This window comes from Acomys minous (assembly GCF_964271855.1).
Source record: "Acomys minous genome assembly, chromosome: 13".
Lineage (NCBI taxonomy): Eukaryota > Metazoa > Chordata > Mammalia > Rodentia > Muridae > Acomys > Acomys minous.
The window spans coordinates 74,233,356-74,377,534 of NC_140495.1; the positions used below are offsets into that span (position 1 = coordinate 74,233,356).

The 144,179-nt window shown below is 36.0% G+C and overlaps 2 long non-coding RNA genes across 3 annotated transcripts; both read right to left on the minus strand.

Moving 5' to 3' along the window:
- Window positions 1-603: 603 nt before the first annotated feature.
- LOC311581279 lies at window positions 604-37,581 on the minus strand. The gene is made up of 5 exons (XR_014773733.1): window positions 37,477-37,581; window positions 31,606-31,705; window positions 7,164-7,260; window positions 2,922-3,058; window positions 604-1,370 (listed from the first exon to the last, which is right to left on the minus strand). It is a non-coding gene; the product is annotated as an uncharacterized lncRNA (long non-coding RNA).
- A 9,471-nt stretch (window positions 37,582-47,052) lies between these two features.
- On the minus strand, window positions 47,053-109,073 carry LOC311581277. 2 transcript variants are annotated; one of them, XR_014773730.1, is made up of 11 exons: window positions 108,948-109,073; window positions 108,497-108,640; window positions 106,860-106,986; window positions 73,968-74,027; window positions 73,438-73,551; window positions 71,705-71,885; window positions 66,374-66,540; window positions 65,831-65,891; window positions 56,670-56,858; window positions 50,257-50,449; window positions 47,053-47,343 (listed from the first exon to the last, which is right to left on the minus strand). It is a non-coding gene; the product is annotated as an uncharacterized lncRNA (long non-coding RNA). The 2 variants fall into 2 exon arrangements; XR_014773729.1 differs by lacking the exon at window positions 106,860-106,986.
- Window positions 109,074-144,179: the final 35,106 nt, after the last annotated feature.

The window sequence follows — 144,179 nt, forward strand, 5'->3', positions numbered from 1 at the left end:
TAGCTCCATGAACAGTGTGATTCATGAAACCAGTGCCCTTATTTATGCTTTGCTGAATCACTGTACTGATTAGTGGCAACATGTGTCCTCATCTTTGCCAGTACAACCTTCCATTCCTTATTCGTCTCTTTTCATCCTTCTGAACCTAAAGCCACCAGTTCTACAACCCAATGATGTGTATTCCTTTCCACACATGTTTTGACTTACTTTTTTGCTCTTTTTACACTCACCTGATTAATTAAGATTGGCTCATATTCCCTTTCTCTCACTCCGCACACATTTTTAGGATGTGAACATAAATAGCATTCTACAATACAAGTAGTATTGAACCACACCCGCCGTTTAAAGCAGTTGTATTTGGATTTAGGAAAAGTCCCTGTGCTAGCACTCGGACACCTGGTTGTTTCTCTATATCAATTACGAGGTTTTACCTCCTTCTATGTGACATGTGACTGATTTCAAAATTATTCCACATCCCTATGCTTTTGTCTGTGCTTTGTAATTTAAAACTCAAATAAACATTCTTGTCATTTTGAGCAATTGACATTTAATTTACATAAATTTTCATCTATGTACTTAGATATAATCTTTATTATTGAATCTATGGATTTTTTTATATGCAGCAATTAACTCTATGCATCACATGTTTATGCTTATGCAGGTGTGTTTATATAGTTTTCAAACAACTATATTTTCTGCCACATTTTCATACTCAAAACAATTGCTTTTCAGGATAACCTGTTATGATTCTACCTCTGGCATCAACCAGTCTATAGAAAACAGTTACTGATGGATTTGGACTCTGATCTAAATCCTTGTTCCACAGTAGTCTATTTCTTTGATGTCATAGAACTAATGCAAACACAGCTTCAACATTTTCCCATCAATGTTGAAGGCTAGAGAGAGAGAGACATCCTCCTGAGGGATATGAGTATTAAATGTGATACATCACTTAGGATAGCTCTCCAGTCCCCTCAAACCAAGTGCATGTAAGCATGTACCCATTTGATCTCGGCTCTCCACACACAGATATTTCAACCTCTTAGAAACACAATAACTACCCTTTCAACTCTTCCATCAATAATCCTTTGTTGCTCTTGCTACCTTTACCAGACCCCTCCACTCACCGCACCTAATGTTGCCTTGCCACCCTAAAGCATCAGTCTTTCATGCTCCCACACAGGAAATACAAATCTGATGCCCCCGAAGCTTCCTAAATCCTTTCCATGTCTTTCCAGGTGTCTTAGAGTCAAAGAAAAAAAAAGTGTGACCAGTTCGTAGAGGGCATGCCTTTAACAATGTGCTCCCAGGAGACTTCTGTTTTCAATCCAGCAGCTTGTGCAAATTTTTCCAGGTCCATCTTCAATGGTCTATGCAGAAGACAGTCATAAGCTCATCAGACAAAATTGTCACTTTCTTTAAAATGCAGCATATCTCACACCTTCTGTAATTCACTAACTATTTGGTTAAATATCTTTTGAATAACAGAAAAACCAAATTGTGAATGAAAGAAGGCACAGGATTATGACTAGAATTTTAATGTCAAGAAATACCATTTAAATATACTTTATTGTGAAAGAAAATGTCTCATTGCACAAAAGAGGACATTTCCATTTTCTTTTACCATCATTTTGAAGCCATTATCATCTTGTTATTGATATGATGTTTTCTATATGTCTGCCAGTACATTAAGCAATGTAGAAATATTAGTTATTACCATTCGGATGTAACCAATGAGGTAGATATTACTGCTGGTCCCGTTTTATAAACAGTGAAACTAATGTTCAATGAGGTTAAGTTTCTTCCCATTTAGACCAGAGGCTTATGAAATATTAATGCTAAACCATGAATATTTAAATGCAGACCTCTTATTCGATCTATCCACAATGTTTATTAAAACACAGGGTTTCTGTATGCATTTGTATGTGTGAGATATGTGTACTCACTTGTTTTATTAATTAAAAGTTAACTATGATTCAAAATGGCAGGTTTCTTTAATGGCATTTCCATACTTGTTTTGTCTTAGTTGGTTCTCCTCTCATACTCCTTCCCCCAAACTCAGGCCCCTTGTCCCTTTTGACTCTTCCTCCCACAGTGTTCTGCTTCATGTCACATGTATTCTGTGACCCTCTTTATCTCTGCTATTCATGGTTCCTTCTCTAGCTTCCTGACCTACATCCACACTCACTCTCAATAGAATGTTTTCCAGGTTTCTTCTCTTGTGATTGTGAAGAGGATATATTACCTATTTCTTTCTTTACTCCTCTCTCCATCTGCTTTGCCACCCATTCTTCTTTCTACTTATCAATCAGATATATTTGGTACTTATTATTAAGTACTTTACTACACCATGAGATTTAAAAGTTTGCAAAGACTCTAAGACGAGCTTCCCTTGGATCACTGTCACCCGTGCTCCATAATGACTGTCCATAAGCTCCTGGGACCTCTATTTTATTAGCTATGTCCAGTCTCACAAACTGTGCATTCCCACAGACTTGTAACAAATTCTGGGAGAAGTGCCTCTCTTTCAGTGCCCCTCATTTCTGCTCATATACCTTCTTTTTGATATTTTATCAAACCTCGTTTATCCTTTTAATGAAGTTTCACTCACACTTTTCATGCTAACTCATTTCTCTGTCTTTGAATTCCTTTTTCCTTGCTTCTAAAATAGTTTGTTACATTGTTATGCTATGACTTGCCTCTTTTTTTCATCTGGGTCTAACCTAAATACCATGCTTTTCAAATATTAATAACCCTTTCTGAATACTCAAGCTAAATTGGGATCCCACCCATGTTTATTCTTTCCTAACATTCTGCCCACCTCAGGCAGTAAATGTGGTTGTGCAGTTATTTATATATCCACTAGTTCATTAACTGTTTCCCAGATAAGACTTCCAACTACAAAAGGTCAAGGTTCATACCTGCTTTGTTTACCATATTGGAAAGGCATCTAATATTGATTTTGGCCCATTAGGATATAAGGATTAAAGGAACAAACACAGTCTTGCAGCTTTCAGACTCAAAGATAAAGTTGACACACTTTGGCTCTTCTTGGATCCTGGCAAAAAATTATAACATAGCATATACAAAGAAATTACTTTGGTCCCATCATCTTTTCTTTAGGATGTAGGGCATGGATACCTGTGTGGTTGAAATGGTAAGATTTTTCTCATGTTCTTTCTCCAAAAAATCAAACTGATGACAAGTGTATCTGACCACAGACTATCAGTTTAAGGCCACTGTCACTCAGGGTCATTATTGTTTCATGGCTTTATTGATGCACTCAATCAATATTTTATCATCTGGCAATTCATTTCTTAGCCATGTAGGATGCACACTGAACCCAACATCCACACATTACTACCCATAAAGCTCACTGTTAGTGTCATTGCTCCCTATATAGCAATGTATACATAAATATTACTGTTGTCTGAAATTTTGTTATTATATTCAATATTATAGTGTCAAAATTATCTACCTAAAAAGGTAATAGGATCTGGGGAGCTGATTTGGTGATTGATATGGTTTTTACTAAGGCGTGAGGACATAAGTGCAGACCTCTAACACCACCATAAAAAGCCAGAAAATGTCTGAAGCCCCAGCCTCAAGTTGGCAGAGAAAGTTGGTTCCTCAAGGCTCATTGACTAGCCACCTGAGGCTGTTGATGCTCTTTGTGTTCAGTGAGTTCACTTTACTTAAACAATAAGAAGAGCAACAGACGATGGCACATAATATGTTGATATCTGGTTTCTACATGTACATTCACTAGTGAGTATACTAGCATAAAAATGCCATATATACACCGCAAACACACACACACACCCCCCACAAAATAAAAGACAAACTTTATGTAAATATAACAAAGAAAATGGATAAAAATTAGTGCATTATATATGCATACATGTTAGTTGTGTGTGTGTATGTATATATATATATATTATCACAAATTTATATATATGAAATTTGAATACCTGTGGCTTACAACAGATTGACAGTGACCATTTTTCCTTATTTTACAGTAAAAACCTTGCATACACTCTTATCCTAATTTCCCTGATATCTGCCAGTGTGGCAGTCATTCATATAGTCATTATTCTGAAGTTTCTCGCCCTTTTTTTCCCTTTCTCCAATTTTCATGCTAACAATGTTTGGAATTGGGAGGTAGCTTCTGTGTATTCTCCTTCATTCCTGTAACTGAGCATTTGCTCATACTATATTTTCACATTTTGTATTAAAGAAACTGCATTAAGGTAATCTTCAGGAATATTCTTCTTTATGGGATCTCTTTTTGAAATGTATCTTTCACTCTTCTCAACATTCAGCCCAAAGTGTTGGATCCTTATTATAGAGAGTGCATAGTCGTAGGGACTAAACTGTCAGTGTTTGTCCATTCTCTTTTGGGATTTTTTTTTCTTAGATATTCTGTGAGGTAGTGGAATCAAGAAAGAGAGATTTTCATTAAAATAAAAGTATGCTATAATATACTTGAGGCATCCCCTGAGGAACAAATGTCAATACTGGTGTATTATGATGCCTATGTGATGTTCCTTTCATTGCAAAAAACAAAACAAACTAATTCACATGTACCAATGGCAATAAACATCAGTTTCTAGATGAAACCCTGTTAACTGGCTAGGAAGAAATTCTGTTAAATAACACACATACTTAAAAAGAAGCTATTTGTAACAATAGCCGTAATGGGAACAGAACCCAGACCCAACTGCCCTATTGGTACCTAGTGTTCCAACATAAAGTAAGAATGAGTGAGCATGGCTGGGTGGTGGTAGAGCATGCCTTTACTTCTCCAGGTCATCCAGGACTACACAGGGAAACCCTGTCTCAAAAGAAGAAGAAGAAGAAGAAGAAGAAGAAGAAGAAGAAGAAGAAGAAGAAGAAGAAGAAGAAGAAGAAGGAAGAAGAAGAAGAAGAAGAAGAAGAAGAAGAAGAAGAAGAAGAAGAAGAAGAAGAAGAAGAAGAAGAAGAAGAAGAAGAAGAAGAAGAAGAAGAAGAAGAAGAAGAAGAAGAAGAAGAAGAAGAAGAAGAAGAAGAAGAAGAAAGAAGAGGAAAAAGAAGAAAGAAGAGGAAGAAAAATGAGAGGCACAGGATGTCTGAGCATGGAGAACGTACCAGGCTCTGGAGCCCATGGACAGGCACAGCCATAGTTCTCTGAGAAAAAATATTGTACTTCTTAGAACAACTTGAGAGAGACCTAGAACGAGGCTGCTACAGCTGTGTCTACTGGGACCCTGTCTAGGTCCCTGCACTTCATTTCTTTCAACCAAGCACATTTTCATAGATACTTATCTCTACAATCAACCTTCCCAACTAAAACAAGTGGGATTTTAAAACACAATTAGAAGGTGTCTAAAAATGTTACAATAGGAAAATTGTTCATGTATGTCTCTATCAAGAACAGTTTAGGAAACAAAAAGGTTTTCCTAGATGATATGGGCACAGGATAAGGAGAAACCAGATGCTGTTTCTTGACTTTTATTTAATAAATGATCCCAGTCTTCTCTTGCCTAACTGAACTCGAGACAAAACTGTGTGATCTAATGATAGCTCATGAATCTGTGACAGGGAACGCATCGCAGTGCCCAAATTATAACTCGAATTATAAACTAGCCAATCATGATGGAGTCATTTTCTCTGCACGGTGAGTCATCTAATTTACAGCATGAGAAAGCAATGACAATTTATCTTCTAATTTTATTTGTGATGCTTAACAATGTTATAGAGCATGTAAGTGTTTTCTCTCAGTGCTAAATTTAAAATCGATATAAATCAGATGTATTTGAATTACATAGCTTTTTGAAATAGGAAAAAATAGGACAGCTTTTATTTGCACTGCTCATACTATGACAAATATTTCTTTATATAAGTAAGTCAAAATGTGAGAAGTGAATTATTTTCAATTTTAGCATATTATCCTCATACATCAATATATAAAACATGACTTATGTCTCAAAATAAAATAGAACATGCATAAATGTAATGCATAAGTGTATTACAAGAGAATATTGCATTTGATTTTTCATAGTGAGTTTTTTTTTTAAATAGATGCAAGGAATATACCATTCTAAATAAGCTCCACTAAGTCCCACTCTTGGCCTGTCAATTCTTTCCTCCAACTCACACTTCATAAATTATTAAAAATATTTTAAAATGTAAACTGATTACTGCTACTACCCTGACTATACACACACTGAACACATAAAAGTACACACCACACTTTCTTTTCCCCCTGAATATAGGGTTTTTATTTGTCGTTATCCCCTTTCCAGTGCTGTACATCCACCTTGATCCTCATGATGAAGAAAAGAAACTCAGTTCTTTGCAAATTACAAACACTTCCAACTCCAGTGTGCACCCGATTAAGTTTTATTAATCATTCCTCTTGCTATAGAATACCCATTTTGCTCTTCTATTTTTTTAATACCAAATTTGAAATACCTCATTGCAAAGGATGACCTCATCACTCATTAAATTTTCCACATATGAAGCTACATTATTCCCTCATAAATCTCTGACTTTTGTTACAGGAGGTGCTAGAACATTCCCTTTTGTCACTAAACAGGAATCGTAAAAACTAAACATCTTTAATTCAATATTACTTTCTTGGAACATTGGATCATATTTTTACTTACTATACAAAATTTTGTAAAAATAGTTGGCAGAATGAATGAAGAAAACCTCCTTTTTTGAATATATCCTTTAGTTTCTCATCCTTTGTGCCCTTTTTAAATTTTTAAATTTTATTAATTTATTCAGATTACTACTCAATTGTTATCCCATCACTTGTGTCATTCCGTTCCTCCCTCCCTCCCACTTTCACCCTATTCCCCTCCACTAGATATAAGACCGAGGGGGACCTCCTCCCCCACTATATGGTTATAGGCTATCAAGTCTCATCTTGGTAGCCTGCTTATTCTTTCTTTGAGTGCCATCTTGTTTCTAGAATTTTACACATGAGTTACCTTGTATTTATGTTATTTACACCCTTTCTTTTCCCGCTTGCTAAACACTTCCTTTCCTTTCACATTCATGACCTTTTCTTCTATAATTATTAATGTGTGTGTGTGTGTGTGTGTGTGTGTGTGTGTGTGTGTGTGTGTGTGTGTGTGTCTGAATCCAGTTAGTGCTGTGCACATGTTTAGGCTGACCTTTTAGGATTGGGAAACCTGCCAGGAGAGTCATCTTTGGAAAAAAAGAATTCTCCCTCCCTCAGTGGCCGTTGACTTTCTGTAGCTCTTCATGCTCCTTTAACAGAAAGAAATTAGGTTATAAGTTCATGCATTAGTTCTGTGGTAACTCTAACAACAAAAATAGCAAAAAAAAAAAAAAAAAAAAAAAAAAAAAAAAAAAAGAAAAAAAGAAAAAGAAAAAGAAAAAAAAAAGAAAAAGAAAGACTGAGGCTTCATTTAAAAAACAAGGTTTTTTAGGTCATGGTTTCAGAGACAAAATGTCTAGAGGCTTCACCTACTGGAGGTCTTATTTCTGATACCCTCTGAGACATCACAAGGCAATCACATGACTAGTAAACCCCAGTTCATAAGTTTGTGTCTGTCTAGTCCTGGGTTTTCTTTAAAGTCATTAATATTCAACCGTAAAGGCACAATGCCAAGGCCTATATCTGTTAATCACAAACATTTGAGGAGAAAGATACACACCCAAACCATCACCATCATGGCCACATTAATTAAAGCAAGCAATTTTACAATTAAGGAAACTTTTTAAAATTCATATGCATGCGTCGCCTCATCCTATAGTGCAGTTCAAGAGGATAGCATCGAACATGGGCAAGATAAGGAATTCCATAGCTCAGAGATAGGGGATTTCCAAATAGGGAATTTGGGAGGCAAATAGGAAGGATTACAGAAGCAGAACAAGTCAGCCATAGCAATCTTTTGTGAAGCAAAAACATGGTTGCAAAGCAATTGGAACAAGGTAGTCATAGCACATTCTTCCATGATATTAGGTCTTATGCTAACTATGCAACAATAAGACACACCTCATTTTAGGTGTGGTTTTATGATAGAAATAAGTAATGCTTAATTTTTAGCTAATCGGGGGTCTAGAACATATAGCAAACTGTTCTAAACACTACCATGGCCTTATATAAACATTTTCTACATCTTAGAGTCAATAGACTAGAAAAGAAAAACATTGAAATCATTCACTGCTTCAAGTTCTACAAAAGAGAACATTATAATTCATCTGTATGTGATCTACTATTCCAAAGCATGTGTCCTAAATTACATTAAACCTGCTAAAGGATTATAATAGCATTTTTATTAGTATTTCCATTTTCCAATTATAAATGGACTCAACTTCCCCCATCTAGAGGAAGAATATCAAAAATCTTTAATTTTCTTTCCTTAAAATATAGTTTGTTAGATACTTTTCCCTCCTATTTCAAAATCCAAGTCATTCCAAGTTTTATCTTTTTGTTACCATTAACCATACAACTTAATATTTCTGTCATAGAACTAAATGAAAATAATAGACTTTCTCTTTCCTGAAATTTGTACAATTTTTGAAGCCATTATGGTTTAACGGAAAGACCAGAAACCATAGACCATTGGCTAAAAACCCTAAAACTGTATCCTGATTGACACCTGGAGGTCACTGTATAATATCATTGCATTTCAAATGTTTATACTCAAATTGAAATGATTCTTCCTAGAACTGTTTCAGTGAGCCTTAAAGAGTAAATCATGTTACTACACATCAACACTTAACCAAAATGTTAATGTTTCATAAAAGAAAATGGGTTTTGATCATACTCTATAGTAATAGTTAAGTTTTGAAATAGTAATAAGAGGACGCCTGTTTACATTCAGTTACATCTATATTGAGTATCTCTTTCTTACCATATAAGACACTGAAGGTACCTAAGCAACCAGAAAAAAAACCAATAAAACTTGTCAATGAATGACTGTTTATCCCATAGAGCTTAGTCTGCTGGGTGATTTCCCTTTTAAAATCCTGAACCAAAACATTATTAATGTAGCATTTATATAATTCCTAATTGTTTAATGATCCTTCTTGCTGCACGTAGCTCATTTTACATATGTGTAATAATATAAATTTATATGTAAAAATAAAAAATATAAAAACGAATTCAATGAAAATGAAGGTACAATGTATTTTTTTAAAAAATAAGGTTGAGTACCTTGTGTTCTAAGAAACTTCCCTAAGATAAGTCTCGTGCTTGACTTATGCAATCTTGTTTAAAGCTATGGACAGGAGTTCCACTCAATGCAAAAAGAGTACAATTAAGCATGGTCTTATGGAAAATAAGCATGCAGATTTCCTCTTTTTCAAAGGAGAGAGATTAGAAGCTTCTAAAAGACATATGTGGAGGGCTGGTCAAAGACAGGAGAAAAGGCAAATCTCACTGACTTAATAAATAAGGGTTTCTGTACCTGTTACAGAAAAGAACCTTGGTTGGGGTAAGTATTTAGAGTGGCAACCAGTGGATATCTTATTTTTTACATGACCAACAACTAAAGCAAAGCACCAGTCTTCCAACTTTATAACTCTGTGCATGACTACCCACCAAGTCAGAGGAGACTTGGCTCCCTTTGCAACTTTCATGTCATGAATTCTAGTGGCAACACTGTACTATTTTGTAAAGAGGAGGTATATTATTGTGTTATGTTACCAACACATTTTTATAATTTCTGTTTGACTGATGAGAGTATGTAATTCTATTTTTACTGAAGCCCATCTCCTTTTTTATGCACAGTATTAAAAGGAGGATTTCAACTTGAATCACAATCTTTGAGAGACAGTATATTTGTCAGTAAAATGTTAAAATGATAAAGACAGCATACTAAGTCTCAAAGCACAAAAATCTAATCATAATAGTGTGTTAAGTAAAAATCATTAACTTAAACTAAGTGCCCAATATTTAGAAATTCAAATGGACATTATTCAAAAAATTAAATAACTGCTACTATAAGAAATTTGTACATTAAAAAAGGATTAATCTTAAATGTTTTTCCTAAATGTATGTTTACATACCACATGAATGCCTTCTGCCCTCTCAGATAATAAGAATTCATAGAGTCCATTGGACACAGAATTTTAGATCGTTGTAAGCAACCATGTGGGGGCTGAGAGATGAACATAAGGAATTTAATTCAATATGTCATGTGTAAAGCTATATCCAATATTTTCTAAAAATTATGATGAGGTACTTCTCTATTAACTAAGTACATACTGATGGGGAAATGTCCATTTAATTTATAATGTCACTAAAACATGTATCTAAGAAAGATAGACCTATATTAATTATTAACCAATATTTTGCCTTCAGTTATTTACTTGCTATTTTCCCAATATGATAAAAAATAAAGCAATAGATACACCAGTTTAACAAAAATAACAACAACAATAAAAAGAAACCAATATTTTGCATATTATGTGTGGCCTATCTTGTTACATGCCACCAAACCTTAATAAGCCCCAGACCTTAGCACACCTGATGCCATGACAGAAGTACCTTCCAGGCCCTGGAATGCAGCACCTTGGCAGCAATATCAGTTAGAGTGAAAAGAAATACCTAATAACTCCAAGTCTATTGTTCTTGGAATGTCCCTAAAAGTCCTAATCTTGCTTTTTGGCTTCTGTAGTTGCACTTCTGGCTAACTGTTCTTGCTAGCCAAGGTGTGTCAACACAGAGTATAGGTTTTGTGCTTGAAAGTTTATTCCAAGATAGGCTCAGGACTACTCTGAGGCACAAACATCAAGAGAAGTAGTTAGCTGGCTCACAAAGACTTTTAATTGGTGTCACCCCGTGTTGTGGGTTGTTTTCTCCGGTGGATGGATACCTTAAAGCAATCTAATGAATCAAGATTCAAATAATTGAATGAGATTTACTTATCTCAGTATTGTCAAGAAACTATTAATTCAGATTAAAATAGACACTTTAAAGTATTATTTTCAAAAACAACATGAATTCATATTTAATGAATGCTTCTGTAGCTCCTTGTAGAAATATAACATAGATATAGAGCTCATTCACTAGAAGTGAAATGTAGCCTTTATTAGAATTCAATGAACTCTGATGTATCACAAAGTTATAATCCAATAAACTCCCATTGTTGTCTTCAGGAAGAACTTCTAGGAGAAAAACAGAAGTCAAATAGCATCTCTGATGCTATGCAGTATGAGGGTTAGCACATGATTCCAGACAACAGATGAGAAAAGTATGAAAACATCTGCTTTGAACTGCAGCAGCTATGTCTCCAATCTAGCTTAGCCAAATAGAAATAAGCATTTTCTTAATTAATCAGTCTGGAGAATAAATATCTATTAAGCTAATTTTGTCGTGAAGAAAAGGTCAGATTAATTAAGTCTGTTTATTTAGCTATATGGTATCCGTTCCAGGATTGTGGAAAAATAAGATGCATAAGGAATTGATCAATAAGTCACTGAGGTTTATACATAAGGAAGCAACTATAGGCTACAGGAAGTACTCTTGTTACTCTCCAGTGAGCTGTCCCCTTCAGTCTACTCACAAAGTTTTAAATAAGTTATTATTATTCAAAATGAAAAAGAGTGAGTCCTAGAGTAAAAGCTTTTATAAAGAAGGATTTCCAATAATAAAATTCCTTCAGAGTATTTCATGTTATAACCTAAGCATGCAAAAAATAATCTTTGATTTTTATATACTATTCTATAATATGTGCAGACATTAGGGATGTCCAGGCACTAGATCAATAAAGGTAAAAATGTGGAATTAGACTTATAAAGCCACTACTGTGCTCAGAAAAGAGGGAGAGACAGAACATGGAGGGATCAGAAATAAGGAAGAAAACAAAGGAAAGGGTATAGTGAAAAGGGAAAGAGAAAATGACAGAAGGAAAGGATAAAGGAGAGAATTAGAAAGAAAATTGAGATGGTAGAACATAGGAAGAGAGAAAAATTAAAAATAAGAATAGGAAGATAAAGAAAAGGAGAAAAGAAAGAACAGAAAGAGGAAGAGGAGGGAAGGTGGTGAAGCAATTAAGCAAAGAAAACCTATTTCATAGGGCTTTTCAATCTATGACACAGAGAAAATGAAACAAATAAATCTAATATGTTTAATATGTGAAAGAGTACCATTGCTTCCATGTTTGGGGCTCTAAATACTTTTAACTGGGTGAAAATATCTTTTCTTCATTTGTTATTGTTATCAGTGGCTGTTTTAGAGCCAGAAACTGACTATAGAATAATGACTAACAAGCAGGAAGTCATCAAGGAGTTGCCTAGAGACGATCACTCATAATAAGATAAACAAAAATGTTGAGCTGCTTCCAATGTCTATTCTATTTATCCTTCTGAATGAGAATTAAGCATCTTCCCTAGGGCCTCCTTGTTATTGAGCTTCTTTATGTCTGTGTATTGTAGTGTGGATATTCTATATTGTGTGGCTAATATCCACTTATGAGTATATACCACGTGTGTCTTTACCTTACTCAGGATGGTTGCTTCAGTCCCATTTATTTGCCTGCATATTTCAAGTTTTCTCTGTTTTAAATAGCTGAGTAGTACTCCATTGTGTAAATGTACCGGTTTCTTTATCCATTTTTCAGTTGAGGGACATCTAGGTTGTTTCCAGGTTTTGGCTATTACGAATAATACTGCTATGTACATAGTTGATCTGGGCCTGGAGGGAGGGACAGGGAACTTGAAGAGACTGATGCACCAACTAAGGACCATGCACGGTGAGGTCCTAGACCCCCTGGTCAGATGACATCAATAGGCAGCCTAGTCTTCTTGTGAGTCATAATATGAGGATTAGGGGCTACCTCTGACATGGATTCTGGTGCCCTTTATTGATCACTTCCCTCTGTCTGGGTAGCCTTGCCAGGTCACAGAGGAAGAGGATGCAGGCAGTCCAGACGATACTTGATAGGCTGGGGTCAGTTGACATGGGAGGAGGGATCCCTGTTTCAGAAGGCTAGGGGAGGGAGGAAGCAGGATGAGGAAAGGAGGATGGGGTCCGGAGAAGAGAAATGAGAGTACAATTGGCATGAAAATTGAGTAAATAAAAAAATAAACTTTTTTTAAGTTAAACTGAAATGTGTTTCCAATGAACACGCACATGAGGTCACCAATTTCATAGAAAGCTTTGATAAGTATGTGCTTCAGTGAAGTTTTCTTCAGGTGGGTAGAGGGAATTAGACATTTTTTAAGCCAATTGTTTTCATTAATTTATTCTTGTTACATCTCAATGGTTATCCCATCCCTTGTATCCTCCCATTCTTCCCTCCCTCCCATTTTCCCCTTATTCCCCTCCCCTATGACTGTTCCTGAGGGGGACGTCCTCTCCTTTATATGCTCATAGGGTATCAAGAGGAAGGATAGCAGGCTACCAAGAAGGGAATTAGACATTTGTATCTGGAGTTTGTACATATCTTTGCTTATGGGATGTCATTAGCAGAAATGGTACTGAGAAAGCCATCATCTTCACCTATCCAGAAGTGTCTGGATCTGGAAAGGAGCAATAAGATGAACGATAGCAAGAATGGCAGGAAACTAATTCCAGAAGACACTGGCTTGTATTACATTGAGAGGAAGAACCTCTTTAAATTCTGTGGTTTGTACTTACCATTGCTGCAATTTAGTGTTGAGTCTTTGTGGGGGTGGGGCATGGGTCTCACCAGAAACAACTGTCATGATTTTCAAATCCAATTCTTCCTTTGTGGTCTATGATTCATTGGGATATTAATTCCAAAGTTTTTTTTTTTTAAGAAAATCTTAAGGAAGGAGAAAAGTTAGTAGGAAGAACTATAGTGTTAGCTTATTTATCTGCTACAAATAACCTTGCTGTCTATTATATGGCAACTTGTAGTTTTAGATATTCTTTTCTCTCAGATAACACTTCTGGATCAGGAGGCACAGTCAAGCTAAACAAACAAACAAACAAACAAAAAACAAGTATTCCCAACCCAATCCCAGAGGCCACTGCTTGCTTAACACTTCTTCCTAATGTCACTTGTATGGGAAGTTATCCATGACTCTTAAGGAAGAAGAAAAATTCTTAATAAATAGGCCACCTCAGTGTGTAGACATAGGCTAACATCCAAGATACATAAATAACTTGAGGAATTCAACACCAACAAGACAAATAACCCAATTTAAAAAAAAGGAGTACAGAGCTAAACCACAAAATCTCATCAGAGAAATGTCTTCTAACCAAGAAGCACTTAATGAAATGTTCAATGTCCAAGGACACCAGGAAATTAAGTCAAAATGACTGAGATTTCATTTTTATTCCTGTCAGAATGGCTAAGATAAAAAAACCTCAAGTAAATACATATTTTGAGAAAGATGTGGAGCAAGTAAATTCCCCTCCATTGTTGGTGGGATTGAAAACTTGTACAACCATTTTGGAAATCAATCTGGTGGTTTTCATAAATATGGGAATAGTATACCTCAAGAGCCAGCTATACTACTCCTGGGAATATGCCCAAGAAATTATTCACCATCCCACAAGGACTCTTGCTCAACTATGTTCAGCACTTTTATTTTTAATAGCCAGAAACTGGAAACAACCTAGTTGTTTCCTCAACCAAAGAATGCATTAAAAAGAGGTATATTTACATAATGGAATATTACTTAGCTATTGAAAACAAAGATGTTATGAAATTTTCAGGCAAATGATTTTAACTAGAAAAGATTATCCTAAGTGAGGTAACCCAGACCCAGAAAGACAGACATAGTATGTACTACCTTATAAGTGATTTTTAGTAATAATGTACAGTATAATCTGCTACAACCCATATACTCAATGAAGCTAAGTAACAAGGAAGGGCCCAAAGTAGGATGCTTGAATCTTACTCAGAAGGGAACATAAATAGATATCTGAAGTCGATGGAGGGAGAGACAGTGGAGTGTGGAATGTATGGTGGATTAAGTGTGTGGGGCCAGAAGTTCCAACAAGGAAGCTGAGGCCCTCTGTGGCTGACATACCCATGAATTCATGGGATTTTTTATAACAATGGAGAACTCTAATACTCCTGCAATCACAGAGACAGACGATGATGAAAATAAGGGTGAAATGGGCGATGCTTCAGGGGAAGGTGTTGATGTGTGTAGTCAAGAAAAATCACAAGCTATGCCCGTTGCCCAAACAGAACTTCATAGGTATTGAGTTTCCAAATTTATTAAAAGGGCCACTGCTGATACACCAACAGCCTTGCCCTTAAAATGGATATTAACCAGACTTGTGTGACAACAGCATTGGCCCATAACAAAAGAGAAATTGCAGGCACTTCAAAAACTGGTGCAAGAGCAGTTGTTGTACTTATAAGGGCTCACCAAATAGAAGAGTCTACCAGCCCACAGAATTCCCCTGTGTTTGTTGTAAAAAGGAAAGCAGGAAAATGGAGGATGGTAATGTATATAAGAGCAATGAATAGAGTAATTCAACCAATAGGTCCTTTACAGCCTGGAATTTCTTACCTTTTTTGTTACCTAGGTCACAGCCCTCAATAATAATTGACTTAAAATACTGTTGTTTCACATTACCTTTGTATGAGCAGGATAGGGAAAGGTTTGATTTCTCAGTACCTACTCTGAACAGTAGTGATGCAATGAAGAAGGTACTTCCACAGGGAATGTTGAATAGTCCAATTTTATGTCAATACTTTGTGCAACCACCATCAGAAATAATTTGTAGGCAATTCCTCAGCCTACCATTACATGGATAATATTTTGTTGGGTGATTCTGATGCAGACACTTTAGAGAAAATGTTTAAGGATTCTGTCATGCTAGGGATTATAGGCTGCTCCAGAAAAAAAATACAAATAGGAGATTCAATTACCTATTTGGGCTATAAAATAACTCAACAAAAAATTCTACCACAAAAGGTACAGATCCGTAGAGACCTCTTGCAAACTCAACGATTTTCACAAATTGATGGGAGATATTACTGACTGAGGCCTGCAATTGAATTAGTTACTTATGAGTTAAGTAACTTGTTTCAAACATTGCAAGGGGATTCAGATTTAAACAATGCAAGGTGTCTAACTGCTGAAGCAGAAAAAGAGTTAAATCTGGCAGAACAAAGACTACAAGATGCATATGTAGATAGAATTTATCCTAAGCGTGATTGTATTTTTGACTTCATCTCTTAATCCTACAGGGCTCATTATAGGAAAGGAAGATAAAATCATGGAATGGATTTTCTTAGCACATAAACAAAGTAAAAAGTTGTATGTATACATAAAAATTATGAATTAATTATAAAAAGTAGAATAAGACTGCTTCAACTGTCAGGAACAGACACTGAGGGAAATTGTAGTGCCTCTTACCAATGCTGAGATTATATCATCATGGGTAATCAATGAAGATTGTCAAAGAGCTTGTAGTAACTACTTAGGATAAATTAATAACCGATACCCAAAAAGTAAATGTATACAGTTTATAAAAAGAACTAACAGAATACTTCCTTGTATTGTAAAGAGAGCACCCATTCTAGAGGCATCAACCTTCTATACTGATGCAAACAGGATGGGAATAGCAGGTTATAAGTCAGATAAAATGCTAAGATGATAAAAAGCCGATATACATAAATATAAAAATCAGATTTGTATGCAATCCTCATGGTGCTGTTAGATTTTCCTGAATCTCTTAATATAGTTACTGACTCTCAATATGCAGAAAGAGTTGTTTTGTAGATGGAAACTACTGAATTTATTCCTGATAACTAAGAATTGGCTTTGTTATTTATGGAATTGCAACAGGAAATCAGAAGTAGAAACTGTCCCTTGTGTATTCATTCACATACAGGTTTACCAGGTCCATTGGCACAAGGAAATGAGGAAATTGACCAATTACTAAAAGGAACTACGTTAGAAGCCTCAAATTTTCATGAAAAGTGTCACGTTAACAGTAACGGTTTAAAGAAAAAAAAATCTTTATTTCTTTGCAACAAGACAAAGACATAATTGAAATGTGTCCTACCTGTTCTTTGTATAACCAAACTCCATTGTTCACTGGAAGTACCCCTTAGGGGTACCAAAGGGAATGAAATCTGGCAGATGGATGTGTTTCACCTTGCAGAATTTGGAAAACAAAGGTACACACATCATATCATTTATCCATACTCAGGGTTTTCAATGGGCCACTGCTTTAAGTTCTGAAAAGGCTGCTTGTATAATTACACACTTATTGGAAATGATGGCAATTGTGGGAATACCTGCATAAATTAAGACTGACAATGCTCCTGCATATGTATTCAATAAGATGAAGTACTTTTTTTCATATTATAATATAAAGTACACTACTGGTATACCACACAGTTCTACAGGACAAGCATTTGGAGAAAGAGCAAATCATGCCTTAAAAGAGATGCTTATAAAACTAAAAGGAATGGTAAGGATTCCCAGGGACAGATTAAATAATGCTTTGTTGACTTTAAATTTTCTTAATGTTGGTGATGAAGGGACAACAACAGCTGAGTGACACTGGGTTATTGAAAAAATTGAGGAATGAGTACAACTAACATACTATAAGGATATGTTGAGAATGAAATAGAAACCTGCAATAGTTTTGAGATGGGAAGTGAGTGTGTTTATATAGCTACAGGGAGTGAAAAAGCATGGTTACTGCCAAAACATATATGGGTTAGGTCTGACCAGGAAGGAAATTCTATTACCTGAAACATGAATGTGTTCATATAGCAAAGTAATCTTAAGGGCTACCTGATCCTTGTGACATGTCATTCTTACATACAGCATGGATATTACAGTTCAAACAGATGTATAAATTTGATGTCTTCCACCTGCTCAAAAATAGGGCAGATGTTTATCATCAGAAAATTTGTACACCTTGCATATTTCATATATATGTAGAAATGTACCTATACTAATACTTTTAAAAGTTTGCTTATTTTCAGTGCAAGGAAAAAAAAAAACAGCTAATAATGAAGACAAAGCAGCTAAGTCAGGTGATTCAACCTAGAAGACTGCTTCAGCTGCTGTTTCCTCAAGAATTTGCATGCACATCAACTTTATAAGGGCTAACCCAAAAGATCAATCCCAAAAAGACTGGACAGAAACAGATACAGCTAGCTTTTCCAGCACTTGGCCAATATCTTATTTTTCTCAGGGTACCCAAAATTTTGTCCCCAGACAGCAAAAAGTAATCTTGAAAACATGACACCTCCATCCCTAATAGGTGGGGTGGGTGTTTTTGGTGGGTTACCAATGTTTGTCATTGTCTAGGTGGGGTTGGTTTTAAGAGAGTAAAGACTACGTTTAGGGATATCTTTCTTTCTCCCATCTATCCTTTTTCTCTCTGACCTTTCTATGCTATCTAGTGTTAGGGGAAAGGTTGCAAAAGGCAAGGATAAAAGGGAGCACTGTAAGATATAAAGTAGATTATTGGATCTATTAGCCTCAAATATTTTACAGTGGTATTACAGATCAATAGAAATTTAACATTATTTTGTTCAATTATTGTACATGTTGTAAGTTGATAACGTTTGTTTGACATTTCCTTAATGTATAGTTTTTATATAACTAAAATGTGATGTAAAGTTCTAGTCATATGAGAGCTAACTAGTACAAACTGTTCAGGATGGTTGGAGGTGAAAGTTAGTAGTTAGTCACTTATAAATCTTACTTGTAGTCTTGTAAGATACTAGTTTAGTTACAGAATACGCTTTATTTAGTTTCTTGCACATGTTTTCAAGGTTAAATAGATAGTGCATAGTTAAAAACAAGCAATTCTTGTCTATTTAGATAATCTGACATAGATAAGTTGAGCAATTGATAAGTAGATAGATACATAGAATAGATAGATAGATAAATATGCATTATAGTAAATAGGTAGATGGCCTTCAAACACTTCAGAGAACTACAGAATATGGCATTTAGCAATAAAGGGCTTTTCTGACTGAGAGACCCATCTTCTCCTGGCTGAACCTCCAATCAACTTCATTGACAATGATGGGGCATCCAAGAAACAAGTATGGCAGAATAGCCACTGGACCGAGGAACTGTTCTTATCTCTACTGTTAATAGTAGACTGACTGTCCAAACTGTGATCAAGCATGACACTGAGAAATTGGCTGTCCATCTTTCCAGAGACTAGGTGGGCCACTCTATCAAAATTCCTGCCTCACCAAACAGTTGGTCAGATACTTTGGGCTGGCAAGCAGAAGACTGGATGTGCCAACAATAGTGAAAAACCTATGGCTGTCCAGGAAGTCAACTCTCTCTGTCCTGTCTATTGTTTTGGATTTTGTTTTCCTGTACTTCCTACATATTAGATAATATTTGGTTCTTAAATCTCTGATGTGGTTGAAGACTAGATAGCCATAGTATTACTATACGCTTTATTTTAAGAGCTAAAAACATGTGTAGAGGTTGATAAATGTAAATTATAATAAAATGATTTAGGAAAATTTTGGACATTATGATAGGACTCAGTAGGATAGGATAGATAGTGGAGGAATTTTTCTAAGATTGTCAAATTCAAATGGACTGGTCCTTGTAAATGTAACTTTACTGTGTAATTCTCATAACCAATTTTGTTGTATATAGTGTATTTTATTTAATAGAAAAGAATTGATTATAGTTTATTTTCTTTAGTAGAAAGGAGGATATGTAGTAGATGTAAACATGTTTTTGTTTTGATTCCAAGTGTGGGGTATGTAATGGATGTAGGAGTCTATAGTGGTGACCCTAGCTGAGAATCCTAGCAGCAGGGGATATGAAGCCTGAAGTGGTCACTTCCTATAGCCTGGTAGCACTTCCAGTGGAGGGAGAGGGACACCAACTCACACACAACACCTTATACCCCTCCAAACAATGACAATCCCAACTTGAGTTGCATGCCATGAGAGAGAGCCCACAATTGACACTACTAATAACTTTCCACTATACTTGCAGACAGGAGGCTAATATAACAGTCATATGAGTCGCTTCACCCAGTAGCCGATTAAAACAGATGCAGAGACCCATAGCCAAACATTATGCATAGCTCAGGAATCTTATGGAAGAGGCAAAGGAAGGATTGAAAGAGAAAAAGATGAAGTACATCACAAGAAATCCTACAAAATAAACTAACCTGGACCCATAGGTGCTTACAGAGACTGAACTACCTACCAAAGAGCATCCTTGTGATGGATCTAGGCCTCTCGCACATATGTAACCTGTGCGCAGCTTTGAGGGAACTCTAAGGGAACTCTAACAGCAGTAGCAGGGGCTGTCTTTAACTCTGTTGCCTGCCTTTGGATTTTTTCCCCTTAACTGGACCTCCTTGTCTTGCCTCCATAGATGTGCCCACTCCTCCATTATGAGCTAAAGAAGGTTGCCTTCTGTGAAAAAGAAGGCAGGGAATAGGGGAAGGGGAAGGAAGATGAGATGGAGGTCCTGGGAGGAGAGGAGGGAGGGGGAGTTCTGAGTAGGATGTAAAATTAATTAATTAGTTAATTAATTAATTAATTAATTAATTAATGAAAAAATCAAACAAAGCCCCAAAGAGACATCCAATTAGAAGGAGACAAGTTAGAAGGAGGGGTTTTAGCAGAAGAAGGAAAAGGGAAAGATAGGTTAGCGGAAAGTGCAGAAAACCAAATTTCGGCATATCCAGGTTTAAAGTTCTTGGGGAAAAAAAAAAACCTCAACATGAAAAACATTTAGGTATAATTTGTCACATTGCCCCCCAGAAAAATTACAGTGGAATTCTCTCTAGTGGTGTATAAATCACCAGGAAACGATCTTTTGAATATTGCCATCATAATATACAGAAACTTTTTTCATGAAAGGCACAGAAAAGTTTGAAGCTTGTCTTTCTGGGACATCCATGGACATGGGATCTGGATTTTGAAGATTGAAAAGAACATTCTTCCACCTGAGTGATAATCTGAGCTGTTCTCTAGTAAGTAAAGTAGCTTCCTTATAAAAGGCATTATGTGAGATTCTGAGGATAAAAAATTGCATGAAATGCCCTGTACTCGAATGAACAGATGATTCTAGCATAACTGAGTCTAATCATGAAAGAAGTATTAAAGGATAGGTGTAGATATAACTCAGACCTGTACACACACAGGATGCATAGAAATTAAGAGGGATTTTCTGAATGACATAGCATCTGAGACTATCTTTATACAGACTAATAATTTCCATGAAGAAAGAGGGAATTTCACAGGAATCACATGTTCAAGGCCTCAACAACAAATATTATACATTCAGGGATCTAGGAATCCAAAACCAGGAATCTACACTCAGAATTACACTCAGAACTTCTGCACTCTGCAATGAGTGCCTGTATTTCAACCCACAGTATGGTAACCATCGATGAATCATTTGCTCCAATGGCTTGTGGAAGACCACAGACACCACAAGACTTCCAAAGACCAACCAGTCAGGGACCAAGCAAAAAGCAGCTTATCTTATGGGAACAGAGTCATGCTCTTACTAATGAAACCTCCTATGGTATCAGGTAGACCTGGCTTGTAATGCATAATTTGTGACAACTGTTGCCTCTTATGCCCTAACATACCAGCATGATATTTCAAGTGTTTTTGAGTTAAAATATCTGAAGTTTAAAAAAAATAGATAATTTTGACCATTAGAAAGGGGATGTGCTGAACTCATCTCTTATTAAAGACATATCTTTCACCATGATGAGCATGTGCCTATATTAACAGCATTTATTCAACTGTGAAGGCAGGGCCTCATAAACTACATCCTTTCTGTTAGGCCTAGTCTCTTAATACTAATCCACTGGGGATTTAAGTTTGCAACACATGAACTTTGGGGGAAACATTCAAATAGCACTTTGTAAAATTCATAACCAGTTGTAGGAAATGTTTGATTCTCCTAAGACTTCTAGTGTATTTCCACCCCTGTATATGCTCATAGGGTATCAAGTCTCTTCTCAGGAACTGTCATAGGGGAGGGGAATAAGGGGAAAATGGGAGGGAGGGAAGAATGGGAGGATACAACGGATGGGATAACCATTGAGATGTAACAAGAACATATTAATAAAATACTATATATCTTGGAAAAAAAGACTTCTAGTGTACTAGTCATATTTGCTCTGGGTTATGTCATTAATACTTCAGTTCAGTTTGATTTCCTTTGTGGTCTTGCAATGTCCATTTCATGTCATATGCTATTAAGAAAGAAGAAAGGCTAACATAGCCCGAAGTGATTATTTGGATATACACAGTCATCATGTCAAGTGGATATGAAGAGTCTCAGATCATCCTTCCCAACATTATAGGGCAGGAAAATTCACTATGATAGTAGCCGTATACCATGTGTCTAAGGAAGTATTCATCTACTCTTTGGAATATTTCACATGCAACGAAGAGGCTGTGATCAGTGTTACTTCAAAGCATCCTGAGTTACTGCAATTCTTAAGATCTATGCAGTGTATGTAGGAATGAGTTGGTAAATAAAGTTAGTAACTCCACAGTATCTAAACAAGTATCAGATATCCTAACAAAATTTCTCACTACCATTGGACTATGATATGAATTGGCCAGTAATGAGGAGAGAGAATTACATACATTTTCATTCACTATATGTGTCTATGGTAAATGCCATATGATAAAGCCTTGGCAAATAGCGATGTATCCATAGTAATAATATATCTTAGTGACTGTCTCCACTCAGTGAGATAAAATATGACCTGGACTTCACTTATTATCACATTGCTATAATCCAATGTATCAGAATATAGCAACATTATACTTACTAGGTATAAGTATCAAGTGTAGCTTGGGTTCCAAATATCTTAAAACACTGCAAAGTCCCTTGCCATATATGCAGTTATCCAATAAATTCCTCTTTGGCCCATTTCAGGAGGCATGTGGCTACCATCACCATATGCATTGACATAGTATTTCTTGGGCCCTGCTCTGAGAAACATGTCTTCACATTATCTTCCAGTTGAAAATGATTTCTTCAAAACAAGTTTATGAATTTCTGATAAAAGCATTGACCTCAGCATGCTGTGGACCTATATTTATTTCTGGTCATCCAGAATAAACAGTTTTCTCCTGAGATGATGAATGCTTTTTTCAAATACTAATCCATATTACAATGATTGTAATGTTTTATTCACCAATTTTTTATTATAAAGCATTACATTTTAGTCCTAGTTAGAAATTGCAATTATACTCATTGCTGGTTAAATTTTGACACGAGTTGTCTCAGAATGTAAGATACTTTTTATTCCTATCTGCCAATGGAATACCTCTTCTAATGCTGTCAAAGATACTCTCACTATTCTCTCTAGAGATTTGTTTAACAATTTAAAATGGTATAATGTTTAAGACCATTCAAAGAAGTAAACTGTTTGCTGGGCTTCCAACTTAATGGATCTCGCTACATACTAGCTTAAATCTCCTTTCCACAATTTGTTACTAAATTCAATATTGTGTGTATGTTCCTTAGACTACATGTTCTAAGAGAAATGTAACAACTCTGTCTTGAGATACCAGTCACAGTATTAAATTATTTATCCAAGAAAAAGACTTTCATATTGAAAACTACTCTCAACTAAGTATATATTTCCTGAACCTGATTCACTTAATTCCTTAGGGATTTCTTTCTGTGAAGAAACAGTGTGACTACCGTAACTCTTATAAAGGAAAGCACTTAATTGAAGCTGACTTATGGTTAGGAAGTTTTGCCTGCTTTTTGGACTCTTTTCTTCCTACTGAGTTACCTCCTCTAGCCATAATAGAAAGAGAGGTTCCTAGTCTTAAAACAATTTGATATGTCATATTTGGTTGACTTCCCTTGGAGACCTATGCTTTTCTGAAGGGAAATACAGAAGGAGTCAATGGTGCCCAGGGAGAGGGATGGGCAGAGGGGAAGGGACTGGGGGGGAGGAGAAGAGGGAAGGGAAACTGCAATCAGGATGTAATAAATGAGAGAAGAATTTAATAATAATAATAATAATAATAATAATAATAATAATAATAATAACAGCAGCAGCAGCAGCAGCAAAGCAACAACAACATCAATAATCATAACATGCCCCAAAGGTATAAAGTATAAACAAGGAGAATAATGAAAGTAGAGAAGTGAGTTGTATTAGAGTTTTCTGTTGGAATAAAGACAATATTCTTTTTCCATCAGCTGCTGGGTGAAACTTCTCAGAAGATAGTTATGGTAGGTTTCTGTTGGCAAACATAGTAGAGGATCATTTTTAGAGTCGGGAGTTGGCTTTCTCCCATGGGGTGGACCTCAATTGGGTGAGTCATTTGTTTGACATTCCCTCAGTCTCAATCTCTTCATCCCTATACTTCTCGTAGGCAGGACAAATTTTGAGTCAAAGGTTTTATAGGTGGGTTAGTGTCCCCTTCCCAGGGAGTTATGTCTGGCTACTGGAAGTGGCCAGTTCAGTCTCTATACTGCCTGCTGCTAGAGGTCTCAGATAGGGTCATCTCCATAGACTCCTGGGAACCTCATCTGCCCCAGAGATGCATGCACTCTGCACAGATTTCCATTCTTCTTCCACAGCTGATCCTCATGCCCTGTCTGCTTCCCTCCATCCCCTTTAGATGTGGGGTTCCAGTTCCCTTTCTGACACAGATTCAAGCATCCTCTCTTGGGCTCTCCTCGTTACATAGCTTCTTTGCATCTGTGGATTGTAGCACGGTTATTCTGTACTTCATGACTAATAACCACTTATAAATGACACATACTGTACATGTCTTTCCGGGTCTGGATTACCTCACTCAGAATGGTCCTTTCTAGTTCCATCCATTTGCCTGCAAATTACATGATGTCTTTGTTTTTAATAGATGAGTAGTATTTCATTGTGTAAATGTGCCACAATTTCTTTATTCATTCTTCAGGTTGAGTGACATCTAGGTTGCTTCCAGTTTTTAGCTATCACAAATCAAGCTGCTATGACCACAGCTGAACAAGTGACTCGTGTTATGGTGGAGCACAAACAATGGAGGAGTGTATGCCGAGACCTACAGCCACGCAATAGGACTCAGCTCCTGGAGTTATGTGGAAGAATTGGGGAGAGGACTGAAAGAGCCTTAAGGGTTAGGACAACCTACAGTGTGAGCTAACCTGGGCTCATAGGTGCTTATAGAGACTGAGCCACCAATCAGAGAGCATGAATAGGCTGGACCTAGGCCCCCTACACAAATGTAGCATGTGTGCAGCCTGATCATCATGTGGGTCCCCTAACAAGGGAAGAGTGAATAAAGTAACTGCGGCCCATTTGCTCAATGGAATACTACTCACACATAAAAACAAGGAAATCACGAAATTTATGGACAAATGGATGGAACCAGTAAAGCTCATCCTGAGTGTGATAATGATAATCTAGACCTAGAAAGACACACATGATATGTACTCACTTATAAGTGGATTTTTGCCATTTAGTACAGAATAAACATACTACAATGCATAGACCCAAAGAATAAAAGTTACAAGGAAGACCCAAGTTAGGATGCTTATATCTCATTGGGAAGGGGAAATAGAATAGACAGAAGTAGTGATTAAAGAGAGGAAACACGGTAGGAGAGGGAGTACAGAAAGAAATAAGGATCGAAATCAGACCTCAGAAATAAGGAAAGAGTGGGGCCAGGAGAACAGAAGGCCATTTCTTTTCATAGAATTTATTCTAATTATAATATTTTTCCTTTTCCTAGCCATCCAAGTTCCTTCTCGCTTACACTTTTTTCTGTATCTACACCATTCCTGTATCTCTTAAAAACAAAAAGGCATCTAAATAATAATAATAAAACAGAACAAAAATGAACCAGTTGGAATAGGGCAAAACAAACAAATAAGAAAAGGGGTCGAAGAGAAAGCATGGGCAACACAGACACAGAGACATACACATTTGAAATAAAAATCCCATAAGAACACAAAACTAGAAGCCATTATATATGCATGAAATACCTGTAAGGTTCAAAAGACCCCCCTGACACATTATAAGACAAAGAACCTCCAAAGATGCTATTGAATAAATTTTGTGTTAGCCATCTGCTGCAAGGAATTCGGCCTAGCCTTAAGAATAGTTTGTTTCCCCAGAGAGACTTCTATGGAGAAATTAAGTTTTCATTTCTAAGTACATATCAACTGGAGCTAACTTTCTGGGATAGGGATGGGGGCATTTGTCCATTTCTCTCAGTCTAGGACCACATTTGAAACAGACCTGTGCCTGTTCTGGGTAGAATCTCTATGAGTTCATTTGAGCATCAACACTGCTGTTCAGAAGACCATGTTTTCTTGATGTCCTCCATTCTCTCTGACTCTTATACTGTTTCTGCCTCCTCTTCTGCAGAGTCCGTTGTGCCTTTTGGGGAGGGATTTGATGGAGACATCCCATTTAGTGCTGAATGTTCCAAGGTCTGAGCTCTCACGTTGTTACTATACTGTTTCTTTTCTTTCCTTTTTTTTTTTTACTTTTAATTGTAATCTAGGTAAAAAAGAAAAATATATATGCAGTTCCCTAATATGTAGTTTCTTAGGTGAATCTCACTCTCATACCATCACACACAAATAATGATAAAAATAACTGACATTATAATAAAACTTTTCTAAGGATTATATGCTTTTCAAAATTCTTTTGCATTATTCTTTCATATATCTTGACCACTAATTACTGTCTTATTCCAGAAATACACCCTGGTGACAATTTAAAACACATAAATACTTTTTTAAATGTAATATATTTCTTCAGTATCTATTCATTTTTTTACTTGAATATGTTTCAGATAGACAATATTAACAAATCCCAAATAGAAATCCTTATTTTTCTTCATAAAGTCATTGACTAGAAGTTTTAATATTATTCTAAAACTCACCTATTGCTTATCTGACCTGGAAATGTCTCTTACTTGTCTCTTAAATATTAAGCTGTAGAATTTTCTAATTCTACTTTTCATTGAAAATTATTCATTTTTGTTCTCCCCACACATGTAGGAAAGTTGAGCTGTACTAGCAAATTGGAATTACGTACTATAATGTTGAATGCTTTGAGTTATTGTTGTTGATACTTTGTATGTCAAGAACAAAGCTGGAACTTAGTTTAGGGCAGAGAATACACAAACAGAACTAAAGGAATTATTAGCTATGTACACTTAGTTTCCAGGAACATTTGATATAATGTTTAAAGACCTCAGGATAAGATGCAGTAATAGGAATCATTTTCTTCAGTGGTAAACAGAGAGAAAAGTGTTGGAAGAAGCAGACAATTTTGAGTTAAACTCAATAAAACCTGCCATTCAAGTCAGTTTTTATACTGAGTAAAGGAAATGCTAGTGAAAGCAATCAAGGGCACTTTCATAAGTTCAAGGGCTACATACAGAACCGAGCCTCTAAAAAATCATTGCTTTATAGAATCTGAAGTTTTTGCTCTATAGAGACATTCTGTCTCTTAGTTAAGAAACATGACTGAAGTTACATGAGAGTGGAAATAAACATGTTCTGAGATTTACAAACTGTAAATTGTCTTAAGATATGTTCATTAACACAATATTTAAAGTCAGGGGAAAATCAGTAAATGCATTTTAATTATTTTTACATTTTCTTTCTTACATATAGTTACATAGAGGGAAACACCAAGAAAAATATAATTATAGAAATCCACTCTTACATTTGGAATATATAGTATGAGTCTACTTCATTGAGTTTGACTATACTCAACCTTTATTAGACATAGACTGTATGACTGTGAGGTCTGCCAGCTGTTCCCCATTAATTCAAAGAATAAATTACAGTGGTGATTTTGGAAATTTATGTAGGACTTATAAAATAGTGGAGCAGGAGGGAACAAAATTTTTCAAAAAATTTTCAACTTTGATTGTCTATTTCATCAATTTCTGGATGATTTATAATGAATTACGTGGAGTTTATATCACTCAGGAAGTTTACCTGGAAAAATTTAAGGAATTACAGTACACACCATACTGTCATGTTTTTTTTTTCTTGTTATTGACCATACTAATTTGCAAGCCTCTGGGTCCTGAACGACTTCCCACCATTCATCATAGACTTACTGAACTTAAGCTGCATCTGATACAGTAAAATTCTCTAACACATGCATAATTGAAGCACAGGCAACTTTTTCTGTAGAATATTATATATGTTCTAAATCTTCAACTAGTACCATAGAATAAATTTATTCAACACAATCAGACAAAAAATCTAATACAAACCAATATACAATTTCTACATAGAAATTTACCAATTTTAATTTACTGTTGTCTCTGGCATTAAGTTATCAGAACCTGATTTTATTGCATTTTTCAATTTATCCTTTCTTCCTCTCCATAGAAGCTAATATTTCCTTTGATATTTAACATTTTCAGTCAAGGAAACAGGATTGATTTTTCAGGTTTTAAGCCGAAGTTATTAACAATAGAACTTTTCTCTTGGTGGTAGGTAGCCTACAAACTAATGAACAGTGGGGCTCATCTGTGTACCTCTCTTCAGTAAGGGCTTAAACACTTAAAAGGCAGCCATGGAGCCCTGAATGCTAGCTCTCAAATCTCTAGTAAACAAGTGGAGATTGTTATCCTTCCTATTTTGCCAGCAGGGTTTCGTTTGCATTGTCTATTGAAATATATGTGTATATACAAAGGAAAAGAAGCACTTAGGTTTAATACTTGGTTGCTTAACAATATCTGGCCTGAGAGAGACTGCTGGGTAGTTACACTTAATTGCAAAGCAAATACAAATCATTTGATGTGCTCCAGCAATGCTGCCTGGTTTTTGAACATCTTCAGTTTTGTTTAACTGATATAAGCTATTATTTATTGACTGAGAAACAGGAAAAAATGAGGTGGATGTTTTTGTGTGGTAATGTTTACCCAGTGGTCAAACAAAACTGAACCAGGCCACCTAAACATAAGAGAGATTTGTATTTTTCCCAATGACTCTGCAGTAGAAGAGAAATAAGCTAAACTCTATTGAAGGAAAAAGGTGGGGAGATTTGGAGTACTGGGGCTTGCTGAGGGGGTGCAAAAGGAGAGGCATTGTGAGTAGGTGAGTGGGGCTTGGTGTGGAATGCTGCTGGCGATATGTGTTTGCTTGGCACTCCTTTCCCAAGCCAGGCTTTTCATCTTTTTCTTGACATTTTGAGACAGGCACCTTAACTGTCCTGTTTTCACTGAAGAGGATTATTTCTAGGTCCTTGAGTGTGATATGCCTGGGCTGTAAAAAAAAAAACATAAATCTCAAAGGAACACAGCAAGACTTGGCAGTCAGAAGACCTTTACGTAAGTATTTTCTGGAAACTGGGCCTGAGGCTCCTGTTAATGACTGAGTTAATCTACATGAAATTTCACTGAAGCTGAGGGTGATGTTAAGGCTTGTTGTTCACCGGGATGTAGACTATCACTTCTGAACCTCTCCATTCCTCCTTTCCATTTATTCAGAAATCCAACTTCTTACTCAGGTGTTAGTGGTGCAAGCCTTTAATCCCAGCACTTGGGAGGCTGAAGCAGACAGATCTTTGAGTCTGAGGGCAGTGTTATCTACAGAGGGAGTTCCTGGATAGCCAGGGCCAAACAAAGAAACCTTGCCACAAAAATAATAAAAATAAAAAAGCAGAGAAAACAAAAAGAGAAATATACTTCTACTTTGTGTATACATGCAGATTTATACTGCATGCACATATTCTGAGGAAGATTTAATGGTATCTTCTGAAACCAAAACGGAATATTAATTCAGGAAATATTTTTCCTTGTGTTATTGTTATATTTTTATAACTTCGTATAATCCAGTTGCCACACTGAGTTAATAGTCAATACAATTTGTTAAACAATTAGAGCCCCTTATTCCTGGATGACATCTCTGATTGCCTTTTTCACTACTTTGTGGCACTGTTTTTTAATTGCCTGTATTATCAGTATAAATATATATATATGTATATATATATATATATATATATATATATATATATATATATATATATATATATACAGCTATTGCCCCTATATGCCTTGTATTTTGTTTTATCTCTGTATGTGCACACATGTTGTCCTAGTGATACACATGAAGGCCAGAGGTTGATGTAAGGTACCATCTTTAGTTGCTCTCTGTCTTCTTGTTTTAGAGGCAGGGTCTCTTACTGTTCTCTGAACTCACTGACTCAGCTACGATTATTGGCCAGAATCCAACTGTCCCTGCCTTCCTGGTGCTGGGATTACATAAGGGTATGGCCTCACTCAACTTTTCACATGGGCACTGAGATTTCAACATCAGGTCGCTATGATTTCGCAGCACACCTTTTTACAAAAATAGCTATCTCACCATACCATGTATTCTTAAAAATGTTTTATTCAGGACAGGGTTTCTCTGTGTAGGCTTGGATGTCCTGGAGCTCACTCTGTAGACCAGACTGGCCTCAGACTGACAGAGATCCTCCTTCCTTTGCCTCCTGAGTCCTGGGATTAAAGGCATGTGCTACCACCGCCAGGATGTATTAAACTTTTTTGCTTAAATTATTTTTCCATGGATAATCTCATTTAGCATTACAAATCAGATAATAGGCCACTGCTTAATTTTGTATCTGAGAAGTAAGACAGTAGAGTATTCAAAATGCAAATGGCTGCTCTCATCTTCCTCACAATCATGAAATTCCACTATTTAGTCTATTTATAAAAAGCAGAAATGTATTTCTCATAGTCCTAGAGATAGAGAAGACCAAGACTGAGGCACCGGATAGATTTTATGTTTTTATTTCTTCTCAAATATATATTGAGCTTGTTATAGCATTGATTTTGACTGTATTAGTGGTTGTTTCATAAAATCATAGGAAATTGTTCATTATGTATTTTAAGGCACAGTCTCTTCCATAGTGTATATTTACTTTATACTGGCTCAGTATTAATAACAAACTTATAACAGCTTATTTCATTTATTCCGTTAATACATATTAACTTAGCACTTATTAGACCCACTTGATCTACTGGAACACTGGATCAGAAGCATTAATAAGACACATCTGTAAAATCTATCTTTTCCCTCAATGCTTTCTTTCTTTATTAATCTTTTATTCAACACATCTCAACTGCAGTCTTCTATCCTTCCCCTCCTCCTAGTATACCCTCTTTATGTTTTTAAAAGCTTGGCTTTCTGACTCATTGGCATCCCACTTAGGCTACATTGATTGACTGTAAAGGCCTTGGGATTCAATTGTGCCCATCTTCTCAGCTCTGAGATCAAGAATGTGCATCTAAATTCTCTTGTAGGCTCTGGGAATTGAACTCAATTCCTCATGTGTTTACAGCAGTACTTTATTAACTGGCCTCTCTAGTCTCTGGAGTTTATTTTATAAGGGTATTAATCCCACTCTATAGAGTTTTGCCCCATAACCTAGTTCCCCCCAATCCATCACCACTTAGTAAAATCTCCTTCAGGTAAAGAAGAAGATTACAACTTTAAGAACACAGTATATAGTTGAAAGTGTTAGCATCATTGTCTGCAGCCCAAAGAAAACCCAGTTAGTCAGCTGTGGTGGTTTGAATAGAAATGGCCTTCATAGACTCACGTGTTTGAATTATTGGACCACAGGAAGTGGAACTATTAAGATATGTGACAGTGTTGAAATAGGTGTGGACTTGTCAGAGGAAGTGTGTCACTGTGGGAGTACTCAAGCTTTACCTGGTGTGATGCGCAGTCACTTCCTGTTGTCTGTATATCAAGATGTAGAACTTCTGGATCCTTCTTCAGCAGTATGTCTGCCTGCATGCCAGCATGTTTCCTGCCAGGACAATAATGAAGAAAACGTCTAAACTGTAAGCTGATTATATGTTTATAAGAGTTGCCATGGTCATGGTTTTTCTTCACAGCAATAGGAACCCAAACTAATGCAGTCAGCAAAGACGGCCAATGCTCCTTTTAAATTGTTGTGTTAATACTAACACATTTTGGGGTCATTGATATATATCATCATTAAAATGCTGGTATGGTAAAATTCTTAAAGAATTTTTAATAAATAAATTATAAATTAAATTTTAGTGCATTTAAAACAAAATTTTATATATAAAATTTTGACATTTTATCATTTGATTTATCACGTTGAAAGTGCATACATTTGACTATTACTTGCATATATTTAGTTGTACATCTTAAATATCTTATAGTAAAATGAAACCTTTGGTAGAGTTTAACTGTAGTTTACATATTTTTTTTAAAATTCACAGTATAGGGCTCATGAGATGGAGAAAAATGCCAAAAAATCAAAATCAAAAACAAAAACAACAATGCCTGCCATATAAGCCTAATGACTCAAGTTTGATTCTGGGACCTATGTAAAGTTTGGAGCAGAGAATCTGTTTCTTAGGCTAGGTGCACTCTAATTTATTTTCATTGTAAGAATTTAATAAAGTACTATTCTGCCCTCTTAAAGGCACTCAATAAGGTGAAAAAGACTGTCCAGTATTTGGCATGACTATCCAAACTAATAAAAGCATTTTTATTTAGAACATATGTATTTTTCTCCATTGACTTAATAACTGACCATGTTTGCCTTCTTAAGCTGACTACAGAAAAGTCACATTATGAAGTGAGAGCCTGTGTTGAGATGTTAAACTCTATGGGCTAAAGAATTTCGTGAGATGACAATTGCATGCCAGAGAAGTCAAGGTGTACTCCGAGAATCACAGGGCAACTCAAAACTGTCACAGGAGATGAGACGCATGTAATACGCAGACATATATGTAGGTAAAGCAGGCATACACATAAAAATTAATTGATCAATTGATTACAATATTAATAATACTGAACAGACCTTTAAAATGCAGCTCAATGTTGTGAGGACCTTTAATTTCAAATTCTATTCCAAGAAATGTAAACACAAAGACATTATCTACACCAAAAACCTTGCCAATCCAAATTTTAGTCAAGGGAGAATTTTCTGTAAAATTTAACTCTTAACATATAAATTTGATAGGCATATATTTGCAGTCATTTATTTATATCTTTATTGATATATATATATATATATATATATATATATATATATATATAGTCTTATAGAATGTATATATACTCCACTTAATTTATAAATTATTTTGTATATTTAAAAATATTATATTTAACATGTATATATGTGCATATGTTTGTCAGATACTTTGAAATTGGAGTTACAAAAAGTATGAGCCACCATGTAGGTAGTAGAACTGAAACAGAGGTATATTTAATCCACATTTGGCACTTTTTGTTTTTAAATTAACAGTGCTATATTTTCAGGCCCTGTAACTATTCATCTTCTTCTAAATAACCACAGTAAATTCTGCTATACACAAAGCCACATACATGAGAACATAAAAAAAAAAACAGTAATTTTCTTCATTATTTATGCTTTTAAACATTGTATTCATTAAACTGATAAGAACAAATAGATATTGCACTCCATTATAGATAAAGGGCTGAGAGCAACAGTTCATATGCCAGAGTGGATGGGATGATGTTAATTTCATGGGATCCCATGCACAGATGAGGGACTACAAACAATTAAAGAATGCCAAGGGAGGGAGAGCTAGTCTTCCTCAGTGATGATCAGAGTCATTGGTTATCCAATCCCAAGTGGTAAGCTCTAAAAAAATAAATGCAAGTTGACAGTAAATAGACACAGCAAGTTTCACTTATATATTTGCTTGCATGCATTTATGTATGTAAAGATAATAATAAGAGTGCATGAATTAGAAAGGAAATTGGGGAACAAGTGAGGTGTTGGATGCAGGCAGTGAAGGGAGGCAAGGATATAATCATATTTTAATTAATTAAAACATTGCATTTATCTTTATACATGTCTATGTGTGCCTGCTATGTGTATGAGCACCACATAGGTACAGCTCCTGTGGAGCCAGAACTAGCCTTCTCATTCTATGGATCTGGTATTAAAGGAAGTGGCAGGCTTCCATATGTGTCTTTGGAATCAAACCTGTGTCCTATGCAAAAGGACCAAATGCTCTTAATCTCTGAGCCATCTTCCCAGCCCCCAAACACTATACCTTTAGTTATACATTACTGCAATAGACCTCACTTTGTGTCTTTATACAGTGGTAAAAGTAAATATGGAAAAAAGGAAAAAAAGTAAATATGAAACTCAATATGCAATGCACTGAATTTTCTACTGATGAATTACCGTGACAATGGAGCTTTTCCTGTCACTGTTTCTGAAATGTAAGCCAATGAACTTTTGGCCATTAAGTATTTATATGTATGGCTTCAGAGCATTATACAGAAATTTAATGTACAGTGTCCAGAATTTACTTTATTCAAGTCACTAATGCCCTTTATTTAAAACCATCTGTGCATGCTCTGGTCTCATAAGCCTTCTGTGGAACAGAGTTGAAACAAACAAACTCATGAGCTATATATAACTCACTTGATATTAAATGCTTACAGGAATGAAAGCTATTGTCTTCACATAGAAACAAGTATATTGTGCCCCAAAGTATGAAGAAGCCAGATTCTCTTAAAGTCATAATAATATATTTTCACCTATACAACTATATTCATTGAAATCACTTTGTGGAAAACAATTCCAGCCATTTCCTTCCAAGACACCTGAGTTCTTAATCAATGTATGTTGTTCATTCTGAGTCTATTACTGAGGTGTCTATTTTCTTTTCTTTACTACATGACAGATGGACTCGCTAGCTCTTTGTCATTAATTAAAATAAAAAACACTACGTGGGTAGGATGCTAGCATGTTCACGGTTTGCAATAGGATGTACAGTTGAAAATTAATTTTACTTTGCCTCTTGGTTGCAAACTGAATAATTTTAATTTTACTTTACATTTTATGTCCTCTGAAATGACACAGACCCTCTTGAGTTAAAGGTTTAAAATGACAGTTTTTCTTATATAAAGCATGGCTAGTTTTAAAAAGTATGAACTATTGGATTAACTATTTTCTAATTTAGTTATTCTATATGGCTTGTGATAAATCAAATGCTATACTTACAACTGTCATATACCTTATTAGCAAAATTCACTATGGTTTCACATTTTTACTGGTGCCCTTAAGAATAGGAAAGACAGACTGTCTCTGTTACTTTCTCATTTGGGAAGCTTCTAAACCTGCACTTCCTGTTTACTCAGGTAATTAATTTTATTCCTTCTCAAGTCTCTGATGGGGTTGAAGACCAGATAGTTTAGTTTTTCAATTAAGCTTAGTTGTTTAGGGGTTAAAATGTTTTTAGGTCTAGATCTATGTTATAAGTTGATAATGATGAGATATGATAGATATTGATCGTCATTCAGGATTTAATATGCACCAAGATAGGAAAGATATTTTTTCAAGGTTACCAAATACAAATAGGCAAAACACTAAGAACGTAATATTTATATATTTCCTGATTGTTCCTTGGTTCTTCTTGTATAGTTTTATTGTATATATGTATTTAATAATATAAAGGTGTATGTAAAAAAAAAAAGAAAAGTAACTAAAAAAAAATAATAGGAGAGAGAAACTTGTTAGGCACTTAGAACAGACACCTGGAAAACCAGGAATCACTTGTGGCCAGTAGGTTCTTTGTTTTGTCAGTAGATTTGCGGTGCCCGGAAGTCAGTAGTTTTGTGGTGCCCGGAAGTGTCTTAGCCAGATCTACCGTTTCATATTGGTATTTTGTTTATCTTCTTCTTTAACACAGAAACCTAATAAGCACAGGTGCAGGGAATCTGTATGTGATCAGATAGCTCACTGGCCTTTAGAGGCATGTGCTGTGTCCCAGGCTCAATCACTGACATGGAGAGACACAGAGACATCCAGTGAGGATGCACGGTTGGATGAGCTGGCCTGACAAACCCATCTCCCTCTACGCCAAGGAATTTAAAATACCTAATGCCATGCCTTATAAAAAAACAAACAAACAAACAAATGAAGAACAATCTCCCTCCTTGACATCTAAGAATGACCTATGACAGCAAATTTTTGGCAATCCTTCTCAGTATGTGTTGGGATTTTAATATGTTTTACGACCATTCCGTTCTCAAGAAAGTCTGTGTGATTTCTTCCTGTAGTAAATCCAGCTTCTTTCACTAATAAAACTTATTTGAAAAACTCTTATATTTCATCATAAGAAAAAGTTAATTTTTAATTTTCCAGACAAAGGCATGAGAGCCACTGACTCTGTGGGGACCCTGATGACAGTGAACATTTAGCACACTGCTCCTACCATGATGTTTACGAGGTGGTCTCTGTACCCATCAAGAACCCTCATCCTAGCTGGTTCCCTCTTACCAACAATCTTCTCCTAACACTATTTTAAGATCCAGAATCAGTTTTTCATCTTTGACTCTTCTTCCTCATGTATGTATGTATTGCATACATATAATTTGTTAATCAAAACTTGCCAGTATAGCTATTCAGTTTAATTGTGTTTACAATAGGGTGAAAGCAGAAGGGAGGGAGGAATGGGAGGACACAAGTGATGATATAACAATTGAGTTGTAATCTAATAAATTAATAAATTTTTTTAAAAAATCCACTGGAGGAACTCCCCTCTTCTGAGGAGAAGGTATGAATGGGGGTTTGTGAGGGAGGTGAGAGGGAGTGACTGGAAAGAGGAGAGGGAGAGGAGTCTCCTCACTGGTGTGTAAAGTAAACAAATAATAAAACTAAGGAAAATAACTAACAAATTATGTTTCCAAAATTAAAAGCCTTAACAATGACACTGACAGTGTAGTGGCTCATTTTCAGAAACGGATACTCCAGTCTAAAATTAGGAATTTCATTGAAAAACAGTATCTCAATATAAGGAGTATCAATATCATGCAGGATTCACAGAGACATACGCTTCTAAGATCCTTGACTAGGGTGACTTAAGTGACTGATGATGCCCTAATGCTGCCATCTGAAGCTTGCTGGAGTGTTGAGGCTAAGATATACTTTCTCCAGGGATGCCAGTGAGTGATGTGAGATGCTAAGACAAGCCAGTTCCTATTGTATATAGAACTCCTCCGATAGATAGGTACCTGGCCCTGGAGAAAGGCTCTTAGAAATGCACTGCACTCTTAGCCTCCCATTCACTGTTTTCATTTGTATCTTTTCTTCTCCATAGCCTCTTGATAGCAGCCAGATATGCACGAGAGTAAAACGGCTTACAGAGAGTCTTCTAAACATCTCCTCATTTTCCATCACTAGAACCCGCCGTCGGCCCCATCAGAACCCACCATACCTAATTGTATCTTCAACCATCCTTTGGGATGAACAATAACGCAATGCAAAGGCAAATAGGATTGAAAACAGAACACGTGTTTGGAAGAGAGTCTAGGCCTGGCTTACTCATCATTCCCCAAAGACTCAAACAACTGTCTTTCTTTGAGCAGACATATTAGATTCTCCTGCTCATTTGCCAAAATGTTACCATTATTGTCATGGACATTTTTCAGGTGAGGGATTTGAGTGGAGAGCATGTTAGAAAATGATGACTTTAGCATTGGAGCATTATCTTCAGCCTTCTGGCCCAGTATATCTGACATACATATTTGTGAGGCAGCAACTATTGAGGACATGCTTACCCTGTTTTGGCAGCAAACTGTCTCTGTCATTTTCTTCACTTTGGAAGCTGCTAACCTGCGTTTCCTGCTTACTCAAGGCAACTAATTTCATTCCTTCTCAAGTCTGTGATGGAAATGAAGACCAGATAGTTTTGTTTTACAATTAAGTTTAGTTGTTTAGGGGATAAGATGTTTCAAACTGATAGAGATGAGATATGAGACATATTGATTTACATTCAGAATTTTAGACTCACCAAGATAGGAAAATGTTTTCTTCAAGGTTGCCAAATACAAATAGCCAAAACACTATGAATGTAACATTAATATAATTCCTGATTGTTTTGTGGTTCTTCTTGCCGTATGTAGGTTACTTTATATGCATCTAATAATATAAATATTTACATAAAAATATTTTAAAATTATGACCTTAGCAACTGTGTGAATCCACCCAAATCTGCACAAGATTTGGACCACCAACATTTCACCACAGATTGGGGAAAGACCCGGAGGCCTCACTCTTCCTGAAGGTCTGTTATCACTCAATGGTTTCTAGGAGGGGAAGGGTCATTTTCTTCAGTGACAATATGTCTAGTAAGTTGTTATGTTCCACACATGACCCCCTACTTCTGCCACAGAAAATAACCTTACATGGAAGCAATTTTTACATTTACTGCAACCATTAAAATGATGTGCGTTCATGTATATATATTCTATATTTATATCATCTATATCTATATATAAATGATCTGGAAAATAGATAACTAATTGTTCTGATATAGCTTATTTATACAACAAGTTAATTACATAGGAAAGACATACACTATTACATAGTATATTGTTTAACAAATTTTATAATACAATCTATAATAAAAATGCAATGATTGTTATAAAAGACCTCTACTTATGATACCAAAATTACTTTTATGTACTGCCCTATCATTAAGAAACCTCTATCAATACTTGTAATAAAATTAAAGTAATTCTATTAGCCAGGCTCTGGTGGTGCATGCCTTTAATAGCAGCAGATCTCTATGAATTTTAGGCCAGCCTGGTCTACAATGTGGGTTTGAGGAAAGCCAGAACTACACAAATAATCCTTGTCTCAAAAACCAAATGAATGAATGAATAAATAAATAAATAAACTCATCAAATGTTTTTTAAAATGAAATATATTGTTTATACGTGTTAAACATTTATTGTATACCAGCAGTGTCATTAAACACTATAACTTCTAACGGCATTCTATTCATACAACAGTATTCATATCACAATGGTATTGATATTTTAGATTACATAAGAGTCAATGAATACGTAGCAAAATGTTTCTAACTGGAAATTTCTCAAAAATACATTAATTAACTGTCATAGTCTTATAGGAATAAAAGCCTAGAGAGTACATTAAGCTCAAGATGATTATGGAGACATATCCTCAACACAAGGAGCCTGGAAATACAGACAGAAGTGATCAGACTATTAACAGATGCAATATTTGAAGAAAATGCTTTCTTTCACCTATTATAATGCTGGTAGCAGGACTTGGATTATTTACGATCAGTTTAATTAATGGTTTTTCCCCAAGTGATCAGTTGTCAGGAACATGCACACACATATTGTAAGTAACTTCCTAATATTCTCATGACACAGATATTCTAATGAGCTCTTAATAAACACCTTCATTGTGTGATGATGCACGAAGCCAGCGCTGAAGTTGCCTGACAGGAGTATTAATGTGCCACTAAGATAAGCGCAAGAAACAGTATTTGTTGAGATATTGTTATAAAACAACTATAAGCATGCTGATATCTATTTTAAAAATATAAATAAAATGAAAATCATATACTCATGATATCACTTCTGGATTTTATTTTACATTACAGTGAAGACAAATGATATGACATAATTTTACTTAAGAGTATGTAATTTCATAAGGGTTGGACTTTTCAATGCAATTAATGACTCTAGATTAATCCCCCCTCTATTGCATGATTTATTTATTTATTTATTTATTTATTTATTTAATTTATTTTTTTAGAGAGCATTTTAGCAAACTTTATTCTTATTGGGTAAATAATTTTGAACAAATTATTTTTTTCATACTGGAGGCTGAAGCTACATCACCTGGAATGCTAGTGCTAGATTGTTTACCAAGTAACTATATCCCCAAGCTTAAAAATACTATCTTGAGACAAGTTACAGCTAACATGGACAACCTGACCTTGAACTTTTTTTTTTTTTTTTACATCTTGAACAATTTTTTTTAACACATTTTTATTGAAAATTAAAAATAATTCCTATTAAATCTCATTTTCTATCCCATCCCATGCATCCTCCCATTCCTCCCTCCCTCCCACTTTCACCCCAATCCCCCTTCCCTATGACTGTGGCTGTGGGGGACCTCCTCCCCCTGAATATGGTGCTAGGGTATCAAGTCTTTTCTTGGTAGTCCTCTATCCTTCTTCCGAGTGCCATTGGGCCTCCCCCACAAAGGGACATGGCCAAATATGGGGCACCAGAGATCCTGTGAAAGTCAGTCCCCAGTCTCCACTTAGCTGTGGAGAATGTTCTGTCCCTTGGCTAGATCTGGGTAGGGGTTTGATGATGACTGCCCGTTTTGTCCATGGTCTTGAACAATTTTTATTTTTTTCTCTTTTTTTTTTAAATACATTTTTATTAATTTATACATATTACATCTCAGTTGTTAGCCCATCCCATGTATCCTCCCATTCCTCCCTTCCTCCCACTTCCCCCCTACTCCCCTCCCCTCCCCTAAGTCTTGATACCGTATGAGCATATTCAAGGGGAGGAGGTCCCCCTCAGATATTGCATGATTTAAAAATAAGTTTCTGAACTGTGAAGCTAACACCATTTTGGCAATGGTATTCTTTAATTGATGGGAATGGTCTCAAGATTGACAAATCATGTGAATTTAGGTAATACTACATACTAGTTTGAAATTTTGAAAATTATGGCAGAATAATACCTTCACCAATCACATTTTTACCTTTAAATGTATAAACCATAAGGCATTTTGACTTCACTAATGAAAGAGACATCAATAATGATGATGTGTAGTATACAACTTTAGTCATTTTCTATATTCTAAAACGATGCACAGAGCAATTGTGTGAACTGTTTTTTAAAATGGTTGACTTGATTAAGTTCAAAATGTCAGGCTGTCTTCAATCGTCCTGAATAAAATGATTGGCTTCTGGCTTAAAGCAGCTAGTATTTGAAAAGTTTATTGCCATCTAAGAGACTCAGAAATACTAAGAAAATGATCATTTGTGGGCCTGCAATGACGATAAACAATGAATATGAGTTCTTCCTCTTGTGATTCCTCTGTCTGTGTCATGAGATTTATGTACAGAACAGCTTTAGTCTCAGATGTCACCATTTGTTTTTACAGTAAACATAAGTAAGCATTTGAGCAAATGTGAAAAAAGAAGGTTCATCAGTGTGGGCTATGTGATTTAATATGAGTGTGTGTTGAGTAGCCTTTCCTTGGCCCTATTGATTAGAACATTCTTTAAAATGTATATTTTTTTCTGGGCCTCAGAGGTTGCTTTATACACATCCATTCTCTTCTGACAAGACACAGAGATCTAGGTCATGATTTCTGGAGGTAGCAATTCTAATTTTCTCCCATGTTTTTACACTTTTATAAAAAGTAACTGATGGTATGGTGGAATTTAACCATGACATGACAGCACTAGTAGAAAAATCATTGACTCCCACACCTTTTTTTTTTTTTAGATGTAACTTCTGAATTCTGAAAATCTTTTGAACTTTTATAGTAGAATGTACAAGTAGTTATTTCTTGCTTTAAAGTAAAGCAAAAATGTTAAGGTTGAGGAGATTGCTCAGCGGTTGACAATGCTTGCTGCTTTTACAGAAGACTTGAGTTTGGTTCCAGCACCCATGCAAGGTCATTTGCAATCTCATATAACTCCAGTTCATATGGATTTCATATGGATCCCATAACCTCTTTTTGTTCCATAGTCACACACACACACACACACACACACACGCACATGCACACGCACACGCACACAGATGCACACATACACAGTACTGCTTAAAATAAAAATAAATCTAAACAACAGCAATAAAATTCAGGTTAAGTGTCTGAAATAGCTTTTAAAATATGTACGGTAAAAGAGTGCTGGGATGAAAGGCCTTTATTCAGATTACAACCCAAATGATATTCCCTCACTTGTATCTTTTGTTCTCACCCTCCCTTCCTCTTCTGTCCTGTTCTTCTTCCCTAGACCTCTGATAGAAGGGACCTCCTCTTCCACCATATGAGCACAGCTGATCAGGTCTCATCCAGATACACTGCATCCCCTTCCTCTCCATGCCCACTAGGCCTCCTCACCAAGGGGAAGTGATCAAATCTTGGGCAACAGTGTTCGTGTCAGAGGCAGTTCCCTGCTCTCCCCACAACCTTGGAGAATGAGCTGTCCATTGCCTAGATCTGAACAGGTCTAGATTTATTGCCTGCATTGTCCTTGTTTGCTGCAACATTTTGTGCAGGACCCACTGGGTCCTGATCTGCCTGCTTTGATGTTCTCCTTGTGGGGTTCCTAACCCTCTGGGTCCTTAATTCCCCATTCTTACATATCACTCTAAGTGATGAATTAGAATAATTTATGTAGTCACTGATTTAACTTCATTCCTGTTGTTGGGTAAAGCAGATGAATGGTTGATTTTGATATAAATATCAAACTTTTTCTCCCTTGAAAATAAATAAATAAATAAATAAATAAATAAATAAATAGGAAACAATTTACAGTGCAATGCCATTTGCAGTCCAATGGAGCATGAGGTGAATTGGAAATCTGTTTCTCGTTATTTTTATTCTTTTAGTTAGTCTGCCATCTCCCTGATGTTTACATCAGCTCTGGAGCACTATTGTTTTCTCTCTTTCTACTTTGGGACTTAGAATTAGCAGCTGAGAAATTAATTGTCTTCCCACTCCAAGCTAGCTGTGCTTTTGTTTGATGCTGGCCCCTCTGTCCAAGACTTTTCTTACATCACCAAGCAGAAAGCAGCATGCATCCTTTCAGGTTTTGCTTCCTGACAGCACTTGTCTTCCACAGTGGAAAGACAGGGAAGTCAGAGACTCTTTTAAATAGACATACTCAGTTTGTTTCTGCTCTTGCATTACACAAATTCTCCAAAAGAAAATATATGCTGAAAAGTATACCTAGAAAAATCCCCAGTTGTATTACCCAAGGATATGCATTAGCATGGCGAATTCAATTTCAGTGGGGGAGGGACATATCTTGATGTTCAGCTTAAATTATTTTGTACAAATTAGAAATGTTACCTTAATAAATCAATCAAAAAGGCAACATTTTTTGCTAAGCATGCTAGTATTTGCCTTTAATTCCAGCATTCCAAAAACTCAGGCAGGAGGATTGTTTAAGGCCAGCCTAAACTTCATAGAAACACCTTGTGTAAACATCCAGACAAAAGTAGTTTTACTGTGAACAAGAGGGGTTGTTTTTAAGGTGCTAGTTGAAAATAAGAGAAAAGGAGAAGGCAAAACTTGAAGCTGCCAGACCACAAACTATGACAAAAAACCCACAGCTCTAAGCCATAGTACAGAGAACCCTCAAAAGCCTTCTGATTGTTTTCTTCTTGCTGTAAACCGTTTCTGAGAGGCAAAATAAGACTGAAAGCAAATGAGGACATAAAATAACATTTCTCAGAAATTCCTAAAGACACAGAGCCATAGCTAAGCCTGTGGGTTGTGTCAGGACCAGCTCTCCTGTTTACAGTGGAAGAAATGCAAGGGCAAATCTTCATGAGAATTCTTGGCAGCATAAATGATATGCAAATAATTTCACACTTTCCTGAAAACCCAAACCAGAGTATTTTCCCCGATGGCCAATAGAATTAAGAAACCATAATATAGAGTGAATTATAAGACATGTGGGTTTGTTTCTATGCTACTCTTGGAGATTTAATGTATTGAATAATATTAATTATTTCAAATAGCATGAGGTATAAACTGAAGAAAAATATTTATCAGGCACTTTCCCCTTTCTCTGAATTCTTTATTCACAAAATGGTGCTGAAAGAAGACAGAGACTAAGAAAGCTGACTGGTGAATTAAGGAAGAGACTGTGCAAGGTTGCAGAACTGTTTACTGAACCAATTATCCTACTGCCTCAGCACCCATGATAGCAATTCCTAATGGGGTTGTCCTGCAAATTCAGAAGGAGGCTGCATTTCTAAATTTGATTAGAGAAGATGCCCCCTGGACCCTGTACTCATAGTGGATGGCTGAGGAGTGAATTAGTCCTTGACATGGAGAACAGTAGGGGTATGTCATTTATGTGGATTTCTATAATATTTATCAATTCAGAGTCTATTAGACTTAAGGAGATCTTAACATAGAACAGCATGATAGTGCACTTAGCAACCTTAGATTGCTATGGAAAACACAGACTGGAGCAAGTGAAAACAATCTTACCATGAGATCTCACAATCCCTTAAAGCTAGAATATCTTTTTAAAAAGACTACTTCTCCTAATCCTGAATCTGTAAGCAGAATTTATACACTGTATTTTTATAAGCAAGAAAAGGTCAGACAACTACTTACTATTTAATAAATGATCAAGAAGCGCCTTTTTTGATGGAAAACATTTTTAATTTCCTAAGTGAAAACAAAGAATACTAATATTGATTCAGATGCAACTATAAATGCTGATCTCAAAAGTACTGACTGTGATTAGCTGGATGTGCATGGGGCCCACAGGCTACCAATTCTGACTTTTTTTTTCCAGGATGACACTCTAAATCAAAGCAATTTGAGTTTCCCATACTATCATGGAAGCACTGAATACTTTTAAACACTTTTGATACAGACAGTAATGGAGAGAAAACATATTCCTTCCACTATAGACAGTTCTGCACAGTATCATCCCATCTGCTAGGATACATTTCCAGGATAATTTTCTGGAGATTAGAGAGGTAAATCAAATGCAGTCAGTACATGTTTTGTCTTAGCTAACCATTCACGTGAAATGAGAGTAGAATGAGCCAATTCCCCAAGAATAAAATGCAGTTTTCTCTTTCAAAAGCAAGACCTGCATAGCAGCATGTTGATTCCAGAATGTGTAGAAGCCTATTGCAATCAAACTCAGAGGAAAAACATGTATTGATTTATGTGACTTAAAACAGAGCTTTCAAAAAGTGATTTTCTGTAGTTTCAAAAACATAATTTCAGGGCTGGAGAGATTAATCAGTGGATAATGCAATTTCTGCACAACTATGAGGTCCGGAGGACCACCAATACCCACATAAAACCTGAGTATGCCTGGTGGCTCTGAAGTGGGGCCGAGGGAAGAGTTGGATAAGTTAGCTATTTGAACTGACAAAAAAATCTAAGTTCTATGAAAGATCATGACTCAATCGGTAAGACGAAGAGAAGAAAAAAAAAAGACACTTAACCTCAAATTATGTTCTCCATACACATATAAATATCACCCACATGTATGAGTGCCCACAAATCTGTAAGTATACATAAATATTCATATGCATGTCTCACACAAGCACAAAAACATCCCCCTTTATATATCACAAGCTTAAATGATACATTATCAAAAATTGATGAAATTAATCAGCAGAAACCTTGTGAGCTGGTTGCATTTCGCCTACAGCCCTTCCTGAAATTCCTTCTTGGTGACATGCATATACTGTGTCTTCTGTAGTGCTTCTTAATGACCCACGCACTGCGATGTGGACTCACACACTGCCTTTTAGCTCATCTAGCTCCTGGATTTTAGGGAACTATTACTCCAGCCTCTATCACTTCATTTTCTTCCACTCCCTTTTAGTTTTCTGCTGTTGTTTTTCCCATTTGTTCTACGCTTTCTCTCATACACTGATTGTTGAGAAGGGCAACTGAGCCACATCTTCTGGAAGAATGTAGCTTGCCTCTCATGAAATTTAAGAATGTCATGTCGCTGCAAGATTTCAACTTTGGCTAAATTATAAGAAGGATGGTTTGCTTTTGGCTGACAGATTTATTTAAAACTAAACATTAAGAAAAGGCCAACACAGTGCTAAAGTGGTCAGAAGTAAGATAGGAAAAAATGTCATTGTATAACTGGGTCCTTCCTGTGTGCAACTTACTGTCTTTTTTGTTTTGTTTTGTTTTGTTTTAACCACATATGGTTCGCTTATCTTCTGGTCATCACTTTTTTCCATTGAATAACTCTATAGGTTGGTGCATGACAGAAAAAGCTCAGTAAGGGAGGATCCTGCAAAGCAGTCAAATAAACACACGATTGAGAGATTGGATGAGTTCTAGGGATATAAGGAGATGAGTAAAAGCATGTAATGAGGCAATTCAGACACAAAGCACTGCCATGTACTTTGAGATGTTCTCTAGGCCAGAGTAGCTGGGTCAACACAGTGTAGTGATAACAAACCAGCCAGATATGAAGCTTGCACTGCTCTTCTGATTTATTAATTTTTTCTCAATATTTCAACTTAAAAGGTGATAAAAATACAAATATAGATACTTAATTCCCCAAATCAAATATATTAGAGAAAGACTTTAGGTGTATTGTAGCCTAGTTAGGGTCCATAAGAAAACACTGCATAAAGCTTAGTATATAACACTGTATAAACTTCTCAGGATATCAAATTATAACAAATGGTAAAAAAAAAAAAAAGCGACATTTTCAAGTAGTTTAATAAATAAGCATTGCTCTCTGGACCACTTGTGAAAGATAATTATGGAAGAGGGATTTAAAACCAGGGTTTGTCGGACAGGTAAAAGAGGAATAAGCTATAAAAATTAGAAACCTCATTAAGCAAAGAAATTCTAGAAATAAATATCTTTGTATCATCCCCAGAAGGCATATGGAGAAACCCCAATAGAAGGCGAGAAGAGAATATACAGGAAAATGAAGCCAACTGATTCAAAAGAAGAAATTATAGAAAATTACTCTTCTTTATAATAGTGATTCTTGTTAAACTAAACTTGGCTTGAACTGGCTTTCAATTTGTGTTGTCCACTCTCCTTGTACTTGTTGTTGTCCCTTTTTCATGCTTGTGTCCTTAGTTTTCATTTGGGAGATGACTATTTCATGAACTGACATTTTTTTTTCAGTTATTGAGTCATAGCAATCATTTCATTTTAGCAGGAAAGCTATAAAAGGTAGTTATTACTTATAAAAAAATCAATGTCAACAAACAAGGACCTAAAAGGAGTAGGCTTACAATATTATAGTTATTGTTTTATAAATGATGAATCCAACACATCCAGTCTATCACTCAGTTTTTTTTTTGGCATCCAGCTTTAAAACATATCCATAGTCCGAAGATGTTTTCCTGCTCCTGGCACTGCCACCTTGGGGCTAGCTGAATTCACACATTAGATGGCTGCAATGCTCTCTGTTCCACTGTGATGCTCTAGGGTCCTTTCTCTGTCAGGGAACATGTAGACCATAATACTATTCCTAAGAAACATGTGGCATTCCATGTTACTCATTGGATGTCCCAAAGTCTTCACGGTGATTTGGTCCCTCCTCTAGAGACAGCTTCATCAATTCCTAGGACTGTTTTTTGCTTCCTCCACTGCTGCTCTTCTGCTCTTCTCCTCTCTAGCTTCTGCAAACACACTGTGTCCCTAACCTGAGGCCTTCTCCCTGCAGAAACTGGCCCTGTGCTTCTTTGCTCCCTTAGTGCCTTTATGAAAATGGTAAATTTTGGTTGTGAGCATAGCTTATCACTTTTAATCAATATTTAATATTACTATAAGACTTTTGTGAGACTTCAATGACCATTGATGTTGGAGAACCCACCTTGATCTTCTCATTAGATCCCATCAGATAAATTATTTGTTCATTTAGTTTAACCTAAAAATGACTAAAATAATAAACAATATTAGTAACTTCAAGAAACCATTCGGTTTTCTACTTGTTAATGAATTTCTTCTGCATAAATAGTATACAAGTAAGTGAAATTTAAGAGCTGGTCACACAACTGTATATATTTCTAAGCTTATATCATTAATTATATCAACAACATTCTAATTATACATTTTAAAAAGAAAATCAACATTATTTTTATGATTTGAAATAAATCAAAATGTGTATACTGATTCTTAATGAACAAGTCTATTTTTATCCATTTACAAATATATTCAGCATATTAAAACAACACTGCAGAAAATAAATTTTAAAATCAACTTTTATTATTCAGTAACATCAAATATGAAAACCTTAAATATGATGGTCAATTCACAATACTTTTGCTCTGAAGATTTTTATTATACATTTCTAGATAACTTTGTACATTTAACTCCCTTATTTTGAGATAGGAGGAAAGTATATTAATCTAAAGTATCATGGTTATGAACTATGTCAAAATGCTATTTTCATTGTATCTAATGTTTTACCTTATTGATCAGTTTTCTATGCCACAAAGATGAACATTCTGACCCAACCAACACTTGGTCATGGATGGAGGAGATGCTTATGACACTCCATACCTTCTTCAGAAGTGTAGGTACTTAATGGTACTGAGAGAGAAAGGCTCATATTCCACAGTGGCATAGCCAGTAATAGATTACCTTTGCTCAAGTAACTCCCCACAGCCACACACACAACACATACTTGGCAGGCAATCCAATTCATGTAGTGGACCACACAAAGAAAGTAAAGGAGGATTTCTTGGGAAGAAGAAATTTAGTATGGGTAGAGGTAGACAGGATGAGATAATGGAAGGGTAAAATATGATAAAAGTACATTGTAAATATTATGTAATTTTGAAAGAATGAATAAAAACAATGACCCTTTCTAACTATTATATGCCTCAGGAACAATAAAACATGTTTTTACTAAATTTGCTCTAAAAATTGGTTCTACAATTAACCTACACATGTGTCCTATAATGGAGTGCTGCCAAAATAGTATTCTAAATTTATTTGGATGGCATATGTTTCAACTATATAAACTATGTTTTGGTACATATATACATGGTAAAATGATTATCACATAATATCCTGCTGTATTTGTGTACATATATTTGAGTAGTACTAGCATCTCAGCACCGTGTGCAGGGATAGGAAGTTTAAAAGATCTATATGCAAAACTAAAAAAAATAATTCACCCCTTCCCTTTTTTAGCCCAGAATCAAAGCTAGTTGGTGGTTTCTTTGATGACTAAACTCATATCACCTGTTATACAAGCACACTTAAATTTCTCTTCATATTTTTTAGAGATTCAGTAGTTATCTCTTGTTTATTCATGAAAGAGCCATTCATTTTCAAACAATATTTAACCTTTTGATTTTTAAATTTCAGACTCTTTAAACTTATTATTTTATGTTTAATGCACATTTGTTCCAAATAGCCTCTTTTAACTGAATAGATCCAATTGTTCAAGCATGTTTTATCTTTTCTTTCTCTACATTTTTAATGATTTTTACATGGATGAATACAAACAATATTTAAATTAGTTTTATTACAGAACCCAAATTAATTTAGCACTTTCCTTTCAATGGGTAAGCCAGTCAGTAAGCTTCTGAATTACCCAGTGAGTTGTCTTATTTTTCAAACAGTTCTATCTTTTAATTTACTTTCTTTTGAGCAAGTTGAACTTAAGAAAAATCATATGAGAATAATTTCTTATTCTTTGATTCATTATTTATGAAAAGTGAAAATACTACTTCTTTATAGTGTTCCATTACTGAGTCAATTTTAAATGAGATTTATAGTAAAATAAGATGGAAAAAAATCTATGTATACATCTTTTGTTATGGGTAGGTTTTCTTTCTCAATTTCTTAGATTGTCTTCCGAGAAATGGATTTCAAAGAAACAACATGTTTTTATTTTAACCAAAATGTGACAGAACATTTGTGTAATGTAGAAAATTTGTAGACCAGAAAAATCAAGAACTTTATCTTCTTCAATGTAAATTATGCTTAAAATAAAATTCAACAGATGTCTACAAATTGCTATGGTTAGTTTTAATTCTCAACTTAATACAATTTAGAATGATCCATGAAGTGAGTCTCAATAAAGGACTATCTATACCAAGTTCATCCAAAGCCATATCTTGATTATGTTAATAGAATTGAAAAGACCTTCCAAGTGTGGGTAACACTATTTCCTATGCAGAGGATACTTGATGATATAAGACTGAAGAAAATGGTGTGCAAGTATGCATCCATTAACCCTCTCTAGTTATTTCAGTTAAATTAATTGAGGTCCAAAGTCTTCTCCAACTATGAGAGCACCATTTCCAAGTCAGGAGATCCTGATTCATATAACAGTGGAGAAAGTGATTTGAATACAAACAAGCTTCCAACACTCAACATTCACCTAGTCTCATCACTTTGGCCAGTTATGATTCCCCTTTAGTTAGTGTTCCCTAGGAGAACAGATTTATTCTCCCTCCACCCTTTGTGCATTCTCTGTCTCTCTTTATCTCTGTCTCTCTCTCCCCCCTCTCTAATATATATATATATTTTTTTTTATTAATTTTTTATTAATTTTTTCTCCATTATTAATTTATTCTTGTTACATCTCAATGGTTATCCCATCCCTTGTATCTTCCCATTCTTCCCTCCCTCCCATTTTCCTATTATTCCCCTCCCCTGTGACTGTCCCTGAGGGGGATTACCTCCCCCTGTATATGCTCATAGGTTATCAAGTCTCTTCTTGGTAACCTGCTGTCCTTCCTCTGAGTGCCACCAGGTCTCCCCCTATTTTAAGTTGCCTTTTAAAATACACACACATACAAAGTAAGCTTTAAAAAGTAATAGAAAACTCATACCTGAGATCTGAGAATGACGTAGTTAATTGTTCCTTGAGGCTAAGTGTTTCAACAATGACCTCACAGAGGTATGGCCACCAATAGTAACTCAGTCCAGAAGTTTAGGTATCTCAGTACTCTCAAGTTTGCTCAGGAAGCACAGTCAGTTCCCTGAGAGCCACTAGCCCTTAGACCGAGAAGAAATTGTCTTATGCTAATGGAGAAAAAATAAGAAACAATGGCAACTTTGGTTGGAGGAATAAGTGAGTGAACAAATTGATCATTTTCTTTCTGTCAAATCACTTTTACTTGAGGTGCTAACAGTAGATGCTACCCACGACTGTGTAGGCCTTCCCACATTAATCAAGGCAGCCATGACAATTCTTCAGGGAAAAGCTCTACACTCATGTGATTTTATTTTGTGGTAAGTTGACATTAAAACTATTTTTTAAAGAGTCTATGTAGTGACTACTGCAGAAAGAAGTAACCTACTGCAGAAAAATATCTCCCTTGCAAAGCTCAGAGCATCACTAAGTTATGGATGTGAATCTAGGCAGCTTGATAGACATACTTTAGTGAAGCAACAGGGTCAGCTTTCTGAGGATGGGCTACCACTTACTTAACCATTTTTTTAACTAGGCTTAGAGTATTAGAGATGAATTCCATCTTGTGGAGGGTGCATCAATTCAACAGAAAAGCATTATTTGTCCCATACCAGTCCTACCAATATTCTATCTGTGGACATAAGTTGCCTGAGAGGTCAGCAGTGTAGCATGCAGAGTCCACAGATGAGTGAGGTTGTTGATATTTTTTTTTCTTCCAGCAGCCTGCATAACATCATCCAGAGCTATGACAACTAGCCAGCAGGAAAGAAGCTTCCAGCTCATTTCCAACTTGATTTCTCTATGACTTGTGACTGAAGTATGTGATGTCATTAACAATAGAGTTTTGTAGCCTTTAGTTCCGGTGGACAAACAGGACCAGTAGCAATAACTTATATTGTTTTGGAAGGCACAGGGGCCTCCCAGAACAACAATAAAATGATCAAGTGTGAGATTTTCTAACAAAATAGCAACATATCAGTACACAAAACTTAGGCATTTAGAAGATTTTGATTTCAGGTTTTTAGAGTAGGGTTGCTGATTTTATTTTGATTTCTTCATTGTTCAGAGGAGGAAAACAAGGCAAAGAAATATTTCTCATATTCTCTGAGATCACCCATTAAGTTGGTAGAAAGATCAGTGGAACTCAGGTTAATGTACAATGCCACACTCACACCTTGTTGAATATAGAGTCTAGTTGAACGGGTCTGAGCTCCAGGCTTAGTTTATGCTCCTAGGTGATAAAGAGACTATTCTGAAGATCAGTTGTTGAGTAACAATGCAATGCATTATGCTGTCTCTTAATATAATTGGTAGGTATTGATCAAGCAGGAAGTAAGCAAAGAATGAATACTTTCTGCCATGCAAATTTTCTATGCCACCAGTACTTTCCTACCAAGCCAGAGGATTGAAGCTTTTGCTACAGCTTAAATAAGACTGTTTTCTCTACATGTGCGGCATCATCCAACTGCTCTACCTTTGGGCCATATTTAGATTTTTGCTGTGTTTTAGTTTTTGTCTGCTTGCTTGCTTATTGAGACATATCTTTAAATATACCAGGATGGTTCTGAGGTCACTATATAGCTTGAGATGCTCTCAAACTCCCTACTCTCTTGCATTATTCTTCGAACTACAGGTGCAGAACACCACATTTAATTTTTTAATATTTTCTGTGTTGCTAGAAACAAGGTGTTTTCCACACTAGGCAAAAGCTCCACACCTAAAGTATATTTTAAGCCCTTATTCATATAATTTTTGAATCTAAAATGTTCTTCCAACAAAAATAATGCGTGTTCTGTGCTCATGTAATTTATTGTGCCAAGGAATCTTTAGAAGTATTTATTACCAAGGTAAACTTCAAACACAACTGTAGGCTTATAAAGCTATCCTCTGTCTTATCTCTTATGTTCTGTGCCTGAATTATGGTTTTCTTTAAAAGGACTTTTTATTCTTGATACATATATGAAATTTTGCTGAGGCCATGTAGTGTAACACAAATCTAGTTTTCTGGATGGTATAAATATTTCTCTCAGTAATTTTGAGGTTTCATATAAATGGCTGAAACAAAAGTGTCATTGAACATTTGACAACCATACTACCATATGAAAAATTTCACTAAATCTTTGTTTGTATCTTTCCCTTCTTCAGTTGTAAGGCAGTGAATTTTAGCTCTTTTCTACCCTTAGCTTTTGCTTTTACACAGGACTTTTATTGATTTCCTGAAAGCTTTGAACATTTTAAAAAATTTCTTGAAAACTTTCTCATAGAAATTTATTAGGTTCACGCATAACAAACAGCTCTTCAATGTGGGCCATATCTTAGGTTTAGTCAACATTGTCAGTTCTGGCCGGGGCATTTATTTCCTAATACTTTAACATCTTTATCTTCGTGTTGTCTCTGTGGGAGGTATATGCATAATCACACCATCAGCATGTTATAGATGTAGCACCTATTAATAAGGCCTCTGAGTAAAGCAATACCTTGTTGGAAACAATTATAGGCAATTTGGCTTTAAAAAGCAAAGTAATTGAGAGTTTCAATGTTTAATGAGCTTTTCTGGATTGTGACAAAGCCATAAACAACTTTAGATTTATAAAATGCCCACAACTGTAGTCATTCCCCATGGAGATACCCTTTTCCCATGAGAAGTGAGTTATGTGTGTGGTAGTACACCATTAAGTTTCAGGGGGTTTTCCCTTAGCTCTTGGAATAATGCCTCATGAGATTCAATAAATATTACACAAATACATAGGCCATACAGCTAGGCTCTTCTCTGACTACCTTATAATTTAAAATAGCTCATTATACTAATTTGTATTCTGCCAGTAGATATTAAGTACAACTTATATTATTTACAAAAGGGATATAAAGGTATAAATTGATCCACAAGTTTAAGGATATAGCCAAGTGCTTCCTAAGCATCAGTTCCATGAAAGAAAAGGCTTAGACATCAGCTAGGCAGCATGCACAGGCTCTGTAAAGACCCAGGTCAGATGAGGTCCCAGCTCTGAGAGGGGAAACAGGCACTGCTCACATCCTTTAACTAGAAGCTATCTCCAATTGACAACCATTTGTCAAAGAAAAATTAGATTTCTTCAACAGACTCTCACTGGACTTACAAACCAGACATAAGGGCAGGCCGCAAGCCCCACACTATAGATAAATAATACAAAACAACCTTAACAATATTTTTGGAGGGTTTTGTCTTAACCTCATAATACTTTGCCTGGACATTTTTCTTAACTTTCTGATATTTTTCTTATATATCATAGCTTTCAATTTTGTGTAAGGGGTGTCTATTTGTGTAAGTGTGTGTGTATGTGTGTGTGTTTCTGTATATTTATAATTGTTTGTATGTTTTCTAATAAGAAAGGGTGTCGATTTTAATGGGTTGGGAGGTGGGGATGATTTGGGAGGAATGTGTGTGAATAAAAATCAGAATTCAATTTATAGGTAAAAAAATCAATTTTCCTGAAAAAGAAAAAGAAAATAGAACAACCCCACCCCAACCTCGGGGAAATAAAACTTGCTAGTCAAAACCCAGCAAGCAGATATGCTGTGCTTTCCAGGTTCCCAAGAGGGGAGCTCATAGCATAGCATGGTCAGTCAATGGGACAAGTTAGAATTCTGACATTTAGAGGAGTCAGTTCTTCCATTTAGGATTGTGAAAGTGAAAATTTTGAATTTTTAAAACTAACAAAAAAGAGGGTAGTAATTTCGATGTGAGAGTTGGGGTTAAGTGTTGGATGGACAAAAAAAAAAAAAAAAGAGCCTTAACAATGCATCTGTTGTCATTGTTTAAGAAGGAAAATAACACAGTAGCATAACAAGAGCCATCAATTCATGAAGAAATGACTAAGAAGCAGCAGCATGTTAGGCGTTGGTCACAGGTTCTCCTGCAAGTTCTCTCAGGGTTGGTAATGGAATTAATTTGACAGAATAGAAACGGAAAAGGATGTTTACAGATAAATACATCTGACATGTATCAAAATGCTTATATCACATGCAGTAGTAACTCCAGAACATTCACTAAAGGTGTGGGCTTCTAGAACTTTTCACATTCAAACAGGTTCTCTCTACAAGTCCACTTTCTCAAATAAATTATCTTGTATTTATTTTTGTCATTTTCTTCAGCAATGTGCATAATCTCTAATAACACTTCTTAACTGATTTAATATTTTCTTATTTTTATTTTTCCTGTTAATGCAAGGCTATAGCCATTGCATGTACAATGCAATGAATTGTAGCCCAGGCTGGCCTTAAATTCACTGAGTAGCAATTTTTTGTTTGGGCTGTGGATTTGATTGATATAGTCTAGAATCAAGAGAAAAGGAAATCTCAATTGAGGGCTTACTCAGATTAGCCTTGCCTGTGGGCATGTCTGTGAGGAACTGTATTTATCATCTTAATTGATAGCGAAAAGCCCAGCTCACTGTGGGTGGCATCATTTCTTGGGGAAGTGATCAGGGGCTGTATAAGAAAGACAGACTGTGCAAACAGGATTTCTCCCTAGCTCTGTTTCAAGTTCTTCCCTAACTCTCCTCTCAGAGATAGACTACGACCTAGAAATGCAAGCCAAGTGAACACTTTTCAACACTGAGTTGCTTTGGATGAGAGCGTCTTATTAAATAAAACTAGTAGTAGCATCCCAGGCTGGCTTCAAACTCATTGCAATTCTCCTACCTCAGAATATCAAATGCTGGAATAAAAAAATAATAATAATAAGAGACCATCCTGGTATTTAAAACTTTACTTGAAAAAAAAACATCCTGACAAAGCTTTGTATGACTTGGAATTACAAAAACTAATGCTCAAGATCTCCAGCTTTTGGAGTGTGTTTTCTCCGCAAGAAAAATGCCCGAATTGGAAGAAATAAATGCATCTGTTAATGTGATAGGAAAATCAGAATTCTAAATGTATATATCACTGGAGTAAAAGTTTCAGATTTTCTTATTTCTGTAATAAGTAACATGGAGTGAGTATGCAGTTTTCAGGCCCCCTTACCACTTCCTCCAAACACATGTATACAAGCAGCTCTAGGGAAACGAATAATTCTTCCTGCTCCTAGCCCGTAGCATAACTCCTCTATGGCAGTGTGCTGATGAGGTATTTGTGAGTGATTCTGGTCTTGCTAATGACCTTCAAAGTCACACTGACCCTAGGGGACATCCCTGTTGCAAACGTATTTTTTCTTATTTAACACCACAGTGACTTTTTGAGTCCAACGTGAGTACACTGCAATTCCTTCATATAGGAACCTGCGCTGCGCTGTTTTCCCCCAGTTTTCCAGGGTCAATCACTGGTGATGATCTTTAATTTACATCTTGGAATGTCTGGTTATCAGCAACCATGAATTCCAGATACATATTTTAAAGATTCAAAAACTGCTATATAATAAAAAAATACGATAAAAATATTTTACATCCTCCTTTGCATGTGAGATAAGGGAATTATGTGAATGGGGGGGGGTCTGGGTTTGTCTACTCCTAAGTGAAGACAGTGTTTCTGTGTGAGGCGATCTTGTAGGGCTACCCCGCTGAACTCCTCTCTGTACCCTTCTGATAGTGCTCCACTCTCTGTGTACCGCGAGGGCGTGTGTCAGCATCACTCAGCCGCTATCTTCTGTTCCAAGGTCAAAGCTTGGTTGTATCACAAATGCATGGAAATATAGAGGACAATCTGAGAATACTGCAGTGAAATTACCAAGGCTGAGCTTGAGTTGTACAAGGAGAATGCCCTTTCTGTATTTTTACATAGCTGAGCTGTAAGTTTCAAATTTCATCATACTGAAATATAAAAACTAATCTGCATTTAAGCCTCCTTTTATGCCAGGCAACGGGGTGGTGTGTTGCACAGCTGAAGTTACATAATGCTTGTAGCAACCTTATGTTTTAGCTGAGGAATTGCCATACATTGCAGTGGAAAGACTGAGAGCACAAGTTAAATATCTTGTCAAAGTTATAAGATTTAAAATTCAGGTCTGTCTAACCACACTCACACGCTTTAATTATTTTATTACTCTAGCGCAATACACAAGACTTAGGTGAGTGATTTTTGTTCCTATGGTAAGTTTTCATTTTGGCCCATTTTAAAATCTATTTTTATTTTATGAACAGATTCATAAAAACATAAAGGTTTTATATCTTAATGGGATTTTTGTTAATATTCAGTATGTGTATACACTGTGCAGTTTTTAATTCACTTTAAGTATATTTGTATTTTCAAACACTTTATATATTTTGCTGAAATTTTTCATAATTTTTGAGTGCTGGTCCGAGCCAACATTGTCTCCACACTAAAACATTATTTATTCATTTGCAAACAAATATTTACATTTATGTATTTATTTACTGCTGGGCAGGAATCCACAAGTTATTCAGCATATGTAGAAGGCCTAAGACAGCTCTCAGGAGTTTGTTCTGTGCTTTCATCACGTGAGTCACACGGTCAAACTCATGTCAGGTTTTGTGTCACCTGCTGCTCCATCTTTCTTGTTATCTTCACTTATAAATGAGTGACGAGCTATCGATTTAAGTGCAAACATAGAAGGAGTGGCACAAAATGAGGATAATTTAGTTATCTATCATATATTCATCTTTGGGTGGGGTTATTTATACTATAAAATTCTTCTAGCATGACAACTTCAATATCTTTTTTAAAAATTTTATTAATTTATTCACATTACATCTCAATGGTTATCCCATCCCTTGTATCCTTCCATTCTTCCCTTCCTCCCATTTTCCCCTTACTCCCCTCCCCTATGACTATGACGGAGGCAGACCTCCTCCCCCTGTATATGCTCATAGAGTATCAAGTCTCTTCTTGGTAACCTGCTATCCTTTCTCTGAGTGCCACCAGGGCTCCCCATCCAGGGAACATGGTCAAATATGAGGCACCAGAGTACAGGTGAAAGTCATACCCCACTCTCCACTCAATTGTGGAGAATGTCTTAAATATCTTAAAATAATGTATTCCAGAGTCATTCTTATGGCTAGCAATAGGGATGCAAGCCCATTTTAAACCAGAAGATATAAACTAAGTAGTTGGGTATGATTTTGGAATGGTTCTTTAGAAGGGACTACTTAAGCTTGAATGCATCTTTTGTGATATTTACATCCCACCTTAATCTATCTTGAAAAAAATGAAAGAAGATACACCTGTATTTGGGAATGTTTACGACTGGATGAGGTAGTTGGTAACTCCTTTCAGTGTCTAAGAGTCTGACTGTCCAAGCTTTGTTTTTTATAAGGTTGAAACAAAGTTCTAACACACTTGAGAAGTCCCAGGCTTTTCTTACCAGCACCTAGATGCAGGTTCCACTTGATGACTTAATATATTCCATAAAATTAAACCCCTAGAAAAGTTCGATGATCTTAAATAATTTTGATTAAAATGACCTTATTTCTTATGCATTTAGAAGGGGATTGAAGTATGTGGTAAAATATGTCTTTTTATTAATGAAAAGAATATTTTCCCCTCAGACTAAAGGCATATTTTGTTTCTAAATTAAAACAGTAAAAGTGGCTTTTAGAAGGAAATATTAAGTAAACTCATTTAAGTACATTCATATTTCAATTACATACACACTTTATGTAATAACAAAATTAAATTAAAAAATTTTTTGTGTGATGATAGGAATTGAACATAGGTTACAGTTTTAATATAGTCTCAAAACATAGATTGACTATTGTCTCAGAGAAATTCTTAACTAACTATACAACACAATGCAAGCAAATAAACAGAAAAATACTAAAAACTGACATTATTTATACAATTTTATAATGAAGAATGGTGTGCAGGTGAGATTATTCAGTAGAGAAAGAACTTGACCCTGAAGCCTGGGCACCTGAGTTTGATCACTTGAACCCAGATAAGATGATAAAGGCAAAAGGAGAAACAAACACTGGATGAAAGCAACACATGCCAGTGATCCTACAGTGAAATCAGAGAGAAAGGCCCTGAATAGTAAAGTCAGGGTTCACTACGCCGGAGGACTCAGCATGGCAAACACAGGAAAGGCCACCTCTCAACATGCTGGAAGGTGAAAACGAACTTGTAAAAGTTGTCCTCTCACTTGCGTAGATCCACTGTGTGGATCTGCACGATGCACGCACACACACAGACACACATACACACACACACACACACACACTACTAACGAACACACGCACACACAGTATCTCCCCTCCATCAAACACACCATCTACATTTAAAAAGAATCTTCCAGTTTACTGAAGAAAAACTAAATTCCAGTGGCAAAATGAAGCTGTACCATGAGCTGGTCACACTTTCATACCGTTACTGTATTTTATAATACCTGTAAAAATAAAAACGAGAAGCTGACCTTTGTCAACCCTTGACATTTCAGTGAAAACGATTATTTATCTGGTGCAAAACAAAGGGAAGGTGTGCTTTTATACATTGAGAAGAATTCAGTGAAAGTGATGTGCAGTTTTACATTCACTGCAGTTTAGAAGATTTGGGGGGAAAGCACTTATCAACAATGAAGAAAAGCCTTTCACATATTTGTAAAGACAACTGCTTGAAGTGTTGATTTTGGAGAAAGAACTTTCTAAACCTAATTCTTGGAAAGGAGACTTAAGCAAATACAATGATTGTGGAAGATACATCTGTACGTGGCTAAGCAGGTGTAGGGGATAGAAATAATCACACAAGGCAGGAACTGCCGTTGGAAAAGCGAGTAGCAGTTATTCTCATGCGGTGCACACTCGCGAGGTGCAATACTGTGAACTCCTCCAGGATTTACTCCCATCTGGTTCGCTTGTAGTCTGATTACTTTTGATCCTTATTACTATCTAAGAAATTGATGTTTATCAACAGTGATGTTTTAGAAGGTAACCCCCTATGGGCATCCAATTATTTTCTTCTGCATCCTGCTACTGGGGGAAGGAAATTGATTGACAGATGGCTCTGGAGTGAAATCCTTTGGGCCCAGTGGGGTGCATCCAGATTGATTCAATGCTGAGACTCCCACGAATCTTCCAAATACACCCTAGGGAACCCTAATTGAACTCTAGGGGTCTCCGTGCTTAATCCACTTTCAACTCTCCATCACTACCTGCCTCCTGAGCCCCCAACGCCACCCAAGGAATCTTCTTAGGCCCAGGCACAGCTTCAAACAACAACAACAAAGTTATAGTCACTAAAACAATCTTCCTATGGCATGGATGTTTCCATTCCAGATAGGCTACAGCTTTTCGCTAATAAGTTGTGCTTCTCCCAGGGCCTACAGTGCCTATTATTGTGTACCCATTTACAATACTATCACAAAGAGTCCCAACCTGGATCCTTTAAGAGCAAAATAAACTTATTTTCCACATTCCAGAGTGCTTTGAAGATCAACATCAAAACACCTGCTGACCTCATGTCTTCCAAGGGCAAAAGCTTATGAAGAAAATGCTCTTCTGCCTAGAATGTTGTTCTTTTGCGTTTCTTCTCAAGTCCTTGAACATCTCGTCGTATCTAACTCTAACGCCATTTGCTTAAAGGCTTTTGGTAGGCTTTCATACTCCTCTCTCGGTTTCTGAGTGGCTTGAGAAATTATTCTTGTAGTATTTTCACTCAGTGTTTTATACTAAGGATTTGCTTATTTGTGGCCACGTGAACAATGGCATTGAAAGACTAGGTTTGCCTTGACTATCACTTTTCATACCTAGTAACTGTTCAGTACGCGTAATTTGAATGAAAGTGTCCTGGCTTCAGTCCTTATCCTCTCTGTCTCCTTTCTCCTCAATAGAACCTTAATAAAAATTTATGCCCTAGAGAAAATTATCATTGGGATAACCAAAAGGAACTGTTTTGAAGTACATACAGTTTGAGGCTCTGTGTTAGAAATAATTATTGTTGCTGTCTAAAGCTCTGTGTTTCTTTACTGAAGTTCTGTAAAATGAATAGAATGGCATTGGAAAATAGCTCCCAGTGGTTAGCTACCTGACTTGATGGTCTGTACAGCATCTTAATAGACTTACGATTACTGGAAATGTTAGAAAGTCTTCCTGCCTCTGAGGTCTAGAAAGCAGATTTACTAGTCTTGCCATAGCACAATACAAGTACTTCTCAGTCCAGCTACAATTTAGTTTTTGAAAGAGTCATGAGAGTGAAATTAGCATATGGCCAATTTGCTGGATGCCCAGAGGTTCTTGGATCCTGCTGATACATCTTTATCTGCTCATTAGGATTATGGCTTGAAATTTCGTTTACTCAAGTTTATGCCTATTACTCTAGAAGTCAATGCACATTACTAGGGCAGCCTTTGAAGCATATACAGATGAATGATAGCCATGCACATGCATACATGTCTGTGTGCTTGTATATTTGATTAGCTTTATAGATTTTATATGCTGGTAAGTTTTTTTTTTACAGGGAAATTCAAACTATGTGTCCTTCAGTACTGAAATTAGCAGGTTGAAAAAGCTCCACTTGCTGTGATATAAAAAACTATTTTTTACAGGTCATAGATTAGAATATTAAAATTAAGAATTTTTATCATAATATGCTATCACTTTTCTCCATCACTCACATCCTACTGCTAAAGAGCAAGGCCAGAAGGATCAATTAGAACCAAGAGGAAGCAAAGTATTGATAAGCACAGGGAACGAGGAGATGGACGAGAAGTGTTTTCTCCTCCACTTTAATTGAAAACAAAAAAAGACTTTTTTTTTCACATAATATATCCTGATTATGCTTTCCCCTCCCTCCACTCCCTCCAATCTTCTCCCAATTCCCCTACAATCCAGATTAGCCCTTTTCTGTCTCTTATCATGAAACAAACAGGCTTCTAAATGATAATAAGACAATAAAATATATAAATCATAATGAGACAAGCTAAATTTTAACACATCAGAATTGGATAAAACAAACAAGAAAAAGCCCAAGAGAAAGCACAAGAAACCAAGACCCACTTGTTTACACACTCAGGAATCCAATGTAATACTAAATTGGAAGCCATACTATATACACAAAGGACTGGTAGGGTAAACAGAGAGTAAAAATGTATAATAACAATAAAATAATAAATACTAATATTTTTTTCATATAAAAGGAAAAAACCTGACTCTATACTGTAAGACAAAGAATCTCCAAAGATACTGTTGAGTTAATTTTCTGTTGGTATCTACTCCTGGGCATGCACAATTTGTTTCCTTAGTGAGATGATTTCGAAGGAAACTAAATTTTCATTTGCAAGTGGTAATTAATTGGAGATTACTTCTGGCTTAGGATGGGCCATGTGTCCACTTCTTTCAGCTTTACCCCATCTACTATACACTCATGCAGGTTCTGTGTATGCTGCCTTCATCTGTGAGGTCAAATATTCTTCAGTCTTGATGATTTAGAGGACCTTGTTTTCTTGGGGTGGCCTCCACCCCCTCAGGCTCTTATATTCTTTCTGCCTCCACATTCAAGAAGGTTCCTTGGTCTCTGAGTGGAGGTATTTGAGGGAGATCTCACATTTAGGATTTGGTGTTCCAGGTCTCTGACTCTCTCTATAATGTCTGGCTATGGGTCTTTGCATTTGTGCCCTTATGGTACAGGAGTAAGCTTTTCAGTTACTCTTACAAATTCTGTGCCACCATTGTACTAGACTAGCTTGCAGGTAGGACACGATTATAGATCAAAGGTTGGTGGATGGGGGTTGGAGTTTACATTTTTCCTCTGGTAGTGTGCAGAGGGTGAAGGTTCTATGTGGGCAGAAGCGCAACCATTTCATACTCAATGAATGGTGTAGGTGGTTTGAAGAGCATCCTATAGCCTGTTGTTTGGCGTTCTCAAGACATCCCTTTGGCCAACATTTCAATTAGATGTAACCCAGTCCTGTTACTAGAGATACCATTGGAGATAAATATGTCCAATTGTGGCTTAGTTTCCCCTATTATTTGGCGACTTCATTTATATCACTTCAATTTATATATTTTAAAAAGCTTCTACTGAATTAAGTTTCCATAACACCCCTCGCTTGCCCCTCAATTTTGGCTGTCTTCCTCCTTATTTCTTCTATCATTCCCTCCTTTCATAATCCTCTCCAGTTGATCCATTCCAATATAGTCCCCAACCATGCAAGACTATTGTATTTCCCTTTCCCATGAGGTATCTATTTGCCCCTCCACTGCCACCCAGTCACTTGTTCTTTACCTAACTTCTGTGGGTCTAAGAATTGGACACCACAATTTTACAGCTAAAATTCACATACAAGTGAATACATACCATATTTCTCACTGTGGGTCTAAGGTTATTTCATTCAGAGTAACGTCTACTTCAACCCATTTCCCTCTGAATTTTATTTGTGTGTGTGTGTGTGTTTTATTTTATTTACCTTTCTTTGACTGTATATATTAGTAATATTTGTTTTTTTTTCCTCCTGTCATATAATACATCACAGCCTCAGCCTCCATACCTCCTAGCCTTCTATCTCTGGCTATTTTTTTATTTCCAAGTTTCCAATGTCTGGTTACTGTGAATACAGTTGAGTAAGTTTCTCTGTGATAGGATGAAGCATCCTTTGGGTATATGTCCAAGAGTGGTGTAGCTGGATCTTGAGGTTAATTGATTCTCATGTTCATGGGAAACCACCACACTGATTTCCACAATGATGGTACAACTTTGCACTTCCACCAGCAATGGATGAGTGTTTCCATTACTCCACATCCTTGCCAGCGTGAGTTGTCACTTGTTTTGTTAATGTTAGCCTTTCTGACAGGTGTAAGATATTAAAGTAGGTTTGATTTTCACTTCCCAAATGACTGATACTTAACATTTTATTAAGATGTTCTGCAGTCATTTAACTTTCCTCTACTGAGAACTCTCTATATCTTTGCTCCATTTTTTGAGGGACTACGGTAACTTTATTGCAGCAGAAGAATCAGGCAGTAGTAAGTCAACATGATTCTAACATATGGTGGTTACCTTTCCAAAGGGAAGAATCTGAGCTTGCCTGGTAGCACACAGCTTCCATAATATTTCCTTGTGATTTTTACCCTGCATTTTCTTATTTAGGTTATTTATTTTCTTGAGTTCTTTGATATTAGACCTCTATTGGACGTGTAGCTGGTAAAAAAATATTTTCCAAACCTGTGGGCTCCTACATTTTTCTAAATGAAAATGTTCTTTTCTATATAGCATCTTTTCAGTTCAATGGGACCCCAGTAAATGAGAATTTGATGCTGTGTTTAAGGATGATACATTAAATTCAGTCTTACATTGAAATTATGACAATGAGTAGATGAAAATACAGAGGAAATATGGTTTCCTATCAATGGAGCACTGAGTGTTCTTACTCAGACAGGGGGCATAGTTTTCAGGAATCCTAAGGAAGCCACTTATTGACAACCAAGAGCACATAGTTAAGCACATCAATGATAATAGCATCTGCATTCCAGACTTTCAGAAATATTAGGGAGCTTAGAAAAACTATAAGATTATGTCATCTACAATAGACAAGATTTCATAGACCAGATCCAAATCCTTGTAAATAAATTTTCCTATAGGGGTGAGAAAAACAGTTTGAGAATACCACTGGAGGAAGAGGAGGAGGAAGAAGGAAAAGAAGGAGGAGGAGGAGAAGGAAAAGAAGGTGAAGGAGGAGAAAAGGGGGAGACAGAAACGTGTGCTGTGATTGGAGAGTTGAATGTTAGCAATGTAACTGAGATGCAAAAATAAAGATTTCTCCAGCAGAAAGCATGCCTTGTTTTACTCTAGAGTTTCAAACATGAAAGTCTGATTATTTAACATAAAGGTGAAGTAAAAAAGCTTACCTATGTCCTCCGAATTATATATACAGACACACACAAAACATGCCTGTATGCATACACATATACACATACATACATGTATGCACACACCACACACATGCACATAGGCAAACACTAGCTACACATATACGTACACTACACATATCAACACACAATGACGTTACAAAGGTGTATATTTTAGGGAAAATTCTCAGACTAGGTTTAGCAAGAAAGTCAAAATTGTGCAAGTGTGCAGCTGTGTTTCAGATTATAATTTCAGAGCTATGAGACATTTTTTACTCATTGTTTCTATAAAGATCTTAAGATTTGTCCCTATATTAGAATTGCTTTAGAGAAAAAAACAATTTATAGAGAATATTAAATAAAATGTAAAGCTATCTGAAATGCCAAGAAACCCAACCAATTCAACTCTCTTCACTGTGTGTATAACATGTGCACTTAAAGGAAATCTTTCTTCTTCTTTTATTTTATTTTGAGACACAAATCAAGCCTGGATTTGTGGATACTTTGGCCAAGTATATGAATCCCAATGTGTGTCAGAACTCTCCTTGCATAGTCAATCTGTCTCTCTGATTGTTTAATGTTTAAAAATTAATAAAGCATGATAATATATCATTTCTGTTTGTTAGATCATAAAATTAGCTTGGTGAGGGTCCATAAACATTGATTTTTCTGAAAGAGCCTCTTTTCAGAAATAAATTGGTATTTATATTATGTCATTGTCATTATTACACAGGAATTAAACATTAAATTTTTGTTTTCTATGTGTTTACAATAGATGCCTATCTTTACTATATTTGAGTGTTTTGTCTTTCTGTGAAATGTTTAGTGTGAGCAAATTTTGACTGAGTAAGCCAATGATGGGAGCAGTGTAAGGGAATAAACTCTAGATCTGATTAGAAAAGCATCTGACAGAGGCATACTGAAAAGTAGCACCAAAGAAGAACTGTACTGGCTAGCATAATAAGAAACTGAAAGGATATGCTTACATATGTGATAGTATAGACAGACTGTGTGGCATTAACTCCACTGAAGAATCAGTAGGTTAACTAGAAGGTGTGACATATTCTTTTGGATGAAGTTCAAGTCTCTTGGGCTTGCCATCATGCTGCTTCTGCACATGACTTACCATGACACTTTTACCCAGGGAGCTTGAATACAAAAAGGGTTGAGCATAAATCAAGATGAAGAGTGGAGATAATTTATCCTTTAACATTGTTTTCTTAACAAAATGTATTAGTCTCTGAGTTTCAGTTTTAGAGACATCTATGATTAAAATATTTATAGTGTTGTTCAGGTGAAAATTCATGGTAGAAGTCTCTGTGAAATGGGAGAAAAAAATAACTTTTAGGTTAAGAAAAATCCTGGAAAATGACCCTTGAAATCTCCTCTTTATGGCCTCGGCTACACTCTTCGTTTGAAAATATTCTCAGCGTCTAGTAAGCAAAAATCAGGTGAAATTTGTCTTCTGGAAAGAGCCGAGTTTTATTTTAACGCCTGTCCTTTGAAGATATTGAGAAGCGTTTCTTGAAAATGTGTTTCATTTTGCTTTTTAGTACCTCTGTGTCATTCGCTTGGCCAGCATGGTAAGAAGATTCTCGGCTGCCCTTTTCTGCTTGGGAAGATCATTCACTTTGGGTAAACTATGGAATATAAACTTATTGGTACTTCCATCCATTTAATTTCTTTCCTTCTAAATGCATTGCACTCTGAGATTTCTTTCCTTACCTTTGATGTGTCAGTCAAGATGGTCCTTATTCAATATATCAAGAAATCACTCAACATATTTCTGTGAAAATATTGAAAAGCTCTGTGACTATTTGATGTTTGTTGATGCCATGCTTTTCTATAAAAAGACAGGGTTTTGTGTTGTGAATCTTTTCTGTATATGTACAAGAGGAATAAAAAAAAATGATTACAGAGTTACAGTTCCAAGCCAAGTAGTATTTTATACTTGAATACATCTAACTTGTATTTTATGCATCTCAAGATTCCACAAACTCTGTGTGATGCTAAGTAAATAAGCAGCACTCTCAATTTTTTTTTTAAAACTTTCTTTCACCTTTTCAATATTTGGAGAAGTCAGAATGAGTGTCTCTATTGTAATACCACCATTGATCAATAGCAAAACGTGTTAGTCAATGCAGGTACACCAGGTAGCTGACATCAGTATTATTGTTGATGAAAATTTAGCATGCATATATGCTCCTAGGGGTCTCTCTTGTAAGAATTACTATGAAATTTATGTCTTTAAAAATAGAAAAGACTTACCATATTTTAAAAATCATTTTCAGTTGCTTATAATAATACAATTGTGAAATTTATCCTTTGAGTAAAACAAGAGGAGTGGACTTTGAGTTCTATTGTCTGCATAATTTTCTATCTTCAGACTCATGGAAGGTATTTGAAATCTATAACCAGAAGAAATCACTTCAACTCTAGTATAGTGTGGGAGAAGAAAACATATTAAAAACAAATGACAAGGCTTTAGAAAACATAATGTTTCATTCCTCTGCTATTATGTGTATTCTGAGTTATCTGAGATGGGAAAATAATATTAATTATAAAGATTACCAATATGGTTTTGAGTATTGAGAAGTAATACAAATCTAAATAATTTTGAGTTATCTACTAGTTAGAAGTATTTATATAGCTTATATGTTAATAATACGCCCTTTGAAGTTTTAAAATTAAACTTAGTTATAATGTGTGTATCATTGGCTCTCCTATTCCTTACAACATTTTATTTCTAGTTTCTCAGTTTTAATAAGTCAAGACAAAACTCGTCTCTTTTAAACTTCTTTAGGTTGTGTATATTTAATATGGTAATCATTAAATGTCTAAAAGACAGTAATAGAGCCGGGCGTGGTGGCGCACTCCTTTAATCCCAGCACTCGGAGGCAGAGGCAGGTGGATCGCTGTGAGTTCGAGGCCAGCCTGGTCTACAAAGTGAGTACAGGACAGCCAAGGCTAACACAGAGAGACCCTGTCTCAAAAAAAACAAAACAAAACAAAACAAAAAAACAAAAAACAACAACAACAACAAAACCCAACAACAACAAAAAGAAAGTAATAGATGTTTTAGAAATAGTTCTCATTAAATATATTTTTAAAAATTGAAACAATTAAACTTAAAGGATATTATAGTAAACTTTCCATATTGTGCTGTTTTCACAAACTACATATTGCTTAGTATTTACTGTGTTTCATCATTTCTCAACATTGTACATGTATCATTCAATATATAAAGCTGAATAAGTATCATTGGATTAACTTTGTAGAAATGTTCTATAAGGCTTAGCCATTGTAAAATCACTGGCTTTAACTCATTATATAATAAAGATCATGCTTAAGTTCCAGGTAACATAATACCAAGCACTATCCTGTAAGCTTGTCATAATGACAAATACTTTACTTCACCAGTGAAAACACTAGGTTAAACTACTGTATAGACACATTTGACAGTTTCACTATTTAGTACTAGTGCTTTTATGTGGAAAGGACACCTGCTAGACATGGAAGAAAATGATATCACTGGGCCATTTTTATGATAATAAATCTATGTAATTTAGGAACACACAAAATATTCTATATATTTTGAAAACAAAACATTTCTAATTTGTGCTTATGTTAAAAGAATACTTCTTTCTCTTTTCCTCTCTCTCTCCTTCTCTTTTTAATATTATACTATTTTCCTTTGTAATAAAACTTGAAACTACATATGATGAAACCTCCAGTAGTTCTTTTATTATTCAGCATTGTTTTAACTATCATGGGTTGTTTCATGTTTTTATAAGATGTTGGTTGTTCTTTAATATATATGAACAATTGGGTTTGAATTATTAACGGGCAGGAGAGCCATTTTTTACTTTATTAATCCTACAGATTCATGACTGTGAGAGATCGTTGCAGCTTCTGATATCCTCTTTGGTTTCTTTATTCAATGTTTTGAATTTTTATCATTTTATCAACTACACATCCAATAGAGGCCTACTTTGCACAATATATATAGAACTCAAAAAACTAAATTTAAAAATGGGATACAGATATTAACAGAGACTTCTCAAAAACCAAAAACTCAAATTGGGAAAAACAATTGAACAAATGTTTAACATACTTAGACATAATGGAAGTGCAAATCAAAACTTCTTTGAGATTTCATCTTACAACCGTCAGAATGACTAAGATCAGTAAAGTAAATGACAACTCATGCTGGCAAGAATGTAGAGTCAAGGGAATATGCACTCCCAGCACTGCTGGGAGTATAAACTTGTATAGCCCTATGGAAGTCAGTGTGGCACATGCGGAGAAGGTGGGACTTGATCTACTTCAAATGCAGCTATACTACTGTTGGGCATATACCCAATGGATGCTTTATCCCACCACAGAAACACTTGCTTAAGCATGTTCATTGATTCTCTATGCACAGTAGTCAAAAATTGGAAACACCCTAGATATATCTGTTAACAAATGAATGGATAAGGAACTATGAAAAATAATAAAATCAGGAAATTTGCAGATAAATAGGTGAAACTAGAGAAATTATCTTGGGTGTAGTAACCCAGATCCAGAAAGACAAATACTAGCACATGCATATGCTTATATGTAGATACTAGCTGTAAGATCAATGATAAAAAAATATGATGGGGAGATTTATATCAACTTGTCACAAGCTGCAGTTATCTGAAAGGAAGGAACCTCAATTCAATGCCTCCGTAACATCACACCATACGGCATTTTCTTAATTAGTGACTGATGGGAGAGGGCTCAGTCCACTGTGAGTTCTATGAGAAACCATGATGATAAAGCTGTGATTATCAAGCCAGTGAGCCACATCCCTCCATGGCCTCTGCAGCAGCTTTTGCCTCTAGGTCTCTGCCCTATTTGAGTTCTTGTCCTTATTTCCTTAGGTGCAGAACAGTGATGTGGAAGTGTATGGCTCCTCCTCAAGTTGCTTTGGTGATGGTTTCTCATCACAACAATGCTAAACCTAACTAAGACATCAGGCTTCAAATTGTAAAACCACAGAGATTAGGTATAGAGCAAAGAGTGAAGTTGGGACAGAACGTTATCCCTAGGCAAGGGAAATAGAATAGGTAGTTATGGATGCAGGTGGAACAACTGGAAAAAGTGGATAAAGTGGAAATGAAGTGTGAAGAGCAGGGTAAGGGGGAAGGAATGTGAGAGATAACTAACTTTCAGGGCCAAATGAAATGGAAACTTATTAGAATAGAAGCATCTTAATATATATTGAAATATAAAGGTGATCAAAATGAAGTTGCCAACTAATGCGGGAGATAGAGTCTCAATTGAATATCTCTTTTCACCAAATAAAGCTTCAAGTACTGGGGTTGGGTTACATCTAATTGATTTGTTGGCTAAGCAGATCTAGTGGGAATATCCAAACTGCCTGGAAGTTGACAAAGAGGTAGCTCTTGACAAACTGACAACAAGATACCATTGCTGACAATAATACCTATACAACTCATTAAACATGACAAACTGAGCTGTTGTACTACGCTCTTGGGTACCTCCAAAAGATAAATGGAAACATCACCCTGGCCACAAAACCTTGAATCTATAATGGTATCCTGTCTGTGAGATATGCTAGTGCAATGGTGACATAAAGTTTGTGATAGTAACCAGCCCATATTTGAACCCATTTACAAGATGGAAGTTATACTGAGCACTTCTTAAAAGATCAAGAACCTGAGACTAGATAGCCATGGACCTAAGGGAAATCCATAACTACTGTTCAAATAAAAGAGCAAAGTATAAAAATGACTGTTAATGGCATAGTTGGGGGCCTTGCTCAAAATCATCAGGTACATTTCCTCTCTAGCAGATGGAAACAAGTATTGAGATCCATACCAGAGAGTGCTGTGAGTTTCTGTATTACACAGAGTGAGAGACCTTGAATCACCTAGTTTTAAATAAGACGCCGCCATCAAATTATATCCTCCTCATGCCTCAGGGAACCCTTGGAAATAGAATAAAATCAGAGGAAAGACAGGACATCAAGAAAACAAGAAATCAACAGGATTGACACATGTGTGAACTGGTGCAGACTGAGGCAGCATACACGGGACCTGGATGGGTCTGCAACAGTTGTAGTCCTGCAGCTGAAAGGAGTGGACAAAACCCTTATTCCCTAATCCAGAAAGCAATATCCGATGGATCCACTGCAAATTAAAATTTAGTTTCTTCCAAGGTTGTCTCTCTTAGAAAATAACTTACTCTTAAGGGTAGGCTGTATGTCTAGGAACAGATAGATAGTCAAGAGAAAATGAACTCACTGGCATCTTTGGTACAATATATATGGAAATGCATATATATTGTATGTATTATATATATAATACATATGTATATAATATATACAGGTATGTGTATAACATATTATATATATTACTCTATAGGTCCTTTGAGTATATATTATGGCTTCCAGCTTAGTGTTTTTATGGGATGTCTGATCGTGAACAAGCAGGTCTTTGTTTCTTTTGCCTTCTCTTAGGCTCTTCCCTTCTAATTGTTTTGTTTTATGTAATTCTGATTTGTGAGTTATGGTTTTACCTTGTTTCATTTTATTTTATTTTCATCAGCCCCTAGAAGAATGTTTGTTTTCTAATTAGACAGAAAAGGAGTAGATTAAGATATCAGACGAGGTGGGCAGAAGTTGCCAGAATATAGGAAAGGGAATCTGTTAACATGATATATTATGTGAAAAATATTTTAAATTCAAGGAAAATAATATATCTCTACCCAATGCCTCATAATATATTAAGAAACATTACATGATTCTTAGTCCTTGAATAACTAGAAACCATTAATGCAAAATTGCTTTAGATAATAGAAAATTAGGAATTGTTGATTTTTAGTTAAACTTTAACAAAATATACTATTGAGGGAGATCTTTTGTACTTGTCCTTTCTTGCATATATATAATCAGAAAGTGTTTTGTTTATCATCATTTTAGGTTAATATGCAAATAGTAAATTTCTTTTTGTGCCTTTTTATGTCACTTTGCTATGCATATATTTGCCCTCACTTATCCTTCTTTGTCCCTTGAACCCTCCCTCTGACCCCCTTCATTTACCAGAGTCTTATATTTGTTTTCATCAAAATTAAGCATATTATGTATTTATTCTGGATTTCATATAGGAGAAAACATGTATCTGTGTGCCTACTTTGCCCAGTACAGTGTTTTATTGCATAAATGATGTAGAAATAACTTGAGACCAGCATTGACTGTGAAATATAATTACAGAGTAATTATGTACTAAAGGACAACAGAATAAGACAGTGAATCTCTTGTGATAATCTCTGTGAAACCTTTTCCTCTTCTTCTCTGTTTAAGAACCCACTCTCATTGTTCTCCTTCATTCAAAGATGTCATAACCTTACTTTAACATGTCTACCTTATGCTAACATGCTCATATTGAATAGAATTTACTAAATGTATTTAAATTAATTCTTACACTTGATACCCATGATCTCCTAGTAAAGCAAGCTAATCATATGTTGCTATTTTTGTACTGAGGCTAAATCATGCACAATTAAAAATAAAATATGCATTTAAAGATACAACTAAAATAATTTACTTACATTTAAAGGAAATAGTTCCTCATCTTCTGTGGTAAGTTTCTTGTCTCCAATAAAATACTCCTTAATCTTTGCCAAAGATTCTATGGTGTTGAGTGATTGCCTCAAACTCTGCCACATGTTCATGCCTCAATCCTCTGTAGATTTTCCCATCTTGTTATATTTCATGAAGTAGCTTCTTTACCTGAAAAAAAATCTTACTCACTTAAAACTGATTTATATAATTTCTTTCTAGCAGAATCTGTCACCCATTCATTTATTCTGATGCAATTTGAAGACATGATTTATTCCCATGTATCCAAATTACTTAGAAATGTTTTTTCAATGTTGCTCCAAATAACATGGTTAGTAAAATAAGTAAAATTGGTTCAAAAGTGATTTTTAAATATTCATTATTGCTCATGTGGTATTTAGTTAATCATTTATTCTCCCTAAATGTATCAAACAGATATGAGAGTGTACAGGTTAGTTTTCATTGTCAATTGATATAACCAAGAGTAACTGGAGAAGTAGAGTCATACTAAGCAATTGCCCAGATCAAATTGGCCTATGTCATGTTTGTGTGGAATTGTTTTGAGCGTTGATTGATGTGGCAGAGCACATCCCACTGTGTGTGGTAATATCTCTGGGAAGATCATCCTGGGTTGTATAAGAATCTGGCTGAAAATCTGATAAGCGTGTTTCTCATGGTTTCTTCTTCAGGTTTCTGCCTTGAGTTCCTGCCCTGACTTTCCTTCATGGTGGGCTATTACCCAGAAGTGTAAGCAGAACTAAAACTCTTTATCCCCAAGCTCCTTTGCATGTAGTATGTGTTATAGAAACTGAAAGCAAACTAGGAAAACAGTTGGGATCATATTCTTTTCTCCTTTTTGCATCTCCAATGCTGAGGATGGAATTCAACAGATAATGTTTAAGTTTTTGGAATAAATACTTAAAACTTTTTAAATGACATTGAAAACACAATGGAGTGAAAAGAAATAGTTTGATATTTCTGAGTCTTATACTTTTCACTTTACAGAATAGGCTCCCACAGAAATTAATTAGAAATTTATAGTTATTACATTAATTTGTGGTATAGTATTTTTAGAACGCAATGGGTGAAAATCACCAATTACGGTTAAACTTCCTACCTAAGGCTAAATATCAATAGACCCGTAAATAGAATTGTTATTTATTTTATTTTTTAACAAGCCTAAAAATTGAAGAACCCGTTAACTCTTCTTGTTTATTACATAGTCCCAAAGAGACTCTCCAATTTCAGCTTTAGGAAACTAAATGTAAAAATGTGGGTCAATAACTGAAACCCTCCGGAGTTTTCTAGGAATAAAACCTTAAAATAACCCATTAACAGCATTTCCAAAAATTAAGAATATGTATCTTCACATTTGAATATTCCACAGATCAGGATAAGTAAAATGTAAAAAAAAAAAAAAGGCTATAAACCAAGGTCTAAGTGCCTAGCAATCTAGCATTGGCAGCCTAGTGTTTCCCTTGTAGCTGAGGTTGACCATGAAGCCATAGTCTTCCTCCCTCGGTCTTTCAAGTGCTTCATTACAGATTATACCAAAAGGCTCTGCTTTATGACCCCCCTTTTTTTATGGAAATAAGCAAAGTTTTAAATATTTATATGACCTGGCAACTATAATTTAAATTTCTTATAAAATCATGTACATATCAATGTGTGGTGTTTTACTTAGTCCGGGAGCAGCTGAGATCAAATAGGAGACGATAGATACCTGGAATTAAATGTATTGGTAGTTGTGAGCTGTCTGACATAGGTGATAGGAACCAAACGTGTGTCCTCTGCAAGGCCAGCATGCACCCTTGATTGGCAATCCATCTCTCTATCCCTGCCAAACAATAACTTTTTAACTTTAAGATTAACACACATACAAAAACTGTGCTAATCCTAATCAATTATTAATTATTTATAAAACTCATGAGAAGTTAAGGATATAATAATTATCAATAGAGAATCAAAAGTGTAATCACAGAACAGGTTATACATTTGCTAAAGTTAAAGACAAGGTAGATCAGTTTAAAATGACAGTTTCTTCTGTTATGAATTATTAAACATATTTAGCTAACATTAAAGCATTATTCGCGGTTCATAGCTAGATACACTCATGCCCAGTTAGCAGTTACCTACATCAATGTAGGAACTGAGCACCATGGGAAGATGAGTTCACAGAAACACTCTTCCTTTCAGCTCAAAATCCTTAAGTTATCCTTAACCTTCTGCTTTTCTGAACAGTGATCATTTTACCTAAAGCATTTTCCACTGATGTGTCATCAGTATATATGAGGTAGCTCACTCATGAAGGTTCTAGAGTCAAGAGAAATGAAAGAGAAAGTAGATCCATATAGCCGAGCAGGGTAAGAAAAAGAATGTATGCATCCATGTTACATAAAATATTTAGTGCAGAGTTAGGGCTTTGGTTACTAACTTCAGTTTGGATTCCCAACCATTGTATTATCTAGCATGATCAACTTTTGTCTTGATATCTTTCTTTTGTTTTACATTTTATGTCTTTTATTTTTTAGTTTTTATGACAATCATTTTATAAAATCTTCAATTTTTTTTCTTACCATATGGTTGACGTTTTCTAGAGTTTAGAAATATGAAAAAGCCTAATTTGCTTCTTTGGTTAAATTTATACTCCTTCCTTTCTTCCTTCATTCCTTCTTGTTGAAAATAGGCACTTCCTTCATACAATACATCCCAAATACATTTTCCCTCACCCCACTCCTCCCAGCACCCCCATATCTCCCCTCTCCCCCAGATCCACTCTTATTTCCTTTCCCTCCATTAAGAAAAGAACAGGTCTCCAAGAGACAACAACCAAATACAACAAAACATAATACAAGGCAAAAACCCTCACACTGAAGCTGGAATAGGCAACCCAACAGGAGGAAAGATGTCCCAGAAGCAGGCTAAAGAGTCTGAGAAACATGCATTTCCACTGTTAAGAGTACCACCAAAACATCAAACTAACAGCCATAACATATACAGAGGACTTGGTATAGACCCAAGAAAGCTCCATTCTTGCTGCTTCTGTTGATTTAAATTGACATGCTCCTAGCTTAGTTGATTCAGTGAGTCATTGTCTTCCTGGGGTACTCCATGCCCTCTGACTCCTACAGTCTTTCTTTATTCTCTCCCTAGAGGATGCTTAAAATTTAGACTCTCTCATCATAATGTCTTTCAATAAGTCTCTCCATCTGGTGCTGGTGGAAGCCTCTTTTAAAATATCAGATATTTTGCAAGAATTGCATAAATGAGCAAACAGAATTTTATTAAGGATAGGAAGGAAAAGAAATAAAATTATATATGAATATTAGCCTTAAAACACAGTAAATTAAAGTACTTTAACATGAACCAGAATACGATTGGTTTATTTGACAATAATTAGCCTTTTAGTGACCCAGATATATAATCTAGGTTTATATGGCAGGTGGAGGGGGAAAGTTGCTGATCATGGAATCTAGAACATACCAAACAAGCATTCAAATGTTGAGCTATACCCTCAGGCCCCAAGCTTATTTCTAATTGGTAGATCACTTTTGGTCATTTTGTTGGATGGCTTAATGATTTTGAAATATCACCATTAATCTTTCCAGCTTGTGGAAGTACACTGGAAGTAGCTTTTGAAGAATTACTAATTTGTCTATGGTAAAATGTATGCCCAGTAGTGGTATAGCTGGGTCTTGAAATAGAGCTATTCCCAATTTTCTTAGAAAGCTCCAGATTGATTTCCAAAGTGGTTGTATAAGTTTGCACTCCCATCAGAAATGGAGCAGTCTTCCCATTTCACCACATCCTTGCCAGCATGGGATATCACTTGAGATTTTGATCTTAGCCATTCTGATAAGTGTAAGATGAAATCTCAGAGTTGTTTTGATCTGCATTTCCATGACGATTAGGGACGTTGAAAATTTCTTTAAGGGGTCTCAGCTATTTGATATTCCTTTGTTGAGAATTCTCTGTTTAGCTCTGAAGACTATTTCCTAATTGGATTATTTGGTTGGGTGGTATTTAACTTTTTGAGTTCTTTATATATTTTAGATATTAGCACTCGGTCAGATGTTGGGTTCCCATTTATTAATTGTTGATGTTAGAGCTTGAACTACTGGTGTTCTGTTCAGGAAGTTGTCTCCTGTGGCAAAGAGTTCAAGGTTTTTCCCCACTTCTTCTTCAAACAAATTTTGTGTGTTCTGATTTTATGTGGATATCTTTAATCCACTTGGACTTTCATTTTGTACAGGGTAATAAATAAGGGTATATTAGTATTTTTCTATAAGTAGACATTCAATTAGACCAGCACCATTTGTTGAAGATGCTATTATTTTTCCATTATATGGTTTTCACTGTTTTAATTGTATTCCATAAGTTTGGGTATGTTGTGCCTTGATTTTCATTGAATTCTAGGAAGTCTTTAATTTTTTAAATTTCATTTCTGACCAAGAGGTCCTCGAGTAAGGATTTTTTTCAGTTTCCATGATGGTCTGATAAGCTGCAAGAGGTTATTTTAATCTTCTTGTGTCTGTTGAGGTTTGCTTTGTGATCATGTGTATGGTAAATATTGGAGAAGGTTCCATGATGTGCTGAGAAGGTATACTCTTTTGTGTTTGGGTGAAATGTTCCGTAGATATTTGTTTGGTCCATTTGATTCATGATCTCTATTAATGTCATTATTTCTCCATTTAGTTTCTGTCTTGATGATCTATTTATTGGTGAGAGTGAGGTATTGAAGTCCCCCAATATTAAAGTGTGGAGTTTGGTGTGTGATTTAAGCTTTAGTAATGTTTCTTTACATATGTGGGTGCTCCTGAGTTTGGGTCATAGATGTTAAGGATGGAGATCTCTTCTTTATGTATTTGTTCCTTTAATGAGTATGAAGTGTCCTTCCCCATCTCTTTTGATTAGTTTTGGTTCAAAGTCCATTTTATTAAATTTTTTTTATTAGAATGGCTACTCCAGCATGCTTCTTGAGTCTGTTTGCTTGGAATGCCTTTTTCCAGCCATTTGCTCTGAGGTAATATCTATCTTTATTGCTATTACTTGTTTCTTGTATGCAGCAGAATGATGGATCCTGTTTTCACATCCATTATGTTAGCCTGTGTCTTTTTATTGAGGGAATGGAGGCTATTGATTTTTAGAGATAGTAAAAATCAGTGGCTGTTAGTTCCTGTGGTTCCTTTTGTTTTTGTTTGTTTCTTCATTTGTTTAATGTTAGTGGTGGAGAGAGAGAGAGAGAGAGAGAGAGAGAGAGAGAGAGAGAGAGAGAGAGAGAGAGAGAGAATGTTCTCTCCTTTTTTTGGTTTTGTGGATGTGAGGTTACTTATGCTGACAATATTATTTCATTCACCTCAGTTTAATCTCAATTTGTTGCATTCAGGCTCTTTAATTACTGTTGTTGTTGTGTGTATAAGCTACTATTACATATTATACTTTTCTTAGTTCATTTAATGCCACTCATATGATATAATTTCATGCTGGGCACTTGACATTAGGTAACCAATCTGGGAAATTCTTTCTTTCTTTTTATATTATCTTAAATTTCTACTAATTCATCAATTAACAAAAGAGACACTTCATTAGTATACTACACTAGACCACTCTGAACTCAGGCTGCACACTAACACACTGCTTATTTCTCTAATATACATGACACTGAATTTAGCTTTCTTCCCTAGCCAGTGTTCACAAATGGTATAATTAGCCTATGCAGAATTTGTACACAAATTCAACCACATTTTATCAAGAATATTTGTTAGCTTTGAAGATGTCTTAAGTTTTTAATCTTTATTTTTAACTTTTAATTTACAATAATTTATTCAGACTACATCCTGATTCCTTTCCTTTCACTTGTATCTTCCCATTCCCACCCTCCCCTAGACATCTTATTGAAGGAAACCTCTTCCGTACCACATGACCACAGCCAATCAAGTCTCATCCAGATAGCCTGCTTCCCCTTCCTCTGTGTGCCCAGAGGGCCTCCCCACCAAGTCGAAGTGATCAAGTTGAGGACACCAGAGTTCATATCAGAGGCAGTCCTTGCTCTCACAACAAATTTTTAAAGATTAGCTAAATTAAATATTTCTGCTCTTTATAACTTTAATAGAATTGCGGAACTCAAGGTGAGACACAAAGGAACCAGTTGAAATGAACCAAAATAATAATAAGTTTGTTCGTTTTAGTATTTTAAAATATTCCCCCAATAATGTAAACTGAAAATTTGTTTTATCTCTAGGATTTTTTAAATATTAGACTAGTTTTAAATTATATTAAAAAGACCTCAAATATCTTACTAATAAAATCTCAGCTTATTTAAAATTACTAAAACATACTCAAAAACAATTTCTATGTAAATTTTTACATTGCTATATCTCCCACATTTACTTGTTGGAATAAAACTGCATTATATGAGGATCAATTACAATAACTCCTGTAAGATAACTAATTTTAAATAGGAGTTTATGTTAGATACTGATGGCTATAACAAAATACCAGAAATAACTTGAAGGACAAACTTACTTTGACTCACAACTTCAGAGTTTTGAACCCATGCTTCAGATGTTCCAGCCCATAATTGTGTCTGGCCCTAAATAAGGCCAATCATTCCAGCTTAGACCCTTGTGGAACAAAAAAGCTTAGGCCCTTAGGAGAGGGGGAATAGGGTAGAGACAAGGAGGGAGTTAGATCTGACACAATATATCCTCCTGGGGACTATTTCCTTCATCTTCCTAACTGCTTTATCACTTCCCAATAGATAAATCAATTCATGTAGTGAGAACCCTATTATTTAGTCACTTCCTCAAAACCCTACATATTTTTAAGACTTGTTTTATTGTTTAGTTATCTGTATGTGTGTGTCTGTATGTGAGTCTATACATGTGAATACAGGTACTCCCCTAAACCCTAAGAGGGCAGAAGATGCCTTGGAAGTGGAGTTTCATGCAGTTTGGAGCCCGTCAATACTGGCGCTGGGAAGCAAATTTACATATTTTGCATATGCAGTATATACTATTAGCCAAGGAATAATCTTTCCATTTTCTTTAAACCCCATCGCTTACAAACAGCGCTTGACTATGGATGTGAAGGATGCATGTGCTAGAATGTAGTAAATGAATAAATTTTTCAGGAAAACACTTCACATTTAAACTGAAAGCAGGATTTACTCGTAATGAACACTAATTTCAAATGAATAAATGGTTTAGTATATTTTTAGGCCAGACGATAGACTTACTTATTTATTTCGTAGCTACTTCACGAAGAGAAATGCATTGAAGTGTGTGCTAATCATTAACAACACAGAAAATGAGAAAAAAAAGTAGTTGTCAATGCTGCATAATTTCAAATCCCTAATTCGAGTTTTACTAAACATTCTTTTGTACACGTTCAGGTATTTACACGTTTTTGAAAATTATCTTGGATCATTTATCCTCTGCTTTAAAAAAACAACCTGTAAGTGCTATTTAGAAGAGTATCCACTTATTCTCACAGAGGGAAAAAATCACATCACAAGACTGACTTTATTCTGTGACACTGAGTATACATACAATTCCTTTGAATTTTGATGAGATTTAGTTTTCCATGTTATGACACTGAAGGACGGTGTTTATTTTTAGCTCAGTGCTGTAACAACTAGTCATTAGTGTTAGAGTTGTCCTGGCTAGCATGGTAGCAGCTAAAGCTTTAAATGGGAGTGCTCCTGGCATAAGTGAGGCAGAGCAGCAGGCTGGGTTATACTGTCCTGGCAGCTGACCTGGGTTCTCACTCTCGTGACTTAACAAAATGTGATGCTGTTCTGCCCATGCAGCCCTGTAGAGGTGATCATTTCTAATAGAGTGTGGTTACAAGATATTGTGGGAATGTATACATCATTTCACTCTGGCAATATATCTTCTTTCCACAGAGCAAACAATGACCTACTTAATAAGAATGGCAACATTCTTCTTGATCTGTGCCATGCTAAACTTGCTATGCTGATTTCCAAAGCCAAATAAAAAACCAGAATGTTCAAAGATGTTGAAAACTAGGATTTCTGCTTAGATAAAGACTAAATAACAAATCTCTATATTTAAACAGATATATTTATCATTCAAACAATACATACTTTTGTTTATTCCTGATTATCTATCTATCTATCTATCTATCTATCTATCTATCTATCTATCATCTATCTTTCAGATAGTCAAGTAATGAATCCTATGGTAAAGTGAAAAAATGCAATCAACATTATTAAAATATGATTGTCAAGGTTTAACATTAAACAATTTCAGCTAAGATGCCAGATACATGTATCAGCTGGTAGAGGTCATGCCTTGCATATATGAGACCCTATATTTTTTCCCATCACTAACAACAACAACATATCAAGTATATCAAGTGGTTCTTCTTAGTCTAACTAAAAAAAAAGCAATAAAGCAGATGGTAAATGGATTTTACTTTGGTGGCAGAGAGGATGACTGCCTATGACATTTCATTTTCAACCCTTTCCTCAGTAGCAACATACTACTGAGGGAAGAAAGCAACATGCCATCTAAAAATAAAATAAGAGAAAACACACATATAATTTTGGAAATTTCCTTAAAAGTATGAGTACACCAGTTATCTTCCCAGTGGAGTGAATATGTGTTCTGTTTTATCTTCATCTTGGCAGTATTTATTATAATTATTGATAATTGTGTGCTGATTACATTGAGAGGAATCTCAAAGCATACAAACCGTAGTCTTTTAAAAAACTCAATTATATCACAGCCTGATCCCCCTCCCCCTTCTCCTCCCATTCCCATCCTCATGCACCACTTTCCTCATTCCCCCTTCTCCGTCTTCTCAGAGGTCACAGTGTATACCAACCCACCCTGGCACCTCAAGTCATGGAAGGAATAAGCACATCCTCTCCCCCTGAGACAAGACAGGCAGCCTAAGTAGGGGATAGGGATCCAGAGGCAGAGAACAGAGTCAGAGACAGCTCCTACTCCCAATGTTAGGGGACCCACATGAAGATAAAGCTGCCCATCGGCTACATATATGCAAGGGACCGAAGTCCAGTCCATGATACTCTTTGACTGGTGGATCAGTCTCTCTGTGCTCCCATGGGCCCAGGATAGTTGACTCTGTTGGTTTTCTTGTAGAGGTTTTTCCCCCTCTGGGTCACTCTGTCCTTCCCCCAACTCTTCCACAATATTCCCCAAGCTCCACCTAATATTTGTCCATGGGTCTCAGCATGTTTCCATCTGCTGCAGCATGGAGTGTCTCAGAAGACAGCCATGCTAGGCCCCTGTCTACAAGCATAGCAGAGTAACATAAATACTGTCAGGAGTTGGCTCTCTTCCATTGGGTGGGTCCTAAGTTGGGCCAGTCATTGGCAAACTTTTAAAAGTAACAGCAAAAGCCTGAACAAATGAGAACAAAGGTCAGAATGATGTCAACACTTCTAATAAGAACATCATCATGTTTTTATTTGTGGATATGTTGCACCGACTTGTAAGTAAACAAACATACAAATGTGTGTTTGGTAAGAGTTAGGCTACTTATTTTTGAGGTTGAAGACTAAGTATCCAGGAATAGCCATAAACATATTGAAAAATAACTGCAATAAATAGGGTTGTTCATGCTAGATATTCAAACACACTCTAAGAAATAAATTACAGAAACAATAATAGAACTTAAATTAACAAAATAATATATAGGTGATGGCTCAGAAGTTCAGAACATGGGCTGCTTTTCCAGAGTACCAGCATTTGACTCCCAGAAAACACTTGGTGGCACAAAATAATTGTTAACACTAGTTCCAGGGAATGCTAAGGCCTCTTCTGGCTTCTGCTAAGACCAGGCAGGCAGGAGCAGTGCACAGACTTGTAAGTAAACAAACACACAGATGTACAGGCAACTCTCACCCTCCTGTGTGTGTGTGTGTGTGTGTGTGTGTGTGTGAATGATTTCATGATCAGTCATGGCTATATTGGGAGATAGTGCACTAAATATTGTAATAATAGTAATCACCATAATGCAAATGTTTGGGCACACATTTCATTGTTGAGACTGTGAAAAGTAAAAAATGTTTTGCCTACATGTGTTAGGATGTTAAATTAGTTCAAGAGGCAGTAGAAGTTTGGAAAATATCAGGTAAAATCACACACACACACACACACACGCATATATATATATATATATATATATATATATATATATATATATATAGCTTGATTTAGTAACTTCACTGCTAATGATGTATCCCAAAGATACATGAGGAAAATATCAAATGGCAAGGATAAACTTTATAGTAGTAAAATAATGTAAAGAAAAGCCTCAGGTAATTAAATGACTACCACAGAGAACAACTGTACAATGTCACATTACACAGTTCTATAAAATGAAAAATACCTATGAAGACTTGTATGCACCTATTGGAGGGTTTATTATCCATGATAATTAGGAGGGATATGGTTAATATTAGTTTTAAAAAATAAGATAAAATAATTCAATAAGAAGCTTCATTTATGATTCATTTTGTCTTTGGAACACACTAATTGCCTTTTTTAAAGAGATTGCTCCTTGCTTACAATTATGTAAATTATTTACACAAGTTGAAAGTCAAATCTTGAAAACAAGATCTATTTAGAGAAGTATGTTTCCACTTGTCAGGCTTTCTCTCCTTTTTATAAATTTAATAGTAATTTTACTTTTATGGTATGTGGTTTAGACAACTGAAAAGGTATATGTGTCTGTGTGTATTGGTAACCTATAAATATTTGTGCTTATGTCATGTTGCAGCAGTTGTTAATTTAAAACACAAATTTTTGACACCACATTCAAAGAAAAAAATTGGTTAGAAAATATAAGTTATAAGCAAACAACATGGAAATTAATAATGCCCTTAATTTTAGTAATCGCTTATTCCACCATTACTGGCCTTGTTATTGTAAGCTTGTATGTTGTAAGTTCTATGACTACTGTGGGCTGACTCAAATGAATATTTGCTCTGACTAGAAACATATTTGACATGGAAGAAAAGAGAATTCAGTGTGTATTAGTTTCCTATGGTTATTGGAATAACTAATTATGATTTAGTACTCTAAAAATAACATGTGTTCTATTAGAATCCTCAATTGCAAGTTTGGAAACACTGGGCCCTAATAAAGATATTGGTGAGATCATACTCTGAGTCTGTTTCATTTCATTTTATATTTTGTGCAGCTACATGTCTTGACATGTGATCTCCTGGGTCCCGTCTCCCTCTTCAAGACCCACAGTGTAGCATCTTACATCAGTAATCACATTGTCTTATTCTACTTCAAATCTCTATCTTCCTGAATCTTGATGACTCTGATAAATACATTTATCACATAACCCAGATAATCCAAGGTGATCTTCACATCTGGAAAGTCTTGAAATAATAATATATGTAATATTGTCTTGCCATATGTAACCTCCACATTTTTAGGGCTTGTTATTTGATAGTAAAACCATATCACCCTTCAGATATTAGTAAAGTATAAGTTTGTTATTTCAATGCAGTGTAAAAAATTGATGTAAATAGCATCTCCCCTGAAGTTCTGAGTCTTATATGAATTACATTAATCAGATATTGAAATTTTAAATATGACCCAACTGTGATCATATTTCTCTGTCTATTTAAGAGATAACAAGGGTAAAACTAAACATATTTCCTTCTCAAACATAGTGGTGAGCCAAGCCTAGAATATTTGTTGTAGACATCCTTTTCAAAAAGAAGACACTGAGCTGAGGAAATGGGTCAATGGGAAAGCCTTCACCATGAAAGCCTGGGGACTGGGCTTCAGATGGCCAGCACTCACCCAAAACCTAGGCTGTTGCCGCAGGCTTCTAGTTCAGCTCTCATAAAGCTGAAAGGGCAAAACGCTAAGGTAATCTGGTTAGCTAAGTGAATCAGCAAGCTCAAGGTTCAGCCAAAGGCCCTCACTCAAGAAATTAGCAGCAGAGAAAAGAGAGAGAGGGGGGAGAGAGAGGGAGAGAGAGAGAGAGAGAGAGAGAGAGAGAGAGAGAGAGAGAGAGAGAGAGAGAGAGAGAGAGAGAGAGAGACAGACAGACAGACAGACAGACAGACAGACAGACAGACAGACAGACAGACAGACAGACAGAGACAGAATGAGAGAGAAATAGAGAGAGAGGGGAGAGAGCATAAGACACCAACATCAGACTTTAGCCTACACAACACCCACCCACCCACCCACCCACACCCCCCCCCACACACACAATCTACATGAGAGATAAAATTAAAGAATCATCTATATTAAGTTTCCCAGAAAATCTTAGTGAAAAATGTTTATTTATATGTATTTCTATTCCTATGAAAGCGACTCTGTAGAAAAAAAATATGGAAGAGTCAACCATGAACAGAGATAAACACAGAGAGATACACACATAGAAACCTTCTTTCTCTTGTTTCCAGTTTTCTATTTAAAATTATTATTATTATTGATTCAGATTACATCTCGATTGTTATCCCCTCACTTGTATCATCCCATTACTACCCTCTCTCCCTCTTTTGCCCTTTGCTGTCTCCTAGACCTCTGACAGAAGGGTACCTCCTTTGTACCATATCACCATAGCCTATCATGTCTCTTCTTTCTGTGTGTTGTCAGAATCTCCACCAAGGGGAAGTGGTCAAATAGGGGGCACCAGAGTTCATGTCAGAGGTCCAGGCTCTCCCCACAACCATGGAGAATGAGCTGTCCATTGGCTAGATCTGAACAGTGAGTCTAGATTTACTGCATGCATTGTCCTTGGTTGGTAAAGCAGTTTGTGAAAGCCTCCTGGATCTAGATCTGCCAGCGATTAAGGTCTCCTTGTGGAACTCCTGAACCCTCTAGGTCATTCCATCTCCCCATTCTTCCATACCACTCTCACTTGGATTCCAGTAATGAGGAGTCCTAGCATCTGTTCCAATCCCCCCTCTGAGTGGAGACTCTCAGAAGACATCCATGTTGGTCTAACATCCACTAATATGTGTGTATCGATCATACATGCCTTTCTAGGTCTGGGCTACTTCACTCAGGATGATCATTTCTCGTTCCATCCATTTGCATGCAAATTTCAAGATTTTCACCAACCCTACATCCAACAGAGGGCATATATCCAAAATACCTAAATAATTCAAGAAATTAAATACAAGCAAACCAAATAACCCAATTAAGAAATGGGGGAGCTAAACAGAGAATTCTTAACAGAGGAATATCGAATGGCTGAGACATACTTAAAGAAATGCTCAGTGTCCTTAGTCATCAGCGAGATGCAAACCAAAATGACCCTGAAATTCCATCTTACACCCATCAGAATGGCTAAGATCAAAAACTCGAATGAGAGCACATGTTGGTGAGGATGCAGAGAAAGTGGAACACTTCTCCATTGTTGGTGGGAGTACAAATTTGTACATCTACTTTGGAAGTTAATCTGGCACTTTCTCTGAAAACCGTGAATAGTGCTACCTCAAGACACAGCTATACTACTCCTGGGCATATACATGAAAGATGCTCTAGCATACAACAAAGACATTTGCTCAATTATGTTTATAGCTGCCTTATTTGTAATAGAGGTAATCTGAAAACAACCTAGATGTCCCTCAAATGAAGAATGGATAAAGAAACAGGTACATTTACAAAGTGGAGTACTACTCAGCTGTTAGAGACACATAGAAATCTTAAGTGGCTTATACTCTTTAAAGAACAGGTAACTTTAGATGCGTAGGGTAGACCAGCAGGTTTGAATACTTGGGAAAGCTCTTTTTGCAACTCTAGGCAACAGGCAATAAAGAAGGCTCATTTATTCCTCCTCCAAGAGCCATGAACTTCTTCCTCTTAAATGCTCATCTGACTGAATGAGGCCTCATAATTTGCTTTACTAACCCTTCTCTGATACATGTGCCACCTACCTGTACACTACTATCCAGACAAGGTAATAGATTAAAATGAACTTACCCACAGCCTTGGAGTAGTTTTGACATTTTTGCAGAAGCTGTATTAGCTGTGAGTCCCTGAACTTAAGCTCTGAATAGCTTAAGCTTTGTTCTTTTGTCCCATATTTCTATCACCTGTGTCTGTGAGGACACCCTCGTTGGCATTTTGGTCTCCATGAAGGATAGGACTTGTTCCCTGCTGAGCAGGTTAGTTAGGTTTGCCTCCTTCTTGTAGAGATTATAGTGCTCTTCATTTGTATACTCAAGCCTCACTGTCAGTGTTCCTAAAAATTAAATATTCTCCATTTCAGTCTCTGAGAGCCTATATGTGCCCTGCTTAGTTGCTATAATAGGCCATGTTCTCCTGGTGTCCTCCATCCTCTCTGACTCCTTCAGCTTTTCTTCCTTCTCTTCCACAGGGTTTCCTGAGCAGCAAGGGAAGGGCTCCAATAGAGACCCAGTCAAAGATAAACTAGAAGTTTAGAGTGAAAATCTATATTGTCTAAAAAATTTTTAAAAAATAAAAATTAAAGAAAAACGAAGACAATAGAGAACTCCAATTTAGATTCTTCTTCTCTCTCTCTCTGCATAATATTCTGTTGTGGGTTTCTTTGTCTCCTCCCATGTGCTGCCAGAGGTAGGCTCTCTGATGGCAATGGGACAAGGCACCAATCTATGAGTGTATCTATCTGATGTACATCATGGTAGACAAACGCTTCTTCTTCAGAAATTTCTTAGATATTTGTATGTCTAATTTTGACTTTTCCTAAGATGGATGGACTCGTGAGTTGCCCTGACAATCTCTTCAACACTAGAAAACACGTCCAGCTCAGCATTAGCCTCCTCTCTAAGCATTATTGTCAATGTATTTCTTAATGTATCTGTCTTTGTAATTACAACAGAATTTTCCTAAGTCCAGTTGAATTTACTTAAAAAGGTTGTTCCTCCATTATTTCCCTCTTTCCCCTCATACTGTTCCATAAACATCAAGAATTAAACTTTAACCATAAAGAAGTATTGTTTAAAGTGTTGTAGCTTTTGTTGGTTTGTTTTTGATACAGGGTTTCTCTTTGTAGCCTTTGCTGTCCTGAACTTGCTTTGTAGACCAGGCTGGTCTCCTAGAGATCTGCTTGCCTCGCCTGCCCACCTGCTAGGATTACAGGAATGACCCATGGCCCCAGGCTCTAGTTTTTTTGTTTTTGTTTTTTAACTATAGAAATAAATTCTACTCAGCATGCTTGACAAATTTCAATGTATTTAATTTCCATATTTTTCCAAAAAGTAATAAGAAAAATAAGATATTGTCTAAGATGATGTAATCTTTCCCTATCACATTCCTTACCTCATCTTAAACTTTAACTGCAGATTTTCAATGTCTCTTTTTACTAGCTCTCTGTCCAGGGATATCAGAATTTTTTAATTATCTTCTTCAAATTTCTTTCAACCTGACTCTCCTATCCAATTACAAGCTTATGTCAGCTTTTAGGTAGTTTGTTGAGTAAACCAATAGGTACCCCAAATTATATTAGCTTTAGTTCACCAGAACAGCAAAACCTGCTGATAACTCTGTGCTTTAAAACACACACACACACACACACACACACACACACCCCTAGTCTTCCAGAGTTCTAAAGGTCGCAGGTCTGAAAATAAAATCACTGCACCAGAACAATGCTGGTGGAAGAGGTATGCTTCCTTTGAATGCCTATTGTAGAAATGGTTGCTGGAATTTTATAGTTCATATAAGAACTTCTTCACAGTTGTTTGGGTTGTAATTAAGGATATCCCTACTCTGTATACCCAAAAACATAAAAGAAAGATAATCAAAACATCTAGATAATGACTATATATAGTTTTCAAATAATCAATTTCAAGTATCAAAAATACCATCAAAACAATGTAGTTTCATTCTAAAATTAGGGTTGAAAGTATACAAAATATACTTGGGATATGTTTCATGCCAAAACAAATTAAAACATCAACTAACTTATGGAGTTCTTATCAACAGAAATACAGAGATAACTATGGGGATAATGCCAATATGCACTGACATGCGGGCATAAAGCATTAACTGTGTTTGTATCTATCAGTCAATGATACTAGAAACCATCACGACTAATTAATCATCCTTAATAGGCTTTTGAAGAACCAAATAAATAGTTGAGAGTTGCTTAATACAGTAAAACAAAAAATTATCTCCCCTAGAAAAAAATGAATGAAATATTGAACAAAGCTACTGTTTACAAAATATGCCAGCTGACGTGGTGAAATATAAATTAATTATTGACTCCACAAAATTCAGTGGAACTATTATTTGAGAAAATACCATCAGCCATTCACTACTGAAGGAGAAATATTTACCATGATGTTCATATTAGCCACAGATCTCAATAAGAAACGTATGAATATATAACAAAGGATATATGTTAAGTTGAATTTTATGGTACACACTAAGTAGGTCAATAATAGCTGATTGCACATTAGAAATATTGATAACGTCAGTATAGCTTGGTCCATGAGACTGAATTCCTCCAATCTGGTACTGAACGTCTGGAAGAATGCTGGTAAGCCCCTAGAATCTGGGTTCCAGTTTTAGTAGCATCAGTAGCAGATGATTTCATCAGCAAGGGTCAAAATGAGCCGACAAAAAGTCCTAGCTTCTCCCTCAGACTTCCTTATTTCTGGAGTAGTACTGGAAAATGCTACCCACCATGATCGAGAATCTTCATGGGCTTGGTTAATCCTTCCAGCAAGCAATTATTACAAACCTACTCAGAAAGGTGGCTCTTACTCGATAAGAATCAAATTATCAAGTAAAATTAACATCACTGAGCTCATTCTAATGGGCTTGTGATGCTGAGAAATAAATCTGTTCCACAACCAATCAAGGCTCTGTATGTAATACATTTCATAGAAATGTCAGGTGTGGGAGTAATAAAAGCAAGTTACTGAAAGAGACAAATTCGGACATTATGGTTGTTCACAGAACGGTGACCGTGAGTTCTTATTACACAAAATATAAAGAAAGGTGCTGCAGATTAAATGATACTTTTAATCCATAGCTAATATGCCAATTGATACAGACATCAAAATGTAAATAATAATATTTCATCAGACCATTAGGAAAATTTAACACTAGTTATTTGATGGTGGTGAATGAACTCTTGTTTTAGGTTGAAAAAATATAACCTAAATGATGCATGTCAATGATTTATGAGTAAAATAAAGTGTAACATCATTTGCACCTTTATTCTGAAGAAGTGAAAATTGCATAGGACACAGGTTAATCTCACTTAACATATTCCTTTCTTTTGTATTACATTTTCCTTTGAAGTGATTTAGTGACTCTTTAAGCAGAGAGAATTGCTACTCAGACACCATAACGTCCCTTTACTTGAAGCATCGCCTTACTTATTTGTGACTTTTTGATGGAAAGCTTCCTTAAATGCACTTTTTCCTTTCAAAAGTCTCAGAAGATTTGGGACTCTTGTGGTTCCAGTGTCAGCTTACAATTTATTCACTATGTGATCATGGGAAATATACTGAATTTACTTTGTGTTCTGTCTCCTCAAAAGATGGATACTACTATAATAAACCTTGTAGAATTTATATTATGAATATTACATGAGATGAAATATGAAGCTTAGGCAAATATAGGGCTCATCATAAGAAACTTTCAATAAATCTTAGTTGTTATTATAAATATCTTTATACTAAAATAGCCACTGAATGATAAACCATATGACACCTTTGTGCTGTTTTAAAATTTGAGGACCCAAATATTTTTGGAACATAATTTTTCAGGTTAGAGAGTTTAAGATTTTAATACTGTCTCCCATGTCATGGGTTGCTTTCTCAGATTATACTGCAAGCCAGAAGCCAGGGTTCTAGATGGTCTTATTACCAAACAGGTGGGAAGTAAATGCAATAGTGTGTAGCTGTGGATTTCAAGGAAATTCTACTATCTGGGGTGGGTAATAGGGTGTCAGCTGATCTGTTTTGGCCAGCTTTGGTGACTGTCAGTACTTCCGTGGAAAAGAGTGAATTATTCTAAACAGCTGCTGTGTATATACACACAGTTAGCTCTCAGTATTTAAGATTATTGTTTTGTAAGACATCATACAAATACAGAAGCAAAGAATGCTGGGCATCGGTCCTAGAGAAAATACCATGTAAGGGGCCTGAACTGCCTGTCACAAAGGTTTCATCACAAAATAAACAACAGGGCTGGAAAGATGGCTCAGTGCTTAAGAGCAGATAAAGCTCTTGTGAACACAAGTTTGGATGATTTTTGACTTGTTTTAAATGACAATATATTTTCTTTTGTACAATGTAGTCTGGTTATGGTTTCTCCTCTCCCAATTTCTCTCAGATCCTCCCAAATTCCCCACCTCTCAAATCCACATTATATTTATTCACTCAGAAAAAAAAATAAGCATCTAATAATGAATGATTATGATGTTGGTAGTGGTGATAATTGTAGTAATAATAATAACAATAATAAGAAAAGAAAAATTAAAAAACCTGAACCCACATTTGAATGTCAGTACCTTTGGTGAACATCTCACAATAGCCAAGAAATTTAATCCCAGTGAATCTATCACCCTCTTCTATTCTCTGCAACTACCTGCAATCTTGTGACATATACTCAATCTGACAGAGATACATACAAAATCTTTACAAAATGGATCTATAACTTTGTTTTTATGTGTTTTCATATCAAGTCTCTCAGTAAATGTATGTCTTATACATTGAGTGGTTTCTCACATGTCTACAAGGGCAGCATCACATAATCACAGTCTTCTTGGTGCTTTGGAGTCAGGGACAGCTTTTCAGCATTGCACATGGGATAGGTGAAATAGTGAATCCTATCTGACAACATGATGCATGTACCCACAAATGCAACACAATAGAAAACATATGACATTGTACAAGTACCATAGAACTGTTACATGCTGGACCTCAACTGTCCACTTGTATAGCAGGAGAAAAAAGTTTATGAGTGTTAATTCTGATGGAGGAAATTAATCTTAGCAAGGAGACTCCTTCATATATTATATCTATGAAGAACAAGTTCGGGGGTTATTTCAACATGGTTTTCTAGGTCTAATGGCATCTCTTTGTGCTATTTCATGTGCACTTAAATACATATCTGCTTTGAGCCCAAACTTTATGCCCTATGTGAAAAATGGAATCATCCTACTGAAGGATTGATTTTCTTCTCACACTTGTCTCCAATGACTATGCCTTCTATGCAGAACTTGTACTTTCCTATTAATAACTCAAGAACCTTACTTTTGTTCTGTTACATTGTGGGTCTTTTTTCTAACAAGGTCTTAAACTCACAGTATTACCTGAATATATTACCAAATCCACTTTATTCAGTGCTGGGGATCAAATCCATGGGTTCAGGCATGCTAGGCAAGTACCCACTACATGAGCTACACCCACATTTAATGTTTTATTTTTAATTTGTTCACTTTACATCTCTATTGTAACCTCCTTTCTCACTTCCTCTCAATCCCACCCTTCCTCCCTTTTTCTCTTTCCCTCCCTCCCCTAGTCCACAGAAAGGGAGCCCTCTTCCCCTAACATCTGACCTCAGCCTATCACGTGTCATCCAGATTGCCTGTATCCTCTTCCTTTATGGCCTTGCAAGGATGCCCCTCAAGCAGGAAGAGAACAGCCTGCAGGGGGCAAGGGGGCGGAGACAGAGTCCATGTCAGAAGTAGTCCCTACTCCTCATATTATAGGACCCACAAGGAGACTGTGCTGCCTGTCTACTACATCTGAGCAGAGGGTCTAGGTCCTCTCCATGTATGGTCCTTGGTTGGTGCATCAGTCTCTGCCTCACCCCTCTCCCCCACCTAGATTTGTTGGTTCCTTTGGTCTCCTTTTGGAGCTCCTGACTCCTACAGGTCATTCTATTCCCTAACTCTTTTATAAGACTTCCTGTGCTCCACCCGGAGTTTGTCTATGTGTCTCAGCATCTGTTCGGATCTCCTGCTAGGTGCAGTCTTTCTGAGGACCTCTATGGTAGGCTCCTGTCCTTTCCTTGTCTTCAACTGCTTCTTGTGTCTACTCTGTTTGCTCCTTTGAATGAGCATTAAGCATTCTCCCTAGGGTCCTCCTTTTTCTTTAGGCCTGTGTATTATAATGTGGTTATCCAGTATTATTTGGCTAATATGCACTTACTTTTAAATGAGTATACACCATGCATGTTTTTCTGAGTCTAGGTTAGCTCACTCAGAATGATCTTTTCTAGTTCCATCCATTTGCCTGCAAATTTTAAGATATTCTTGGTTGTAAAAGCTGAGTAGTATTCCTTTGTTCAAATGTTTCACACACAGTTTCTTTATCCACTCTTTGGTTGAAGAACATGTATGTTGTTTCCAGATTCTGGCTATTACAAATAAAGGTACTATGGCCATAGTTGAGCAGACTTACTCACCCATTTTAACTCGTTGGCTTTCAGTTTGTGTGTGTATGTGTTTGTTTTAATTTTCTTATTTGATTGTGAAATGTCTTTTCTAGGTTCCTTGGTTTGAATTCATAGTCTCCACCTAGTGGCACTGTTTTGGGATATCCATGGGATTCATAATATAAACACTAGGTGGACAAAGATAATTCCTGGTAGCAAATATTGTGATATATAGCCTTATTCTAACTCTATTTTCTCTGAATCCTATCTGACAACACGATGCAACTACCCACCTCTAGCTCTCATCACCATATCTAAGAGCTATTTCCTAGTTTTGTTTGTCTCCCATGCCACTATAGACTGTAATCCTCAGGTCAGAAACCAAAACAAATCTCTCCTCTCTCTCTCTCTCTCTCTCTCTCTCTCTCTCTCTCTCTCTCTCTCTCTCTCTCTCTCTCTCCTCTCCTCTTCTGTTCTCTCCTCTCCTTCCCTCAATTCCTCCCTCTCTGAATGTATTTGGACACAGCAGTAAGGAAAAATCATTAATAGAGTGCTGAATTTGTTGTAACACCTAATTAAGTGACTTGGAGTCAAACTGATTTTTCTCATTTACTATTAAATATTTGTTTTTATATGCTTAAGACTGATATGGTCCAGCTTTTTAAGTACTCATTCTCTTCAAACTCTATTGCATATCTCACATGCCATGAAGTCTATCTATGTATCCTAGAGAGAACATGAATTCTCTGAAATCATGTATAAATTTCCAAATTATCACATTAAGTTTATCTTAACTATACATAAAATACAAAGCAGTACATATTGATAGAAGTACATTGTTTTATTATACCTATCTATTGATGTTTTAGTGTTTTCACAATATGGTAGTCATGTATAGACAAAGACAATTATGCTTTTCCTTATCGACTTGGACATGCTACATTTTGAACATGAAAGAGCCCTTTAGAGTCATGGCCTACAGGCTTTCTCCCTAACTAGTACAACTATTTGGGGAGGGGGTGAAACTTTAGGTGGTAGATCCTAGTGGGATGAAGTAGGTCACCAAGGATAAACTTGAAGGACATATATTGTCTCAGTCCGTCCCAGCATCTATCTCTTCACTAGCTGCCATCAGCATGTTTTTTTCTACCATGCGCTTCTGCTATGATGTTCTGCCTCACAACAAGATAAAACCAGCAGAACCAACCATAAGCTGTATTGTTACATCATATGAAAACATCAACCTGCTACACTCTGGAATCATGTGCCCAAGTAAATCTTCTCTCCTTTAAGTGGTTTGCTCAAGTGTTGTGTCACAGGACCAATACTTTTTCTTTTCTAATTTCTGGCTGTATTTTCCAGTATTATGAGTAGTACAAGTAAGCTTCTCACCTGGTTCCATGGTTTATGAGACAAATGCTTTAACTTTAAGCCAAATTATGTGTATGTTAGCCTGAAATGGGGTCTTTCTGAGTTTTAAATATGTTCCTTATTACCTGCTTTGTTGATGTTTCAAATTATGAACAGATGTTAAATTTGTCAAGTGCTTTATCAGTGTCCATATACATCATCATGATTTTCTTATTAATATAATTACTATATTTTTATCACATTGATTGAGTAGCATAAATAAGATAGGGCTTGTGTATGGGGTATAAATGCCATGTAATCATGTTGAGCATCAATTTACATGTATTAATCAATAAGAATTGATGTTATTTTGTTGAGTATACTTGTATCTGTGTTCATAAAATTTGTTAAACTATAGATTTCTCTTCTTATAGAGATTTTTTATTCAGGCTTATGGTGGCCTTACACCTTAATTTGGTAGTTTTAATAGCATGAATATTGAGTTTATCACAATAAAGTGATTTGTGAAATGCTGCAATGGTGGAAATATATGGCTTGTCAGTTAAAATATATAGCTAAATATTCTGATTATAACTATTTACTAGACTGTAGAGATCACATATAACCACTCTTAAATAGAAAATAAATTGAATTAAGAAACCACCCAAACTGCTTAATACATCAGTGATTGTCCTCAATATCCCCCTCTTCTGTATTTCCATAACATAAAAGCCAGACAGGCAAGATGGCATACACCTGTATTTCCCAGCTTTTGGGAGAAAGAGAAAGGAGAGTCAACACAATGCCAACCTTAGCTATGTAAAGTGTTCAAAGCCAGTAGGCTAAGTGAGATTCTCCTTGTTTTTAAAATATTAAATAACATCTCTATGTGGATGTGCAGAAGCCTATCTCATCTTGTTAGTACCCAAAATGTGTTATATCTGTACCACCAGTTTTAGTAATCCTTTCACTGTCTAATAATCTAGAATTATCTATCGGTCTCTACTAGAATTTGTTACTCATTTATGAAAGGAAGTCCTTCAGTGATTTTTCAAAGAGGTTGGTATATCCTTCTAACAACTGTTTTTAGAAGACTTTAAAGGCTGTCCTAGTTAGCTTTGTCAACTTAAGACAGCCTAAGTTCATCTGGATAGAAAACAAACTAGAGAATTGCCAATATCAGATTAGATTGTGGGCATGTCTGTGGGATTGTTTTCATTATAAATTGATGCAGGAGGGTTTCAGCCATTTTGATCACAACCATCTAATGTCTGTGGGCTCTATAGGAAAGACAGTTAAGCATAAGTCTAGAACAAATCGGTCGGGAAAGAATTTTTCTCTTTGTTTTCTGCTTTAAGCTCACATATGGGTTCTTGCCTTATCTTGCTTCAAGGATGAGCAGTGGTGCAGAAGTGTAAAATAAAACAAAATCTTTCCCTCACAGCATTCACTTAGTCAGTGCTGTGACCCAGCATTAGAGACTAACCCAAGACTGAGGTGGTGGAGAGGGGAGAGGTAGTCCTTGGAGATCCAACACTTTTACTTATTCATGTTTGAATTTCATAGCTTTCCAGGATTCCATTTCAGCAAGTGGTGTTTCTAGGAAACCCTTCATTTCCTTTAAGTTATCCAATTTATTAGCATAAATTGCCTGTAGCAGTTTCTTGCACTACTTTTCATTCTGTTATGTCAGTTTGAATGTTTTATATTTGATTTCTGATTGTATGGAGGGTTTTTTTTCTTAGTCTAGAAGAATGTTTGATTTTGTTTAACACCCAGAAGTACTTTTAGTTTTAAAATCATTCTATTGTTTAATTTTCTCAATTTTATGTATTTCTGGTCTAACATAACCATCATAATTTCTACTTTCTAGCATTAGGCTCATTTGGTTTATTCTGTAGGTGTATATATATTATATTCATTTATGTTATTTCTTCTTTTGGCTTGGAACTATAAACTGTACAGTGCTCTTGTGGTATACCTCAGTTATTACTGTGACATGTTTTATTTTCATTTGTGCTACAACAAAGCTTTTCTTCCATTTGCTTGTTTTTCTTTTTTTTGTCCTGTTCTAGTTTGTTTATTTTTATTTTATCTTGTTTGGTTAGTAGTCATTTTTATTATTTTTCTTTTTTTTTACATGTATATTTATATTACTATACGTATATACAATAAACTACCTACAGCAGGAAGAACCACAAAACAATCAGGAATTATATAAATGTTACATTCATACTGTTTTGGCTATTTGTATTTGGCAACCTGGAAGAAAACATCTTTTTTATCTTGGTGAGTCTAATATTCTGAGGGTAAATCAGTATCTATCATATCTCATCTTTATCAACTTAAAACATCTATCTAGACCTAAACACATTTTAACTCCTAAACAACTAAGTTTGATTGTTAAACTAAGCTATCTGGTTTTCAACAGCAGCAGAGATTTGAGAAGAAATAAAATTGATTATCTGAGTATACAGAGAGTATAGGTTAGCAGCTTCCAAAATGAGAAGAAGACAGAAACCGTTTGCTGCCTGAACAGTCACCCAAAACTCTATAATATTTAAGCATCATCTTTAGCATCATCTGGCCCAATATATCTGACAGACATATTTGTAAGACAAGAACTATTGGGGACTTGCTTATCCTGTCTTGGCAGAGTTTGTCAACTCTGCCTGCACCCAAGCTTGTCCATTTTTAGGCAGAATTCTGTCTGTGGCAGAAATGAGAACATCTTGTCCAGTGGCTGGCTTGCCCCATTTGAAGCCATCTCCATTAGGAGGTTCTTTGATGTTCATCATCTTCTTTGAGTTAGGCTGAGTGTTGCCAGGAGTTAACCTGTCTTATTGTCAAAGCATCTTTAAAATAATAAAAAACATCTTTAAGTGCCATATCCTGTAGGTTTCTGAGGTTCTTGAAGACCTCGTTTAACTATTTTACCTTATCTTTCTATAGAATCCTTTCTATCTGTAAAACCGAGGATGTATATTTTTGTGATAAAAATTGACTAGTAATTGACATGAACATGAGTTGATGAACTAGCAATCGACTTTTATTATTTATCTTAACCAACCTGCAACAGCACTTTCAAAGTATTGGAAGTAAAGCTTGTATTATAGTTGAATTGTATGTGTACAATTCATATTAGAATAGAAGCATATATAATGTGTGTGAAGGATAATCTTACATTTTAATTCTACACCACTGTATCAAATATTAAACTTATTTTGCATCAGTATACCAAATTCTGTTAATACAAATGCATTAAACATAACCTTGTGAGTAATGATTAAGGCATGAAGTTGAGAAGTAGATTCACTAATCTACTATTTGTCCTATCTTCCCTATATGTTTCTATATTCCCCCTTCTTTATTTTCATCCCCATCTCCAAACCTAAGAAAGAAAGTTGGAGGAAAAGAGAACCATCCCTGAGCCCAACCTTATTTTCTCTGTGAATAAGACCAATAACAACTTGCTTTATTGTTTTCTAAAAGGAGCCAGAAAGCATGTGGATTTGAAGGGGAGGGGAGGTGCAGAGGATCTCAGAAGAGGTCGCAGAGAATAAACCTCAATATATTGTATAAAAAATGTCTGTTCTCAACAAAATAAATGTAGATGGAAAAAGGAAAAATTTTTCAAGAAAAAAACAAAAGTTCTTTTAAAAAAGAGTTGCTGTCTTCTTTTTAGTAATTTCTTCCTCCTTTGTTGAGCTCTTCCTTTTATTTATGTATTGTTTTCTTCATTTGCTCAGTTTTCTCTGTGTATTCTTTATGGTTGTCTGCCCTGTATAGTATTACTTATAATTGTTTTTTAAACAGTTCATAGCTTTCTATTTTAATTAAGTGAATTATTTGAAAAGTGTGCTCCTTTGGTGGATTCATATTTTCTTAGTTATGCTACTTATAGTTTTCTCTGGATGCATAAGTATTCGGAAGGTTAGATGTTCCCTCTACACATATTTTCCTTTTTATTACTCTCTTTTACATATACATTTATATTATTACACATAATAAAATAAACTACATACAGCAGGCAGAACCACAGAACAAACAGGAAATATATTTATATTAAATTCATAACGTTTTGAGTGTATTTGCCAACCTTGAAGAAAACATTTTCCTATCTCATGAGTCTAAAATTCTGAACGTAATCGAATATCTATCATATCTCATCTCTATCAATTTAAGACATCTATATAGACTTTAGAACATCTTAACCCCTGAACAACCAAGCTTAATGGCAAAACTAAACTATTTGGTATATATATGTGTATCGTATGTGAAGAGTAATCTTAAATTTGAATTCTACATCAATGTATCAAAATTAAACTTGTTTTGCATCAATATACAAATTTCTATACCAAAGAATTAAAAATAACCTTGTGAGCACGGCTAAAGCCTTAAGTTGAGGAGTCAACTCAATAGTCTACTTTTTGTCCTATCATCCCTATATATTCTATATACCCCCTTCTTTCTTTTCAGCTCCTATCTCTGAACCTAAGAAAGATAGATAAAGGAAAAGAGAGACAACCCTGAATCCTGTCTTGTTTTCTCTCTGGATAAGGCCAATAGTAACTTATAACCAACTCTCAATGAAAATAAAAATCTAAAGCCCAAGAAAGCAACCAAAAACCTACCCACCCCTCCCTTAAGGGAAATGGAGTATCATTCTCTTAGAGTTTTTTTGTTTGTTTGTTTGATTTGGGACAGATAATACCTTTGTACGGCCCCAAATAAAATTAGGGAAATGGTTAAACAAGGTAGGAGTATCATTTGTGGTCTCGTATCTATATGTTAATGACTTCCAGGCTGTTTAGTGGTCCTCTACACTTTTCAACTAATTGTCTTCAGTAGAAAAACACCTCTTCCCCAAGGCTACTTTCAAGTTTGAACTCTTGACTTTGTAGCGGTTACAGCTGTTAGGGCAGAAAGTGGCAGAGACTGCCTTGAGGAAGTACACTGCACCTGTGTGGTAGAATCATCTGAACTCTGTCTTGATAAATGCCAGGGAATATCATTAATGCACAAAGAAAGTGCATGTGATAGTGGTAAGGGACACAGCAATAGCCTTCCATGTCTCTTTACCATAGCAAGGTATGTTGCAGTGTAAGAGCTCTCTATCATCTATCAGTATTTCTGTTTATCATCTATCTACCTACCTATCTATCATCTATCTATCTATCTATCTATCTATCTATCTATCTATCAATTGTCTATCCACCTGTCTCTCTCTTTTCACTCTCTTTGCACTTCCTGTGACCATTCTGAATATGAGGTCCAAAGGTATGCACAAGTGGATTGGCTCCAGCTCTGATATCCAGAGCTCAAATCCTGGAAACCATGGAATGGCTATTACTGATGGATTTGTGTCTAGATGGGTCTGAAGGCATACGGGCATGGTTACCAAACACTCTATCATCTTCAGTTAAAGATAGTTAAAGACCAATTTACAATTGAGTAGTTGAATAACGCTGCTCTTCAGCTTCTCTAGGTAATCTGCAAAGCTGAAGGCTCCCTCTTCAAGTTGTATTTTGCTTCAACGATGAGGTGACTAAAAGCATGCTTCATGTACATTTTTATTTTTAATCAGTAGTTTCTATCTCTGTCTCTGTCTGTCTGTGTGTGTGTGTCTCTCTCTCCTCTCTTCTCCCTCCCTCTCTCTCTCTCTCTCTTTCTCTCTCTCTCTCCCTCTCTCTCTCTCTGTATAAAAATGATTAATGTGACCTTAGAGCTATTCTTAATTTTTTTATTCATTCATTTTTCTGGAAGCGTTTAATAAATATTTCATGCTCAGACTCTCAGAATCAGACACTCTGATTGTGAACTCATATGTTATCTAACACAGTATAATTTTTAGAAGTTCTATTTATGCATACATTTTAAGATAAAGCCCTAGAATTGTAGTGGTAAGAGCAAGATTGATAAACTACAAGTAGAGCAATAACTTGTAATGCTGCTAGACTCATGGCCAACAGGGTTTAAATCAGAGGCCAACCAGTAGGCAAGGAAGAAAATAGTTACTATAGTCAATGTTTTCTCAAATGTTATAGATATATGAATCATGTGACATACTTATTTCAAATGCAGATATTTTACATCTGGTAGTTCATCCAACTAAATATTACATATTATATAACATGTATTGTTAGAAATATTTCTAGATGATTCTGAATCAGAAAGCATGCAGTTTATTTTTCAAGTAAAAATAATTCTTTGGGAGATGGCCAAAATGTTGTAGCTGCTATTTGAGGGCTTTAAAAATCAAAGTCAATTTTTGCTGGATAACATAAAATTCTGTTACGTTCTGAATAGTAGTCACTTATAATGAATGTTGGACTCTTTGCCACTGTTCACAGTTTACATTGGGAAGTGATCAAGGCATGTGGGTGGATCCTTTATAAAAATAGAAAATGCTGGTGTTTTTCCTTGTCTCTGTCTCTTTTTGTCTCTCTCTTTCTGTGTCTCTGTCTCTGCCTCTCTCTCTCTCTCTCTCTCTCACCTCAGTGGGAAATGATAATATATTTCACTTAGGGAGAGAAATGTTAATTTGTCTACTTAAGAGTATCTTTTTTATTTAATTAAAAGTTTAAGTAATGTAGGAAATTAACATCTGTTTTGTAGGGTCATTATTTTGATTGTTTTTATAGAGTAGTTTTTACTATGTAAGAGTTTCTTAATAGCAGATTGCTACTTTTGCTCACTAGATTTTTAGAAAGATCAACATTGTAATACTGACTATTGTAGCCATATTATTTTAGAATTATTGAGAAACCAAAGAAATATTTATATAATAACAATGTGTCTATGTGATATAGCCTTGTTATATAAAAATATTATTGACTTTAATAACTACTTTCAGGTTTTTGGTTAAATCAGACAGTCCATAGTCAACATGTTTACTCAGAAGTGTCTATTACAATGTCTTTTTACCTATGCTGTACAGGTTCAAATATCTTTTCTATTTTATCTCTCTGGATTGTGAGGCTCACTATCAAGCTTCTTTACTTCTAAGAAGCAATGGCTGTTATTTTTAATTCACTGTTCTGTGTGGGAAGCGGCATCTCTAGTAAGATTTTCTTGAGAACAGATGTACTTTGAATTATTTCAATTAAGTACAAATTACTTCCTTCATTAAGGCTTAATCAACCATGTGAGCAAAATAGATTAAGTATAAGGTAAGGAGGAGTCTACCTTTGAGGAAAATTATAGTAGCACACTTAGTCTACCCATATATATATATACAGTTTAAAACAGTGAAATATTAGTATAAAATAATATATATCAAGCCATCAGCTATCAGAACTAGTTAGTGTTTAAAACCTTAGGCAGAAGAGCATATGAAGAACCGTGATGAATAGAATATATATGCTTGAGCTCTATATAATATAACAACTCTGTGTCTATCTACTTTGTTACATTTCTAATATTTAAAATAATTTAAAATAAAAAGAAATAATAAAAGGGGATAGACATTAAATGGGTTAGAATATATCTATATCACACAGTGAATTACAGCGATGCTAATTTGTTATGCATTTTTATGTACTTAATTTATGATAAAGAGATTGTCATGTATTTCCATCAAAGACTATATGGACCACAAACCTTAAAATTAAAGCACATCTTTTCAAAGAGAATTTTGAGAAAGTTGTTGTGATCAGCATTTCTGCAATTTTAAGCAGACAAAACAGCTTGCTATACAGCCAAATCTTTGACTATTAAAGAGAGCTGGTGCTGCAAGAACATTTTCCATTTTCTTTTTGGCTTGTATTAAGTGCCATTTTCATATGTATTTTCTATTTGACCCGAGAAGAGAGTATCAGTGAGGGACTGTTTATATTGAGTTGGCTTATGTGCATGTCTGTGGGGGACTCTATTAATTAGCTTAATTAATATTGGTTTGAAATGACCTAGCCCATTATGGGTTGTACCATTCCCCAGGCAGGAGGTCCTTAACTTATAAGTAGGTAAATCGAGCCTATACACAATAAAATAAGCAGAAAGTATTTATTTATCTCTGCTCTTAACTTTTAACATGATGTCACTAGCTGCTTCATTTTCCTACCAGGAAGGATTTTCAGTGATTATACATTATAACCATGGACAAAAGGCTAAAGTAAACTATTTACCCCCTCTGCCTTCCTAAAGGCTATGGCAAGCATTCATGATAAGCTTGGGCACATGTGTGAGAGCATTTCCTGAAGGATTAAGTGAGGAACAAGCCCCTTCTTGAATGTGAGCAACACTAATCCGTGGGAGAATGTCCTGGAATGAATAAAAAGTAAGTAAACGGAGAAAGCCAACAAAATGCTGGCATTCTTCACTCTCTGCTTCCTTGCCCACTGAGATGTGACCAAGCCACTGTTGCATAGCTCCACTGCTATATAGGTGCCCAGCATCATTCCATCTTCCACTATGAACTATATTCCTTAATATCATGAGCCAAAACAAAGGTTCCATTGTTAAGATGCCTTACAGGAAGAAAGGCATCAAGAAAATATGCAACCTAAAGGAAGTTTCCTGATTCTATTTCAAAGTTACACAAAGGGCTCTAGCACTGTGTTTCAAGGGAGCCATGAATCAAAGATTATTATGGCTTGCACCAAAGTGCCAGAGAGCTACTGAGACCACTCAATATGTGGAAAAGCTGTTTCTTTGCAAGGAATTCCAGACAGGACATTTCTTGTAACTATGAAGGTAAAACTAACTTATAAGGTGATTGAAAGATATTAACATTGCTGGGAATGTGGCAAGTTCATCACAGAAAGTTTCAGAAATTAAGTGGATACAGTCTAAACTTCAGACTGCAGACACCAGACAGAGATGGAGGGATGGAAAGAACACTAGAGTAGACCGGAATGCAAGCATTTATACCCAGAAGGCAGACGCCAGACACAGAATTGCAGTATTTAGTGTTTTTATACCTGAGTCTTGGTTTATGTTTTGGTTTGGTCCAATTTCCCTCTTACATTACTCTCCTTCCTTCCTTTAAAAGCAAATGTTAGGGTGATGAAGAGATGGCTGGCAATTATGAACACTTGGTGAACTGGGTTCAGTTCCTAGCACCCATATATAGTACCTTACAACTGCCTGGAACTCCAGTAGAAGATGTCTGGTGCTCTCCTCTGGCCTCTGAAGACTTGTACACTCACATGGTGCATAGGCATGTGCTTAGGCACACATGTGTATGACATAAAAGAAATAAATCTTTAGAAAGTGTGACTAGTTAGTTTTTGTTATTGTATATTAGAAATATATAATCATTTATTTTATAAAAGCACAAAGATGAATGCTTCTTTGAGTCTCATTCTGGACATCTGAATAGTGTTAGAATTGTTAACACTCTGGGAAGTCTTAGAAATAGGTAAATGGCCTTTTATAGAGGGGAAACTAGGTTTGACTCAGGGATTTCTCTCTTTTCCTTTATCTTTCTTTTGCAGGTAAAGAGATAGGGGCTGAAAAGAAAGTAAAGGGAATACAGAAGTATAGAGGGAGAATAGAACAAAAGATATATTATTGAATTTGTCCTCATCTCAAGCCCTAATTGTTACTCACAATAAGTTTTTTTTTAATTCAATGGTATTGAATTTTGTATATTGATGCAAATCATGCCTAGTCTAATTTTATCACAAGAATATATATTCTAGGTTTAATAGATAGATATGATTCTATAGATATATGAAGTAAAATAGTTAAATAAGGTCTTCAAAAACCTCAAAGACCTAAATAATATGGCATTTAAAGATTGTTTTATTATTTTAAAGATTCTTTGAAAACAAGACAAGTTAACTCCTGGCAACACCCAGTCTGCCTCAGAGAAGAAGATGAGCATCAAAGAACCTCCTAATGGAGTTGGCTTCAAATGTGGCAAAGAAGCCACTGAGCTAAATGTTCCTGTTTCTGCCACAGACAGAATTCTGCCTAAAAATGGGAAAGTTTAGATGCAGGCAGGGTCGATGGGCAAATTCTGCCAAGACAGGGTAAGCAAGTCCTCAATAGTTCCTACCTAGCAAGTATGTCTGTCAGATATATTGGGCCAGAAGGCTGAAGATGATGCTCCATTCAGAAATTTAGACTCAACAAGACATGAAAGATGTTTACTAAAGGTTCGCCAAATACAAATGTCCAAATCACTATGAATGTACCATTTATGTAATTTATATAATCCTTGATCGTCTCGTGGTTCTTCCTGCTGTATGTAGTTTATTTTACTCATGTGTAATAATTTAATTATGTATGGTAAAAAAGAAATGGTCCTTGTATTTTGATTGTGTTTGGGTTCTCAGGATTGCTTTCATTGGGATTGCTGGAATATGGAGATGCCAAACTGTTTTGGTTTTTGTTTGCATTCTTTTGCTGTCCTCTTGTCATTTTGGTGTCTCTGATTTTGGGAAGTAGCTCTGGTGTCCTTCACTGGTCGTTGAGAGTGGATAGTTGGTGAACAATTATAGGTGGCATGCCCTTGCCTGTGGGGATTTCCCTGGAACAGGCAGGTGATCTGGTTTCCACTCCTGGAGATTTTGCTCTATACCTTACGCTCTGGTCTGAGTCAGCAGAAGTAGGTTTCTGTCTGGACCCTTTCACTTTACTGCTGTAATTCAGATCAGCTGTTTTGGGACCTAGAACAAGGTCAGCACACAAGCGCTCTGGTTGGTTGGGTAGGTTGGTCGCAGCTGCCTGTCCTTCCTGCCGCCTTGTAGCCAAGATCCCAGCTGGATCAGATCTTCTGAGCTGTGGCTGCCTTTTAGTTCCTCCTCTAAACACTGCAGAGGTGCCCAGCCTCTACGGAGACCATGGGAGGTCCTGCTGAGCCTGTGGTAGCTGATCCAGTTAGGTTCTGTCTGTTGGAGAGTGAAGGATCAGTATGAGGTGGGCCAGAGAGGAGATAAGAAGACAGTTTCACAAATGTGAGAAGTTAGTTTTAAATCCTCAACATCTAATAAAAAGGCTTGGATTGTCCTGCACACCTACAATCCCAGTGTTTTACTTGGTGGCAATAGGTTAGCTGAGCCTGGCTCTTGGTTTGATGAGAAAACTGTATTAAAGGAATATGCTGATAGAGCCCCATGTGGTCATTATTTGTCACTAAATAAAGTTTCCAGTACTGAGATTAGGTTACATCTAATTAATATAATTTACATCTTGTAGGACCAAAGGGTCCCATGAAAACCAAACAATCCACTCTGTTGCCAAGACTATAGGCTACTCTCCAAAACTTCACTGTAAAACCCCATCATTGAAGACAATTCTTTGAAGATGAAGAAGTGGAGTTGATGCCTACATAGAGCTTTGACCCTTCTGTGTTATCATCTATGGTACAGGAAGGTAATTTGCACACTACCAAAGGAGAAATGTAAATCCCAACTAAACCACAAAACCTTGAATATAAAATGGTGTCCTTCCTGCAAGATATTCTATTATAATGGTAGCACAAATCTTGTGAGAGTAGCCAATCAAAGTCTGGTATGACTAGAGGTCTACTCCAAGAAACAGTAAGCATACCCTACACTTCTTGGGTGACCAAGAACCTGAGGCTAGATAGCCCAGGTACCTAGGCTAAAACAAAATACCACTGTTATATTAAGAAGATGGAGGAGGAGGAGGAGAAGGAGGAGGACAAGGACAAGGAAAGAAATGAAAAAAAAAACATAGCAATAATATGACTTCCCAACATATTCTATTACACACATAGATCAAAGTCTTGCTCGGCCATCATCAGGGAAGTATTTTCCTGCAGTGTGAGTTCCTTTCTCTGGGAGGCTGGGTTCAGAATCTGGTCATAGTCTTCTTCAGCCTTCTGGAGGTTAGCTGAGGAAGGCTCTGTTCTGAAAATCAACTTGGTTGAAATAAAGACAGCTAAGAGTTGAAGAGTTAGATTTTCAGAGAGCTAGATTTTAACTCACTAAGCTTAATGACAGAAAAAAAGGACAAATACAGAGAGCTATGGAGAAAAAAATGGGGAGTGTGCTCCCCGACACCAGATCTCTGGGTTTTTAAACCAAAAGTAACTGAATTGCAGGACACTGGACCAAGACATCTCCCAGGGCTTGTCTTCTACAAAGACCCAGTGTTTGACACCTTGTGTGTGGTTTAGGATCTGAGTTTTGGGAGTGTCCCTTCAAGGAACTAGCCTTTTAACACATTTGGGTCTGGTGAGTTGTTGCCAGCAGGGGAGTAAGCTCACCTATGTCCTAGCAGGAGGGAGCTTCTCCTCAGCCTGCAGACAAGGACTGCAGCAGATAGGAACATGTTGAAAGACTCACAGCCAGACAATATACAAACGTGAGAAACTTTGAAGGACTCTTTCCTAAAAGGGATGTCTCCATCAATTTCTCCCCTTTAAGACTCAGGAAACTCCTCCTCAGAAAGAGAGGCAGAAAGAGTGTAAGAGTCAGAAGGGATAGAGGACACAGAAAACAAAAACAAAACATAAGAACAAGAGCCTCTTAACATTACGAAAACACATGTGAAATCACAGATACTGGGCATCATTCACATGCCCCGCAAAGGAAAGTCTGCACCACTTAGGGTCCTGGCGCTGAAAGGAGACGTGAACACATGCGACCGTACCAGATGCAGTCTTCAATTGATAACTGCTTGCAAATGAAAATCTTGTTACTTCCACAGGAGTCTCACTGGGGTAACAAAATACTTTAAGGTAGGCTACATTCTCAGCAGTAGATGGTCAGTGAAAAATAAACTCAAAGGCATCTTTAGGAGATTCCTTGTTTCATAATGTTATGTCAGGGATTTTCCTTGTTTTAATTTTATCTTTAAAATGTTTATTGTAATATGCACTGAATACATTATGTATTAATACACAATATATTATGCATTAATATCATTGATACGTAATATATATTCTAATATATATTTCCTGATTTTTACCCTGAATGTCTTTCGAGTGTGTACTAAGGCTTCCATTTTAATTTCCTACGATATTCCCGAGTGTGAATAAGTGGGTCTCTGTGTTTTGTTTCTTCTCTCTAGCTCTTTTCCTTCTGTTTTTTGTTTTGTTTTGTTTTGTCCAATAACAATTGGACAAATATATTTTTTGTTTCATCTTCTTTTATTTTATCATTTATCTTAACTAATATTTCATTATTATCCCATAGAAACCTGCTTATTTTATTTTTTATAACTTCTTAAAGTTTTATTAAATTAGCTTTTAGTTGATACAGGGCAATTATAAATTCATGCTAAACTTCCAAGCTAGCTTGTTTTTCTCCCAAACAAATTCCACATAATGCTTCCATTTCTGCCATTTCCTGCTCCAGTATGCATCGTCTGGTGCTTCCTGGAGCTCTCCTCATGGCTCAATCTCCATTTCTTCCTTCTTTCTTCTGTCCTTGCTAGAATCAAATGTTCCACCCTATTCTCTCTATTGCTCACTATGGGCTTGTATATTTATTAAATAAAAATAGAAAGAACGAGGAACAATACTTACACAAACTTAAACAGAACAGTTGGATGTCTGGATTGAAGCCAGATAGTGGGATACAAGAAGCAGCTTTGAGTAATGCAATGGAGAACTTTGCACAGTGCACTAGACAATATGGCATCATCTATACATACTGGAAAAATATAAGTGACATCATGTGGGATTATTTCCTCAAAGTCCTATACATAATACATTTTATCCATGTGCTTATAGAACTAAGAAAAAAATAGAAGAGCATCTTCCCTTCAATTTTCTTGTTTTAGTTATTAAAAGTTATTCCTGAAATCTTCTTGGAGAGTAAATTATTTTATAGGCAAGTGTTGATTGTCAATTATAAAAATGAGTGTAATTATGCTACTGAGTAGAAGAAATAGAAAATGTCATAGAATAATATATTATGAGTTCCATATCAAATGCAAATATTATTCAAACAATGTAAATATAAGAAAAATATTAATTTCTATAAACTACTGATGAATATGGCTCAATGTTCTTAGATATTTTCACTTACTTATAAATCAAACAGAATTAAACATGATCAATGTCAATAACACTACCAGCCAAACTGGGACCAGAATAGTGACAGTACCTATAAGGGCTTCTGACAAGCAGCAATCAAACAGGCTATAGCAGATAAGAGAGCTTATTTAATCTTCTCCCTTCTCTTTCTGGCTCTACAGACTCTAAGCAGTGCAGTAGGTGACGAGTCTATGTAATGGTCACACATTTAAGGAATCCCTTTCTTTGTGTGACTATGAATCATGGACACTGATCATTCTTCATCCTGATGGTTTGAAAGTTTTTGGTACGTCCTGGTAAGAGATCAGGGTTGGAATATGCTTGGTATTATGAGACTCAGTATGTGTGTGAAATTTATATGATGAAATTGGTAGTTACGCACAAATATTACAAAATATATCTAAATTAGAAAATTTTTACTTTTCATTATGTCTTTTATAATGCAGTGAAGGAAAAAGTGTGAAAACCACATGCCCAGTTTCTCTGTGTATACTTTTCTAAGATTAATATGTAAGTGTACTGTTCAAAATCAATAAAGTTTTTTTTTGCTTAATACAAACATAAATTGAATACACTAGAATCAGTGTACCAATATATCAGAAACAGAATTGATATCAATTCTTAGTAACATATGCCAACAGGACAACCTTCTCACGTACCGGTTATTTGAATTCATAATTTCTCTCTAGGCCTTTATCATTCATTCACTTCTTCTGGAAATGTGAATGTCACAAGATTTGCTAGCAGTAAGTCATTGTCGTCTAATGGATCAATTCTATTTGATGGTTATCATTGACATTCAGATCCGGGTTCATTACTTGCAGGTACAAACTCCCATCTGTGTGCAACCCTGCTTGCGATAACTCTGTTCCAATAACCCGAGGATAACTATACTTCACAGTCAAGACTGATTATAATGTAGAATAACATGTTTATTTTAAAAACCAATTAAGAAATCAGGGGCTGGAAGTATGAAGATAATTTGGAACTATGAGTGGAATTATGGCAATTTAAATAATCCAATACCCTGGTTTCTCTGAAATACAAGATATAACTCCAGCCTGTCAATTGGTTACTATTATGTAGATGGTATAATTTGTAGCCCCTGGTAGATTTTAACTCACTTTATGTGAGGATCTGGTATCTTTTCTTCCTTCACAGAAAACTGTCCACAAAATAGGTGAGAATGGAGAGGGAAGCTGTCCCAACAGAGGTAGCATCTATGCTCCTTCACTGATAGCACATGGTAACTCCACCCAAAGATTCTCCTTAGAACAGAAAGATTCATGATGTCATAGATAAATAATAAAGTAGTGAATTTCATCTTAAAGAAAGAGCACCCACAGTAAGTTAGAACTCAGTTGTGTGATCTCATGTCCACAATCTAAAGGCAAAGGCCATAATTAAGGTTTGGAGACGTGACACATAACCATTTAGCAATGAAATGTACTTTTATATATTATTGTTCCCTAATCACTATCAGATTGGTAGCCTTCCTCGTTCAAGACCACCAAAATCTGTTAGGTCAGATCCAGCCCACAAATAGTAGATTGTTGTAATTCTCCGACATCACACCTGTGTCTAATGATGCCCTCTGAGCAGAGTTGAGACCTTCCAGTTCCTCCTGTGAGAAGTCCACAGCCACATCCCTGAATATGAACAGACCCTGGTCACTCTTTAGCAAAGAAGCATTCATTCTTCTTGTTGCTCTTCTGGAACTTTCTGTCTCAGAAACAAAGGCTGGAATTCTTCTTCCTTGTCTTCTAGAACTTTAGTGTTGGTCTCCAATATTGTGGTCTTCCCAACGATAGGCTGCAGCAGTGAGGTTCCTGTAGGTCTCCGGCATCACCTCTTTGTAGAGATTCCTCTGGGAAGGATCCAGCAAAGCCCACTCTTGCCGAGTGAAGTTCACATGCACATCATCATAGGTTACTGCATCCATGTTGAGACTTAGGAGCTTGCCAGAGCTCCCCTAAACAGCACCCAGCAGCAGCGCTCCCAGCACATCAAGCCAGAGGAAGCAAGACAGCTCAGCACTGGAACAGAATGTCGCCTGTTTATGTTTTTTTTTAATGAGAGACAGAAAGGGGTTGGATCTAGATAGGAGAAAGAGAAATAGGTAAAACTGTATCAGGAAATTTATGTAGGAAAATGTATTTTCAATAATAGGAAAAAATTCAGAAAAAAAGAAAATATGGCCAAGTGTGTAGATAGGATGTCCAACTTCCTCTCTGGCTTCAGCATCCTCCTCTGGCCTTGAAACCTTCCTCTAGTCTTCACATGTACACGAGCTTTATCCATGTATCACACACACACACACACACACACACACACACACACACACACACACACACACATTAATCAAGTGTTGCAACATGCCTGTGAATTCTAGAGCGGATTAACTAAAATACAGAGCAACCAGAAATAGAGTTGCATTATATGCAGTCCTAGACTTAGTAAAGATGCACTCCCCTTTCTCTGCTTTGGGAACACATAGATATTAGCAAGCATCTTTCATATTCCGCCCCCCTGTTGCCACAGAGCCACCCGTGGCCATGGCTTTCCTATTGTGATAAATTGTTTCCCCTAACCATGAAAAATAAAACCTCTTTCCTCTAATTGCTCCAGTGAGGGAGTGAGGAATTTGTGTAGAGCAACAGGAAAAGTACCTATTACTAAGGCAGCTGGGCATCATGTTTTAAGATAACGGACCTATGGCAATTATTAATTTGTAGCTTTCTTTTGGTAATTTCATCATTGATTTTTAAATTTTCCCTTTATTTATGAGATGATATAATTAGGTACTTTTGCCTTTCCCTTTCCTCTCTTCAAACCTTCCCATATACCCATTCTTGATCTCTTCCCAATCCATGGCTTCTTTCTTTCCCACTAATTACTTATATATATACATATGATTATTTGTATATGCATACTTATTTGTTGGGGGATGGTCTGATGTACTTTGATGCTAATTACTGCTTGCTGTCTCTGTGACTTATCTTTTGCTTAATAAAAAGCCATTCCACCTGGACTGGACAAAGGAGATAGGTGGGTCTAGGAGATAGGAATTCTGAGAAGCAGAAAGACCACCATGAGGAGAAAGGAAAGACACTGAGGAGAGGAGAGGATGGCCACCATGGGTTAGCTGGAGGAGGAGCACATGGCCGGTGGCATGGATCCAACCCAGATGAAGAACATTAGCAAGTTTTTGGGATTATGAATGATAGGTACCTTGACAAAAGTTATTGGAAGCAGATGGCATGGGATTGAGACAGGGATCCTATGCCTGCCCCACTATGGGAGGTAGTTTAGAGGATTGATATTTGCCCTGCCCCAGGTTAACTAAGCCTATTTTAAAATATAACAAGTGTCTGTGTCTTGACTGATGGCTAGCTGGTCCTATAGATAATACATGTAATTTAAAAAAACAATACCTATTGTTAAGTTAGACCTGCTCAGTTTGTGTAATGGCAGACAATTTGGTGCAGGGTAAACCAATTTGATGTGTGCTTTCCTGGACAAAATTGTTCTCCTTTTCTTAACATTCTTTAGTTGCCTGAGTTGTTCATGTAGGGTAGAGGCCTAATGAGATTTTTCTTTGTCTACTTCAGCCTGTTAGTTGTTGTTTTTGTTCAGTTCATGTTTAGGCAGCCATCCTGGTGAGACTTTATGGGTACAGCCTCTAACATTATTAGGAGACATAGTCTCCGAGCAATCTGTCTAACCCTCTTGCTTTTCCAATCTTTTGCCCACGCTTCTGCAGTGTTCACGAGCCAAAGCTTTGAGCATATAGATGTTTCCACTGGGACTGGTGTCTAAAACTTTGAACTATTATAGATTACGGTTTTCTTTAATGATCTTCGTCTATCTCAAAAGGAAGTTGCCTTGATGAAGGATGAGGACCACACTTATTTGTGGGTATCAAGATTAAGGTTTAGGTTTTTGGTGATTCTTATGCTGCTTTAGTAAAGTGGTAGTCATAGATTCTTCTCCAAGATCCATGGCTTCACTCGCACAGTGGGGTTGTTGGCTAGGTTTCCAGTACTAGGTATTATTTTCTTCTTGTTGGTCAGGTCCTATGTCCAATTAGAAAGCTGTTGGTTACTTCTGATACAATACTCTTAGGGTTGTCATGCTATGATGGCTGTTTTTGAGGTTTATAATTGCCGTATATACCATGCCGCTATGTGCTTCCCTCCTTCAGGGAGGCAGGATAGTTCCAGTTCAAAGACCTCTGGCACTCTTTCCGAAGTGCATGGTGACTCCATCAATATAAATTTACCTTACCCCTGGTGTGGGGAAGGTCAACCAGTGGCATTAGGTTGTATGTGTTGGGATTCTTTTGTAGAAGTGTCCTCACATAAATGAGGTTGAATAAGTAATGACTAAAATAAAATGTATCATAGTTAGTTTGGGGCCATGTGTTTTTCTTTCATTTTAGCTCAGGAGCTGATAGCTTTATATTTTCCTGTCTTCCAGTGTTTATTTTCTAAGCTCTTGTTCCTATGTTATCAAGAAATTAAAAAATTGTATTATAGGAAAAGACGTGGAAGTGGATACATGTTCCCTTCTTTGCCTTCCCTAGACTTTCAAAGTAAACAGAGATGAAGAGGTGAGCATAGTTCAGCACTATATTGATTTCTAGAATAAATCTGTAAGATATAAAAGAAAATAACTTTCTTAGTTTCTGGTTTTTTTGTTGTTTTTCAGTGACTATTGCTGCAGTCCTTCATCGATCTACAGCACTGAGTTTATCTAGTTTGTCAAAAGTAAATTTTTCAAGTCATTTGTGTTCTTGCAAAAGGTAGCATTGGGAGGAAAAAAAGTACTTTTTTGAATGAAATATTAGAAATTAAGATCTGAGAGCACTAGTGTGGCAGATAGGGCTTTGTTGAATAAAGAAATAGTGTGTAGAAAATTAATGTTATAGTTTTACAGAGAAATATAAAACTTAGGCAAGTGTGTTTGTAAGTGCATGCTTTCCACAGATTCAAGTTTGGAATAGAATGAATAATAGAAAATTATGATTTTTACCAGCATTAAACCTTTGCTATGGATGAATTTGAATCTAATAAGTCATACTGAGTTGAATGTGGGTATACTTTCTTCATTGTTTCCGGAATTTTATAGCTCTGTTATAAGGACTGAAATGAGATATGGTATAAACAGTTGCACTTCCTACATGCTCCAAAATCACAGGAGCATTATAAACCTCATGCCTGCAAAGAGCTGTGGTACTGGACGCCTGTAATCATCCCACTCTAACCTCAGGAGTCAGGGTGATGGTAATCAAGTCAATCTGGTCAGATAACTACATCCTGTTTCAAAGAGGTTGTTTAAAAAATCATGTTACATTTCCACCTCCATGGAGAATATACAGATGAGAATTGTCTGTTAAAGAGGGAAAAAAGGATGTTGCAGTAAAATTCTACTTAAGTACACAGAATTGGGGAGAATGGCCTCATGAATTGGCTAGCTGGTTTTATTCTTTTTCAAATCTTCACTTTAAGAAAGCTGGCTTTGTCCGAAGTTAGCAGCCAGTCTGAGAAGGCAAAGACACCCATCAGTGACTGACACTTCTCTTGTTTTCTAAAAAAAAAAAGTATCGGTCCTTCATGAATTTCACATCATGCACTCCAGTCCCACTCCTTTCCCCTTCCTCTCGTACCTGCTCTCCATCCTTACAACCTCATACCAAGAGTGATTTCAAAAATTAATTATGGAAGCTGCAATGTGTCACAGTGTTGTCTACACTTCTTTGTTTGCAAATGTTCATTGCAATGGCTCTTTGGTTGGTACAAGGCCTCTGGCTTCTGCTACTCTCTCAATACTGGAACCTCACTGGGACTCCTCTCAGATACCCTCTTACCCTGTGACATGGAGATCCTGTTGTGTTGCATCTGTAGGACCAGTCTCTTCATATTCTCCAGCAGCACTAGGGTAGATGTTGGGGTGGACAAATTCAAAGTCCTAGACCTGGGTCTGAGAGTTACATGAGTAGGACAGCTTGCCAACTCTCCCTTTCATGCACTTGGGACTGGCTCACCATCAATCAACATAATCAGGCCAGCTCTATCCAATTGCCTTGGCTAGGGACGGGGCTCACTCTCCCAAGTGTTGCAGTCTCTGAGTGTCATGTCCAGTTCTCCCACTCTTATGACCCAGAGGCCAGGTCTCCCATCTGCCATAGATAGTGAGAGACAAAGGAGGGAAGTAGGAGTCTCTTCCTCATCTGTGCCACTGCCCAGGACTGAAGAGGTGGGGCTAGCTCCCCTGTATTCACACCCTTGAGGCCAGTTAACCTACAACCCTCACATCCAAGGAAAGCTCTACTGTGCTGCCCAAGTGAGGTTGAGGGCCTGCTCTCCTGAGTGCTAGAGCAGGTGAGGGGGAGGGACAGCTCTCCTTCTCTGATCACTTCAGAGCCAGTTCTCCAGCCTGCAGTCAGTGGCAAGGTGTAAGGGAGCGAGAGTAGGGGGGTAGGGAGGGTAGCAGGTGGATGTCTCCCTCATTCGTGTCATTCATTGGCCAGCAGACAAGATCATGCCCATGGCCCATGACCCTGCCACTAGGGTCAGCCCTACTATACTTCCCAGGGGAGGTGCAGAAAGAGCTCTCTTGCTCTCATGACTCCAGGAAGAAAAGGGTATCTCGCTGTCCTCACCACTGCAGGGGAGACAAGTGGTGGGAACACCATTTCTCTCAAAGCCCCGACTTCATTATCTACCAACATCGGTTAAATTCCCTCGTGAATTAGGTGACTCTGATCATTGGTCTGTGAGGAGAAGTAGTGATATTACAAAGAAAACACACACAAAAAAATGTTTTGACACAAATGTGAGAAATTGTACATTGGGTTGCTACTAAGTATATACAAGATGATAAAAGATCAACCCTCATCGTTTGACAAACTGTTTGGTAGAGACATGTGATCTTGTTATGGTGTGTAGTGTTGCATTAGACATGGTATCACATGAGTTTGTTTTACCTACTGAGTTCCTTTCCTTGAAATACATACCCAGCAGTGAATTTTGTATCAAATAACATTCTATTTTTATTTTTTTTTTTGACCGATTTCCATGTTGTGTTCTATAATGACTACATTACTTTTCGTTCCTAGCAGTAGTAAGCAGAGGTTCGGCTTACTCCTCATTTCTTGCATTATCATTTTGTGTTCATGAAAATCACCATTCTCTATATAGAGTGCACTTCAGAGGTTCAGAGGCACTTCCCCGCCCCCACTTTGGACTCTGAAGCCCTGGATTTGATCCCTGTCCCTTGGCAGGATGGCCTTAAGGGCACTCAGAAGAAGAGGATGCAGGCTGTCTCGCTGGGAACTGATAGGCTGTGGTCAGACTGTGGAGTAGGAAGGTCCCCCTGTCCAAGAACTAGGGGAGGAGTATAGGGCAGAAGAGGGAGGGTGGGTGGGAATTGGAAGAGGGAGAGGATAGCAATCAGGATGTAATGTGTGAATAATAATAATAATAATAATAATAATAATAATAATAATAATAATAATAATAATAATAATAATAAAGGAAAATAGCCATTCCACATTGAATCAGATAAGTATCACTGTGGTAATTCATTTTTTCTTGTTGGTAATAATACTGAGTATTTTACATATATCTTTCAGCTGTTGCAATTCCTAGTCTATGTATTATCTATTCAGATCCTTTGCCTATTCTGGATATGAGTTTTTTCTTACTGTTGAGTGTTTTGAGTCCTAATTTTATGTGTTTATATAATTCACTGTTAATCAAATGTATAATTTGTAGATTTTTTTTTCCATTTCTTAGTTTTCCTTTTCTGTCTCTTTTACAGAAGTAGATTGTTTTGGCAGCATTAAAGATTTGGGATATATATGCATAAATATATAAATACAACTTCCTTAGTCCCTTTAGTGTTACTTATGTGTACATTATTTCAAGACTGACAACTTGTTATTGAATAACAAGTTATGGGCCTCGTCTCTGGCTAAGATTAGTTTTTACCGATTTTAGAATTTCTTGGTTTCCTACAGTTCTTTGTCTAGGGGTGGATCCCAGTAGGATTTCCCCTTTCATATTAGTATATTTGTTGGTGTTGTGATTGTTCTGGTCTTGTTTAGGCAGCCATATTGTTGAATTATCATGAGAATACTTTTTCTGTCATTTCTAGCATATACAATCTCATAGTACACTTTCCGGTCCTCTGGATTTAACAATATTTCCACTTTCATTCACGATGGTCCCTGGGAGTTAGGCACAGGAATTGTGCTGTACTGGTATTCGTTGGGGTTTGGTACTCCACAACCAGTTGCTGCCTTCGTTTTAACCAGTTGTGGTTTTCTGTAATGATCTCCATTTGTCACAAAGGGAAAATTCTTTGATAAATGATGAGAACTACACATGTAAAGATCTGGAGCTAGAATACACAAATAACAGAGGATGTGTGGCGTTTGCCGTCTGGGTTTGGGTTTCTCCTGCTAGCACAGTGGTTGCTAGTTTCATCAATTTACCTACTTATTCCATGATTTTATTTTACTTTCCAGCTGAGTAGAATTTTGTAGTGTGGTTTTTTTTTTTTTTTTTTGCCTCATATTTATTATCCATTCATCAGCCATGGGCATTTAAATTGTTTCCCATCCCTAGCTGTTGTGAACAGAATGGCAGTGAACATGACCAATGTGGAATAAGATATTTGAATACCTTGATCATATGCCATGGAGTGGTATACCTGGGTCAAATCACAGATTTATTATTAGGTTTTTTTTTTTTTTAAGAGTTCTCCACACTGAGTACCAGAGTGCTTTTGCCGGTTTTCATTTCCATCAACAGAGAATGGCAGTTGTTCCTTCTCCACGTACTCTCCATAATTTCTTGTCACTTGTTTTGTTGATTTTGGCCACTATCACTGTGGTAAGAAGAACGCTCAAAGTTCCTTTGATTGGCACTGTACTAATTGTGATGGATGATGGGCATGTCTTAAGATCATCCGTATCCATCTTTCTTTCTTCTTTTGAGGACTCTCTGTTCAGATCTACGGCTCCTTTTTAGAGTGGGTAATTTGCCTTTTGACTTTTTATATATTCTGTGTGTTAATTCTCTGTCAGGTATGGAACTAGGAAAGATTCTCTCCCACTCTGTAAGCTTCCTCCTTATTCAACTGATTGTTTGGGGAAGCCTTTTATATGTGGAGTATTCTACTGGAGAGACTAGGACTAACTGGCAGAATTACAGGACCTTGAAAGAGGTCAGATCCAAATGTGTTTTCTAAATGACATAATTGTTAGTTGCTTAAGGGAGATGATTGATGTAGAACTAGAAGCAAGTTTTTTTTGTTGTTGTTGTTTTTTGGGTTTTTTTTTGTTGTTGTTTTTTAACTTATAAATGCTTATCATACTATGTAGGCTGTTTATATTTTCTTTTATCAACAATGTTTCTTTAATCCAGGGAACATTATTATTCTTGGTGTTGTATTTTATTTTTATTTTTCAAGGCAGGGTTTCTCTGTGTGGCCTTAGCTGTCCTGGACTAGCTTCATAGATCTGGCTGGCCTCAAACGTACGGAGATCCACCTGTCTTTGCCTCCCTGAGTGCTGGGATAACAGGTGTGTGCCCCCATTCCCAGCTGAACATGATTATTCCTATTTGAATAAATTTCAAGAAAATCAGAGCCTACAGACCAAGCAATGTAATTTTATGGAGTGTTTATTTAATGCATACATATTTTAAATAAACAATCCTGCGAATAATGAGTGAACCTGTTGAGTTTTTCCACCTGACAGTAAAATCTCACTCTCCATGTGTCTGCCTACTGAGGAATCATTATAAACTGCATCAAAAGCTACCCAACTACTAGGAACTAAATTGTTCCCTGTGCCCCTCAAATAAGCAATCTTGAAACAGAATCAGAAAGGTGGCAGAAAGAGCTTAAATTCTTAAATGAAAGTCTCAAACAATACAATCTGAACTGCAGACCTCCAATGCTCTCTCAGGAGTTTTAATTAAGGATAATGCTCTTCTCTTCAGGAAAGAGACACTTTAAAACTTTATGGGGAAAGAAAGCAGTAGATCTTAAATCCATGTGAAGACTCAGAGAGAAACAGTACATACTAATCCCGCTGCTATAATTGAAGCTATTTTGAAGATTTAATTCTCACTCCTCCGCTTTTTTGCCAAAGGCTAATGCTTTGCATGCAATGATAAGGTTCAATACCTACACAAGCTCAGAGATGTTTTCCTTGGGGCTTAGGAAACACTGCTGCTGATAACGATAGAATTGCCTCTTTTTTTTTAAGGGAAGGAATTATTTATGTAATAAAAAGTGTTTTCTCGTTTTAATTATCCCCTTGCTTTATATTCAAAAGCCACTGAGGTTTCTCTCATGGATTAACTATTCTACCTTAGACAGCCCTGTTGATCTTCACACACCAAATTTTAAAACAATGTCTGTATAACATAAAATAAATGACTAGACTCAACCCAAAATTATATGGTGTAGAATATGGATTATTAAGAAACATAGGATTGAAAATGTTTTTAAATTTACAGTGTTTAAAATGGGCGGGGCCATGTTCTAAAAGCCCAAATTTCCAGTGTGTCTTTAAAAACAATCTTACCTGATAATAATGAATCTGCATTCTTTTATGGCTTCTATGGCAGAGGGTCCCACATTAGGCTGTCCTGTGGTCACATTAACTCAAACACTTTAGCGTGATCTCCATGAAGTTCACCTTCCACATCTGCAATAAAATTGATACTTGAATCATGTGATGTTTATAGTTTTGCTATCAGCAGGAAAAAGAAATGAAGTTCTAGTCTATAAAAAGAAAAGATGCTGTTGAGAAGCATTTTGCCATCACGTCTACTATGCAATAATGCAGCAGCACAGATCCTCAGATAAGACTGCATGCAGCCCATTTCTATTTACTTCATTCATATAAATATTTTCCTTTTCCAACTCACCATATGTAAACTAATCTAAAAACATAAAAAAAATAAATGAAAAATAAACGGTAGTTGAAATAGTATTTTTACTCTTACAAATGACCTCTAAGGCAAATCCAAGTACACTTCTCATGTTAGAAGATGAGAAATAATGAACACTTCTAGAAAGTGATGTGTTTAATTATGAAAACTTACCTTCATTACTGGGTTAGATTTATGCCATAATAAAAGTACCATGACATTTTATTTTTTTAAAAATGTAGAAATCTATTTTTATCATAAGCCTAATAAATGTTATAACCAATGAAAAGTGCTTCATCAAATGAAAAAAGAATAATTACATGGATATTTAAATTGTAGCTTATATTATGTTTGGAAATGTGGCTTAAAAGAAAGTGTAATATACTGTAAAATCTGTAGATAAATAGGGCACAAATAGAACTGTTAGGATTTTATTTGAAATGTAATTTAAGAAGAAAATTTAAGAAATGATTTCTTTGAATAATCCATTTATGTGCTCCATCTATATTTATTTATGAACCTAAATGTTTTCTTTATTTGCATGACTCATTCACTTTCGTATGTGTTAGGGGAAGGAAGAACAATGAATCATTAGTTATACAAGTAATATAAATTATAATGGAACTCATTACCTATTGGGAGATAGAGAAAGAAGATGGTGGAAACCATTTTCTATGTTTATTTTGTGTATGATATGAATATTGTGCTTAGTAGTCATGGCTGCACCCTTTGGCACATTAAGATAGCTATAATATACATACACACATAAATATTTTTAAATGTGAATATTTTGAAATTGATGTCAACTATATTTCAGAAAAGTGTTTGTAAAGGTGAATAAAGGAGGCAATTAAAGCAATCTGCAATTCATCCTAACACTTCAGAAAATGAGTCAAGAGCACTGTGAGTCTGAGACCAGGTCAAACTTGTAGGCAGGGATACTCTGACAGAAACAACAGCCACAACTGTAACTTTGCTGCTCAAAACCCTCTCTCTAGTGATATTTACTAATTTTGTATTTTCTGTGGCAATGTGGTTTTTAAAAGTATATTTCTGTATCACCAACTGCTGCCCTCATGTGCCTCACTAAATATGTTTATCTGTACAGTTAACATTTCTGTGTCTTGCTGTTATTTCACTGCCAAAGCCATTCTTGCTTTGATAATGTCTCTTTTCCTGTTTTCTTTCTTGGAAAATCATTGCTGTGGTTTGGATGTTGGATATCCCCCCAGATCCTCAAGTGTAAAAGTTTTGTTCCACGTGTTATCCTAATAGGAAACAGTGGAACCTTTTAGAGGTGTTTCCCAGTGAGTGGCCCTTAGGTCATCTAAGGAGATATACAGAACAAGTTACCATGAAACACTGTCTTCTTCATCACTCTGTCCCCAGGCTGAGCAGTGACTGATTTCCTTTTATCAAACACTCCATGTATGATAGCCTTCCTAGAAACAAGCTTAGAAAAGAAGTGTTACTCCGTCATACACCAAAAACTCCAAAACTGTGAGCAAGAACAAAGCTTTTTTTTTCCTCTGCCAATTAATTATCTCTGCTATTTCATTATGCAGGTGGAAAATGCTCAAATATTCTTGTCATCAGATATCTTCCACAATTACTCTTATCTCTCAATCACTCTCACTCTTCTCTTTCTCTCCTTCTTTTATTACCCCGTTTCTCTCTCCCACATAGTACTGTGTATACCCAAGGCTGGCCTTAACTTGTTATGCTAGGCCTTCTCAAATGGTAATATTTACAAGTATGAGCTACAGAACAAGCTGCGCATTCTTTTACACTCAAAATTTCTGCCTGAATGCAAAAGAATTGGGGATGCCTTTCCTGAACTTAACATATAACACTACTCTTGACACTTTCAACTACTGACGATAAATCTATTTGATATACACTTCCTTTTCATAATCCTCTGGATATCTTACCATTTCATACAAAATTACTTGTGCAACATTATACTCCATTCTCTTTTAAAAATAATGAAACATCACATGATTTTGTTTGTGTTTTGTTTCGTTTGATGGGCCATGTCTTGCTACATTGCCAGGCCTCATTCTTCCTCAGTTTCCCAAGAACTTAGAAGACAGGAGCACATCATTATGTATAGGAAAAGCCTTCGTGTTCTTTACTTTCATACTTCATACTTCATATGAGTTAATGGAAATAAATGAGAGAAATGAATATGCAGAGTATATAAAACACTCTAATTACCCCAGTTCTGTTTCAGATAGAGTGATGAAACACTACAATAAAAAAATCTTAGGAGCGAAGAAGTTTATTTTTAGCTCATAATTTCAGGCTACAGCACATCATTACATGAGGTTAAGACAAGGACACAAAGTAGATAGTCACATCTGCAGTTGAGAACATTGAGAGAATAAATGTATGCATGCATGCCAATTAGTGCTCAGTTAGCTCTTAATGTTGTCACTGAACAGAGCTCTGCTACGTAGGAAATGCTGGCACCAAAATGCTCTGTGTCTCTCCATATCAGTTAATTGATTTAATACAATTTTCCATGTATTTGAGCATAGGCCACTCTGGGCTACACAACCCCTCACAGAAACTCCCTTCCCAGATATTTCTAGATTGTGTCAATTTGACAATATACCAATCATTATTATGTTGTCCAAGTCTTCAGTATTGATTTTGTCTTATATAAAATGCAAGGGGAAAAAAGGTGGTGGCTCATCTCTGCCTAGCACTAGGAACACAGAGACAGGTAGATCTCTGTGAGTTAGAGGACAGTCTGCTTTACAAATCACTCCTGGTCACCCAGCTCTACACACACACACATACACACACACACACACACACACACACACACACAAAAAAAAAAAAAAAAAAAAAACTCTGTCCCCCTCAGTCTTAGTGTAGGGGAGGGGAATAGGGTAAAAGCTGAAGGGAGGAAGAGATGGGATGATACAAGTGATGGGATAATAGTTGAGTTATAATCTGATTAAATTAATAACATTAAAATTAAACAAAAAACCTTGTGTCAGAAAAAAAAGATTGAAAGCTAACATATCAAAATGTATTCTGTCATGCATTGTACTTACCTATATTGTAAGTTAGGGACAAAGATGATGTTTTCAGAGGTCATGATCTTCATTATCCTTTCATGCACACACACACACACACAGAGAGAGAGAGAGAGAGAGAGAGAGAGAGAGAGGGAGGGAGAGAGAGAGAGAGAGAGAGAGGGAGGGAGGGAGGGAGGGAGAGAGAGAGAGAGAGAGAGAGAGAGAGAGAGAGAAGAGAGAGAGAGAGAGAGAGAGAGAGAGAGAGAGAGAGAGAGAGAGAGAGAGAGAAGCATGACTTAACTTCACCCTATCCTGAAAGCATCTGTGCTTAAATGCTAAGAAATAGAAGGACAATAAAAACAAAGAGACAAGAGAGTGGTAAGTAGAAAGCATTTGGGGCTTAAATACAAGATGCTTTGAGATCTTAGAAATGGGTCTTGTGAGTGATTTCTTGAATTGCCTCACTTAATGTCACAAAAACCCCTGGAGTAATTGGAACACTTGTCCCACAGTACTAGATTAAGGAAAAAAATATTCAGCCTGCTGATTTATCCATAGAAATAATCTGCAGAAGGAAAACTTGAGTGCTGAACCAATTTTATGCTGTCAACATCTGAAAAGAGTATTGCCCAAAGGAAAGCATAAAAGCTCCAAGGATCTGGAAATTCTGCAAGTTTTCTCGCTTTTTATTAAAATGATAGCTTTGGTAGTGTGCTACATTTTCTTCACAAGAACAGAGTTTTTAAAAATTATTTTTGAAAACTCAATTTGCACTAAGGATTATCAAGTAGATAAGCCTGGAACATACGCTTAAAAGGACTATCTGAAGTACCCATCATCTAGGCCGGATTTGATGATGAGTCTCTAATGGTTGGGTAGGCTTGCCTCCCCTGGGGAATACAGGAGAGAGCAGAACAAACTGATTTATGTCTTCTTGGATAGCAAAGCGTTATAGTGAATATATGTATCAAATAAACTGGCAACAAGTATAAAAATGAGCATATACAAGCAAGAATTAATGGTCAGGGAGAAACAATGTGTAGATCTCAGGGAATGGAAAATGCAAAGAACCTTGATGACTTAGATTTTGACAGACGTTAGCCCAGGATTCTCTGCGTGAAGGACTTAGCCTACGGATGTTAGCAGGAAAACTGTATTTGCTTATTCCTCTTTCAGCATTGTTAAAACAATGCCCATATCAGACCTTTCCCAAACGCATTACCCTTATCTATTCAAATAAGTTCAGCTGCCCTTCTCTTTTTGGCTAGGTTTCTAATTTCAGGCATGGTGTATCTCCTGTAGAACCAGCCTTAGGTCCAATTAAACAGCTGTTAGTTACTACTCCACTTGAGTGCCACTATTGCATCTCTAGTAACGTCTTACCATGATGGTTATCGTTATGGTTCCTAGGCACAGCTAAGTAGCACAATTGATTGGTTCCCTAATGGGCCAACTTTTATGGCATCTTCTGGTACTGTGACAACTAGACTGCAGAGAGACGGCTTCCCGATCTTATCCAGCTCAAATATTCTGAGTCCCGTGTATGAAATACATGGTGTGTTCAGCAACAGGGACTTACTTTAAGCTTTAGGAGGCAACCAAGAACATCAAGAATATTGCTTTGGGAGTCTCTTGGGCTTCACTGACATTAAGAAAGGATACTTCTCATGCCAACTTCTAAAATTCTTGTTACATATCTATGCCTCTTGTGGAGAGTATTGTCCACCCAGGTGGCATAATTTCATATATTATATATATGATTTAAATTTTAGATTCTAATCTGAAGAAGTGTATCAGTCAGCAAGCACCTTGGAAGCCATTAAAGCAGTATAAGACTCAGCTTTCAGCTTTACACACATCGATTTTCCTAGAAGGTATTTTGCCTGTTGAGACAGAGCTAGTGTGAAAGCAATGAGAAGACAAGTGGCATCCCAGGACTGTGTTAGAAAGAATATCTTTCAAATAATCAATAGCTACATGAAGTAGATATGGAATATAAATTTCACCTTGTAGTACTATTGTCAGCACATTCTTCTGCTTTAAAACTTGCCCGCATGCTCACACCCAGGGGCTCCCTTTCCTGTAATTTGTGATAAAAATCTAGCACAGTTGTAACATACACTCCTGTCAACAAACTTCTCAGCTTGATGAAACTTTTCATTTATTTGACATATAGGTAATAAAAATGGTCGCTGGTAATAATAAATGATGTATAAAGTGTTCCTGCTCTGGAAACTATAATCAATATCTTTCCAGAAGAGTATGATTCAGATGGCAAGCTCGTTCTTAGCTTATGCTGTTCCATCTTCTTAGATCCATGGATTCCACCCATTATTGTAATTACTAACAACTCTTCCAGAGTCACAGAAGATGACAAAACAGAACAGTTAAGATTTCAAAAGTATGTAACTCTTTCTACTAATTTTTATGAACTAATTCATTCAGTTCTAAAGTCATTCAGTATTTTTACATGATTTTTCTACTTTATATAATACCTAAATGTTAAAGTAATTTCTATCAAAAGAAAACAAACTGAAAGTAAAGTAGTTATTTATGTATATACTAGCATAAAAGAAAATATTAAGGGTTTCTTATACATCTGTGTTTCCTAGGAATGTCAGAAGCTACAACTATAAAGTCTTGACAATATGTTTGTTTAAATATGAAGTGGATAAGAACAACAATAGAAAATCCAAAATGGAAAGAAGAAAGACAACGAGGGTTCAAGGCTTTAATTGTATACAAAGAACTACAGGAAGCAAATGACTGGTGAGAACTACAGAAATACTATTTCCCTTGGAAGAGAGCACCATTTGTTTATCCAATATTAAATGGACAGTTCCGAAAACATATGTAAGAGCAACGTCATCATACTAAGAATCTATATTCATAAATATATGGTTATATACATATGCTTCTAACAACAAATTATGAAGGACAGAAACCATATATTTGAAATAGAGAAAGGAGGATATATGAGAATGTTGGAGGAGGAAATGGGAGGAGGGAAATTATATAACTATAATATAGTTTCAAAAGTAACAGAAATAAATATAAATAAAAGAAAATATAGAAGCAGTATACAAAGACTGACAAAATAAATCCATACGTGCATGCGCGCCCCTCCGCACACACATCCTCTATTTTCCTCAATAAATAATTGTAAAAAAAAAAAGAAAGAATGGACTACTATGTTACTGGGATGTTTGAAGTATCTTATTAGAAAGTTTGAAAGTTTGAATGGGTAAGATAAAGCTCTCTTTGAGCACAGAATACATATTTAACAAGGCAGTTGACTATACAGTGTCAGAATGCTGATTATGAAAAAATGGATTAAGTTTCTTAGTATACTCTTTATGGCATAATTTATTTAATGACTTGGAATTTTTATTTATTTTTTTTCTGATTTATTTTATATTATTTTATTTTTGTACATATACATTTATATTATTACACATATTTATAATAGATAACCTGTGGCAAGAAGAACCATGACACAATCAAAAATTATATAGAAGTTACATTCTTAGTATTTTGGCTATTTGTATTTGACAGCCTTGAAAAAACACATTTTTTTCCTATCTTGGTGCATCTAAATTTCTGAATGTAAATCAATCTCCATCACATATGGTCATTATCAACTTAGAACACCTATCTAGACTCAAAACATCTTAACCCCTAAACAATTAAGCTTCATTGTAAAACTAAGCTATCTGGTCTTTAACTGCCTCAGAGACTTGAGAAGGAGTAAACTTGATTATCTGGGTATGCTGGGAGTGCAGGTTAGTAGCTTTCCAAATGAAAAGATGACAGAGACAGTTTTCTACCTGAATAGTCACCCAAAACTGTCATTTCTACTACTAAGAAAGCAACATCTTTTTATCCTTACTGCAGAACTGCATATGAAATGCTGAAAATTAACTCCTCATAACAAGTCTTCATGCCTAACAGTGATGAGCTATATGACACAATGAGCTTGATGCTCAGGTTCTCAAGTGACTGCCTTGCTCTTTGTTTACCACATTCCAGACAACTGGAAGGCCATATTAAACAGCTGGAATATGTTTTCTTCTCCTTTAGAATATGCCTAATGATAATACCAATGAGACTGAATGGCTTTGGTATCTTTCTATATGTATGAAGGCCACATTAAATGTGTGTGTGTGTGTGTGTGTGTGTGTGTGTGTCTGTGTGTGTGTGTGTGTGTGTGTGTGTGTGTGTGTGTAGGTGCAGTACATGTCAAAGTGCAAGTGTGAACCTAAGAGGACAACTTGTGGGAGTCAGTTCTTTCCTTCTACACTGTTTCTCAGGGATCAAACTCAGGTCATCATGCTTGGAGGCCAGCGCATTAACAGGCTGTGCCATTTCACCAACTGTTACTGTTATATATTTAAGAAGGAAAAGTTCTGAATAATTCTTTATTTTCTATGTATTTTCTGTTTATATTTTCTTCTAAGGAAATATTTTAAGTTTAATTTAGTGTCTACTGACAAATAATTATAATTGAGACATACTTTCTTTTTCCCAAATTTTGACTTTAAGGATGTAAAAAAAAATGTTTAAGAAATTGTACTAAGAACAAAATAACCTGAATGTTTCTAAGAATCTTTCTTATTAGTTTAAAATATCTTGGAACTTTCCCCCTATCTTTAGATTTGTCAAAAACTGAGAATACAATAGTCCCTCCTTATCTATAAGAGAAATATTTCCAGTGTCTAAGTGGATGCATGAAATGCTGTAGAAGACTGAAATATATATATATATGAATGTATCATATATAATGCTTTATTTTATGTATATGTAAGCAACTTTAATAAAGTTTAGTATCTTCTGTTTTTGTTTTTTGAGACAGGGTTTCTCTGGGTAATCTTGGCTGTCCTGGACTTTCTCTGTTTACCAGGCTGGCACTGAATTCACAGTGATCTGCCTGCCTCTGCCTCCCTGAGTACTAGAATTAAAGGTGTGTGCCATGATTCCCAGCCACAAAATTTACTTTCTATACTAGATATTGTCTTAGTCAATGTTATATTGTGGTGAAAATACACTATGCTCATGGCAACTCTTATAAAATAAAGCATTTAATTGGGGCTTGCTTACAGTTTCCTAGGTTAAGTCCATTGTCACCATGATGGGAATCATGGCAGCATGCAGGCAGCCTTGCTGCTGGAGAAGGAGCTGAGAGTTCTACATCTGGATCCTCAGGGTGCAGGAAGACAGAAAGCCACTGAATTGGCTTTGGGTTTCTGAAACCCCAAAGCCCACCTCCAGTGACGCACTTCCTTGAACAGGGTAATATCTGCCTCAATAAAACCATCCCTCCAAATCTTCTCTCAAGTAGTGGCACTTGCTGACGATTAAGCATTCAAACTATGAGCCAAGGAGCTCATTCTTATTCAAGTACCACAGGAATAATTATACTAATAATAGTCTGCATAACAAAACAGGAGAACTAAAACAAGATAATGAAATAAATTTCTAGGTGAACATGGTGTGTCTCTCCAAATAAATCATCACATGGCGTTTACTCTTCTTTGTGTGGTGATGCAATATCTGCGAAGTTGGACTTAGTCTGATGAGTTTTGAGATCGCTATAGGTTTTCCTATACATATAATAAAGCATAATAGTTCTGAAATACTAGAACAACAGAATTGATAATAAAAATAACTACTAATATATACAGTGTGTTTAGTCTGAACATAGTGGACAAGGCAAGATTGGCATTCTATTCAGTAGGGACAAGGATGATATGAGATTTTACCACATTTCTTAAAATGACATTGTATTTAAAATTATCTATTTTTTATATCTGGAATTTATCCTTTAACTTTTAGACTGATTTTGACTTTGGTTAATAAGACTGTTTCCTTTATACTCATAGATATTTTGAAAGGTGTCTACCAATTTTGCTTTTAATGATCAGGGAAGGCTAATGATACTCATTAATCAAAATGAGCAACAGGATTACAGACCATAATGTCTATAATTGTCAGGTACATGTTTCAATAGAGCTTCATTCTCTTACGTAACTAGTACTTGGAAGAAGTACCTATTCCCAGCAATGTAGCTGCAAGGAACAGTTTAAACTATTAGTGATTTGCTATTTGAAGCAATATAATTCTACTAAAAATTTTGGGTACAAGATAAGAACATTATAAAAATATTAAGAAGGTTGTTATCAGCTATAAAGACGGATACAAACAGAAATAATGCTACTGAGACAATTGCCTATGAAACAAGTCTGCATAATATACAATATTGCAGTCTTAGAGACTACAAATATTCTTTGGATATGAAGTATACATTTATGTGTACTGACCTTTGACAGACAGTGAATGACATTTTATTAATAAAACTGACACTGCAAGTATATCCTCAGCCTTTATACAGCTTGCCAATGTTTCAGACAAGGCATAGAGCTGTATACTGATGCTGTTCATTCTCCTACAGTTGAAAAAAGATGCAAAATATCTCAACCAATTTCAGCTTTTAGAAGGTTAAACTTGTAAAAACAGTTATTTTTGAAAGAAAAGGTCACTGGTTTTCTAAACACAAAGCCTTAGTACCACCATAAAAGAGAATTTATTTTATTAAATGAATGATGAGCCCAGAAGGTCACAATAGCCGGAAAAAAGAACAATAGCAGGTCGTGAGCATATAAATCTTGAAAGAGGTTTCCTTCATTTAAGAGGGCAGGATTATTATACTACTTGGTAAAAGTGCAAGAAGCATTAGGAAGTTATTCATGTGATACTAGTACCAATTAAGACTTTAAAAACCTTGAGAGTGAAATCTTACTATGTCTGTACCTCATAATGTGTATAAACAGGACAAGATTTATCATTTATATGAACTGGGAAAGATAATACAGAACAAGAAATTAATGTATAATTATTCAGTAATGCACTTGTTTTTCAATTAGTATAAAAATAATTTAACTTCTATTTCACTTTGTTTACAGTATCTATTTGCTTATTTTGTTGCCAGTTCTCTTGTATAATTATAATTTAAACTACCCAGATATCAAAAAAAACTAATGGTAATAATTATGACTATTTTGTTAATAATACCAAGTTATTTTCCCAAAAATGGTTGATAGTATCATCTGAGTAATACTTCAGTACTTCAAGATATCTGTTTTTTTCAAATTCTAGGGAGGATGAGAAATACATATATCAAAAAATATAAACTTACGCATCTGCAACAACCTAAAAACATAATCATATTTTTAAAAAGATTTATTGATGTATTTATGTGAGCAATCTATTTGCATGTACACTGGCATGCCAGAAGTAAATACCAGACAGAAGAGGGCATCAGAACCCATTATAGAAGGTTGTGAGGCACTGTGTAGTTGCTGGGAATTGAACTCAAGACCTTTGGACAAGCAGCCAATGCTTTTAATTGATGAGCCATCTTTCTAGCCTGTCTCTGTCACAATTTATCAACAAATTATCCACTATAAAGTATAAAATAAAATTATAATAAAACACAAGTGAGATTTTTGTATTAGGTACCTTATATAAATATCATAGAATTAAATACTGTTACCATATTTTCTAGCACAAATTCATTTGTAAATAATGTATAGGAATTAACTTTGTTAGCATGCTCATTGCAAAATATTCTTCTCTTTGGGTTTGAGCATAGTAACATAATTTTTCATATCATATTTTAAAAAATATCTAATTTCGGGTCTGACACATATAGAGTGTGCCAGTCACTATTTTTTAATCTTAGAAAGATAAAACAGGTTAAGCACACTAAAACCTAACTTTTTAAAACCAGTTATAAAATTTGTGTTCAAGGGGAATGGCAGCCCCAGAATGTTACAAGACAGTTGGATTCAGACAGAATTACACAGAAACAGACTTACTTGGAGCGAAACTGCTGGGGTATGATGTGGCAGAAACAAGCATAGCTTGATTAATTGCTAGAAGCAAACAATCTGGTATAAAAGTGGGAAACATCCCCAGAACTATTATGGAATTAGAATCTAAACACTCTTTCAGCTTTACTAATAATGATCTACAGCTTAGCCTTACCTATTTTCCACATAGGAAGATGAAGATAATCATTGTAAAGTACCTGTAGAGCATTCTATGAGTGAGGTAGACACAAAAATTAAATATATGAGATAGGAAATGTGTGTGTTCCACTGGATAAAAGTAGGCAACATGGAAAAGTGACTGGGTGATGTAACCACATAGAGAAACTCAGAACTGTAAGGGAATTCTTGTAGGAAAGCACACTGAGACAGAAATGCAGACTCCTGTGGATTGTTCTTAGGCTGAGCAGACTGAGATGAACACACACATGAAAAATATGAGATGGGACATCACACACACACACACACACACACACACACACACACACACACACACACACACTTCAGAGTGTCCTAGTGGATGAAAATAGGCAACATGGAAAAATGACCGGCCAGGAGTGAAAAAAGAGTGAAGCAACTTGATTACTAAACTAAGTGAAATCAGCAAAGGAAGTAAAGAGGAAAAAAAAAAAAGGAAGATTAGGACATTTAAAATCACTGGTGAATCATAAAACAAATACCAAACACAATCTGAAACAACAGAAATATTATAGAGAGCCAGAGACAAAAACAGGCAAAGCATTTGAAATAATAATTGTTGAGAACATTCGAAATTCATTATAGACATAAAATCCCAGAAGACAGAAAACCAGCAGAGGGTATTGTATTAAAAATATCAGCATCAATGCACATACTTTAGCTCTAAACACCATCCACAAAACACAGAGAATATCTAGAAATCACATGAAGAAAATAAATTTCCTGTCTGTGGAAGAAAAATGCTAAGCCAGATTCTCATCAGAAACACTGAAAGTAGAATGATAACAGAGTAATATACCAAGAGTGTTGAAGTACACATTCATGATATGTGAGCCTTCTGTGACTATGTGTATCTGTAATGGAAACATTAGGACAGATGTAACCGGAGGGCCATGAATTCCACTCTACCTTAGGCTGCATAAGAAAACCATGTCGCAAATAAATTTCTACAAAGACATGATATTATCTTATAGGTATCTAATTCTTTATGTAAAGTTAATAAAAAAAACAACTAAAAGGGAAAATTAGGAAACGTTGTCAGGCAATCTATTTTCAAATAAGATTCAAATAAATTCTATAAGAACAATAAAAATAATTAAAATGAAGAACCCCATCTACATAAACCAAAATGCTTCTTCTGGCTGTATGTAGGTTATTTTATTCATGTGTAATGATATAAATGTATATGTAAAAAGAAATATAATAAAATGTGTAAATAATGGAAAGAAAAATATATTGTTTTCATGCCAAATGCATCTAAAACATTATCAGTAGCAATATGTTTGGCAAGTAACTCCAATATTACAAGGGACTTTGATGGGATTATAAATAAGGTTTTGGCACCTACCACAAAGCCAAGCAGGGGTTTATGTAGCAGCAGACATTTAAATACTCATGGAGGACCAAGCTTTCTTTCACAGGATTCTCCTGACGACAATATCATGTTAAATGATGAAAAGCCCTACATCTCTGAAATAATTCAGATTAAATCCAGGACTATATTTGAAGCCTTAGAGATACTTATTTGTTTTACTTGAAAAAACAATCAAGAAATCTCTCTTTCTTTCACACACACACACACACACACACACACACACACACACACACACACGATTTCTATATATGCATATCTTCTATACCATATTTTCTTTATATCATATATATGTATACACATACATGTGCATTGTTAAACTGATTATGGGTATCAATCACATTGATCTAACTGGTACTTATCATCCATCCATTTCACCTCCAATAGATATTCTTATCTCCAATAGATAGATATTCTTATCATTTACATATGAACATATGAACCCATGCAGACATTCTCTAGATGACATTAAAGTTTGAATACTTGAAAATATGTAAAGTGTATTTTCCTATAGTTTCGGTTGTGAGTATAGCCTTTAACAGGCAAGCCATCTCTCCAGCCTGCAAAGTATATTCTCAATCCACAATGCATTCAAATTAGAAAAGTGTGTTAAAAGAGTGAAATACTTAGAGATCAAAATTTTTACCATTTCATTATTTTTAATTATGTGTATATCTTATGGCATGAGAAAGTATGTGCACGAGAATTCAAGTGCTGGCCAAGACCCACTGAGAGTGTTAGATCTTCTGGTGCTGTTAGTAGAGGTCACTGTGAGCTACCTGCCATGGGTGCTGCAAATGTATTTAGATCCTCTGGAAGCACTGGAGGCACTCTTGACTGCTAAACTGTCAGCTCGGCCTCCAAATTATTCTATCTACATGTGGCAAATAAGAAATAACAGTCCTGTGGATTTTTTTAAACCTGTACTGCTTCTTGTTTACAGCATGGGGCATGGGAATACATACAGAACTAGACAAGTCCTTGACACTAGTAATAAGTCATGACCTCACTTAAAATCCATCTTGGTAAGTAAGGATTGAATTCACCAACAGTTCCATGACCACAGGCAGCATCACTTGGAACAAGGTTCCATTTGCTAGGCACAGGACAGTAAGCATGGGTCTTTGCTCTGGCACTCTATGCTTGTCTGGTAGACTAACACTTGTTAAATCCAAATGATCTCCAGCCTAGATGTGATTACGTATGTGGCCTGGAGAAGAAGTGCATGAGCCCAGCCTAGCCGGCTTCCATTTTGGCCTGTGTGGCTCGTGATTTACTGCATTGGTCCTGAGTCACAAACTCATGCCAAAAGTAGGTAGCTAGTGTGGCAGCAGGACCTTACCACAGTGCTATTCTGGTCTGAAAAGTATGATATGACTGGGGATAAGGTGTGATATGGCACTCTAGTGTTTGTAATGTGGTGCTTTCAGGGCCCTAGGTCTGGTCTATTCATAAAGATTCTGCTTAAAGTCCGGAACTATTCTGTAATGCTTGACGACAACGAACGGACTACAGGTGAGACATACGAGCCTGCCCCGGGTTGTGGTGAGGAACTACCCTTTTTGTCTAGTCATCCACGCCATTCAGTCCAACACACCAACCACTTATTCGGGACAATCCTGGGATTGCATTGCCCTCTAGTGTTCAGACAGTGCCTATGCGCCAAAAGTGAAATTAGAACATCCCTGGTTTGAGAGCACCATCTAGGATTGAAATACCTGAATTAACCATGGGCTCAGAGGAAAAAAAGAATAGCCTGCTCAGAGTGTCTGGAAAGTTAGGCACAATGCCAAGTTATGAAAAATGGAACACATATCTATCTGTTCAGTAGCCATAAAGCATTGCATATCAATATCAAGAATTCTCAAGAAACTATGGTGTACTTAAAAGACAAAATAGATGCTAGAAACTTAACAGACATAACTTCCTAGACAAAAAGAAGAGAGAGAAAGAGAGAAAAGACTGCTAACAATCAAATAATCCAGGAGGCCTCGAAAATCTGTAATTTTCTCTCCCGTCTGGGTAAATGTGCATCGCTTCATGTTATGTCTAGAATAAAATGGATTTTAATTACCAGGTTAATTTTAGGAGCATAGCTGTCAACATTGGGGGTATACTAATATTTTATATTGCTATAATAAAACATCATGACCAAAGAAACCTATAGAAAGAAAGTGTGTTTATCTGATTGTTCCAGAGATACAGGTCTGTCGAGGTGAGAAAACATGGTAGAAGGCAGGAGACATATTGGCTATATTCAAAGCTGAGGGCGCACATCTTGAATACCAGACACTAACACAGAGTAAACTGAGAATAGCGTGTAATTTATTTTAAAATCCCTCTGCCCTAATTCCTCCAACAAGGGCGCACCCCCAAATTTACCTTAATAGCCCCACCTATTGAAGACCAGCTATTAAAACATCTAAGCCTATAGAGAACATTTTTAAAGCCACCATGAGGTGGTAGAGTCTATCCATCTTTCATGTGTACTAGAATGCACATTCTATGATGTCCGTTAAGAAAGCATAATCTGCTCATATTAGGCACAAGATTCTTGATATAATGCAACCAGGTAGCATCAGTAGGAAGGGAGGACAGAGTTCATGGACGAACCACCAAAACTGCAACAGACATTATGATTACATAGGGGCCCCTGAGGCAGTTAATGAAACCTTTATTTCTTCATCTCAAGCAAAGATAAACTAGTTCTTATGACTGCTGGTAATGGGACGTTGAAAAGGGAACTATGGAACCACAGGATAATATAAGCTATTCCAAGGAAGGATGTAATCTTTCCTGAGAAATTGAGGTACTATCTTATTCATGTTTTATAGATTATAGCTATTCAAGTTCCATACAGGATTTTAAACACATGAGAGAGCTGTTGAAGACTCATTGTAACATTCGAACCTGCCATAACTCTTAAACTTTATACGATTTCATGTATCTCCATATGGCAACTTGTACTGCCCTGTGTCTGCTACATTCGAAAGGACAGGAAGGCTAGTCAGGCTCTGCTCTGTTTTTCTCCTCCGTACTCCACTTGATAACTAAAATTCAAGTTAAAACAATTCCCTAAGGTCTGCAGTATGCTCTGTGACACAGTATTCTGCCCTAAAATGTTAATACCAAAGGTGATATAGTGATCTCTTGATTATCAGGCTCAACACGTTTTGCTCAAATGGCTCTCATAGTCTTACCGGTGTTGTTGGCTGCTGGCACAATTAGTACTTATACCTAAAAGATATTCTCCTTGGTCTTAGGAGACCAGGAAGCAGTCCCACAGGTGGCAAGGAACTGACTCATCCTATAGACCAAACTAGCGCTGACCTTGATCCCTAACCTAGAAACAGGAACAGAAGGGAACCCACTGCACTTAGCCCAGAATGTCACAGAACGGGAATTCCTCACCCTGTCCTCTCAATGAAAAAGGAATATGTGGGAATGTCTAATCAGTCTTTTCTTTATTCAACAAGTCTACTGCTCATGTATTAGTTTGTTCATCTTTCTTCTGGGGTGCAGACATGTAGAAAATTGTGTCACTTATCTTCTCTAGGTGCCTTACCTGAGCCCGTATTTTCTCTTCCATTATTATTTGCTCCCCTTTCTAGTCATGGTTTATAATATCCTATAGTGAACACATTTTCTCTTTTCATGTTGGCAGGTTGCTATATCATGAACATTTTGTCCCAAAACCAGGCTGAAAGGGATGAGAAGACAGTAATGCCATATTGAGAGGAAGTTTTCAAAAAGTGTATTTTTCATCCTGGCTTTCCAGGTTCATGGATGTATGCAGCCTGTCTCATGCCCAAGATAGGCCAATCTATAATGCAATGATCCTGTGGCTCTGGCAGGCATCGTATAAACACTGCCTAAGTCCTGATGGTTATAGCACTAGTCATCTATCATTTTCATTGGCATTCAAAGAAATATCAGTCTGTGTCTGTGAGTCCCTTCTATATAGGCAGACTCTTCTTCAAAGTTTGGACAATGTCTAACAACTGTGTTTCATATATCTCCAGCCAGTTTCTTCATGGAGGAGAACCTATTATTCATATGCTGTTCCTTCAATAATGTTACAGTTGCCGGAGAGTGGGAAACAAATCAAGGCTCACAGGTGAGGAGTTTCCATCCTTTTTCTACCTCAACCTCAAGCTCTTCCTCATGCCTCCTCATGCAGGAATCCTAATGGATTACATCCACTTCTAGTTTTCAGCCATGAAAGGGTTGTAGCCTGGTATTCTGGACTTCCACTATCTAAGCCATATATAAGGCTTAGAGGGAGGTTGAGAGATACTCATATCTTTTACATTGTAAGTCTTCACTCAGTGTCTTTATGCTTTCTTCTGGAACCAGACAACTGAATGGAGACTAGCAACATCCATACCAGTACAGAAAGATGCTAACTTTGCTTAGCAAATTGGATCAAGCTGTTTCAAACAGCAGCCACCAATTTGAGATGGCTCAATACTCTCATGGTGAGTCACTAGCCTTTAACAAATGAACCACTTTTTTGGACACATGGAGCTTAGAAGACCAACCTAGATTTTCCTTTCTGGAAGCTTCCTTAACTAGGCCCCACCACCCCCATCTTATGACTGGCTTGTCAATTACTTCCAAAAATTTGGCCTTAGTCTAAATGACCCAGTTGCAAGAATGAAGAAAATGTGTTTTGACAAATACAAATTTTCACAAAGTTAAATTTATTTGGAATTTACAAAGGGTGTATGTCTTATTTGACAGTCAAACATATAAATGCTCAAAATATGAGTCAGAAGGAGGTCACTTATATAGGTATAACAAAGTGATTTTATCCTAACTAGAAAGAGCTTTATTAGTCAAGAAAATCTCAAATATTTTGGGCATGACAGAATAGGAGAAAATTCTTTGCTAGCTATACATCTGACAGAAGATTAATATCTGGACTATCTAAAGAATTTAGAATACTAAGTATCAAGAAAACAAACAACCCAACTGAAAAATGGGCTATTGAACTGAACAGAGAGTTCTCAAAAAATACAAGTGACTAATAAATACTTTAATAAATGTTCGACATCATTAGCCATGAGGGAAATGAAAATTAAAACTACTTTGAGATTCCATCTCATACCAGTCAGAAGGGCTATTATCCAGGAAACAAATGAGAGCAAATGCTGCCAAATCATGGAGAAAGTAGAACCATTGTTCATTGTGAGTATAAATTACTGCAACCAACATGGAAATCAGCATGGAGGTTTCTAAATAAAGCTAAATAGATCTACTAAAAAAACCACCCATATAACTCCAGGGAAGATAACCAAAACCTCTACATCTTACCTTCATGTCCATGTTTACTGCTTCTGTATTTATAATAACCAAAAATTTGAAACAACCTAGTTGTCCATCAATGGATGAATGGATAATTAATGTTTGGTAGGTAAAATATAATTATGAAATGTACATGAATATGGATAGTATTTAAACATGTTGTAGTGAATAATTCAGATCTAGAATGATTACTAACATACATTCTATTTTTTTTTCTGTTTTGTTTTTTGGGACAGGGTTTCTCTGAGTAGTCTTGGCTGTCCTGGACTCTCTTTTTACACCAGGCTGGCCTACCTCTTCTTCCCTGAGTGCTTGGATTATGGGCCTGTGCCAACGTACTGGGCTTAGCAACATATATTCATTCTATTATGAAGATTCTAGCTCTCCACTTTGAGATAGACGATGGAAGAAGTTGAGATTAGGAGAAAAGTTAAACAAAAACTAGGCAAAATGAGAACTCCATCAAGAAATGCATAGTTTATGTGGGATGCACAAGGTAGAAAAGCCATAGATGGTGTTACCTAGCTGTGGATCTTATTTGTTGGAATTCCAAACTGCCAATAATGATATATCCAATTATGATATAGTAGCATGAGTTTCTCTGGAGCAACTGTCTGATTTTTAAGCAAAGGCCTATGGCTGTGGTTCTATACAGGTCCTAGTGTAGATACTAACACAGCTGTTTTGTTAAATGTATAGGTACCAACTGTCAACTAAATGTTTATGTTTATACCCATATGCTAGTGATGCTTTCAGAAATGGTCAGATAAATCTTTTCTTCTTCTTCTTCTTCTTCTTCTTCTTCTTCTTCTTCTTCTTCTTCTTCTTCCTCTTCTTCTTCCTCTTTTTCTTCTTTTCTTCTCTTCTTCCTCCTCTGCTTCCTTCTCCTTTTTGTCCTCCTGCTCTTCCTTTTTCTTTTCCTCATCCTCCTCTTCTTGCAGTGGGTGATAGCTAATTCAGACTTATTACCAGCCAAAGTGATCAGAATAAGTTACTGTTCAGAGTTCTTCCATAAATAGTACATCAATATCTCCCTGATATTGATGCCCAAGAAACAGGGAGCATCACTTCTGAGATATTTTAAGTATTGTAAGAGCTTGGAGATATAGAAAAGATTTCTATGAAACTATATGTTTTGGATTTGATATGGTCAAAGAAATAATGACAACACAGAACTCTGGACACCTGCACATACAATACAAACAGTAAATATTAAAATAAGAGGTAGATGACTTTTTAAGTTAAATGAATCAACAAGAGTAGAAGGAGAGAAGAAGAAAATGGGCATTTTTTATGAATACAATAAATTGTCCACACTCAGAAATCATAAAATATTTAAAAGGGGAATATAGAGATTTTAGATTTCTTCTTAGTAATTTTGATCCTAATGTCTGGCATAAAGCTTTCTACACCTCTGCAGAAATTTTTTGTAGATATAGTATACTAGGAAACTATTGAAAACAAAACCAAACAGGTTAATCAGAGATATGAATGTGGTTACAATTTAAGATACAAGCAATAAAATCAAGGTGAATTCTTCTCTGTTTTAATATAACCTTTGTAGTGTTTAGAATTTGTTATAGTAACTTTATATTCCTCATTAGCCATAGAATTTTACATGAACTTTGAAAATGGCAAAAGCATTCAATTCATAACCAGAGGACTCTTTTCTATCTTTACAAATTTCTCAGAAATTGAAATTATTATTATTTTTTAAAAACCTGGGTAGGGCTGGAGAGATGGCTCAGAGGTAGAGAGGATTGGATGCTCTTCCAGATGTCCTGAGTTAAATTCCCAGCACACACACAATAGTTCTATAGCTGCAGTTACATGGAATCTAATGTCCTCTTCTGGTGTGTAGCTGTACATGCAAATAAAACATCCATATACATTAAATCTATAAAAAATTTTAAAGAGAAGACCAGAAAGTTAAATACAAAGTTACTTATTTAATCCCATCTGTCTATTTTCATAGCATTACATTATTCATGGAGTTTTTTCCACTTTTTCAAAGTCTTACTGTTGTGCATACACATGCAAGGAAAAATCTTGGGTTAATCATTCAAAATTAAACTTACATTCTTCATTTGTATCAATAAGACAGCAGTGCTATTATAAAAACTAAAGGCAATACATTTTAATCTCTTGATTTTATACCTTTATTTTCTTAAATAAACTGCAAATAAGTAAAGTCATCACAGACCAAATAGGTATTGTTTGTTTGTTTGATTTTGTTTCTGTTTCTGTGTAGACCTGGCTGTTCTACAGACCTGGCTGGCATTAACTCACAAATATCTACCTGCCTCTGCCCCTCAATTGTTATACCATCACTTGTATCTTCCTGTTCCTTCCTCCCCCCTCTTTCACCCTTTTCCTTTCCCCTACATCTGTGACAGAAGGGGACATTGTACAGCCTGAGATCAGGAATGGAGATATCTCTGGAGTATCTTTTATTGTACAGGATTGCTTTAGCTATTTTGGGTTTTTTGTTTTTCCATATGAAATTGAAAATTGATATTTCAATGTCTTTAAAAATTGTGTAGGAACTTTGTAGGGATTGCATTGAATCTGTAAGATGACCATTTTTACTATGTTAATTCTACCAATACATGAACAAGGGAAATCTTTTCATCTTCTAATGTCTTTTTCAATCTCCTTCTTCAAAATCTTGAAGGTTTTTTTCAAACAAGTCCTTCACTTGCTTGGTTAGAGGTATTCCTAGAAACCTTATGTTGCTTGTGGCTATTGTGTAGTATGTAGGTTCCCTAATTTCTTTCTCACCACATTTGTATACAGGAAGGCTATTGAACTTCAAGAACTATATTAAAGAGATATGGAGAAAGTGGGCAGCCTTTTCTAGTCCTTGATTTTAGAGGAATTTCCTTGAGTTTCTCTCCAGTTAATATGATGTTGCCTATTGGTGTGCAGTATAAAGCCTTTATTGTGTTTAAGTATGTGCCTTGTATTCCTGCTCTCTCCAAATCTTTAAACATGATCCAGTGTTGGATTTTTTCAAATGCTTTTTCAGCATCTTAGAAACACACAGAACAATTCAAAGAATCAACAAAACTAGGAGCTGGTTCTTTGAGGAAATCAACAAGATAGATAAACTGTTAGCTTTGCAAACTAAGTAAAAGTCAGTGAGACATAACAACAGACACTGAAGAAATACAAAGAATCATAAGATCCTACTTCAACTTTCTTGATCATTACCACTTGCCAAAGTTGAATCAAGATCAGATAAACAAATTAAATAGTCCTTTTTCTCCTGCAGAAATAGAAGTGGTTATTACTAATCTCTTAACCAAAAAAAAAAAAAAAAAAAAAAAAAAGCTCAGGATCAGATGGTTTTATCATGGAATTCTATTAGACCTTCAAAGAATAACTAATACCAATACTCCTCAAGCTACTCCACAAAATAGAAATGGGTGGAACATTACCAAACTCCTTCTGTGAGACCATAATCACCTTGATACCTAAACCTCACAAAGGCCCAACAAAGAAGAGAATTTCAGACCAATTTCTCTTATGAGCATTGATGCAGAAATACTCAATAAGATACTTGCAAACTGAATCCAATAATGCATCAAAGATATCATTCACCATGACCAAGTAGGCTTCATTGTAGGCATGCAGGCATGGTTCAATATACAGAAATACATCAATGTAATGCACCATATAAATAAACTAATCTTCTTTAGTAACACTTCCCAACTTTTGCTTCTGGTACAAAATAATTTGCTTCCCAATCTTTTCTTCTTTTTTTTAGTAACATGCTAATCTACACCATTCCTTACTCATTTAATAAATTATGTTGGTGTTTTAAGTAAAGAGCAGAATTTTTATATCAGTCATAGTCACACATAAAACTGGATGTCACACAAAGCACATGTAATGAAATTGAAAAGCCAGTTAATTTGAATTAGTTAATGTATGGAATATTCAGGAAAGGCCTGACTTAACTGAGTGGAAGTCATAAGGATTAGGGCTGGATCTTTCTGATGGGATAGTGTTCCCTGGCTTTGGGGAAATAAGCTGCATCCTATGAATGAAACTGTGTAAAATCCATATGGTAAGATGTTGAAGATAATGCTCCGATTACAGTAAGAAAGAAGATGGAAACTTTAGTTCTTTAAGGCAATGGATTCTGCTGGGAGCACATGTTTTAAAGCAATATACAAGAGCTCTTGAAGAAGATTTGAACGTAGAAGCATCATGACAGCCCTGTGAAATCCTAGACAGAGGCCCCATGCGAGCCTTTTAGCCTTCTAGCCTTCAGAATCAGAGGAAATAAGTACATGCTGATTTCATCTGTCAAACATCTCATAGTCATTTTCAACATAGAGCTAAATGGTACAAAACAATTAGATTGATACTTAATAATCTAACATTCTTAAATGTGCAGTGTTTGATGCTTGGAAAGGACAGTAATATTCAATTTCATTCAGCTTTTCCATTTATGATTTATAAATAATCATATAAAATACATATAATATATGTCACATGATACATATATTCAAAGAATTGTTTTAGTAATAGTTAATATTATCAGCATCAAGTATTAACTGTGATCATCACATGAAACTGTTGGAAAGCTTGAAACTTATTTTAAGAGCTTTGCTTATCATTATTTCATCTGTAACTAAATATAAACATGTCAAAATCAGTTTTCAATTGCTGAAACTTTAAACCTCTCTGAGATGCCTGGATTCTGGTTCAAATGTTGCCGTGACTTTACAGATCTGACTGAGGCAATGAGAAGCATTTTACCTGCCAGGACTCATGGAGAAGTGGTATCTATCCCTATAGCTTTCTGCTCTGTAATATTTGGAGAGAGCAGCAATGGATGGTTCTAGTCCTTAGTCTAGCCCAGCTCCCTGTATATATCATAACACCTTGCTTTGCATCTCTGTCTTGATTCTTCCTACTACAGGCTTTGTCTGAGTGTTAGCAATGGGAAGAAATTGAAAATATTTTATTCCTCTCACTCAACACATGATTTTTTTTTACTCTTATCTACCACTCAGTTATAGACTATGAGTTGCAATACTCCACAGGAAATTAGAATAAGGGTATCCAAGCTGTTCCTGCTTTAACCGATCGCATATTGGATTTTTGTTTTTTGTCTCATTTAACTCTTACGACACATAACATATAAAATTTCTTTACGTCAACTCTATTATTAGCTATTTTTCTCCACATTTATTCTAAAAGTATATGGGGTTGTTATTTACTTTCAAGATGAAAGATATAATTGGCATAATTTTTAAAGAAAGAGCAAAGGTATCCAGTGGTTGCTTCAAAGCACAACCTAAGAGAAACATGTAGAAAATGGTATAAAATGAAGCTCTCTTTACATATAGGTCGTTTCTGCCTCTGAAGAATGTTACAGATTAAGTCTTCTATAGTTCACAAACTAGAGCATGGTATATAAGGAGACCTAAGACTATGAAAAATAAAAGAATTAGTTTGGCTAGAAAAGATGGAGATCAGTGGAAAGTTATAATTACTCTGGTTTGGAAAATACATTCCTTATTTTTCTTTTTAAAAATATATTTATTAATTTATTCATATTACATTTAATTGTTATCCCATCCTTTGTATCCTCCCATTTCTCCCTCTTTCCCATTTTCCCCTTACTCCCCTCCCCTATGACTGTGGCTGAGGGAGACCTTCTCCAAGAAACAGTATTTTGTAATTCCCTAAATGTCACAGAAGACTTACATTGAGACATTTAAAACATTTTAAAAATTTCAATATGTACTCCTTCAATTTTCTTAACCATATCATGAGAGTTAATTTTATGTAAATTGAAGATAAATAAATCATCAAGGAGAAAATATGGTATTTTATTTTGAGGAGAATGCAATGAGTAAGAAGGTGTCTCTTGATTAAATATGGGCAAAAGAAAGAAATTGGAATAACAACAGATAAAAAAGCCCAAAATAATGTGTAAATTAAATATATGTACTTTTTAATGAAGGGCCAAATTAACTGTTAAGAAAAAAAAGAATAAAAATTGAGAGAGTCTCTACATAGTAGACTTTTAGTGAATATTGACTTAATAAAATCATTCCAAAATAGAAAAAAGGTAAATTCATAGTACCTATTTTGATCATTTTATGTATGTGTAGCTAAAACTTTCCCTCTTCTATTGAGGTTTGTAAATTATATTTGGTGGCTAAATTAAAATATTATGCTGTACATTATGCTTCTCCATATATGTTTAAAAGCTGGCAAGGTTAATTATATTTAAAGTGGTGGCAAATAAAATTATTCAATGATGACTTGGGATTCTTATGCTTTTCACAAACTGTCAAAATGTTGAAACCAGTAAAACCATAAAAATAGGAAAGAGGTACAATCAAAATCACTAACAAAATCCAAATAAAATTCTAAGGTCTCTAGAGATAATCCATGAAAAAAGGGGAAAAAATGAAGATGCAAACGAAAATTTACAGAAAGAAAAGCAGAAACTAAGATGGGTAAACCTTTTTTTTCTCACTAAAGCAGAAAGATACTTAAAGTTATTATTGGATTTTTAAACATTTGATGATTTACCAAAACAGGGAAATTTAAATCTATTGAATATTACTAATATTTCTACTCAATAAAGAATATGCCTGGCAGTGGTCTACAGGCCTTTAATTCCAGCAGTCCGGAAGCAGAGGCAGGCAGATTTCTGTGAGTTTGAGGCCAGCCTGGTCTACAAACAAGTCTAGAACAATGAAGACTACACAGAGAAACCCTGTCTTGAAAAAAACATATAAACAAACAAGAATATTATCACTCATTTTCAATTACTATGTTTCTTAGTTTTGACATTTTTTTTTTCATGGAGACGTAAGTAAAAACTTGTGATTTTTCTAGTAAGACAAAACCATTTGGACTAGAAAATTCTATAAATATTTGAACAGATGAAGACTAATTTATTTTTTAAGAGGAACTAGGCATTCTCTTTATACAGTAAAGAAATCAGTAAATGTAGTTGTATCTCTTTAAAAATCACAATATTTACTGCACGTATTGTCCTTGGCTGGTGCCATAGTTTGAGCAGGACCCCTGGGCCCAGATCTGCCCCTCATCATTTTCTTCTTGTAGGTTTCTAGGACCCTCTGGATCCTTCTATTTCCCTATTCTCCCATACTTCTCTCACCTACAGTCCCAATAGGATGTTCTCCCCTCTGTCCCACTTTCCTGGTACATGAAGAATTTCATGGGACATGCCCCTTGGACTAGTGTCCAGATATAAGTGAGTATATATCATTTGACTCTTCCTGCTTCTGAGTTAACTCACTCATTATAATCATTTCTAGTTCAATCCATTTGTCCATAAATTTCAGGAATTCCTTGTTTTTACTAGCTGAGTAGTATTCCATAGTGTAAATGTACCACAGTTTCTTTATCCATTCTTCTACCGAGGGACACTTAGGCTGTTTTCAGGTTCTGGCTATTATGAATAAGGCTGCTATGAACATGGTTGAGCATATGTCCCTGTTGTATGCTGGAGCATCATCTGGGTATATTCCAATCACAATTGAGTGGAAAGTGGGGTCTGACTTTCACACATATTCTGGTGCCCCATATTTGACCATGTCTCCTGGATTGAGAGGCCTGGTGGCACTCAGAGGAAGGATAGCAGGCTACCAAGAAGAGACCTGATACCCTATGAGCATATACAGGGGGAGTAGGTCCTCCTCAGTCACAGTCATAGGGGAGGGGAATAAGAGGAAAATGGGAGGGATGGAGGAATGGGAGGATACAAGGATCAATAACAATTGATATGTAATATGAATCAATTAATAAAATATATTTTTTAAAATCACAATATTATATTATTTCCTCAAAATACATCTGCAGATATTAAAAGAAATGCAAAGGTAAAGTTGAGAGAGAAGAAAGAGAGAAGCAATAAAAAACATGAACAAAAACTCAATTCCTGATAGTTGGTAAAGTGATATCATCTTGGGCCTGAGTACTTGACAGTGTGCTTGTGATGATTCGATAAATGAACAACGGTTTTCTTATATTTTGTTATCTACAATTGAAAGGAATATAGATTA